Source organism: Xiphophorus maculatus, chromosome 16 (genome assembly GCF_002775205.1).
Source record: "Xiphophorus maculatus strain JP 163 A chromosome 16, X_maculatus-5.0-male, whole genome shotgun sequence".
NCBI lineage: Eukaryota > Metazoa > Chordata > Actinopteri > Cyprinodontiformes > Poeciliidae > Xiphophorus > Xiphophorus maculatus.
The window spans coordinates 1,268,018-1,392,059 of NC_036458.1; the positions used below are offsets into that span (position 1 = coordinate 1,268,018).

At 41.4% G+C, this 124,042-nt stretch overlaps 2 protein-coding genes and 1 long non-coding RNA gene across 10 annotated transcripts; 1 reads left to right on the forward strand and 2 right to left on the reverse strand.

The window, feature by feature from the left end:
* Positions 1–41,499: 41,499 nt before the first annotated feature.
* On the reverse strand, positions 41,500–45,166 carry LOC111611675. Of its 2 annotated transcripts, none has more exons than XR_002754154.1 (3): positions 45,079–45,166; positions 42,797–42,924; positions 41,500–42,720 (listed from the first exon to the last, which is right to left on the reverse strand). It is a non-coding gene; the product is annotated as an uncharacterized LOC111611675 (long non-coding RNA). The 2 variants fall into 2 exon arrangements; XR_002754155.1 differs by having other exon boundaries at positions 42,797–42,936; positions 45,079–45,145.
* shisa6 (shisa family member 6) lies at positions 45,132–108,990 on the forward strand. 5 transcript variants are annotated; one of them, XM_014470300.2, is made up of 10 exons: positions 45,132–45,231; positions 45,533–46,408; positions 56,341–56,498; positions 61,550–61,645; positions 61,965–62,033; positions 92,884–92,946; positions 93,476–93,496; positions 96,642–96,794; positions 103,261–103,880; positions 103,984–108,990. In XM_014470300.2, exons 2-10 carry the CDS (start codon positions 45,855–45,857, stop codon positions 103,993–103,995), a joined length of 1,746 nt encoding a protein of 581 aa, XP_014325786.2. In that variant the 5' UTR covers positions 45,132–45,231; positions 45,533–45,854; the 3' UTR covers positions 103,996–108,990. The 5 variants fall into 5 exon arrangements, with proteins under 5 accessions (XP_014325786.2, XP_023205052.1, XP_023205054.1 ...); XM_023349284.1 differs by having other exon boundaries at positions 103,261–108,990; XM_023349286.1 differs by having other exon boundaries at positions 96,642–96,770; positions 103,261–108,990.
* A 5,719-nt stretch (positions 108,991–114,709) lies between these two features.
* LOC111611598 (TANK-binding kinase 1-binding protein 1-like) lies at positions 114,710–117,023 on the reverse strand. 3 transcript variants are annotated; one of them, XM_023348660.1, is made up of 4 exons: positions 116,600–117,023; positions 115,821–115,908; positions 115,520–115,646; positions 114,710–114,973 (listed from the first exon to the last, which is right to left on the reverse strand). In XM_023348660.1, exons 1-4 carry the CDS (start codon positions 116,603–116,605, stop codon positions 114,949–114,951), a joined length of 246 nt encoding a protein of 81 aa, XP_023204428.1. In that variant the 5' UTR covers positions 116,606–117,023; the 3' UTR covers positions 114,710–114,948. The 3 variants fall into 3 exon arrangements, with proteins under 3 accessions (XP_023204428.1, XP_023204425.1, XP_023204426.1); XM_023348657.1 differs by having other exon boundaries at positions 115,737–115,908; XM_023348658.1 differs by lacking the exon at positions 115,520–115,646 and having other exon boundaries at positions 115,737–115,908.
* Between the last annotated feature and the right edge of the window lie 7,019 nt (positions 117,024–124,042).

Below are 124,042 nucleotides of genomic sequence, written 5' to 3' on the forward strand. Positions count from 1 at the left end.
AATCAAAGTAAGAACAGAAATTTTTAATGACTTCCTTTTTCAAAGCTTCAGCAGAAATGAATGTGGACGTTAATTGGTGACTGTATGTTTCTCATATTTTCTATTATGTCTCTTTGTGTGAAAATGGAGATAATTAACTGAGCTGGAAAAGAACCGATAGTTTGTTGGACAGAAGGAAAGAAAAACGAAGCTGTGTGATTATAATGAGGCTTGGTGCAGCAGCAGGTGTTTGGGTTTTAGTTTCCAGATCTGGACCGTCGCAGATTCACTGACAGGATCAGGCCTGGAAAAGCATCAGGACCGGATCCTTCACACAGAGGGGAGTGAAATCCATCCATCCATCTTCCACCTGATTATAAAATATGTTCTAATATATTCCTTAAAGCTTCTCCGTGCAGCGACAGGTAATCTGTGAACAGATAGATCTCTTCACCAGCTGAAGAAATGCACCAAAAACAACCAATCAGAGCCAGGAGGAGGGGCTTATCGCGGTCAATCAATCTCATGTATTCGCTTCTAAATGTTCTAATGGGAGAGAAACAACTTACAGTTACAGGAAAAAATCGGTGGCCATGCTAACTAGCCTTAGCATTCATGACAGTCTTTGCTAGCTGCAGCATAGCAGAGACACTACATGGAGGAGTGATTGACAGCGCCAAGCCTCGCCCCCTGGATCTGATTGGTTGTTTCTAGTTAGCACTGGGAGAAGGCAGAGGAACTAAATACTTTCACAGATTATCTCTCATGACAAACTGTCACAGCATGGTGACAACTTCAACAAACGTGATTTTTTCTTAAAGTTAAAAACTGCAGCTTTAAAGATCATTCATGGATGGACGGTTTTCAGAGGGATGATAAAATCTTTTCTAATCCCAGGAAAAATTCCTGCTGAATGTCTCCTGAATTCGGAGCAGATCTCTAGTTGGACGGAGGAGCGTTTCCTTTTAATAATCCCTGGTTTCCTGTTACATGGCGGCGGTGTTAATCCCTGGTTTCCTGTTACATGGCGGCGGTGTTAATCCCTGGTTTCCTGTTACATGGCAGCGGTGTTAATCCCTGGTTTCCTGTTACATGGCGGCGGTGTTAATCCCTGGTTTCCTGTTACATGGCGGCGGTGTTAATCCCTGGTTTCCTGTTACATGGCGGCGGTGTTAATCCCTGGTTTCCTGTTACATGGCGGCGGTGTTAATCCCTGGTTTCTGTGGCGCTGCTGTCCACCATCAGATTGGTTCTGGAGGAGTTGCTGTAATCCAATGGTTCCTCCTGGATGATGAGCGGCGTCTCGCTTCATGTTTTATTCAGAGGAAGAGTCCGACCCATAACACATTCTCCATCCATTAATGAGACAATAGCTGTTATTTTCCTGCTGCTTATCACCGAGCCTCACAACAAAACAAAATCAATCTGCGTCCCCGGCTCCCGATCAGCTTCATGAGAACGGGCCAAACGTCGCTGAGCGGCCAGACTTCCCCGTGTTTAAGATTCACGGCGCTCCGTCTGCTCAGGCCAGACAAAAACCAAGTGATCAATCTGATTTTTAAACAAAGACACACACAGACACACACACTCCTCTCCCTCAGAGCCAGTCCAGATCAAAGCACGACACAAACTTCAGCTGAGACAAAAGCTGCTATTTTTCTACCTTCATGCGTCATTTAATGATGCAGAATAAATAGACGGGACAACATTTCCTCTTTTAAAGGCTTGAAAGATGAATATTCCTTTGAAACTATGACCCAGGGCTCAAAGTAAGAGCTGCATGTATAAATCAGAAGTAAAACTATTTTGGTAGTAATTTTATCAAACATGATGTTAGCATGTCTGAGTGTTAGCCGGCTGCTCCCTCGTGTGCCTGTGGCTCTGAAATATCAGCTTCCAGCAGAAAACACAGAATCAATAGACAATCAGGTTATCAGGCTGTTTTCACTTTGGTAATTACGGCTCTTAACGCCTGCAGGCCCAACATGGGACTTATTTCATTATTTATGTCTGAATGGACTGAACTGAACTGAGATTAAGGAGCTTTTTACTTTTTAATCTGTTTTAACGTGAACTCAAAGTTTTATTTACATATTTTTCATTCCAAATGGAGAGCAGGTTTCTAAAGCAGAGCGAAGGACGAATCTTAGTTTTCTGCATCATCCATCGATGTGAAATGATGCAAACCGTTTGGAAAAATGGATTTCAGTGTTAAGTAGAGAGGTGTGATCCTGAATATTTTGGTTTTTATCTGATGTCAATACAGGACCACCGATACCGATACTGATACCGATACCAATACCAATACCTTTTATCTAAGTTTGATTTATCACCAAACTCCTGACTTCTGGTGATTTTTGTGGTTTTTAATTATTTTCCTCAAACCTCAGACAGAAGTTGGACAAAGTTTATAAGCGTCTACAAAATACTTTAATAACATATCAACATGATATTTTGTACTTTTTAAAAATATACAAAGAAAAAATAATAATCTGAGAACAAATATTTTGTAGGTTAAACTGAGAAACTACGATAAGATCTACTTCTGCCTTCATCCGTCCCATCGTGATGCTGTTGGTACATTAATCATGGTGTCACTGGTATTTTTTAATAATCGGTAAACCATTCAGTTTACACACCATCTGTCACGCAGGAAACATCAGAGCAGCACAGAAATGAAAAAAAACTCATTTATTAGAGAAAAGAACTACAACAGAAACCTTCAGGAACAAAACTGATTGTTTCAGTCTGCAGGAGGTCAGTGAGAGCAGATTGTTAATAACGGTAAGGTGGAAACAGGAAGGACTAAATCAGATGTTTTTAGGCAGGAATGAATCAACGAGAATTCTCAGTAACGAGTTTCAGGGAAACATTTCTAATAAATCTGCAGCGAAACGAGAAACTCGGTGCAGCTGCAGATCAGAGACAAAACAAGAGAAGAACGTCTGGTTCTAGTTCAGGACTTACTTCTGTTTATGGAAGACAAACAGTCACAAAAATGAGGTGAAGAGTCAGAAATGATGTATGTATGTAGAAATGATGTAATCTCAGAACCGAACATGCTGACGTTGGATTGGACCAATCACGATCTTCTTCAGGTGAAACAAATGACGTTTTGTTTTAACTTGGCTGCTGGATTCTAATGTTTTCCACCAAAAGAAACATTTAAGACATGAAAACTTTCTTATTTTGCTCCCCCTGATGGAAGATTCAGTCAATAAACATTTTATTGTTTGAAAAGTGAATTATTCATCCTCAGTTTGTTTGCAGCTGCCAAAATCACTTTGTCCATTTCTGAGCTTCCTGCTTTTCAGACTCGAGGTTGAAGCTGCTCATTTTGAAGTTGAACTGGGACTGAACCCTGACGAGTGTTTTCCAGTAACATGTTGGGTCCCTGTGCTGGATTTGGACCGTGACATCTGCTGCGCCTCCAGGCTCGCTGCAGAGCCGCATGTTGGACAGGATGCCCTCTGCAAAGTCAAGTCCCTCTCCAGGTTCCAGCTTCTCTGCTCGTAAACAACCATCCATGTGAAGTCTGGGATGCAAATGTGCAGAGAAGGAGAGGCAACAGGAAAGTTAATTGAAAGTCAGCGGGTTCCTGCTCAGATGTCCCTCCGGAGGGAATCTTCTACCTTTCAATGGAGAGTCACACACAGAAAACATTTTCACTTTCTGCCTGGTTAATGGTCATTAAGGTCATTCGTTTTGTGAAACTGTTGGTTTTCCTGCATTCAGTAAAACAAAGAGCTCAGCATTTCCTTCATCAGACAGAATCTGGTGGATAAATCCACACGTTGCTGGTTGAGCTATCAGCTCCGATCCAGGGATTATTTGGTCTGATTATATTCCTGGTTCTTATCAGAACCAATCCAACATTCTCAAGTTTTCTGTTTCCCTCTGTTTGTGCTGCTGCTAACGTGTGGAGGTTTTTATTTCAGTTTCCTTCAGCTAAATGAAATCAATGCTAGCATGTAGCAGCTAAGGCTAATGTCAACGTCCACATTTCTAAAGAGGCTCAGAACGATCAGGACTTCCTGAAACTCTGGAAAGATTAACTTTACTCCAATCTGATGGTTGAAGAACAGATTCAAAACTTTAAATATCTCTGTTGTTCAGCTCATATGTCTGCTTATTCAATAATTTAGCAACAAAAAGGTTATGAATTATTAATGTTTAATTTGTCTAGGTGTGATTTTCAATTAAAATGAATTCATTTTGATTAATTAATTATTGACAATTCAATTAACTTGATTAAAATTTTTCATAGAGTCCCACAACTACAATAAATTTAAATTTCTGAACCCTTTAGCTGATTTTAAAACCATTAAAGTTGTTTCTTGTTTCAAATAAATCATTGAAGTCCAGAAAATAATTTAATATTTATGTGAGCCAGATAAAACAAAATAAAAAGCTAAATAAGGTTTTGAAATGCGTTTAGTTTTTCAGATGTAGAACTTGCCTCCATCTGGACTTCCTGCTGAGAATCCACTCAGAAACCAGGTGTGTGTCCTCAGCAGGTTTAAATCACCCGAGCCTCTGTGGCGCCTGGAATTAGGTGAAGGACAAACTGCAGATTGTGATTCATTGCTCGCCCTCGCCTCATCCTCGCCGGGGAAGTTGAACCAGAGAGAAAAGCTCCAGCAGCTTCCAGGAGTGTGTTCTCGCAGCGTTGGTGTGTGTCCTACGTAGAACCGGCTGTCAGCAGCGCTGGCATCGGGGATCCGTGTGCAGCCAGCTGCTGCCGGTCAGAACGAACCGGACCGGTCATTAGTGGAACAACGGCCGAGTCCATGAGCTGAGCTGGACGTGTTCACAGAAATCTGTTCAACTGAGAGTAAAAACCAGGAGTCATGAAAACTGAAAGGTAAAGATTCAGCTTGTTAGAGCAGATACAGTATGTTCATAAAATACAGTATGTTCATAAAATACAGTATGTTCATAAAATACTACAGGTTCATAAAATACAGTATGTTCATAAAATACTACATGTTCATAAAATACTACATGTTTATAAAATACTACATGTTCATAAAATACAGTATGTTCATAAAATACTACAGGTTCATAAAATACAGTATGTTCATAAAATACAGTATGTTCATAAAATACAGTATGTTCATAAAATACTACAGGTTCATAAAATACAGTATGTTCATAAAATACTACAGGTTCATAAAATACTACATGTTCATAAAATACTACATGTTCAAAAATACTACATGTTCATAAAATACTACATGTTCAAAAATACTACATGTTCATAAAATACAGTATGTTCATAAAATACTACAGGTTCATAAAATACAGTATGTTTATAAAATACTACATGTTCATAAAATACAGTATGTTCATAAAATACTACAGGTTCATAAAATACTACAGGTTCAAAAATACTACAGGTTCATAAAATACTACAGGTTCAAAAATACTACAGGTTCATAAAATACTACATGTTTATAAAATACTACATGTTCATAAAATACTACATGTTTATAAAATACTACATGTTCATAAAATACAGTATGTTCATAAAATACAGTATGTTCATAAAATACTACAGGTTCATAAAATACTACAGGTTCAAAAATACTACATGTTCATAAAATACAGTATGTTCATAAAATACTACAGGTTCATAAAATACAGTATGTTCATAAAATACTACATGTTTATAAAATACTACATGTTTATAAAATACTACATGTTCATAAAATACAGTATGTTCATAAAATACTACAGGTTCATAAAATACTACAGGTTCAAAAATACTACAGGTTCATAAAATACTACATGTTTATAAAATACTACATGTTCATAAAATACTACATGTTTATAAAATACTACATGTTCATAAAATACAGTATGTTCATAAAATACAGTATGTTCATAAAATACTACAGGTTCATAAAATACTACAGGTTCAAAAATACTACATGTTCATAAAATACAGTATGTTCATAAAATACTACAGGTTCATAAAATACAGTATGTTCATAAAATACAGTATGTTCATAAAATACAGTATGTTCATAAAATACTACAGGTTCATAAAATACTACAGGTTCAAAAATACAGTATGTTCATAAAATACTACAGGTTCAAAAATACAGTATGTTCATAAAATACTACATGTTCATAAAATACAGTATGTTCATAAAATACTACAGGTTCATAAAATACAGTATGTTCATAAAATACTACATGTTCATAAAATACTACATGTTTATAAAATACTACATGTTCATAAAATACAGTATGTTCATAAAATACTACAGGTTCATAAAATACTACATGTTCAAAAATACAACATGTTCATAAAATACAGTATGTTCATAAAATACTACATGTTCATAAAATACTACAGGTTCAAAAATACTACATGTTCATAAAATACAGTAGCTTCATAAAATACTACATGTTTATAAAATACTACATGTTCATAAAATACTACATGTTTATAAAATACAGTATGTTCATAAAATACTACAGGTTCATAAAATACTACATGTTCGTAAAATACTACATGTTCATAAAATACAGTAGGTTCATAAAATACTACATGTTTATAAAATACTACATGTTCATAAAATACTACATGTTCATAAAATACTACAGGTTCATAAAATACTACATGTTCATAAAATACTACATGTTTATAAAATACAGTATGTTCATAAAATACTACATGTTCATAAAATACTACATGTTCATAAAATACTATGTTAGCTGATACATGAGGCTCAAACAGCCAGAATACGTGAAATAATAGAAACAGGTCATTTCTACATTACAACCCAAACTAAGGTAGATCACATTTCCGTCCTAAAGAGGTCAAAGACTCTCTGCTGTCATCCTGCTTCAGATGATTTAGTGTTTTTAAGGTTTAACTTGGTTCCTTTTCCTGCTGAACCAGCAGCAGGTTTCAGTCCAGCAGCAACAGATCAGTTGAATTATGGGACTGAATCTGTTTGCAGGTCGTTTTGTAAAATTTCCCATCATATGTGAATAAAGTTATTCTGCTGGTTCCAGCATCAGCGTCCAGGCCGACCTGCTGGATCTGAAGGAGCGGTCTCAACAGAACCATTGTTCTACATTTAATCGGGCTTGAGGCGGAACCGCTGCCTGCTGAGCTGGTATCAGGATCTTCACACTTCCCTTTTGGTTCCCTCACATAGGAAACCATGTTCCTGTGTAAAGTGAAAAGAAACATATGAAAAATTAAATGTTTTTGTATTTTAGTGGCACGTTCCTTATTGAATACCTTCAACAGCACTGCTAGCTACAAATGTAGCTGTGCTAACACAAAAGCACCAATCACACTAATGCTAAAGCGCTATACTCACATGATATTCAGGGGAAGCTAATGCTAACGCGCTAATTTCTCCATGTTAATACCCACTGTGCATCAATGACTCAACAGGTTTTATCGCCCTCAACAGATTTAAACCCAACGCTGCTTCGCTCAGAAAGCACAGCCATTGTTTTACAGTGATGCATTCTGGGTACAGAATAAGAGCTACACAGCACTTCTAGCTACTTTAAGAATTGTAAAGTCAAAACTTCAACACAGATGTTGAACTTTATTACATAACAGCCGAGTAAATGAGCACTTTAGATGTTAAACAGAAAAATTAATTTAGGGTGTTTTCAACGTTAGCAAAAGCGTTAAAGTGCTAGTTAGCTCTGCTATTAGCACATTAGCGTATTAGCAGAGGTCTGCTCACCACTGAGGTTTTAAAAAACATTTTTGTTGCTCCAGCTGGATTGAACTCCGTCCATCTTCTCATCAGATCAATATCTAAATGTTAAATGTTGAGTTTTCATTTGGTGGAAGCAGAAAATCATCAAAACTAACAACAGGATTTATTAGATATTATAACAACATGATATAATTTACCTCTAAATGAATCTGTAAAAGCCTAAGATGGATAAAAGCAGCCAGGTGAGCAGATGTGAACTTCCTGTAGTTATAATCACATGATAAATACATAAAGATAATTACTAGTAGCCAGATGTTGTCCAGCAGACTGTCCTCTCAGCTCTCACTGTTTCTGCTCATATTCTCACTTTTCCCTTCAAATCAAAGATCAGCCAGTAAAACGCATTAAAATGAGCAAAGTGCAGAAACTCCCATTAGCTGAAGGATTTCTCTGAATCCGCCTGTCCAAAAGAAATAGTTCCTCTAATTAAGTGAAGAGGTTGTTGGGCAGTGAAGCAGGCGGACATAAACTTTGACTAAAAAATAAAAGATCTTGCTGGATTAGCTGGTCCTTCATGCAGCCCGGGGCCGGAAGCATCGGGCTGTATTGACTTTACGTGTCGGGACTCGCAGCCATGCAGGGAAACGATTAACTCCAGTTGGAGACTCATTATCATTCCTGCCGGATCGCGCCGGTTGATGAAAATCAGTACTGACGCGTCTATAATTATGGGCCAGCTCTAAATTGGTGTGGAGGAGCGACTCCTTTCAGGATGAGGGCCCAAGTCAGGGAATGAAATGACATTTGGAGACCTGGAGCCGTTTCCCCTGACTGCTTTGCCGGCCTGCAGCTGAAGGTGGCGCTGCGGCGGAAGGCGGCGCGGTTGGGACCGAAACATGCAGATCCTCAGTGAAGCGGCCTGATGGCTGCAGAGGGAGGACCGGGCCTCCTCACCGCCTCCCTCCCTCCGCTCCCTCTGCAGCAGCTCGTCCCACTTCGCCTCTTTGCGGACAAGGAGAACAGGCTCTGGCCAACAGGAAGGCTATTTATTTCCCCCTTCAGCGTGTGGCAGATTGAGAGCTTGATATGCAGGTTATCAGTGGAGGATGTAGGTTTCCTCCGCTGAGGATCTACTGTACTTCGGCCCAGTTTCATCCGCCTTCCCGTCAGGCACCACTGCACTGTAAACCATAACGTCATATTTAACTGGAAAAGGTGAGTGGATGTAACTGACTTTGGTCACAGATTTAATCTGAGTCCAGTGAGTCTCAGGGTGTTTAGTGAATTAAAGTTGACTTTAATCATTTCAGGTAGTCGTAATAAACGCTTGATTTATTAAGTTAAATTAAACTACACTTACTAAAACTGAACAGGTTCATGTTACTCAGTAGGTTCATTTAAAGGGACAGTCACATGTGACATGCTTCATGATCAAATGTTTTCCCCTCATAAACAAAGCTGCAGTCTTGATTCTTTCATGTTGGAGAAATCCTTTCATCTCCACGGCAACCATTCAGCTGTGCAAAACGCCTGGGAGGATCTAGCCCCGCCTTCGAGGCGCAGCTCCTCCTGAGAGCTGCAGCTTCAAAGCTCCTCCCTCTCAGCTCCTTCAGACTAGCCAGCAGCAATTAGCAAACAGCTGCTGAGCTCGTTATAGGAGCTGCTGCTCAGAACAACGCTGGTAAAAATGTTAAAGGGTTAATAGAGGAGCCATGTTGTGATGACTTCCTGGAGGCGTATCTTCAGAGAGAGCAGGAGATTTTAAAGAGACAGTGATTTAATTTCAAGGAGTTAAATCAGGGAGTCAAATTTATTAAATCATATTTGATACAAACAGCATTTTTATAACAATCGAAGGTAACAGAGTCTCTTGATTCTCCCTTTTCTGCATTTTATCCAGAAAATGCAGAAATGTGTTTTCTAGGCTCAGTGTGTCTGGAAAACACACAATACTTACTGACCTGAGGCAACCAGTAACGAGAACTACGTATGTTTTACAGTGCAGTGTGTGTGATGGAGAGAACAAACTGCAGACAATAAAAGAGTCAGGTTGCTGTGTGTGTGATGCTGATGAGCAGATGTCGGCGCTCAGCCTCTGGCTCCCCCTGGACTCCAGATGTCCAGAACCTTGTTCCACCTTGGACTCGGTGTCCAACAACAGCGCAGTGATCTCTGTTCTAATTGAACATCTACAGCCTGCTAATGGCCTCACTGCTGCTGCTGCACACAACGCGTCCCAGAGGCAGCTGCTGCCAGCCGGGGAGGAACACAGACATGGAGCACCTCCAGGGCAGGAAGCAGAGCAGGAAACAGGAAGCAGAGCAGGAAACAGGAAGCAGAGCAGGAAACAGGAAGTAGAGCAGGAAGCAGAAAGCAGGAAACAGAGCAGGACGCAGAGCAGGAAGCAGAAAGAAGGAAGCAGAGCAGGACGCAGGAAGTAGAGCAGGAAGCTGAACAGGAAGCAGGAAGTAGAGCAGGAAGCTGAGCAGGAAGCAGAGCAGGACGCAGGAAGTAGAGCAGGAAGCTGAAAAGGAAGCAGGAAGTAGAGCAGGAAGCTGAGCAGGAAGCAGGGCAGGAAGCTGAGCAGGAAGCAGAGCAGGAAGCTGAGCAGGAAGCAAAGCAGGAAGCAGAGCAGGAAGCTGAGCAGGAAGCAGAAAGCAGGAAGCAGAGCAGGAAGCTGAGCAGGAAGCAGAAAGAAGGAAGCAGAGCAGGACGCAGGAAGCAGAAAGCAGGAAGCAGAGCAGGAAGCTGAGCAGGAAGCAGAGCAGGAAGTAGAGCAGGAAGCAGAGCAGGAAGCAGGAAGTAGAGCAGGAAGCTGAGCAGGAAGCTGAGCAGGAAGCAGAGCAGGAAGCTGAGCAGGAAGCAGAGCAGGAAGTAGAGCAGGAAGCAGAGCAGGAAGCAGGAAGTAGAGCAGGAAGCAGAGCAGGAAGCAGGAAGAACAGGCCCCATGTTTCTGCTGCTGTTCTCTGTATCTCACCGTTTCACAGCAGCAACAAGCTGACTAAGCTTTTTACAAACTAACATCTTTTTCACCTTATTTAGTCAACCTTAATACGACCTTATTTATTTATTCAACCTTTATGCATTTTGAATGAGATTTTCTGATTTATTGACCTGCTTCTGTACTTGAACTGTTTGGTTTTTCCTGTTGAAGAACTAATAACTGAACTTGCAGAGTTCGAAGATGAACAATCTGTTTATTGTTTTATGCTCATTATGGCCAATATTACTGCGCAGACAGCAGAATTAGCTCTTTAGCTCACAATAATCTCAATAATGGAGGCATAAAGCCGCATGCAGTGAGTCGCTGCACTGCTGCTTATTACTTTGACTAGACCAAACGCTCCACCTCTGACCAGCTGCGGGAAGATCGGCTTGTTTTACACGCTGAGCAGAAGCTCACATTTTGTTGTATATATGAGGAAAATCCTCCTGAATGCGTGAAGTTTCCTGGTTCTGTTAGACGTTAACAAAAAGTCAGACAGCCCCATTAATGTCTGTTATCATACAGCATGAAATGCATCAGGAGCTGAAGTGCTGTGTGCAGTCGTGGTGATCAGGCTGCGATCCGGAGGAAGCAGAGGGTTTGACAGAGACGCTGCCTTTAGGTGATGTTGCTCCTCTGGCAGGATGAATCTCAGCGCTGCTGCCCAGACAACATTTCACATTAATAAAGCGCCTCGATGCGTCATTCTGCAGCCTGTGGCTGGACTGCAGCCCAGAACAAAGACACTGGAAGTCACCTGAATCAGAGCTGCAGAGCTCATCCAACAGGAAATAAAAGCTGCAGACTTCTCTGGTGGCGAATACAAATCAGCGAGGGAAAAAATGGCCGACTTTCAGAGGAAACCTCAGCAGCAAAGTTTGTTGGTTCTTCCTCAGCTCAGCAGTGACTGACATGACAGAGGAGCTTTAGTGGAAAATACTGAAGTCATAATCAAATTCACATCTAAATAGATTGTTGAATGAAGCTTCCAGCAGCTGAACGACTCAGTAAATATTCACATCCCTGCTGGAGTTTCAGCATTTTCCCACTGCAGTTCATTTCTGCACAAACATACATGATCCTTTAATGATCCTACTCAGCGGCACATTTCATTAAATCATTAAGTCATTGATTAAATGTGATTTTCCACCAGGTCTCCTCTGCTGCTGTCGGCATGACGACAGGTTCGTTTAAAATGTGCAGACGATCCTCCATGATGAAGAATAATCCGCCGTCCTCTGGTCGATGAATCTGTGGATTGCTGTAATAATTATTTTCTCCTATTAAATGTACAGAAAATTGATTTTAGACAGAAACAAAAATCAAACAATGATAATTAAAGGCCAGACAGGCATATGAAAATTACAAATGTCTTGGGAATATTCTGCAGAATAAATTAAAATAGATCCGATATTCAGAATAAATTTTAGTGCTTTGAATTCAGTAGAGAAAAGTTTGGAGAATTCAGTAGCTGAACAAACTCAGTGATGATGTTGCTGTCTGGTTTCTGAGCGAGTGACACCAGCAGAAGGTGCAGACAGATGGCAGGTGTTCAGAACCAACAGAACCACCAGTCCTGTAAAACCCACCATCATCTCCAGAACTCCTGATCAATCAGCGCCAGAACGAGGCGGCCGCCGTGTCTCAGTCATCTGCCGTTTGTCACAGTGAAGAAAAAGGTTTGATAGCATGTTGGATTGTTACGACACACAGGGAGAGCCCAGGGTGTGTGTGTGTGAACACACTCACAGGGATAACAGATACCAGACAGACATGCTGGGTCTGCAGGGAGAAGGTGTTTAAATCCTGTTTATGGTTTCTGTGTGTGCTCCATACAATTCTGTTAGGTTCATCACTCTGAGGCGACGGGGACACACACACAAACACACACACCCCAACACACGCCCACACCCACCCACCCCCACATACACACACACACACACACACACACACACACACACACACACACACACACACACACGCACACACACACACACACACACCCTCCAGATCCTGGACAGAAACTCTCTGATGTCACTGGCTGGTAAAGGATCCTGTTAGTTTATTATTATATTCTCTGCATAATAGACAGTGAGATTTTAATGTCGTTTCCTTCAGTGGTTCAGTGGTTCTTGGTGCAGCGCCCCCACAGGCCAGGAGGGGAACAGGTTGGTTTGACTCAGAACCACAGCAGCTGCAGGTGGAGCAGATGATGGAGTTTTGGACCAAAATCGAGTCTCGTCTAGAAAAATAAGCACACAACTCCAGTTATAGTCCCTATAGTCTAAAGGTAACGTCTGATGGCGGTCAGCCGTCCTCTAGCAGGAGCATCTCAGGTCCAGCTGTTTTGACCTTTTTAGCCGTGGTTCTGACTGCGGCTGCAGGGTGACTCTGTTTTCTCTCTGCGGTTCTTTGCAGCATTTGAAGGTTCTTCTGGTGTGTTTTGGTTCTCTGTTCTTCGCCTGCATGTTGGGGATTTTCCTGCCATCTTCTCCACAGGCTGGTTGTTGTTTCATGTTCACCAAAGCAGATTTTCACTCATCCAGTCCAGTTTGGAGAATCTGAAAGGATTCTACAAAACTCAACCAAGAATAATCAAATGCAGTTTGAATAAAACTATTTGCTTCTGTTCCTTCAGTGCCTGTTTAAGTCCTTCAAACCATGAAGTGAACATCCTGCTGATGCACATCAACGCTCTTCATTATGAAGAGTCAGCCTTCGAATAATGATAACAATGCATCCCATCTTCTGTAGCTTCTGATGTAAGATGAATTAGTGGTGATCTGATGTCTGCAGATAAAGACGTGGAGCCGTGTGGGCCTTTAACCTAACACGTTACATGTTGCAGTCTGATCTAACAGCCGCAGCAAATCAAACATTTGACTCAATGTTCAGTTATGGATCCTGTAAAAAGCCCCAGTGATGGGAGGAGCTGGAATCGGGCTTTCAGGATCACACACACATCAGGAAGCAGCTGCAGTCTGAAACCGATGGAAAAACTAAAAATGTTTAAAAACATTTCAAAGTGTTTGGATGTAAAATGATTTATTTTTAACCAACACAGATCAGCTGAATGGCGCTGGGCTGGAAAAGAACCAGAGGAAGAAAAAGTTTTTCTGTCTGAATATTTCAGTCCTGGTCCGATGCTGCCTCTAGTGGAGGCTGGAGGAATGACTGCTGGGTGGGAACATGAGGGAACTGGATGTTTCACACCTGAACGTTTGTTCCAGAGCTGGTTTCCTCTGTTGGTCCAGACCTTTCCTCCAGGTGTGAAGTCACTCAGGTGAGTCCTGGTGCGGCCCAAACAGCCGGACCCCGACCCGCTTCTTGATCTGGTCTCAGTCCGCTTCCAAATGAGTTCTGGTGTGAACAAACTGGCCTTGGTCCAAACCAACGACAGGAAATGGGCTAAATTTAGGACTTTACGGGCCTCTGTAGCTGCATCATGGTAAAAATGAGTGTTTGGTGTTGCTAATGCTGCTATGCATGGAATGATTGGACTGAGTTTATTATGTAATCTGGAGCCACCTGCGGTACCGGTACCAGGCAGACGACTGGAATCAGCTGTTCATGTCTGCACAACAAATTTATGGAGGAATTTCCTTTTTCCAGGTATTTTTCCAGGTGCATGGTCGCTCTGCTGAAGGTTTCTGCCTGTTGTTCCTCCCCACTGTCGCCCCATCCCGACTCAGGACCAGACTGAAGCTTCAGTTCATCTGACATCATTAAAAACTTTACAAACGGAAAGTGAAGGAAACTTTGTGTGAGTTTTACTTGCAATGAAGCAGCTAGCAGTGAGCATTAAGTTAGCTAAGAGCGCTAATCGCTCTGTTTTCTCTCATCATCCTCTTCCAAAGCAGCACCAGAGGAGATGAAGAGCCCTTCGCTGTTTTTCCACACCTGGAAGCTCGCTGAGGGCCACGTTGCTACCTTCTGAGGGCTAATTGCTCCATGAGGTCTGAGGAATAATGGCTGCTTCAGCGAGTGCTAATGGCTTCCACTTCTGCATGAATTACAGTAAAAATACAGCAGCAGCCTGAAGGTTTTCAGCCAAAGTTTTCTGGCTGCGTCCCCAGCCTCCACCGCTGAAGGTTTCCCTCAGTAAGACGTCCCTGACAGCAGCCACATATCCAGCTTCGCGGCAGTCCCAGAGGAGAAACTGCAGTTTGTTTAGAGACGCTGAGACTCAAACAGCTGCTGGTCGACTAAATAAAATGTCAGGAAACAATGAAAACCTCATTCAAAAAAACAAGAGGCAATTTAAGCTCCTCTTACTCCACTGAAGGTAAATCTGCTCTTCAATACGTCCAGAAAAGCAGCTCAATTTAAAAACGATCGAGCTCAAGCTTTTTTTTTCAGGAGCGGCTATTCATCACCGACTTAATTAGCAACATCACGTCTGCTTCGCTTCTCACTGAACGGTTTATTTCCAACGTTTCAGACACAAACAGGGAGGAGAAATGACCAGGAAGTTACAAATCTGATCTAACAGCTTCAGGAAACAATAAATATTCATTAAAATATTGAATAAAGATGATAATAATCATCACAGTTTGTTGAAGTCCAGAAAACAGGATTTAACTGAGTTAATCTGAGAAATAATCCAGTGAAGCTAAACGTTTGCTTCAACAGATCTCCACTTTATTAGGTACACCTCGGTACCATCAGCTTGGCTCCGTTTTTCCTTCAGAACCACCGACTCTTCATATCATCAGAGGTTTGGGTCCATATTGATATGAAAGCTGCATCAAGGCAGCAACAACATCCAGGTCACTGTGGTGTTGAAACGCACAGCAGGTCCAAACTGAAGCCCAGATCATCATGTTTGTTCTGACGTGAAGCAGAACCAACAGGAACCAGGAGCGACCGGGTCCGGAGAGACATGAGGAGAATCCGTCTGCATCATGATGAACTCTGAAACCAGAGAGCAAAAGGTTGGAGTTCATTACAGACGACGAGTTCAGGTCCGTTTTTATCATTTCACTCATCATCTGAGATGTTTTGCTGGTTTCCAGTGCAACACTGGAGTCTCAGACTGGAACCTGGAACCTGGAACCTGGAACAGGCTCAGTCTGCTGGTTGAATCTTTGTCTCTCGTTTTGTGGCTCAGCTCAACATCAGAAAGAAACCGGCTCCGTTGTTTATCCGTCCTGCAGCTGCTTTGTGTTCCCAGCCTGACAAACGAATCGCTGCTAATTGAACGTGGCCCGCTGACAGCTGTCTGAAATAATGAAGCCTCTTTTCTTTGCCTTTCTCCCCGGATGGCCTCGCTCCCCGACGCTGTGCCGTCCACATCAAAGCGGATCAGAACCTGGAGGAATATTGATCTCACTGAGAGCTGCGGCGTTTACTGCGCCGGCTCTCAGCCAGCACAGGGTCTGCTGAGGCTGCTGCAGCGTGACTCTACAGAAAGAGTCCAGATGCATTTAAAACGCTCCGTTTACAGGATGAGATCAATCACATCAATTCAGCTCTTAATAAAAACTGAAGCATTTCAAAAACTAACCCTAACTTTAATAATATTTTCTATTTTAGCCTGACACATAACGAAACACAACAAACACCTGAGTGCAAACTCTCCCACGGCCGCTCCCAGAGCCCGCTGAAGGTGTCCGGAGCCCCGGGGACGGATTTGTCCAAACGGCTGCAGAGGAGACAGAGACGACAGCGGACTGGTTCCATCACCGCTCCTGCTCACACACCTTCAACAGATCACACACACACACACGCACACACACGCACCCACGCACACACACACACACACACACACACACACACACACACACACACACGCACACACACACACACACACACACACACACACACACACACACACACACACACACACACACATGCTCAAGTTTCACTAAACAGTAGCTCTCATTTCCTCTGAGTAATTATCAACTAAATTCACTTAATGAGGAGCAGCTGTGCAAAAAGCTACACTCTAATTATTAAAATACTCAATAAATATTCAATAAATATTCAAAACCTGTGTGCAAATGGTTATTAAAGCTTCTCATAAAGTGAAAATGATTCCAGCAATGAAGACCTCGTTGTTACATGGCGTCTCATTTTATTCAGTTTTAGATTGTTTCACCTCAGAGCCTTAGCTTCCTGTTTTTCTCCCACCTGCTCATTTACTCATTTGTGTTGTAACAAATATGTAAATTCCCCAGATTAACTAAACGGGCTTGGTTCAGATCCTCTGCTGATCCTGGGTTCAGATCCTCTGCTGATCCTGGGTTCAGATCCTCTGCTGATCCTGGGTTCAGATCCTCTGCTGATCCTGGGTTCAGATCCTCTGCTGATCCTGGGTTCAGATCCTCTGCTGATCCTCGGTTCCGTTTCATTTAGTCTCTGCAATTTGGTCCAAACACAACCAGAAACAGGAAACTGATCAGCAGGTCCTTAAATACCAAGAGCATTTTATTATTTTCAAAATATTTTTACATGTTCTCACTGCAAAAACACAAAATCTAGTTTTTGGTGTAGATATCTTATTACTCTTGAAATAAGACAAACTAACTTACAAGTCAATTTTCAGCAAAGTATAGAGGATTGTTTTTTAGTAAATAATTCCTTAATATTGATGAAAAAGTTTTATCAGCAGATGAATTAACTTATGACTTAGAAAAATGTCTTGTTATTAGTGAAATAATCTGATAATAGAGGATATTAAGGAATTATTTACTTAAAACAAGACTCTATTTCTTGCTAAAAGGTATTTGTCAGTTAGTTTTGTCTTATTTTAAGATTGTTAAGATATTGGAACCAGAAACTAAACCAAAATGACTTGGTAGGATTTTGTGTTTTTGCAGTGTACAGTGAGAAATGTGGTAAAAGTTTTAAAATATAAAATGATCTGTGTCACATAAACAGAAAACAACTCAACAGGATTATAGATCCACTGCAGGTTTTTGTCAGTTCGGTTTTGTTTTTGTTGTCTGTAAACATGCAAACCAAGTGAAGTAAAATCTGAATATAAAACTGTCGGGTTTTTACTCCCAGTCTGGCCCTTTAATTTCTTAAAGCAGGAGGTTAAATGTTGACCTTCTTCAAATGGCAGCCGTCTCCTCTCTGCTGTGAAAAAACTTCCTCTGAAATACAAAAGCAGATTGTTTAGAAAATTTGCATGGAGTGTTTCTGGTCTCCAGAGGATGATTCCTAACATTTCTTCACCTTTTGACCTTTGCTGTGTGACCCCGCCGGTAGCTCTGTTCCTAATGAACCCAAATTATCAGGGAAAAGAAAACTGAAGGGTTGCTCTTAGATTTGCATGCTAATGTTCCCCGGAGGTTAAGCCCTTCCCTTTGTGAGCTCTTGATTTAATTTTCTTCGCTCCTTCCTCACACTAATGAATCTTTTTCTATTTGTGCAGCTATTTAAGCCTCAGTTCCCCCATCCATTCAACGTCAGAAACATTTGAGGAAAAACTTCTACTTTACACAAAAATATAGATAAAATACTTCATGATGCTGACATTAGATAAACGTTTCTCGACTCAGTCAACCTGGAGTTTCTCAACCCGTCAGTGTTAATCCTAAGTTCATTGACTCCTGCTGGATTAATGCAGCCTGTTGTTCAGAAGTGAAGCTTTAGAGGCTCTTCAAACCTCACACACACGTTCAAAATGTAAATGTGCTCATAATTATTCACACTGCTGCCTGACATGCAAACATGACGACCTTTTCTATCAGTCAGCTTCTGTTAACAGAAGAAAGAACAGCATGTCAGGCCTGCTGAAATGTTACATTTATTGCTGTTTATCTGGTCGACGTTAATCTGAAACAAAAGACACAATAAAATGTTATATGTGGCGTAAAGAATTGTAGTTTAATTTCTGGAATATATAAATAAAAACAACACATTTTGCCTTGTTTCATAATTTACATCTTGCAGCTTCACACATTTCTTCAGCAAGCTGAGATCTTATTGGTTCCTGTAGAGTCCGTTTTAACCAAAGTCCAGTCCGTTTTCCTAAAAGATCCAATTTGTTTGGGAAGTGTGAAAGAGTAACAGAACTCTGATACGACTAAAAAACTCAGTCTGGGTTTAGTTGAAGTGAACTCTGGTTCGATTTGAATCCATTCGTGAACGGCAAGTGGATCAGAGACCGCTCCAAAAGCAGGAAGTGGACTACAGCGCAGGGCATTCTGGGTAAACACAACCTAAACAAACGTGCTAGCCTAGCGCTAGCAGAGAAATCCTCCAACACTAAAATCTGACGCCTCCATCTTGTTTCCATCTGGTGAAGAAGGAAGTTGCTCTCAGTGTCTTCAGAGGTTTTTGTGTGGTTTCCTTCAGTGGTTCTTGGTGCAGCGCCCCCACAGGCCAGGAGGGGAACAGATTGGTTTGGGTCAGAACCACAGCAGCTGGAGGTGGAGCAGATGGTGGAGTTCTGGTCCACAGTGTGAAAACAGCCTGATTTCTCTTCAGCTTAGAGTTTTTCTGTGACAGTTTGTGTTGATCTCTGAACTGCTGACCCGTCCAGGTTTCACTGAGCCTTTGGTCAATCAACTGTTGCAATTAAAAAAAAGGTTTTATGCTTTAATTTTAAATTGATTCTCTGAAACAGATATATTTTGGAGGATTTTCTTATTTACTGAAATTCACCATTACATGATACGAATTCTACTTTTTTATGATTTAGTATTTTACACCAACATCTAAATGTTGGACTTTTTGTACCAAATTAGGGGGAATCAGAAATGAACCTCTGCAGCCGTCAGTTCCTCTGCACAGAGCTTGTTTTTGCATTTTGAGACGTTTATTCATCAGGTCTTTACATTCAGGAGGTTCGGCTTATCAGCTCCAGACATTTTGTTCACACAGCTGCTTGGAAGTTTTTCTACTCAGTCTGAGCTGCTGATGGAAAACTGGAGTTTTGATAAACTGGGAAAATGTCAAACATTGTTTCTGTGTTTTTTCTTCCTGCTCTGAGCTGTTATTTATGTTCACTCAGGACAAAAGAGAAAAATGTGTCTGTGTGTGTCACAGCTGAGAAATATCCAGAGAGAATGAGCAGTGTGTGTGTACTGTGGAAGCACTGCATCTTGTATTATTGATTTTTGATGAGATGAATGGTTAAATAATCAAACTGCTTTCCTGAAGCCTTCCTGCTTCACGTCCTCAGAGGACAAACGTCCCATCAGTCCAGATCAGTTTCATTCTGCTCTGCAGCCCAGAGCCAAAGCAGGGAGGCATCCGGATTCTCTGAGCACATGTCTGCAAACACGGCAGTCGACTTAAAAAGTAATTTATTCAGCTGACGGGAGCTGAGGAAGATTGATGTTCATATTTCATCCATCAATGGTTTTCATAATTCACCAGCCTGGTGGATGGATGCTGGTCAGAGCTTGTCAAGCAAGACACGGCGAGTACATTCCCGTTCAGGCGGCTTACTGGTAATCAAATCTCACAGTGAGAAAAGCCAGTCTGAGAGTCCGACTGCAGCAGAGGGAGAAGGCAACGGCAACAGCAACAGCAACGGCAACAGCAACAGCAACAGCAACTCTGCAGTCACCTACAGGATGACAAACCAACACTGGCAAAACTTTAGTTATAAAGACTAAATAAAAACCTGGCTTTCCTTCTGTCACATTAGCCTGTGACTATTTTTCATGTTATTTCTGTTACAGCAGGAGTCGGCCATATTGAAACGGTCGGCCATATTGAAACGGGGCAACTGCAGAGTCTGCCCCAAATTCACTCCTCAGCTCAGGTTGAGGTCGATCCAGAGGTCAAAGAGGGGAGGCTCAGATTCAGGAGGAGCAGTCTGGTTCTGGTTCTGGTTCTGAGTCTGGTTCTGAGTCTAGTTCTGGTTCTGGTTGTGCATAAAGTGCATGTGTGTGCATGTGTGCGTGCGTGTGTTGAGCTTTAACAAAGAAAAAGTTGTTCAGTAAAAAGTATAAATTTCATCGATGTTCTTTTGCTCCGTTTTGTTTTTGCTCTGAAATTTGCATTTGCAGATGTTTGTTTTTTCACCTTAACCAGATCAGCTTCGATTAATAAAAACATTTTTTATAAGTTTATAATTTTTTTTTCTTAAAATTAAGTTAATATGTCAGAAAACCATGACTGCAAACTTTAGAAATGTCATGTAATGTTTCCTGGACGTGCAAATTGTCTTAAAGTCCAGAAACACAAAGAGTTTTATTAAAACTTCAAGTAGATTTTATTACACTAAATTAATCAATGTGATTTGAACCAATAACTAATGAGTTTATTGCATTAATAAGAGAGCAGATTATGATTCAGTGAGCAGGAAGCCAGTACCTTACTGGGTTTTATTTACAGATGAAACAAAGAGCAAATAAATAAGAACTCAAATATTAAAGTTTAAACTAAATATCTACAACAAATATGACACATTTCTGTTGTCCAGTTTCTAGTACAAATATCTCAGTAACAATATCTGGTGACAGATTGGTGCCCAGCAGCGTTTCAGCTCTCAGCCATGGTAATGAGGAATGGGCCATGACACTGGTCATGAAGAAAGCTCCTTCTGTCGGGGGTCCAGGGTCTGGCTGGAGATAAGGTGAGGCGCTCCGTCATCCAGGCAGAGCTTGGAGAGGAGAAACTGCTTCTGCTTGGGAGGAATTTATTTACCAAACTCCTTTCTTTAAGGGAACGACCTGCGAAACGCATCTGATTGATGGCCGACCTTCACCTTCTGGATCAGCTAGGAACAGATCTAGCTCAGCTTCAGGACTCTGGGTTAGGGGCGCTAACGCTAACGCTAACGCTAACCTGTATGCACAGAGGAACAACATCACACAGCAGAGCTTTGTTTATGGGAAATTTTAAAGTTATTCAGCAACGGGAGCCGATAATATCATCACTGGATCGTAACAAGATGATAAAGATAAAACAAAAAGAAAGTCAGCCAAGCTAGCGTCAGCCGTTGTTTACGTCCAGATTTACAGTGTCTGGCTTCTTCTGGTGCAGAACTCTGCTCATGCAGGGTCAACATAAAGGCAACATTTAGTCCCACAAATCAACACAATGTTTGTTTCTGTAGGATAACAGAGTCCAATCTGTGGCAGAAAGGCATCAAACTTCACCACTTTCTTTGTCCAGAAACCAGAAAACTTGCAACAGCGACACCTGCAGTCCATACACAATAATTCAGTCTGTAGGAATCCATATATGGATGAACTTCCTACATGTTCCCAAAGCGTGTGCAGACTAACAATGGAACTGATGGGTAACACGCTGCAAAACATGTCAATTATTTACCTCAAATTGATTATTCATGCGTTTGGTTACATGTTTTACTGATGGCTCTTCCTCAGAGTCCAGGTTTCTGGTCTGGTTATGGTTGAATCACAAATGATGAGTTAATGTAAATCATAAGGTGCTTATAATTCAGGAAACTCTGAGACTTATTGTCATTCCACTGGCTGTCTCTTCAGCTAAATAAATATATTAAAAAACAATCAAAATGCAAGACGGTTCAAGCTTGTCAGTTAATATTTAATGAGCAATATGCATTTTGCAAGGAGGAAAATGGGATTACTGATGGGATTGTTCTCGGACGCGTTTTAATTTGAAGGAGGGCAGAGGCAGCAGCGCAGAGACGGATCTCCTCAACTCAACCTGGATTCTGTAAATGAGAAAACTTTGCAGGGAAAAGTTTGTGAACACGGCGAGCGCAGTCAGAGGTCAGGGGTCAGCCCGGAGCTGTCATTGTGTTGGCAGAGTCTCCAGCAGCTTGTTTGTTCCAACCAGCAGGTCTCCAGCTTCCCGCCGATCCGCGCTCACACAGACGCCTTGACGGGATTCTGCTTGACGTTACTCGACTAATTATGACTCAAATCTTCTGCTCAGACGCTTGTTTCCATTTGGTCCAAGTCCCATGAATCCTGCCTCCATGGCGGCTTCAGCACGGCTCTCCCTCTGTGGGACTCTGGACGACAGACTATCACAGCACAGCAAGATTAGTTTCTCTAATGTTCCAGAGTTTTGACAGGAATGAAAGTCTCAGGGAGTTCAGTACAAAACTTTGAAGATTTGGAAAAGTCCAGCTGAGTTTTAGGATTTCCAAGAAAAACCAAGAGAGTCGAAATTCTGACAGAAATTGATTTTAAAATAGCTAAAACAGAAAACAAGCATCCAAATGAAATGTTAATTAATAAAGTAAGATGTCAGAATTAACGTGTAAAAAACAATCATTGCAAATGAGAAAACATCAGCAAATAATACAAATAAATAGAAATAGTTTTTTTATCCGGTTTTAAAATCTTAACATCAATAAAAAAAATGCAACAGAACCAAAGAAAAAACAGAAGTTTATACCCTGAAACAACAGATCCTGTCACATCTTGAGTCTCCTGTTTACCAAAAATATCAATTAGGAATTACGATTCTCATTCGCTATGAGTCAGAATCAATATAAATGTCCTGAAATCAATTTAAAATAAACCAGCGTGCTGGCTGTAACTACCGCCGCCGCCATGCAGCCGACTGGACCGCAGGCCTGTGCATAAAGGAACCAATTCAAACTATGAAAACTGAAGATTTTTCCATATCATCGTGTTTCAGCAGCATCTAATGAAAATAATAACACAGAGTATTTATTTTAGCTTCAGGTTCAGAGAGATTACATGTTTTCAGGAGACCTTTAAGAGCTGCAGATCAGATAAATGTGTTGGTCTAAAGCCTCTAGTTCTACAGCGTGTCAGGAGTTTCTCTGGTTCTGTTCTATAAAGTTTAATGGATCTTTGCTTTTCTCAGGAACTGCAGGAAGTGGAGCCTGGAATTAGACACTTATAAATGAGTTTTTGTATTAGATGCAGAGAAAAGGTCCTGAGGCAATGTTGTTCAATGATAAGACACATTCTCTGAAACTTTTTGATGAGATGTAAGAAATTGACCTTTGGATCAAACATAACCTCCAGATTCTCTAATTAATCTGAAGGCTTCATTACCAGAGCTGGAGTTTCTCTCCCTGAAGGTCTCTGCCAAACACAAACACTTTTTTCTTGAAGAAAAGTTAGAAAGGTCTTCATAAAGTCTTCAGGTCATCAGAGACAAGGAGGAGTAAAGAATAAACCGCAGCAGTCTGCCTCAGGTTAGACCTGCAGCTCCTAGATGCTGCAGCCAAACTGACGTCCTGATGGACCTGCTGACACGCTGACGAGGTCGTTCAGCTGGTCGACCTCTGACCCAACTGGGTCGGAGACACAGGAACAAACTTTACTGCAATGAACAATAATTTTGTTGTTTCTAGACAATGTTTCAGTAATATAACGGTAATGGCATAATAACGCAACAAAGATCATTGACCAACATTTTACACTGGATCTGGAAGACATTTTAAATATCCAAAATAAATAACAAAACAACAAAAACAATAAATAAAATAAATGTATTAGTCTCTCAACAAAATTATCCTTCAATAAAACAGACTGAAGACTTTTATCATCCAGTTTTTGGTAGAAAGAAATAGAAAAGAGAAAAATGATAAATCATGCAAATGGAAATAATTGAGCTTGCTTTAATTTATCATCCGAGTAACTGATATATTGATTAATGCCAGAAGCTTTGGTGAAAATCTGTCAAACTCTGAAAGTCTTTAAATGTTTTCAAATATTTTAAGTAAAACATAATTTAGTTTAACTTTTACTAACGTGGAGGAAAATCCTATCTGAACTAAATGTGTTTTCTTTCAACGATTAGAGACAAAAAACAGAAAAGCATTTTGTTTACAGATATCAGCCTATGACCAAAAGAGCATCTTCCAGTTTGGGTCAGAGCCGGCCGGCGTGAGCCCAGGCGAAGCTCCAGCCTCGCCGTTACAGACACACTGAGGCGGCGCTGCCATGCAGCAAACACCACGAAGCTGAGAAACGGCCCTGCAGCAACTTTTCAAAGCTTAATCTGCACATTAATTCTTGCTGACAGGAGCTCAGATAGCCACAGAAACGGCTCTGGAAATTAACCTGCCGATTCCCTATAAAGGCCAAAAGCGCGTTAAGTATTAGAAGTTGATTAAACATCCCGGCTCTGATTTTGGTCGTTTTGGGCAGAAAAGATGAAATACGGGGTTAAACACTTTAGCTCTGCTGGATTTATTCATTGAATTGGGGGTTTGGTGGATTTCTTTGAGAAATGATTTAGTGTTTTTCTCTGCTTTTGGATCCAATTTATGTCAAACAGATTTTTAAAAGTAAATGCAAAATTAAGCAAGGCAGCACAAAATAACCCCAAACTAGTTTGATGCTTAGATTCCCAGTTTTACAGGAGATAAAATGTTTCAAGTGACCAGTTAAAGTCTGGCAAGCTTTCCTCATCAGACACGTTTAACTAGACCAGGACATTTATATAAAAACAAACTACCTGGAGTTCCACACGGCTCTGTTCTCACCTCACTGCTGTTTTAGCATCATCCATCCATTGGTTCATCCAGGTTTTCAGTCTCTGGTTTTCTGGGAGGGAAACTCAGGCTCAGCTCCTCCTCTAACTAAAGAATCCAACCCCTTCAAACCTTTTTCACAGTTTTTCACTGGATTTGACGTAACGGACCAACACAGAGTGCAGCAGACTGAAGACTTGGAAAAATAATTTTCAAAAACATTGAGCTTGAGATGTTTAGTTCAGAAAAATGGGACAAATTTACAATCTGTAAATGTTCAGAGCTGGTAGAGACCTACAGCACACGGTTCTTCATGACTGGTGCATTTGGACCCGTAACTCCAGAACCTCACCTTGGCAGATGGAGAAACTCTCAGCTGCTGGATCCTCACATCATCCTCAAAGTTTTAATCAGATTTGAGAAAACGCCATGCTTTGTATTCCTAGCAGCATCTTAAATGCAGCTGTGATGCTGCACAGCAGCACCTGCTGCTGTTTCAGAGTCCGGTCAGTTTTTAAGCCGATTGAACGAATCGCCTGAGCCTGCAGCAATTAACAACAACAAAACCAAATTACTGCTTCCAATCAAAGACTCCTTCGCTATATTCTCCCTTTTCTGTTTAAGCTGGAACTAATTTGTACTCTAAGGCACATATTGTGCAAATAGTCATTGTATTAGCTGCGCTGATTACACCCACGCATGGCTCATTCATAATTAAGCTGCATATCTTAATGGCTCCAGTTGAACTGTCTCCCTTCTCTGTGGATTTTCAATTTTATGTTTTAAAAATGGAGGAGAAGGCAGGAGAAACCTTCCTGTCGTCCTTCATTATTTGGGTGAAGAATTGAAAAAAGCCAACAAACCTGCAAACATGAAGAAAATACTAAAACGTGACAAATGGTGCCAAGTCTTTCTGTGGTTCTTTGTTGACTTCGGTCAAATCAATCAAAGCTTTTCACTAACAAAACCTTCCTGCATGTGCAGGAACTGCAACCTCATTTATTGTCTGGTTCAAGATGTTTACGCTTATACTTCTGTTTGCCAAGCTGCTTTAAACGGCCTCTCCTTCTTCCTGGCAGCCGGTGCATGAGCGCTGAGTGAAGTTAAAAATGAAGCAGGAGGACGCTGCGTCTCTCAGGCTCAGATCTGTGAGGGCGAACCCGGGCCGACACGGCGATAGATAAAGCCAGCAGCTCTGTAGCGGCGCCTGTCATCCAGCGGCCCATCACCGAGCCGATAAAGATGGATGCGGTTGCCGTGTGAGATCCCAGGCAACCACATCACACGGCAGAGTGACGCTGATGGAGAGATTGTTGATGGAGATGAGAGAGCGCTCTGTCTTCTGGAAGTGTGTTCAGTCAGAGCAGGCAGCACTGCTGCACATCTACTGGAGCTCAAAGCCGCTGCGTCTAGTTAAAGACCCATTATGAGAGGGAGGGCAGGTAAATATAAAATTAAGAGAAGAAGAGAGAGAGCTCCATTAATCTGAGCCGTAGTTTCACATAAACATCCAGCAGAGCTCTGCTGTTTTCTCCAGGTAGAGATGGGAGATGAAGACCTGGACTTAATCCTTTAACAGGATATCTAAAAGTATTTTATGTGGTAAAAATGTGGTCAATGAAGGACTAATAGATCTGAGCCATGATTGTTTTGCAGGATTATTTGCATATTGGAGAATAATTTGTAAAACAAAAGCTGTTACTGTTATGTAGATGTTTCACAAAGATCATAACCTGACATATTTAAAACATTAATGAGGTGAAACTAAAGAAATCACATACAAACCCAGAGCGTTGCGTTGTTTACCTTTAAATTCCGCTCACTTTTTAGACACGCCCCTGGCCACGCCCACTCCCCTACATGGACTCACCTGATTGGTCCGCTGTTCCTCCTTTGGAAAGTTGGCAGTTTCCGTCCAGACCGGAACTAGCAACAGCCGCCGCCGCTCGGTCAGCGTTACAAACACAGAAAAGTGGTTGAAAATTAATCCGAGGCGGTTAAACTGTCTTCGTTTCGTTGTCGCTCCGGTTCCACTGTCCGGCTGGGTGGACACATTCTCCGTGGGATCGATACAAATCCAAATAAATAAAAATACGTCCACTCCAGTTCACCAGCCGCTCCGACCGTCAAACCGGAAGTCCTGGAAGCCAGTGACGTCATCGAGTCAAAACTTGCTCGTAAGTTTTACAATTAATCCAAAGTTAAAATGACTAAAAACAAACAAAAACAAAACTAATCGTTTGTGCTCCCTTATGAAAAATAATTAAAATTTAGATTTGATATTTATCCAGGTGATAAAGGAAAGACGGATTCCTGGTTCTGCCTGTTTGTGAGACTTTCATCACGTGACATGTAAGTATGTTTAATGTTTTTGTAATGTTGTGATTTATGCGCATTTTAACGCTGAAATTGTGTTTGGTGTTTCATTTACACAAGTAAATACTTAAGTATATGACATGACATTAATTAAGTGATATAAATGAGTATTTAAGTGAGAAATTAAATAAGCAATCAAGTAAATATAGCATGTCAGAAAAGGTTAATATAAAGTAAATGTATAAATAAGGTGCTGGTCAGAAAGTCTCAAATCTCATTCAGGAATTTTCTGAAAAGTCTTAAAAAAGGAAACTCGAAGACAGAAACTGAAATTTAGTTTACTAAATATAAACAATATCAGCTTGTTCATTAACATCTTTTTAAAAACTGATTTTATCTGAACGTAGACCATAATTCCTCCATCCATTGATTCTGTATAAACTGGACATATTATGCATAAAGTTTGAGTGTTAAGTTTTGAATTCTGATCTGAAAAATGTGTCGGAAATAAATATGAAATTTTGTTACTAAATGAATGAAAGCGATTTAAAATGTTCAAAAGGTGTGAATAACAAAATAATCAAAGTACAAAATAAAATCTATGAATGTCGTGTCTGTTATAAGTAGTTCTGTCAACACGCTGAGGACAGTTTGATGTAGAAACATGATTTTATTAAAGTTTTACAGCAGCTTTAATCAAACTGAGGTCCATGATATTTATACAGAATGAATTATAATCATCTACAAATTGCTGCAATCTGCCAATATTTGAGACTCCCTCTAAAAATGCTTTTAACTGCCTATTTTAATTGTTCAGACATTAAATATGTCCTAAAATACATTAATATGTGCAGTGGAAACAGTAACCGTGTCTTTCTTATCTCTGAAATTTACCTGAAAAAAACTCATTTTTGAGATTAATCTCAAAATTGAACTTGCCGTCATGGGAACCGAAGCCCAGCCTTAATCCTCACTGGGTTACGATGAACGGAGGGAAATGAATGATTGTTAATACAAAATCTTAATATTGCTTCACAAATTGCATCTCTGTGTGTGTGTGTGTGTGTGTGTGTTTCTCTCTCTCTGTCTGTGTCGGTGTGTGTATATGATGCTTTTCAGGCTAATGATGAGATCCAACAGGATCAATAAGCTGCTCTCTGTCCACAGAGCATCTGGTCCGACCCGCCATCGCAGCACAGACTAAATAAAAGTGAATGATGATGATGCTTTTAGTGGCGCTGCTGCCGTATTAATCTCAGAGCAGGTGTTCACACAGACATGCTGCTGTTTACCTTTTGTTTGTTCCAATCGGGCCGCTAATCTAACTGTGGTCCACTGATGTTTGCACAGTGGAGGCTGCTGGGTGGCTCAAAGTTTACTCTGAAAACTCGTTTTGCTCCTTAGCCTGCAGAAATGGACCTTTATGGTGTATTTCTGATTTTATGAGGAATTTTGCATCAAGAATGAAATGAAAATTAAAAAATTCTCCTTATATTTGTGGTAAAGTTGCTACATTGAATTTATGATAAATTTCTTAAAACTAAACTGCTTCAAATACAAACCAAAACAGGAACATCTGGAAAATAGAATATTGTGTAAAAATGCAATATTTCTTCCTATCTACAATCACATATAGTATGATATATTCTAAAAAGGTTATTAGAAATAATGTGTTTCACTTACAGATAATTAAAACTTCAGTGTTTTCAGTTGATTGAGTCTCTGTGATTCCTGAACAGTTTGGGTTTTTTCCAGACCTTGGTAAATTGGTGACATAAATACGTTTATGATCCAGTAAACTGAAGTTAACAAAACGTTTACGTCTCTGATCAGAGAATAAAACCCTTTTTAATGGCAGCTGGTGCAAAATATTTATTAATGTTTATTCTGTTAATTACATTATAAACATTAATGATGTGGAAATTAAAATGGAAGAGATCACAGATTTAATTTGGAGGAATTAAGAAGTTATTAAAAATAATATGTTTGTTTTACGCTGCAGTCTGAAGTTATGAAACAGGAGCAGAACATTTCTACTAAAACAGAATATCCTTCTTTAAATTAAAGTCTTTGTTTGCATCAATGCCTGTCTGTAGCAAGTCCAGATGTTATCCATACTTTTTTATTTCGGTTGCCATGACAACTGAAAGACAGAGGAGCGTTCGCTGGCCTGGTTCTGCCAGCGCTCTGTGAAGAGGAGCCACATTAATCAGCCTCTGTCCAGAAAACCTCCAAAATTAACCCAGTCACCAGATTTAACTGTAACAGCGCCACCCAGCTGGCCACAGGAAGCAACGGCCCAAATACCCCGACCCAAATACCCCGGCCCAAATACCCCTCAGAGGGGCAGGAACAGGCAGGGCCTTAGCAGCACAAACTGCAGCCTTTCTGTCAGGATTTTACGGGTTGATCTGAAAAGGTCTGATTGCGGCGGCTTGCAAGCCTGACCTGGTTCTGCTGGTTCTGTCAGGAGGAATGGACCAGAACTGAAGTAAATGACTGGGAGGAGACGGAGGAAGGAAACCCAAAAGGTTTGACCCAAGTCAGACATGACAGTTATCCCCGATACTGACCAAATGGAGGTAAAAAAAAACGTTACAAAGAAATCTGTCAGAAATATTCTCACTAAGTTTTCTGGCTTTTAGCAAATTGAATTAATTTAGGTGATTTTTAAATTATAGAAATGTGAAATAATAAACCAACCGGATTTTACTTCAGACAGACAGAAAAAATCTTTTTATTTGCACTGCAAAAACACAAAATCTTACCAAGTATTTTTGTCTGGATTTTAGACAAAATGAACTTGGTAACGTTTCAGCAAGATACAGGAGGCTGTTTAACCAATTCCTTAATATTGATGAAAAAGTTTTAGTTTCTCTGACCAGTTATTCCACCTCTGAAGTGAGAAACTGAGTGAAATAATCTACAGTAGAACCTGACTTAAAGAAGTTACCAGTAAACTCCTTTAGTCTTTTCTCTACTGTAGGTATTTGCAGTGGAAACTGTATTTCGGTTGTATTTTGTGTTTTTGCAGTGCGCTGCGTGTCCGCCTTGCAGTGAAGGAGTAGTACAGTGAGATGAGCTGATAACCCAGTTATTTGCAGCATGCAGAGCTTCGGTCCTGATGCTGCTGCTGCTGCGATCTGGCTCCTCCTCCAGCGCCTCACCGTGTCGTTTGGTCACGGCAGATTGAGCAGCTCTCTGCTGACCCTGCGGGCGGCCGGCGCTCTGTTCGCCGCCGCCGTTTATCAGCCTGGCCATTTCCTAAATGAGGACAGACTTGCAGCAGCATGAGTGTCAGCTGCTGGCCAAGAGCAGTGAGGGGAAAGGGAGCGGACATGTTCTTCTGCTCAGTCAGAAACAAAGCTGATGATTGGAGTTGAAATCCTACCCGGCTCTGAAATGAACCCCAGAAATACAAACCATAAACAATGACTGTCATGTTGAGAAAATCCTCTGTCTGTTTAAATATGATAACAAGACAAGCTTTCCATTTAAATCAATGCAGCTGGCTTGTTATCAATTCTGAGTGTTTTTGCTAAGGATGCAGTATAGCTGCAGATCCAGGCCTGCATAATGAGAGATGAGACAAGCAGCTGATTAATTCAAAACAAAGGAAGGAGTATTTACATCACCTGCTGCAGACAAGATAAGTGCAGCGTCTGAATTATGTTTGTAGATACAAACGTAGATAAATTACCTCTGCTCCTGAACACTAAATTAAAGCGAAGCCTGTTCACCTCAGCAGGCGCCCCTCATGCTAAAACTTTTTTCTCCTCTTAATTTATTTGTTTATTTTTCACTTGAGCAACCTGCAGGATGGGATAATAAATCGTCTCCTTGGTAGTTGGTTAAGACTCATTAAAAAAATCCCTATGAAGCGTTGCAGCCGACGAACTAGCAGAGTAAATGCTGAGCATGTGCCATATTTATCTCTCAGGGATTTACATTAATAAGCCGGTGGGGAGGCGGTAATCGGGCCGAGCCGGGCTGATACCGGCAAGTCGGAGCCACAATTAACTGGTGATTGGAGGCAACAGCTGGGCAGCGGGTTCCTTCATCCAGTCGGTTTCTTAATGAGCCGCAATCTGAAGGATTTGGTTCCGTCTCCAAATGGGACGCTTTCCAAAATCTGTAATCAAATTTGCTTCATAAACTTTCTAGCTGCAAAGATTTAATCTGCAACCTGATGAGCCTGGAGAAGGACATGACCTCCTGCTCCAAACACAAGACAGAAAACGGTTTTAACTTTTATTTTCTGCCTGGATTTGTAAAAACAAGTCATGCTGTCATCTGTGTGAGCTGCTTGTCCGTACATGACCCTCGCTCAACATGAGCGTCTTCCTGCTTTAAGACTCTTTACTCTCTGACTCATATCACATCATTCCAGCCACTTTTTCATTAAACTCAGACGTATGAAGGAAGGAGATGAAAAGAATAAGAACAAAGAAATCTGTCTGACTGCTGTTCTGTTCCCCACATCCAGCCGTGTCCTGACTTCAGACGCAGCAGCTCTCCAGATTAGACTTTATTCTGATAACGTCTCCAGATTAGACTTTATTCTGATAATGTCTCCAGATTAGACTTTATTCTGATAATGTCTTCCCGCCTCGCTGCTCCGTTTCACCCCAACATTCAGATTATTTCCTCTCCACTTTCTCGCTCTGTGAGGAACGTCCAGAGTCACAGCAGCTGGTTTCTGGTTTAAGGTTACAGTCTTCATCACCTTTGACCTTTGACCCCTGCTGCCTGTTTCTGCTGAAGGAGTTCAAACAGGAAGTGATGCTAACTCTACTGTCTTGGTAACATTTGTTTCAGAACATTTTCTTATCATGACTTAATGTCATAACTCCTATAACTTTACTTTGTGAAGTTGAAGAATATTCCTGAAGGTTTACCAAACATTGATCAATGATCTGATCAATGATCTGATCAATGATCAGTTAACTTTAAGGACTCTGAGAATCACATGTAAAGCAAAGTCCCTGAAAAGTGTAAAAGAACAATTTAACTTCCCAAAGAGTTTGACTCCAAACTGTGAATTAATGGCAGTTTGGGTCTAATTTGGTGCTCAGTGGTTCACAGATGGATCCGTTTGTAAAGAAATGAGATCAGATATTGTTTTTCTTCCTGCTCTGGAACAGAATGTAATCCTCTAATGCTCTGAGGTCAAAGCTAATGCACTGGACCAGCAGTTTGGTTCTGATTCTTCAGAAACATTTTCTGCACATTAATCCATCATGTAGCACCATTTTGATATGAGGAACACCTTTCTTTGCTTTCTGATTATTTGTAACAAAATGTCTCCCAGGATTTATCTGATGAATCTGAGAGTCGAATCCAGACTCAGAAACGATCAAAATTAAAAAGGAACAGGCTGTGCCCCGACTTTCCAAACCTTCACCTCTGAGTTTGATCTTTGGCTCCTGGCGTTCCCACATTCCTGCTGATCAGGAAGACTTCCTCAAGCCTTTCATTTCACTATTAATGCATTAATGTGACTGTTTTAATGGTAATCTGGGCCAACCGAGATATAGATTATACAAATTTATAACCTGGCATCGGCGTCACTTCACTGATTTTTACTCCCAGCTGTAATTGAGGTTGAAGCAAAGTCATTTCATGCTAGACCTCTAAGTCGCAGGAGTCCAAACTGGGAGGGAGATAATTCTCATGTTTTAGCATATATGAATTATTAAATTTGTAACTTTTTTGCAGCAGAAACATCTCAGCTGAAATGGTGGATTTACAGCCAAAGTTTTCACAGGTCAGTTAAACAAAGTGTTGCTCAAACCTGCTGAGTTTTTCCTGTGAAGCAGCTGCAGGATTTTCTGCTCTCTGTTTCTCCACAAGTGGCAAACATACAAGCTGCTTGATGCGTAAAGAAGAAGAAATTTGGCGTTTCTTCCTCAGAGTTCGGTGCAGTTTTTGTTTGATTTCTTGTGTTGCTCATCTTCACTCGGCCGTTCTCGTTTTCTCTCCCAGACTTTAGAGATTCCTCCCTGTGACCCAGTTCAGACTTTTAACAGAACGGTTGAGGCTGGGAGGAAGAAAAACGAATCCAGACCTGCTTCCCTCCACAGATCCCAACGCAGACAGAGACTCAGACGTACAAACACAGGAAAAGACAAACACTCAGACGCTAACGAAGGAGGAAATTAAACTTGCATGACAGGCTCTGGATGCCAGAATCCATTTTTGTCAAATTCAGTCTGAGTCAGATTTGATTAGAGCCGCATACTAAAACTAAACAAGAGTAAAAAATTCAAACCAATGCTTTATAATCTGGTTATGACCATATTGGGATGTTTTTATCTTTAACAGTATTACTGCAAAGTTAATGAGTTCCTGCTAATGGCTGGGTTTCCTTAGATAACTTAATACTGTTTATATAAATAACTGAATTTGTGGTAATTACATGTAAACCTGCCTGGACACCTGGACGCACGGTGGACATGTTTGTCTGAAGTTACTGGAGAGAAGATTTGCTGTGATTTACTGCAGGATAACTGCAGTTTATTTGGAGACGCTGCTGTTGTTTTGTTTTTGACTGGAGGGATTTTAACAGCAACGCGTTTCGACCCAACACCATCTACAGCCATCTAGGTGGTTACCATGGAAACTACAGATGAAGATTAAGACACGAAATAAGACAGTGAAGCGACTAAATCAGAACAAAGGAGAATACCGAGATGAAACAGGATTTAACTGGACCATTCACCAATCCATCTAACATGTTGATGCATGTAAGCAAAACAAATATTGAATAAAACTCATATATTTTACCAAAGTTTGCAGCTGTTCGGTTCTGTCTTGGTTTGATGCGTTTCGTTGGGATTTATTTCAGGTTTTCTCCGTTTGGACCGAAACCCGGCTGGATTACAGCTGCAGCCTGCAGGGAGCCGTCTGATTACGGTTCTGCTCCAACATGGCCGCCGTCAGTCCAGGGGTAATAATATCTGGTGGCTGTTTGTGCTGAAGGGTAACAAACTCAGACTGTATTTTTAACATTTCTTCTTCACCTGGCGGGCAGCAGAGGAAGGAAGATAAAAAAAAAAAAAACATGCATAATATTCAAATATGAAGGATGTTTGTTTGGCTCTGATCCACATCATTCAATATTTTATTCATGTACAAGAATTTATGAGCAGGACATTTCTATCTGCTACCATGAAAGAACAACAAAAGTGAAAAGATTTCTATCTGCTTCCACTCAGAGCAGCAGAAGAGGCGATCAGCAGTGAAATATGACGGATTTAACTGATATTCATGGTTGAAGCTCTTGTGACAACAGAAACAGACTGAAGGATTATTACCACAAACTGACAGAAAGGAGAAAATCCAACAAACACACCTGCCACACAAACTACATGAGAATAATAATATTTCTCTCATGAAAAGCAGTTTGCATCTAAACAGTCATGGAGTTGTTTCAGCTTTCTTTATAGCACTCCTCCTGCTCAAACAAAACCTTCTCCATGGTGACGTTAGTCATTTTAAAGTATCTGCTCAGATCCACCGGTCCGTTGGGTGGAGGGGAGTTTGTCCTGCTGGTTGGTGAAACCCGTTACAGCCAAAGCATTTCCAGGTGTAATCCCACCAGGATGTTCTCTCGAGGTAAAACCTCTTCCTGACGGAGCGGGTGGTGTGATTGCCACCTGGACCGGCGCCGTGGGAGCGGGATGTTAGAAATCCCTGTTCAGTCGGCACTCTGGGCTGACGCTCGTGTTGCTGTTGGCATTTTGATTGAATGTTTTCCATCCACACACAGAACCTCCCCCTAGCAGCCCTTTCTGTGTGACAGTGATCTATATGCAGGTAATTACAATTGGCCGTGATGGATAGTGCTGTCAGATTTGCCATAATTATCCTGAGATTAAACATGTTTCAGAAACTCCAAATGTCACAAACCATCCCAGGGTCAGCAGAAGTGTTGACGTCTTCAGAGACAATCATTCAGTCAAAAAGCTCAAAATCACGTTTTAATTCACTTCTTTAAATACAGAACCAGGAAAACAAACACATTACAACCATAAACTTTAAATGTTTCCTATTTACAAACCAAAACCTATAAAAGTTCTTGATGCATTTATAATCAATACTGTCTACATTTCTAGATAAATCAGGGTTTTGTGCTGCTGGTAGATTAGCTTTAGCTCAGGTTTTAGCTGTTGCTTCCAGATTTTCTCCCGTTTCGCTCCATCCGTCTCCTCCAGTTTTCTGTTTTCCAGCCGAGCGTCACATCACCATGTTTCCTCCGTCACCATGTTTCCTCCGTCGCCATGTTTCCTCCGTCACCATGTTTCCTCCGTCGCCATGTTTCCTCGGTCGCCATGTTTCCTCCGTCGCCATGTTTCCTCGGTCGCCATGTTTCCTCGGTCCCCATGTTTCCTCCATGACGTCTTCAGCCGTTTAAATGTTTGGCTAAAAGCTTCATCTCGTCGAATCCAATCATGTTTGCTGAGTCTTTTCCAAGACTTTCCTGAAACTGATGCAGAACTTCATCTGTTTTTATTCTTTCCGCTCCGCTCCGCAGTGCAGAGTTCAACCCGAGCGCTGAGTCTCTGCAGCTCCTCCAGAGTCACCGTGGGAATCTTTGTCTCATCAATGCTCTGCTTGTTCAGGCAGTTAGTGATGAGACGTTCATGAACGATCTGGTTCTTTTGAACAGTTCTTTATTCTGAACAGTCTCGGTCAGTGAGAACAGATCTTTTATTTTCTTGCTTCCGCTCTGCACACACTATTATGATCTTATTTCATTTAAAATGATATCATTTCTTCAGTAAATGTCTTCCTGTGTTTCTTTTATTTCTCTATTACAAATTGCACTAAAAAAATTAGCAATTTGAAAAACCTAAGGATTATTTGACATTTACATTTTGAAATGTTATATTTTAAGAAAACATATACATTCTTTTTTTTTAAACAAAAACAAAAGTAGTTTGTATCCCAGAAACTATATTTAGGATAAAATGGTTTGTTCTTTCAAAACTGAAGGTAGATGGAGAGGATTTTTACTTTATTTATGGGCGTCAGAGTAAAGCAGGCGGATCCTAACAGAAAACCCCATAATCTCAGGTTTGAACATTTTTCTGCCTCCATGTTGATCATTTGATCCTTGAATGTGGAGAGAAATTCATCAGACGTAGAAACAGTAGAAACATTCGTCCTGCTGACAAACGGTGGCGGCTCTTTATGTCTTCTTGGGATTCGCATCTTTCCTCTTTATTTTCTTCTCTGATGTTTTTCTTAATAAACCTTTTCTGTTGATTAAAGTTTTTAGAGGAAAAACTCTTGATGGAAATACCTTCATGACCTGAAAGGACAGATCAGAAAGACAAAACCCTTAACGCCTGATTGGACTTATTAGAGGGACTCCTTATCTGGCAATCCTTATTAGCTGCAGAGATGGAGGCGATAATGGCCGACTGGCAGGTACCACCGGACCGCTAAGTGAGCAAAATGAGGCAGAGTGATGGCCGGGCTGAGAGGAGCCGCCGCGTCTCAGATTGTCTCCTTTGCGAGCGCCGAGTTGTGACCGTATCAGTCATCATCTTGTCCCTGTCCTGGTTCTGCGTGTGTGTGTGTGTGTGTGTGTGTGTGTGTGTGTGTGTGCGTGTGTGTGTGTGTGTGCAGCCGGGTTGACATGAGCTCAGAGTGAGAACAAAAGGAAAGGAGCAGGCAGGAGCATTTCTGCTTCACATGCTTCACATTTTCCTCTTCACTCTTTAATGAGCTCATTCTTTTCTGCCGCTGGACCGAAGCTTTTCTCTGAGCAAAAATTCAATATTTTCACTCACTGTGTGTGTGCGTGTGTGTGCGTGTGTGTGTGTGTGTGTGTGTGTGTGTGTGTGTGTGTGTGTGTGTGTGTGTGTGTGTATAATGACCACAGTACAAACTAGTGATAATTTATTTTAAAAACAATAACTTGGGAAAGGACAAAACCAAAACTCTCATTAAGATCATAACTTCTAAACCACCGAGGGCAGACCGTCCTCTCAGGAAACTTTGGCTGCTTTATAATCTAAAGTTGGGGATCAGAGTGTAAACTTTAATCTTGTTTGTTTCATAATCCGTTTGTGTTTGTGTTTGTATTTTGATCATTTTCTTGTTGGTTCTGTTCCTTCTATTAAAACGTTTCCTAATAATCCAACATTCATAAAGTTGTGATTCTAAATTATTCTGGGGTTAAATTAAAAAATGAACCAAATGAATTTGCAGCGGACAGAAAGCCGTCTGCTGCTGACCAAAGTGAATCTTCACTTCAGAGCCTCTGAGGGTTTTAAATGTTCAGCGTTTTAAACTGGAGGATTAAAAGTTGTGAATCTGCTGCAGGAGAAACGGGACGAATCGTAATCTGAGCAGATTAAGAGTCTTCAGGCGCTGCTGTGCTGTTCTCACAGAACCAGAACCAGAGGGAGGATCCGACATGTTCTGGAACCTCACCGACCCAGAACAACAGGACAGAACCGGTTCTGGTACCGGTTATTCCATTCAGTAGAAAGTAGCATCGTGCTGGTGGATAAATGGATGATGTGTTGGGCACTAAAATAAAAAACATTTTATTGAAGCAATATTTTTAAACGAGACATGTCATTATTGAGATTTAAAATCCGGTCGGGTCGGGTCGGGTCGGGCTTTTTTCATTCCAGAATGAAGTGAAAGATCAGAACTTTCTGAGGCTGAATTCGGGTCATGGTTCAGATTAACAAACGGTGTCAGGACGACACTTCATTCCTCTCATAATGCGAGTCATTATTGCCTTCAGGTTATTAAAAGTAAATGTTATATTGACATTTCAATAGCTCTGCTTTATTACCTCCTCTGGAAAACTCACTGCTTGTCTTTGGACTTTTGCTCCAGTGGCTGCAGGAGAGGATTTCCATTTATTCACAACCAAACAGATAATAAAGATATTTCAGATGAAAACCTGGAACTGAAGCAGGAGATGCAGAAACATCCGAATGCAGATCACAAAAATACACATTTCTGCTGTTTTTTGGGTTTGTCAAACAAATAAATGACCATTTCATCTATGAAAGGGGAAAAGTTTCAAACTAAAAAGTTGCTTCCTGCTTTGCAGAAGCGTTCAGGCAGAGAGTCTTTTTGTGCCACTGCTTGTGGTAACAAACATTTAATCTGAGCTGTTTGCTGCAGGTGAACCTCAGGGTTCCTCATTCGCTCCTCTGTGTTTCTGTGGAGTTTTTCACTCTGTTTAAACCAGATCGTATTTTTTTATCTTTTCCTGTAAATCTGAGATAAACGCTGCAGAAGAGATAAACACTGCTATAACTCTTCTGCGTTTTAACGTTTGTAACATTTCATTTTTTCTGTGTGTGTAGAGATCCGGTTCATCTGCTGCTCTGCAGGATTCTGAATACTTTGCTCTAATTAAGGTAAACACAAACTTACTGCTCTTCTCTTGTTACTTAAAGAGTTTGTGAATTAGTGCCATGTAAATAAACTGAACTGAATTTTATTGAATTAGTGGAAAAACATGTAGATGAAGCAGATAAATAAATGCTGTGGTGTATATTAATTCATGTGCAATAACTGGTCATTATTTAGTTATATTTGTGTTTCTCCTCCCAGTCAGAGGAGTTTGAACTTCATGAAGTCAGAGTAGCTCACAGTCAACACAAAGTTTACCAAATTACCAGGGAATTTTTCATTTCCTGTTTTCTGCCTCCGCACAGCCAAGCATAAGATGATTGCTTTATTAGAAACTGATTTTTTTTTGTTTATGAGGCTCTGGGTTTCTCCTCCATCCTTAAGAAAGCAGCGGTTCCTCTCAGCCTCTGCCCAGTGACACTTTCCAAAGCTGTGACATTTCTATCCAAATGGTAATTATTCAGAGGAAGCTGTTAGTATGCAGCTACAATTTAGCAACCCTCCTTGTGGCTTCAGCGGAAAACTCAAGCTCTGAAAAAACAGGAAGAAAATCCCGGCTTTGCTCCCTAACTGGACTCAGACACACGGAGAGCGTGGAGGAGCGCCGAGGCTCTTATTGATTGGCTGCCACAGACTGAGTGGACTTTGTCACAGGCGGTGCTCCCCGCTCGGGCTGCAGGCTGTTTACTGGTGCGTTCTTTACCTTGCAAGTGAAGATCGGCGGCAACAAACAAGCAGCAGTAATCCTCCTCAAATGCCGCAAAGCCTGCTGGACAGAAATAATGGCGCCGCGTCCCGGGAGCCGGCCGGCCCGCCGGCTGCATGCAGGCCCTTGTAAAATTGGCAGAGTTGTCACTCATGATTAGAGCTCTGGCCACGGACAGTTACAATTATGACACACTTAACGAGAACAAATGAAGCAATGATTGGCCATATAATGTGACCTCTAGCGACTGCCAGCAGAGCTCATTGTGCGTCCTCACCGTGCGTTCGCTTTCAGCAGCTGCTAACACCAATGAAGGTAATCGCTCATCATGAAAGGCGCTGCAAACACACACACCCACCCCGACACGCACACACACGGCGAAGAGTTGGGAGTGTAAAAGGATCCGCTGAAGCGCCCAAGGACTGTTGTGTTTGTTACAGCAACCCAGGCCTTCTCAGGAAAGGAAGCAATTTGGAGCTGTGCTCTTGCAGCAAAGGTGAAATGAGTTTAGCTCTGCAGTCTTCCAGCTAAACAAGACAAATGTGTGTGTGTGTGTGTGTGTGTGTGTGTGCGTGTGTGTGTGTGTGTGCGTGTGTGCGTGTGTGTGTGTGTGTGTGTGTGTGTGTGTGCGTGTGTGTGTGTGTGCGTGTGTGTGTGTGTGTGTGTGCGTGCGTGTGTGTGTGCGCGCGGCTCCCAGCCTGTAATTCCGCCTGTCCGTCACGTTGGCGGCGCTCAGGTGATGAAGGGGAAGCAAATCTCCTGCTATTCAGGTTGTTTTCTCTGCTTCCTCCTTCACATTTACAACAAGAACGAAGCAGAACATAAAATATATCAGTGAGCAACAACATGCCTCCATCCTGCCCTCTAACTGACAGCCAGATGTTGGTTTTCACTTCACATCTGCTGGAGCGGCTCTCCAACATGCAGGCTGCTTTCAGCTGTAATAGCTGCGCTGCGAGCATCCATCTTCTCTGAGAAATCTGGAGTTCAGCTGATTGCTTCCCTACCAGCCAGAAACACAGATCTGTCCTTTAAGAATCCACCAGGCATTTTAACTTAACCTGTGCTTACTGGTGCGTTCAGTGTGGACAAACTGTGTGGGTTTTTATTACTATCAACCTCTTTCTGAACATCCTGAAGTTACTGGATGTCAAACAGTTTCATAAACCAGACAGCAGATGCTGCCTGGACACACATGAAACCTCACTCTTACAGAACTAACTGGTAAACTTCTGATTCTTTTAGTTATTTAATAACTAAAAATGCTCCAAAAGGCTCTGAGATACAGAGCGAACACGAACGTCTTATTGAATCGTTTTCTTGTTCCTGTCAGAACCTTTTCTCTAGTTATCTTTATCATTTCTGGGTTCTGGTTCTTATTTTCAGTTGAAAGGTGGATAAGACTATAAACACTGTGCTGTGTCAGTCCCAACAGTACAATTAATGCTTGTAGATGAATCTGAGCCGACGTTGATCGTTTCTGGGGAACTTTCATTCAGCATCTACATCTGATTATCTGAGATCACTGAGCATCTCAGGTCATGGCCAAGTTTGGAAAATTACAAGAAAAAGTGACCAACGTTGTCTAATGTTTCTATAATAATAAATATTTCAACCAGGTATTTGCTTGGTTTATCAGTCGTTGCCTTTTAGTTTCTCAAATGTCTCAAATTAATTCTAATTTTTCTAATGTATGTCTTTGAAGCTTTTAACGTTTTCTCACATTTAATGATTTGCTGTAAGACAGAAGAGACAGTTTCCATGAAAAAGGGCAAGAAATCAAATATCTCCTCATTTTCATAATATTTAGTAAATAATTCATCAGCTCATCAAGCTCTTCCCCACATGGGAATAAGTGTGTGTGACATGTGAGCCAAACAGAATCGCTTAAAATGCAGCGAGAAACTTCTCATGTTAATTATGAATTAAGTGCAGGGTTTTGTTTTGCATCAGCAGACTCTGGAAAATACCGAATGTCAGTCGACGTTTTATTTAATGTAAATTCTGTTCATGGCAAAAAACAACAACAGAAAACAGAAGAACAAAAACATTTGATTCCCAGGGAACCAAACTTTAGGAAAAGTGAAACGTGGTTCAGGAAACCAGGCAGGAACCGTTTCTCTGAAACTTCCTCTTTTGCAAAATGATAACATAAGTTTCATTTTTCTGAGGTTCAGTTTGGGCTCTTAAAGGGGCGGTGTTATATATTTTCTAGGCAGAGCGCCATTTTGCAGCACAATCTAGTAACTATGTTAATATAAGTTACTATAAAAATGCTGCATATGTCAAATATGATTTTAAAGAAATCTGACGTCTCGATTTGATGCCGTGAAATTGGGGCTCTGTCTCTTTAAGAAGCTCCTTCTCTTTCCTTCGTTCTTCACAATGCTCCTCCATGATGCCGTTTGCCGGGGACGTCTTCATGTCCTCGTTGGTTGTTTCTGCTGAAGTCAGCGGCGCCTGCTCAGGGTCCAGAACGACCCGGTTCTGATCAGCAGGATCGGACCTTCCTTCTGACTGATGGGAGAATTTAGAGCCAATTTGCAGACGCTGCCTTCCAGAGCCGCCACAGCAATTTGTCAAATGCTCTTTCTTCCTGTCATCTGATGGTTCGGTGATTTGGACCATCAAAGTCCTGCAGGGCTGGAGAACGAGCGGGGCGTTAACGTCCAGCTCTTCTTCTCCTGTCCAGATGAAACGGTTTGGACGGATAAAGTCAAGTTAATGAAGACCAGGTTTAAATTGATCCGTCAGGAGAAAGCAGGCAGGAGGAACCTTCATGTCCGTTAGTTTGATGAACTGTTCATCCGTCTTTGACAGGCGGACTGCAGTGAAACCTGATCTCCAACGTTTCCTTGCTGCCCTGCAGGTTGTTTGCTGTAAAGCTGCAAACCGTTTAGGATCCGCCTGCTTGGTGTAAAATGTTTCCCTGAACGCAGCACTGCTCCGTTTATGTCCCATCAGACTTTTCCTGCGTTGTGGAGACGTTCGGTTCTCCCTGAACAAACGTGGACATTTAGAAACGTTTGCTTCTTTACTTCAGTTTCCTCTGCAGTTTTTAATTCAGTTTTATGAAACATCTCAGATTGTCACTGTGAAAGTTTGACTCGTTTTTCATCAAAACAAATGTGATTCTTATGAAATCCTGTTGTATGGAGTGAAACTGTCACTGAATGTGTTTCAGACTGTGAAGCACGGCGATGGCTCCATCATGGACCGGACCTTTAACAGAAACCAGAAGTTTGAAAACGAGGCAGGAAATGGAGCCAAAGGCGTCTGTCACCTGAAATGATGTGAAGAGAGGGAAATAACTTAAACACGACCAGAGGCTGAACTTTTACCGAACATTTTTTACTCACTTTTTAATGATTTCTCTTCTGGCCTTTCGCTAACTGCAGTCAGACAGAAACGATGAGGGAGGAAAGGTCCGGCGGTCCGGCGGCCCGGCTGGCTGCAGGCAGAGCAGCTCAGTGGCCCGTGACTTCATCTGAAGGAGGAACTTTAGTTCAAAACTTTAAGCAAATGTCACGTCAGACGCACTTTTATTATTTCAGTATTTTAAGTTGCTACCATAGAAAAATGTTTTTCTTTCATTATTTCCACATTTCGTCACTTTCCAACCTCAAACTGCTGAGTTGTAATGTGTAATTTTACACATAAAAATCCATAACTTCAAACTTTTTGGTTTAAATTAACATGCAGGTGTTGGAAACATTTTCTCTTTGCTGAAGGATCAAACATTAAATGTTCCAGATCTAATGAATCGTCTCCTCTGAAGCAATAACTGCAGCCCTCGGTCCAACAGCGCTGCGGCTAAAACAAATAAATCTGAGCTGCAGCCGCTCCAGATGGATGAACTTTGACACTTTGGATAATAACGGGCCGAGCCGGGCCGCACACTTCAGAACAAAATATCTGAAAGTCAATTTAGAACCACTTCCTTTCTCTGTCAAAGTTAGCGGCCCGGCTGCTTTAATGTGGCCGTTTCACCATCTGCTGCAGCAGGTTTCACCAGATTAAAACATATTGGTGGAGATCGTTAAACCGCCAGCAGAAATGCAGCTGAAACGAGTTTTTATTAACTTTTATTGACCTTCAGCTCCAACCAGCAGCTCCAGGATTCATTAGAGAATAAATGATGCATTTATGTGAAATATTAGTTTTTACTGAGCCAAACAAAGCAGCACAAAGCAGGATGTGCTGCTCCAAACATTAAATGAAAATGTCCAGGAGCTGCTGCAGCGTTTCTTATGTTTTTATTTTCTAAAGCAGAAGAAGAGACAGAGCTGCGTTCACCAGCAGAAACCTTTTCAAACGGTCACATCAGACGAGACGTTCTCACTAAACAAGCTTCAAACTGAAACACTTTATTGTAAAATATTTAAAACTCTTCAGATCAGAATTTAAATCCAAAAACGCACCAATCAGGAACTGCCTGCCTGTTACCACTTCCTGTTTTTCTTTCTGATGGTTCTAACAGTTCACTGCATTTCTGTGATGAAATACAAGAAATAATTGATAACTTGGGGGAAAAAGTGCAGCAGGTTCTTGATAAGTAGTCATTTTTACTCCAACCGGAAATGATTATCTGTAGTTTTTGTGTCAAATTGTTCATGTGGTGAGGAGCATAGATCTATGGCCAGATATTTTATAACAGATGAGACAGAAAAATCTCAGATCAGAGCAAAAATCCTCAAGAAGTGCAGAAATTGAGGAAGAAAGCGAATGCAGCATCGGAGGAAAATGTCATGATCAGTTTATCGTTCTCTAGTCCGAAAATTTTCTCCAGAAATGAGTTTCTGCTTCCTGCAGCCTTGGTCTCCATTCGCTGTCTTCTTATTGATAAACTCCAGGAATCACCAGAGAACATGTTGATGCTTTTAACAAACAGAAAAAAAAAGATTTGTTGCCCAGTAGATCCCAGTTTCTGTCATGAAACAGAAAGTGAAGGTTTGAGTTATTTATTTAAGGATTGATGATCTGAGAGGAGGAACGAAATTTACATTCAAAATGATCAAAACTTTGTGAACATGAATGTTTCCTTCAACAGGAGCTGAGATTAGATTTGGAAAACATCAGAACATCGATCACCTGTAACCACAGCAACTTCTGTCTGTCTGTCTGTCTGTCTGTCTGTCTGTCTGTCTGTCTGTCTGGCCAATGAAAGGAGGAATTATCAAAATCTCATTTCTAAAATCAACACACCAGCTGCAGTTTTACAAAATTATTTCAGGTCCTAAAACTTCTTTAGATTAGGAGCTGATCAAACTCCAGCTTGATTCCAAACCTCAGAACCCCGGACACACACACACACACACACACACACACACACACACACACACACACACACACACACACACACACACACACACACACACACACACACACACACACACACACACACACACACACACACACGGTTCGCATCAAGAGGAACACCTCCTCCCCTCCAAAACATTTTTCTAAAACTGTTATTTTCCTGAGTTACCGAGTGAAACCTGCAGGGACCCGGGGGAGGAGGAGGAGGAGGAGGAGGAGGAGGAGGAGGAGGAGGAGGAGGAGGAGGAGGAGGAAGAGGAGGAGGAGGAGGAGGAAGGGGCAGTGGGGCTGAAGGGGAGGTGGGGGTAATTAACGGGGGTACCTGAGCTGGTGACGCGGACGGAGGGCCGTCCGCAGAGAGAGAGGAGGCGGGCCGGAGCGGAGGAGAGGTCTTGGCTCTTGTCTTGCGGAGGAGCTTTGATTCAGTAGCTGAGGCGGCGCGGCGCTTCCGGAACCTCCGGAACCTCCGAAGCTTGTAAGTCTTGTTCTGTTTCTGCTGCTTATCCATCTTCATTTGTTTAGTCTTTTATTAGAGGAACGTTAAAGTTATAGTTCAGGTTTTCAGAGGAAGTAAGAAGAACTGAAATAATAAATAGATTTAATCAGTGTCTCCACACAGCAGCGAAACAGATAAATTAGTTTAGATGGTAAAAATCTCAAACATTTGATCCGGTCCATCGTGGGAGCTCTCCGTGGTGCTGAAGGACTTTCTCTGCAGTCACTGTGTGTAACGAGCTCAGATCAGACTAACTGACCAGCCTCTCACCTCTCCACAGAGATCCAGAGAATCTGCGGAACAAACGCAGGTTTCTCCAGAGGACATCGGCTCAGTTCGGCTCTTTACGCAGAGACTTTCTAAAGCGAAACTTTTCATAATTCAACGTCTTCCTGAAACAGCCCGTGTGTGGGATCCCCAAAGAGTCAGAAAATGTCTAATGAGGGAAACGTCAGCCTCTCAGGGTCTGCGGGTGTGAGCTTGGCACAGACGGGAGAAGCCGAGGTGAAGCAAAGCGCCAGAGGCTCCACCCGGTAAGAGGTGGACATCAGAGAGCCAGCAGAGCGGAGGTCAGCGAGCCGAGACCAGCGCGTCCTCAAACGATGGGGATGAAGCACCTCCTGCTGCTTTTCATTTCCCTGGACCCGCTGAATGTCCTGTGCGCCGCCACCACCGCCAGCAAGAGGAGCAAGAGCCCGCCGAGGAGGAACCCGAAGGCGAAGGAGGTGACCGCCAACAGCACCGCGCTGCCCGCCGCCCCGCGGAAAGTCACCCAGCTCCAGGCTCCGTCCGCGGGTTCCCACGACACCTGCTGGGGTTACTACGACGTGAGCGGCCAGTACGACAAGGAGTTCTCCTGCAACAACACCGACCACCGCTTCTGCTGCGGCAGCTGCTTCCTGCGCTTCTGCTGCGCGGACCGCGGCAAGCGGCTGGAGCAGAAGTCCTGCAACAACTACAACACCCCGGAGTGGGTCAAGGTTCCGTCCCCCACCCCGACCCCCGCCGGGGACATCTACGACCCGGAGCTGGACCAGACCAACACCACGGTCTACATCACCTGCGGCGTCATCGCGCTCATCATCGCCATTGGGATTTTTGCTAAAGTTGCTTATGATAAAGCCACGAAGCCGCCGCAGGAGATGAACGTTCACAGGTAAGATGATCCGGTTTATACCCATTAACAAACCTCAGCATCCTGATTTCATGTGACCAACAGGAAGTACTGAATGTTTTATTAAAGCACAGAAAACCTGATTAAAATCTGAAAAGTGTGGCGTGCATGTGTATTCAATGCAAACCTAAAGATTCAGATTTAGATGCACAAATCTCAAACAATAAAACATGTTGTTTTATTAGACTTTGACTAGGCCATTTAGATGAATAGGTTTGCACTGAGGCTGTTTAGGGTTGTTGTCCTGCTGGGAGTTGAACCAGCAGCCTGGTTTAAGTCTGGATCCTCTCCGTTTTACTGGCTGCGTTAGTTTCCCATCATGCATTGCAGTGAACCGGTTCTCCTCTGCAGAGCAGATTCTGTTGGTTGTTGGATCAGATGTTTGGTGTTATGTGTCTGTTGAGATCAGGTTACTGCAGGAACCGGCTGCTTGTCTGGATTTTATTTAGGTGCATATGAATAGAGGGGGATGACTGTAAATGGTGCCACTCCTCTTACTGGATCATCTGGTAATTTGATCACTTGATGTAACAAAAAGTGTTTTTGTGGTTGTGGGAACTGGACCTTCAGCAGCTGCTCTTCGTTTCTTTGAAACCCTTTAACTCTGAAGGTTCTGAAGGTCCTGAAGGTTCTGAAGGTCCTGAAGGTCCTGAAGGTCCTGAAGGTTCTGAAGGTTCTGAAGGTTCTGAAGGTCCTGAAGGTCCTGAAGGTCCTGAAGGTCCTGAAGGTTCTGAAGGTCCTGAAGGTCCTGAAGGTCCTGAAGGTCCTGAAGGTTCTGAAGGTTCTGAAGGCTCCGTGGGTTTTTCCTGACTGAGAAACGAGGAGCCGTTGTGAGTGACTGTCCCAGATGGGAGGAGTCTGTCAGCAGCGAGCGGCGCCGAGCCAGACTGAACCGGACCTGCAGGTTTAATCATGTTCAGTGATTCCTGCAGAACCAGGCCAGAACCGCGGCATGGTTCATTTCAGGAATAAATTCATATTCACAAAGCGTTGGAACAGCTGCTGCGGACACACGTCTGTTCTGGATATGGAAAAGTTTAAAATAAATTCATGTTTGTTACAAAAGCCTGAAAAATGTTGACAGCTTTTAATTTTGCTGGTGGAGAAAAAACTTTATTGTTGTTATTATTCACTACATATTGTTACTAAGAGTTCTCTGTAATATTAATGATAATATTTTACTGGTAATATTTAACATGTTCATTTATTATCCAGTTTTTATTGCTGTGAACTTTAAACTTTTTCAGCTTCTGTCTTAATTGTTCTGATCAGCCAGAATATAAACCTCTGTGTGTCGTTTCTTTAGTAGGTCAGTTTTGTTCCTTTGATCTCTTTTATGATCTCAGTTTATCTTTTTGTCATTTATAATCTGTGGGTTAAAATAAAAGAAACCCTATTTTTCTAGTATTTAATGCGACTCCTCCAGTTTTTAACTCGGTTCATCAGACTCATCTTCACAGTCTAGTAGAACAATTTCACTGATTTAGTGTAAACGGGTCACATGACCCAGAAGCTACAGAAGAAAAATATTACATTTTGACAAAAAATTGCTAAAATAATATAAAAATGCAATAAAAATGATTGTACCTCATCTCTCCAGTCTAGTAGTTTCACACTGATTTAGTGTAAACGGGTCACATGACTTGGAAGCTATTGAAGAAAAAAATATACTTTTTAATATTATAATTATTAAAAATAATGAGTATGACTTAAAGATTCACTAGAGAACAGCGTCTATAAATTTTGTGTCAGTTGGTCACAAGGCAGGATATTTACTTATATTTGTTTCTTAGGAGTGTTTAGTTGGGACTTTTGCAGAACCTCGGAGCGTAGAGAACGGCTGGCCGACATCAGAGTTCATCAGTCGGATCAGCCTTGGGCTCGGCGCCGCTCGCTCCGCGGAGATTTCAATATCCAGCTTGACAACAACTTTGCTGGGGAAGTTTAACGGCACAAACGGAGCACAAACGGAGCAACGCACTTTGATTTGTTCAGGAGCAAAATGGGGGGATGGTGACGTCATCGGCCCAAATGATCACTTTTCATATCTCAAAAACCAAAGCTGCACTAACCGGTCAGACTATTTGCAGAATGTTTTGACGTGGGAGGGTGTCGGCTTCACTCGGCCATTTTCTAACAGTTTCTCTGCTTTATGCTGATCAGCTGACATTTTGCTTTTATTTCTAATTATTTCAGCTTCCAGTTTCTTTCCAGTTGATTTATTTCTCAGTTCACGCTGCATTTTCACAGGAAGGACCCAATTTTCTAAGTGTTATGATGTTACTGATGTAACTTGCTGGTTTTACTGTCAGTAACTAGAAATATTAACCCGTTTTACCAGTTTTAACAGCCTTGTTGTGTAAAAGCTGCAGCTGACACAGTTGTGATTTTTGTTGCTCTGGAGCTTCACATGTTTCTGCTGAATCAAACCGTCAGAGTTGAGCAGGAACAATTCAGCCCCTGATTCTTCTGTGTTGGAGTCAGAAGGAAGTTGTAGAAACCCGTCCTCTGGGTTTCCAGGCGGTTCTGGTTCTGGTTCTGCTGCTGTTTTCCAGTTTCTCTGCAGGATGTGGGTCTGGACCGCGATGTGAGAATTGCCTTTGTGTCCTTTGAAGCGTTTCTGTTGGTCTGGTAAAATGTTTTCGTCGTTTCCTCGGTGATCATCCACGTCCAGCTTTAGCCAGAGGCCAGCAGACCTTGGCGTTAAAATGCTGAGATGTTAGAAATAGTTCCAGGTTCCAGGTGATCAAATGTTTCATGGTTCACTGGGGGAATGAAACGCTTCTCCACCTGAGGTGGTTGTTCCTGAAAACCTTGATCTTCATCTAATCAAACCGAAACCATCAGGTCCAGTTAAAGTTTCCACATGTTCACGTTTGTGATGGTTGGACAGGAAATGACAGAAAAGTCTTAAGTTCTAAAATAAACCGAACTTTATCACGTTTGGGTCGTTGAGTTTATTCTAGAGGTCTCTGGGTTCCTGTTTTATTTTGGTAAGTCTGGCCCTTCCTGTTGTGTGTTCTCCTGCTTTCCTGTCGTTGCTGAGTTCTGAGTCTTTATCTGGTTCTGTCTGGTTCTGTTCTGGTTCTGTTTGGTTCTGTTCCGCTGGTTAGTTCCTGTTCTGGTTCTGTTTGGTTCTGTTCTGGTTCTGTTCCACTGGTTAGTTCCTGTTCTGGTTCTGTTTGGTTCTGTTCTGGTTCTGTCTGGTTCTGTTCCGCTGGTTAGTTCCTGTTCTGGTTCTGTTCTGGTTCTGTTTGGTTCTGTCTGGTTCTGTCTCTCTGGTTTCTCTCCAGCCAGTCGGTCTCCTCAGGTTTTCATTTTATGATGTTTTCTTCACTTCTAGAATTTTGAACCTCAGACTTTGACTTTGTTTGTTTCTCATTAAGCTTCATCTTTATTTTATTTCACTTTATTTTCTGTTATCTTTTGCTGCAGCTGTGCCGCCGCGTTCAGCCGCGTTTTAGTTCATCCTCCTCAGAGTAACAAGTTGAACTCGGGTCTTCGTCCGGCTTTGTGTCTGTGGAAACATGGAAGTTTTTTTACATTTCTCTCTAAGTTTGAGCTGCAGCTCCTGGTGTCTGGTTCTGATCTGGTTCTGTTCTGGTTCTGTCTGGTTCTGTCTGGTGTCTGGTTCTGTTCTGGTTCTGTCTGGTGTCTGGTTCTGATCCTATCAGCTCTTTGCTGAAGGTCCGTCTGAACAATCTTTGACCTCTTCACAACTTTTATTTTTAAAAATAGATGAACAGGAAAATTTAAGCAACAGGAATTTCCTGGAATATTTCTGATTAATGTTCACAGATAAAGGTAAAAAAAACAAACGTGTGTTTGGATTAAAGAGGTTGTTGGACCATCACATGCTGGTGTGATGGAGTCGATGTGAATCTGCTGCAGATCAGCTGAAAAAGGCAGGATAACAGATTCCTGATGGTCGTCGCTACCAAACGGATCATCAGAACAAAACTCACTGAGTTTATAAGATTCTATAAAACCAAAATAGTTTATGTGGCTTTGAGCTGAAATCTCTTGTCAAGGAGGAGAAAAGACTGAGAACCGGATGACCTTTGACCCAGCGGCTAAAAGGCTAAACAATCCACACTCTGGGCAGGGGGGCTGAGTGATGCGTTCAGGAGCATTCAGGGAAACTGAGCTTCCAGTTACTTAGATGCAGACAGGGAACGGTTGCCATGGAAACTTATACATGAATAGTCACAATATTGTCATTTCAGAAATGGCACATAACTAATAAACTGGAAACTTTGTTCAGTCAGAGATTTACAACAAACTGCAGATCAAAATAACGAGTTTAAAATAAGATTGGTTTTATTTATTTGTGCTCTACTGTGGTTTTTCAAAAACAGATACAAAAATAAAACCTAAATAGAAATCAATAAAAAAGGTTAATTGTATTATTTTAGACTAAAGCCACAGATGTAATAAAAAGTAATAATAATTTGGATAAATATGAACAAAACCCCTAAATTAAATGTATTTTTGTCACAGGAGCAAAAACCAAAATAAAACCTTTTATTGCAGTTTGTTTATAAATATGTCATTAATGCCCAACTATAATCATTCTAAAAAAAATGACTTAATTATCCAAATCAAAAGCAGAGCAATAATTAAAATATTATTATTAATAATAATAATAATAATAATAATAATAGTCAGAGCTGATGAAGCTTCACTCTGTGAACAAAGTCAAGTTTCTTCAAATGGAGGTTTAGGAGGAAAAAATACATTTTTATTCCCACAATATGGAGTTTTCTATCCTCTAACTCAGTGGTTCTCAAATGGGGGTACGTGTACCCCTGGGGGTACGTGGAGGTACTGCAGGGGGTACGTGAAGCTTTTCAAAATATCTTTAAAAAATCAGTAGGCTCCTCATAATAAGTCTTGGGAAACATTATTTTGTAAAAAGTTCGATAAAATATAAATGTGTGTTCATGCACTGAATTATTATTTATGTATATATTTAATTTTGTACCATTACAGAGACCAATATAAATTAGCAGCGTTTTGCATATTTCAGTTTTGACTGGTTTTATACCTTCCTGGTGGTCACCGTCTTCTGTTTTTCTTTTTTGTTTAACCATGCAATGTTTGCAATATGGATGTATTTGTCAGGTTCACTGATATAAGTTGTTTGGCTTTAATAAATCAGACAGTGATTTTACAGCACTGTACCTCTTTTTAATTCCAAAAATGTTTTGTCAGGGGGTACTTGACTAAAAATATATTTTTAAGGGGGTACATCACTGAAAAAGGTTTGAGAACCACTGGTCTAACTGGAGCTGAACTGAACTGAACTGAACTGAACTGAACTGGATCTGATCTGGACTGGAACTGTGATGGTTTAGTAAAAAGCAGGAATCACTCCATGAGGATCTGGCTCAAAACAAAACATGAATCTGTGGAAAAACTCCTCCAGCCTTTGGTTATGTACGGTGATGGCTCCATGATGCTGCGGGCCTAATTCTCCTCCAAAGACTGGAAAACTTTAACAAGTCAAATTCATCATGAACTGTTTGAAATACCAAAACATTGTAAATAATAGAAATCCCATTCCTTAATGAGGTTTATTTGTGTTTTAAAGGTCTTGCCATATTCTGTGTATTTCTGCTTATTATTGTTACTAAGGTGTTGCCGTATGTAAGTCTATTCCTGTTTCCTCTATATATGAATTCATTTCATTTTTTTAGATCCTTTTAAGGATTTTTTGGTTATTTGCTCTCCTGTTTTCTCACAGCTGCACCACCTTCCCTCTGATTAGCTCTCCTGCCGTCTTCCACTCCTGCTTCTGCAGTTTAGCTCCTCATTTTTAATTTTCCCTCTCTGGATTCTTCCTTCCATCGTCTGTCCAAGCTGCTTGCTTCAAGTTTCATTTTTATTAAACATTCACCTTCAGTCACACACATCATGACCGACACGTCAGTGAAATGTTCTGCCTGAAACCTGAAACCTGGGTCAGAAACACCAGAAATCCTAAAACTCCAGATGGTTCAGATGGACGCAGATCGTCTCTCTGTTCGCTGCAAACCTTTTGAAATGTTAGAGGAGGAAACTAAGTGCTGCTCTGGAGGTAGAAGGATTTAAATTTTGGGCTTTTTTCCTCAACGTTCTACAAATGCAGGCAAATTAAAGGTTGGATTTTCTTTACCAGGGTTGAGAAGGTGTGTGTGTGTGTGTGTGTGTGTGTGTGTGTGTGTGTGGGTGTGTGTGTGTGTGTGAATGTGTGTGTATAAATATTAGTCATGTACTTCTTGCTTTTATTCATGAGCCATTAGCGTCATCTGGCTCTGCGGTCCGTTTTGTCTGAAGCAGACTGAATGATTTAAGAACAATCAAACGTTGTTGCGGCGGATCGGCCGCCTGCTGTTCTCAAAATGTCAGGGATTACTCAGCCAGAAGCGTCTTCATCCAACCGCTGATAACCAACTCTGGGATTTCCTCCGGCTTCAGGTTTGGGTTTATTGCCGGCTTTAGGAATGGAAACAGTTTTTCTATGGAGTCATGAGGTTTTAAGCTGGAAGAACAACCACTGTCTGTCATGAACCATTGTGGTGAGGCAGACGCAGCAGACCCAGGATGAGATGATTGATGTAAGTTTAATGATGACAATAGACTTAAATAATACCAAAAGTCCACAAAACCTGGCGGCACAGTTGAGCAGAAGGCTAGGGCTCAGCACTGGTAGCAACAGGCTACACGCATGGACAGGAACACATAGACAAGGACCCGACAGAGACGCTGAGACACAGGTGACATTAAATACACGGGAGGGTAATCACAGAAACGAGACACCTGGGAAACAATCAAGGGGACGACAGGACAATACGAAGACTCAGGGAAACAGAAAACTCTAAATAAATACACAGAAAAACACAGATCCTGACACTGTCATGTTTTATCTGCTTTTATTTCTTCGTTTTGAAGCAACTTCACGTCAGAGTGGAGACGACCTTTGTAACATCCATTCTTCTTATAAAGTTACACATTTTCAGTTTCGGTAAAGATGCTGGATCACAGGATGAGTTTTTTATTTGGCTCCTAAAAAGTGTGAGTGTCTGTTAATTTCTGGCGCTTTGCTGAAGCCTTCAGCCTGTGTGAGAGGAATACTGAGCCTCCGTCTGTCCGTCTGTCTGTCTGTCTGTCTGTCCGTCTGTCCGTCTGTCTGTCTGTCCGTCCGTCTGTCTGTCTGTCTGTCTGTCTGTCCGTCCGTCCGTCCGTCCGTCTGTCCGTCTGTCTGTCCGTCTGTCCGTCTGTCTGTCTGTCTGTCTGTCTGTCCGTCCGTCCGTCCGTCCGTCTGTCCGTCTGTCTGTCTGTCTGTCTGTCCGTCTGTCCGTCTGTCTGTCTGTCCGTCCGTCCGTCCGTCCGTCCGGCTGTCTGTCCGGCTGTCTGTCCGTCCGTCTGTCTGTCTGTCCGTCCGGCCGCCAGGCCTTTGTTTGCTCCGTGACCTTCACTGAAAACGGCAGATAGTGAGCGAGGCTGCGACTCGAACAGGTCGTATTGATCACTTTCTGCAGAGCAAACTGAGATGCAGTTCATGCCTGGCGGCGGCGAGGAGCCGAGCTTTTGTTCCCTAATTGCAGCAGGAAAATGGTGTGAAAAGAGAAGCTGGCCGTCGGCTGAAACAGATATTTCCACAGGAATACGAGTCACTTATCCAGAGTTTTCTCATTTCAGTCTCATGAATCAACCAAACTAAAAGCTTCGGCTTCATTCTTCAGATCCTCATGAGGCTGGAGATGATTGAGGGAAACAGTTAAAGAAAAATCTTCATTTAAAATCTTTGCAATCTGCTGCTGGTGGCCAGGAGGAACGGGCCGGTATTCTGCGGTAACCATGGTTACCAAGCCAGTTACTGGTCCATCATACCAGTCAGAGTTAATTCAGCTGCTGTAGCACAAACTGTTCCTCACGCTCCCCCCTCCCACACCTACTGCTGAGCACTGCTGGTTAACGAGCTGAAAGAAGGAATCTTAGTTTCTATGGTTTTATATTCAACAGCGTAAAACGGATCAATATTTATTAATATCTGATCAAAATACTCATCACAACTCTTTCTGGTTTTTGGTTCATATTTCTTATTTTCTGGTTTGTAAAGCTGCTTTTACACAAACAGCGAGATTTCTGGAACCTCTTGGTCCCAAACGCCTCACACCGAACCTGAACGCCTCACACCGAACCTGAACGCCTCACACCGAACCTGAACGCCTCACACCGAACCTGAACGCATCACACCGAACCTGAATGCATCACACTGAACCTGAATGCATCACACCGAACCTGAATGCATCACACCGAACCTGAATGCCTCACACCGAACCTGAATGCATCACACTGAACCTGAATGCATCACACCGAACCTGAACGCCTCACACCGAACTTGAACGCATCACACTGAACCTGAACTCATCACGCTGAACCTGAACGCCTCACATCGAACCCAAGACGCTCCAAAACCCGAGGCGGTCCCAAACGCCTCCCGCTGAACCCCAGGCGCTTCATGAGGATTCATGCTGACCTTGACCTCCTCTCCTACAGTCAGCTGGCCCAAACTGAGTCAGCAGCACAATGACCTGAAACACAGCAGGAAGTCTGAATGAAAAATAAACTATGTGTTTCAGTGGCCTAGTCAAAGTCCAGCCCTAAATCTGACTTAAACATGGAACAATCAGTGAGGTGGAAAGAAGGAATGCTAATCTGTTAGCTGAAGCAACAGTGGAAAGACATCTTTGTTTCTTCTTTTCCTCTGAGGATTTAAGGAGTTTACGGAGAGGATCAGGAAATGAAGCGATCAGGAAACGATCGCTTCGTTTCAAACGCGGTTCCCAAGCAGCTCCACACGATGAAAACTCGTTTAGTGGCTTTTCCATCCTTCTGATTTGCGTCCATTCTTTCTGCGTGGCGACGCGGCAGTCAGCTGGGACCGAGGAAATCAGGTCGCCTCCGTCTGCAGAAAGGAAACGGCGAAAGTGAGCTGGAAGAGAAATGCTATTAATACTCCGAATATCTCCCAAAGTCACCAAGTTATGGAAAAGTGGACTGTGTGTTTGCATTAGGCTGACATTGACACAGTTAGGCTGCCCTTTTTATTTCCTTTAAGGAAACGCAGAGCCTGTCGGTGCAGCTTTGGGGATCTGGGCCTTACTTTTCCTCGTGTCACGCTTCATGAAACGGAGAGTCAGTTTCTGCAGCTTTTGTTCTGTTTTACTGAAAACCCAATTCCACTCAACCTCTGGTTGTCTTCAGGATTTCCTCTCAGACATTAAAACATGTCTGTGTTTTAACCAGTTCTTTGACTTTTCAGAGAAATTCAAGTTCTTATGGTTTTATTTGCTCTTTTTGTTTGTCGCTGTTTTTTCTCAGTTTTCTGAAAGTCTGGAGGCAGATTTCTGATATTCACCTTTATTCTCTCTGTCCTTCTTTCTTTGAAATAAACACAAAGGATTTATAACCATTTCTATGTATTAGTCCTGTCATTCGATTAAAATGTATCAGGCTAAGCTCTGTGATTAATCACTAACGTTTAGTTTGTGAGCTTGAAGTGTAAGAATGCACATTTTTGTAAATGTTTAAGAAAATGTTTTATTGTCTCAAACCAAATATGTCAGTTTTCCAGATTTACATATTCAGAAAAAATTTAAAAGTCATTTTGTTTCAGACTTAATTTATAAATGCTAACTTTAAACGGGCTGTGCTTTAGTGGAAGGAAAATTCACTGTAGCAGTAGCTAGGCTACATGCTAGCTGTGTTTTATCCTTGGTTTGCTGCTATGCTATCAAGTGGAGGATCTCAGCCAGAACTACGCTGTAATTCTCCTCCTGTGACAGTAAATCTGCTGGGCTTTAAATCCTGCTCTGCCAGACAGAACAAGCAGAGAAAAGAGAGTGAAATGTGTGGTTTCCTTTCAGAGCGCTGGCGGACATCCTGAGGCAACAAGGGCCGGCTTCAGCTTCGCAGTTTGAGCATGAAAACATGGCGGCCATTGATGGTTCTCCCAAAGACGAGACGCCGGTCAGGAGCTCAAAGAACCACTACACACCGGTCCACACCAAGACGTCCAACCACGGTAGGTACCAGCAGATCCATCTTGTTCCTGTTGAGCTTTCAAACGAGCTGGACGCAGAAATCCAGGACAACCTGGAGCTGAAAACCTTCAGATGTTTTAATTTGCTGCATCTTTTCCTACTTTTATTAATTTGTTTCCCTCAGTCATTTTCATGGTAAGAAATAAGAAATAAATGGTTCTTGGTTCTGCTTTAGTCCACTCAGCACCGGTTCTGAGTGGACAGATATTCCTGTTTATCTCGGTGGCTAACACAATCTCTCAATCTGGAGGTAATTCAGCCGTTTCTCCCGGTTTTTTCCATCATTTCTCCTGGTATTTCCGTAGTTTTTTCTGTAGTTTCTCCCGGTTTTTCTGTAGTTTCTCCTGGTTTTTCTGTAGTTTCTCCCGTTTTTTTCCGTAGTTTCTCCTGGTTTTTCTGTAGTTTCTCCTGGTTTTTCCGTAGTTTCTCCCGTTTTTTCCGTAGTTTCTCCCAGTTTTTCCGTAGTTTCTCCTGGTTTTTCTGTAGTTTCTCCTGGTTTTTCTGTAGTTTCTCCTGGTTTTTCTGTAGTTTCTCCCAGTTTTTCTGTAGTTTCTCCTGGTTTTTCTGTAGTTTCTCCTGGTTTTTCTGTAGTTTCTCCTGGTTTTTCTGTAGTTTCTCCTGGTTTTTCTGTAGTTTCTCCCGGTTTTTCCGTAGTTTCTCCCAGTTTTTCCGTAGTTTCTCCTGGTTTTTCCGTAGTTTCTCCCGTTTTTTCCGTAGTTTCTCCCAGTTTTTCCGTAGTTTCTCCCAGTTTTTCCGTAGTTTCTCCTGGTTTTTCTGTAGTTTCTCCCAGTTTTTCTGTAGTTTCTCCTGGTTTTTCTGTAGTTTCTCCTGGTTTTTCTGTAGTTTCTCCTGGTTTTTCTGTAGTTTCTCCCGGTTTTTCCGTAGTTTCTCCTGGTTTTTCTGTAGTTTCTCCCAGTTTTTCCGGCGGGTCTCCAGATCGCGGCTCCTGGGATCAGTGGACTTCCTGACTGACCCAGTATGGTGTCCCAGTTTCATTATTCTCCTTATCAGCAGCTGCTTCAAACATTGACTTGATGAGATGATGCAATACAGACTGGGAGTTTTCTAATATGTTTCCACGGCAACATGAATTATTCACTGGTTAACCTGAACTAAACTGGTTAAACTGGAATGAAAAAAATAACGATAATATCCTGCTGCGTTTACAGCAGGTCTTGATTCTCAAATCAGATTTTTTTAATCCGTTTTTCGTTTCTGCCTGGTCGTTAAATGCGACGCAGTCAGACTTCTGGGTTTGGAGCCCAAAGCGTCGAACATGCGCAGAAGAAGAACGATGGCGTCTCTCAGCAGCGCTCCGTTTGGAGGCGACGGCGGAGGGAGACACTTATGGGTCGATTTTAAAGTTTATTCAGCAATTCGAGCCAAAAGTATCGTCATCAAATCTTAACAGGATGAAGGAAGGAAACAGCTTTGATTGTAACATTTTGCTTATTTTCTTTTTTTTTTTTTGGATGAAGCCACTAAAAACCAGTGCTGATCAGTTTGCTTAGACTGTGAGTTATCTTTGGTTACATCAGTTCATGTAAATCTGGACTTTCTGAAGGCAGGTGGGATAAAACTGAAGAAGAAAGTTCTAGAAATCCTCTGAGCAGCTGGACGTTGGCACAGCAGGGGGCCGGTTACAACATTTACAGAACGAAACCAGCAAACAGGCGAAACCCCAAACACAGAGCTCTGTGGTACACCAGAACATGACTGAGATTCTAATAATAATAATAATAATGTGTCTGTTGTTTTCACATTTCAGATCAGAGATATTTTATCTGACTAATTCTCCCCAACGCTCTGCGTTTGTCTCTGTTTTCCTGCAAACTTCGTGTTTCACATTAAGACATTAATTCTTTCCTGGGTTTTTATTGCTATGTTTTTTCTAACTTGTGTAAAGTGGTAATGTAATGCTTATTAAATATGACCTTTTAGATAACTGAACAACAACAGCACCACTAAAGCAAACTGCAGACTCGATGCATAAAAATTCAGGAGGAAAATGAAACTCCAGCGTTTGAAGAATTTATAGATTTATAACGAATCGTGTTTTAATTCTTCCTAATCCAACATTTTGATAACATGACTGAGACGTTTTTATTTCACATTAGAACAGAAATAAATTACAGACCAAAAACCATAAATAAAAATGAATGACATGTTAAAGGAAGAGGATTTTAAAAAGTGCATGTTACTGCTGTTGTTGAGACAACAGCAGGCTGAAGTGATGAGAGTTTGAATCTGTGCTGCTAATGAAGAGACGTGACTCACATCACACATTTTAGCAATTTTATAAACAAAAAATTCATCAAGTGAAGAAATATTTATCACAGCCAATGAGTTTCTCCTGAAACACGGATCGCTTTCTGAGGAAAACTAAAACATGGAATATGAATATTTGGAGACAGAAACTTAATAAATTAGTGCTTTAGTTTAATCAGATAAATTCATGACATTTCAAAATGTAAAAAATCAAGTAAGTACATGGAAACATGTTTCTGTTTCTACAAATTCTGCTAAAACGCTCAAGTGAGACGGAGACAGAATAATAACTTCAGGATAAGAAATGATTCACATCTGGAAAATACTAAAAATATTTAGTGACAGAAAGGAAATGTGTAAGGAGGGAGAGAGAAATCGAACAGTTTTCTCCTCCAGCTGAAAGTATTTGGTGTATTTTGTGTCTTTATGAAATATCAGGAGGAAACAACAAAATGTTGAAATATTGAAGCAGCATCTAAAAACATCAGCAGGACGTTAAAGTTTGGAAAATAACCGTCAGCAGCTTCAGGGTTGATCAATGAATCTGTGACCTAAAACAAGTTTGGTCTGATTTAAATCGATGCAGTAACTGTTTTCCATCATTGTTTTTATGAACATGTTGAAGAGTAAAATCAGAAAAGCTTGATGGCCAAATTCAAAATAACTTCCTTACTTTTGAAAACCAGATGGAAACAGGTTCACTGAAAGGTTCTGATAAAACTTTTACCTCCCATGACTGATCAGCTGTTTCTGCTTTACAGTCAGATTTCTGTCACCAGAATAATTACAGCTTGTCATTCCTGAAGAGCTGTGTGCGCCACGCTAGCTTCTACTTCCTGTTTATCTGATGACATCACGCTTTGCGTATCCTGGTTGATTTGCTCCAACCTGCAGATGGAAACACGTTTTATTTGGTTCTTTATTTTTGTAACATTTTAAAAGTTCACTTAAAATCTACAAATTAACTTTTCAGCTGTACTTTTCTGTCACATGGGGATCAAATCTTCTGTTTAATGTTCATATTAAACATTTAAAGTTTGTTTTATTTATTTAAGTAATAACAGCAACAGGTTTTGACTTCCGTCTGTCCGTTTTGTTCTTGCTGTTTTTGTCTTTTTAAACTTTAGAAACGAATCAATAGTAAATAACCTCTAAAACCTTCAGGTTTAATCTCCTTACATTATAAATGTCCTTTAATAAACTGTCTTTTAACACAAGTTGAATCATTTTGAGGCGTTTTAAAGTAAAAGTCAAACAAAAATCAATTTGAATCCCGTTTGTTGTTCTGCCTGATGCTGATGAAATCCTTCGTCCGCTAACGCTCCCAGAGTGAAGATCGTCCGTCTGTCCCTCATTTTGTCTTTGCTGTGAAATAAGATGACTGTTTTCCACACAGTGACTGGAATCCTCCCTGCTGGGTCATACTGGTTTCTGTGGTGCAACACTGGGACCAGTGAAGCATTCTGCTGGGAAACGTTTGGTCTCGTTTCTGGAAGCTGCTGCTGTTACAGTGGATTTTAGTCTCTGTTTTGGAAAACGAGCCAGCCGTTTCCTTGGATTCGTTCCCAGATCAAATTCAAAACATTTTCTCTAGAAGCAAAAATCTTCTGCCAAAGCTGAATATTAGGTCACTCTTGCATATTTTCCACCTTCTGCTTCCTAAAGGAAACACAAATGTATCGTTAGGAATATAAAACACCAGATGAGTCAGACCAGAAGCTTATTTTCATGATTTGGACTCAGATCTGCCGCAGCAGCTCTGCTCTGTTTTCTACGAAGTTTCTTTTCAGTTCCTGGTGTTGCTGCGGCGCATCTCGTATCTGACCAGTAAGCCGTCTGAGCGCCGTTTTCATGATCGCCTCCCATCATCCTTCAAGTTTCCACCTGGGAATAATTCATGTATTACTATAAAGTCATCATGATTTCATCTTTCCTTGGAGAATACACACATTGAGTTGGAAGTGATCAAAGTGAAACTTTTAATGATTTCTATTATTATTTCTAAATTAAAAGTTGTGGTGTTGACGGTAGTAATTTTTTAATCATAGTCTGGGTTTTATTAAAAACAGTATGAGGCCAAACGCTCCCCAGGCGTTTCGCTCAGGATGACGTTTGGATTGCGGTTCGATCCCAGATCCGCTGCTCTCATGTTATCGACTCTGAAGTGGCTCCATGGAGACGCAGCCATTTCACCGGTGACTGGTTAACAGAGAGCAGAATGGAAAAACTCAACGGTGATGAGATTCACCTTCTTCTTACATTTACATTTCTTCTCCTCTTTTGGTTTTTAATTTGCTCTCAGGTCCAGATTTATGATCAACTCTGAGCTCCTTCCAGCCACACTGTCACTTTTCCACAGTTCTGTAGTGCAACAGACACAAAGCAAACCAAAAAGAAAAAACTCTTATTTGTTGGTTTTTTAGCAACATTTATTCTTAAAAAACATCCCATGTATTTTTCTCTCTGAGCTAAAAACTGTTAAACGTCAGAAAAACAGAGGATTGACAGGGAGGAATATGACAGCTCTGAAATATGCTGATGGCATTTCTGGTAATAAATATTGATGATTCAATATTCACACCTCAGAGTCAATTCATCTGTTGCGCCACGCTAGCCCTGGTTAGCATTCTCATCTGGCTTTCCATTAAACCGCAGGAAGCTGTTGCATATTTTAAACAATATATGCAACAGCAAGATATTGTTTAAAAAAATGAACATGCCATAAAATAAAAGCATAGTAATCTGTTGATGTGTTTGTTCCCAGGGCATTATGGGAAGGACACCCTGCGTCCCGGAGGACCAGACATGCATAACTTCATCTCCTCTGGGTTCGTCACTCTGGGCCGGAGCCACCTGAAAGGTAACTCGCCCCGGAGCCTCTGCTGCCTCTGCACAGCGACTTCCTGCCAAACGACGCAGCAGTTTGCTTCAGGAACACAAACAGTCCATCTGACTTTTGTTTTCCATAATGAAACTTGGACATCGCGGTCCACAGCGGCTTGAAGTGACATCTTGCAAAGTTCTTACTCAAACTTCTAAAGACAAAGTAACACGTCCGGTTTGTGGGCCGGCGGTGTGAAAGGCAGCAAGGCTGTTTTTATTCTCTTCATTTTGAATTCACCAGATTTTGTCAGATTGGGAAAAAGTCCTGAACAGGAAACCTGTTTGTGTTTCAACAGCGCAGCAATCCATCGACGAATCGGGCCAGATGTCCTGGCAGGGCGACCTGGACATCCCCATGTCCTACGGTAGGTCCAGACAGATCCACCTGCACTCTGCTCACACCGACACGGGAGGAGGGGCCACGGGCAGGGGCCCCAAATGTTACACTGGTCCAGATCCGGCTGCAGGTCTCAGGTCTGGCTGCAGGTCTCAGGTCTGGCTGCAGGTCTGGCTGCAGGTCTCAGGCCCGGCTGCAGGTCTCAGGTCCGGCTGCAGGTCTCAGGTCGGGCTGCAGGTCTCAGGTCCGGCTGCAGGTCTCAGGCCCGGCTGCAGGTCTGGGTGGCTGAATGGTTCTGTTATGGACTCGTCATGACGGGTCAGGATGTCGGACATCACAAGCAAAGCAGAGTTTTGTTTAGTTTTCCTGGTAATATCTGAAGTAATTTACAGAAAACTGTAAATATGAGATTTAGAAATGGTGGATGGTTCAGTCCAGACTGAGGCGCTCTGGTCCAGAATGCGTCTCCTCAGCCTCGCTGTGGTTTGACACGGAGCCGCCGGCCTGCAGCCTCATCACCAAATGATTCGTTCCTCTAACTTTTCCAAACGGCTCCATGTGTTTCATTTTTAATTTTTTTGCAATAATTGTGTAAGATGTTCTCTCTACATGCTGGTTGTTGCAGAATCTTCCTGTTTCTTCCTCTTTCCTTCAGTTTCATGAAAACATCATTCTGCTGCTTTATGAAGTTACTCACATTTTACTCACATTTCCTGTTTTCGTTCTCTATTTATCTCTTTAACTCTTTCCACTTCTTCTGCCTTTCATTCAGTTTATTCTTTCATTTGTTTTATTGTCTTTTCCTTCTCTTTATTCTTCTGGTAATTCCTTCCTGTTTTTTACCTTCTTATTTCCGTCCCAAACGTTTCGTTTCTCTTTTCCTCCTTTCATTCATTCTCGGCTCTGACTCTGATCGTCTTTTCTCAGCCCAGTCGTAAATTTTCTCCTCTCGGCGTTTTTTTTATCTTTCTGACCTTCTTTGTGTTCTTGAGTTTCTCTGATCTAATTAAAACCTTTAAATGTTGATGATGTTTTTCTTCTAATTCAGCTTTGAATCATCTTATTAGTCTGTGAGCGTAAAGCTGCCTGGATGCTTCAGTGAGGCGACTAGATTGGTGTTGTAGTTAATTATGTGACGAAGCATTAAGAACAAATGTTGAGTCATTAGCAAAGTGTTAAAAGTATGTACACCCTCTGAAACTTTTGCTGATGTTCTCACTGGATTTCCAGTAAATTCAGCTCATTTTAAGAATGAAGAGATTTGGATGGATGGATGGATGGATGGATGGATGGATGGATGGATGGATGGATGGATGGATGGATGATTTGAACACCATCCATTATTTTCTCTCCACCTTTTAAAGTCAGAATCCAGTGAATTTCATTTTCAAAACATTTTCTATTGAACATGTTGATGATTTTTATCACTTGTAAGATTTTGTGTCGTTTTATTTTCAGAATAAGAGCCAGTAGTTAAGAGAAAAAGGAAAATAGTTTGGCATTTTAGTTTATTTATGTTGTTCCGTTTATGAATCCATCATTAGTTAAATCAGCCGCTGCACCTCAAGGCAAATCAACTCCATTTAAGTTTCCTAATTTACTAAAAGTTTCTTCAGAAAACATGTTAATATCTTTAGCCGTTCTAATGTTGACATGGAGGCTGAACCTCCTGAAGAATCACAGGTTTACTAATCCCTCTGCAGCGTCTCTCAGGCGTCTTGCGTTTGAGCTTTTTCCTCTCGCTCCCCGATGCGCCGTCCACCGATGTGCATCCTGCTTAATTACTTTTTCTTGAGTTGTTCCCTGTTTTCCCCTGAGGGAACAGCATCACCCCCTCAGCCGCCTCTTATCCACTTAAGGTGACCTTGTCTTCCTCGCTGTGATTCCTCTGGGCCGCACTGTGTGTCCGTGTGTGTGTCCGTGTGTGGCGGAGCATGAGTGCAAATGGAGGAGTGTCAGAGTGTCAGGGTTCAGCGTGAAGGAATCTCTGGCCTCTGTTTCTGCCTCTCCAGCTTCTGTTTGTTACATGAACTCAGAGTGAAACTTTACATCACAGATGGATGAAATCTGGTTGTGACGTCGTCGTCTCTCCAGCTGGATGATGCTTCATATCGGTTCAGTCCAAAAGACGAGTCAGATGCAGCTTCCTAAAAAACACCTTATCTGGTTTTATCTGAAATGAATAAAAATATCAGATTTATCTCACTTCATGAACATTTATACACGAACACTCTTCTCTTTTACATGACAGCATAATAGGTTAACAGGGAAGATGAGGATTACATTCATGCCAAACAAGGCAAATATTTCCTAAAAGTCAAATTTTGGTATTAATATAAGAAATTTTGTTGAACTTAGAAAATTTTATGTTAATCTCAAAACTTCTGAGTGTTTTTAGAAAATGATGTTCAATTTGTGCTAAAAGGAGTTAGCCTATTAGTGAAGCTATTCAAGCCTGAATTAGCATCTGAATGCTAATGTTAGCATTCACATTTCTAAAGTAGCTCCATGAAAGATCAGGGCTTCCTGAAACTCTCTACTCCATCAGATGGTTGATCAGATTAAATATCTCTGTTGTTGAGCTCAGAAGTCAATTTATGGATTCATTTAGCAGCAACAAGTCTTTTTGGATTGAAAATGTTATTTATGATGTAAAATGTGATTCCTGCAATTAACTCAATTAAAATGTTTAAGTCTCACCACAACTAAAAACAGATTTTATGTGAATTTAAATGTGAAGAAATGAGACACATTTTTGATGCACACATATTTTATATAGTTTTTTACATTTTGGAATGAAGGTGGAATAAATCGGTTTTCAGATGCATCAGGCGTTTTATTTTTAGTGACGCCACAATATATAAATAATATTAATATGGACAACTTCTCTGCAATGTCATCAGCTCAAGCATGCAGCATCCTGAGGTGAGTGAAGATTTAGCATCATTACCAAACCAAAAACAAAGTAGCACCTCAGTCAGTTTCGCTGAACATTTTTGACCAAAAATGTTTTTTCTGCTCATATTTTACAAAGAAAACGCTCCTGATGGCAAAAACAGAATAAACTCCTCAAAGTGAGACTCGCTGTCAGCCGCCTGACAGCGGAAACGCCTCCAGGTGAAGAGAAAGTCACTTTCTACTCCAGATACTTTTACAGTTTTTACACCAACCAGCATTTTTTCTAATGCGTTGCTATCAGATTGTCTGAAAAGCCCAAAGAAAATCACCATGAAGGACAGGCTGGTCATTTTACAGCAAGATAAAGAAACGGCCTTCAGCAGGACATCTGGGCTCAGAAACATGGAGTCAGAAACAAACACAGGTTGTCACCAAAAATAAAATCATTGGAGAAAAACAAACAAAACAGCTGAAATATAAAATAGTGGCATAAAATTAGTTAAAAACCAACCCAGAAAGTCTGAAAAATGACCAGATGAAAAATTACAAAACTTCTTCAATAACGTTCACTAAACCCAAAAAGAGAAAAAGACAAATGAGTTAAAATATGTGTGGAAAAAAGGAGCAAAATTATGAAAATCTGCAGTTCCACAGAACTGGACACCTGGAATAATGAAACATTTCCAACCCAGATCCGGTCTGGACAGAACCAGCAGCAAACGGCTCGTTCACCAAGCAGGAAACATTTTTATGTTTCTGAACAGCTGCAGGTTTACAGCAGGACGGCTGTGGAAGTATCCTTTTAAAACCTTTCATAACTGAACAGAATCCATGTTCAAATCCAGTTTCTGCTGTTTGGTGAAACAACCTTCAAACGACCTCCAGTCAGCAGCCGTGACCTTCCACGTGACCCGCCTGCTGTGTGTCTGTGTAAACTGTTAGTTGCTGCAGTTTTCAGGCCCATTAGCGTCTGATTGGCTGTTATCAGGTCATTTTAAGTCAGCGCAGTTTTTGCCAAAGTGGCAATTTCCGCCTCGTTCTCCATGACGCTGCTCCGGGGAGACGGCCCGCCGCTCGGCGCGCAAACCTGCTGCCGCCAAACGCACAATGTGAGCTGATTCGTCTCCTCATCGCCGCTGTCCGCTAAATGGCGGCTAATGAACCCGATTAGGCCGGTTACATGAAACTCACACACTGAGAATCCCACAAGTCGTCCAATCACACGGGCCGGCCTGATAATTGAAATTCATTCATGGCATCCTGACACACACAGAGACGGGCTCTTAACTCTGCCTCATCCAGCCGCGCCTCATGCATTATGCAGAGCCTGTTTGTAGAAATCTCATCTGAAGAGTTCACTGTAAGGAAGGTCGGATCCTGTTATCTCCCCGTATTAAACCTCCTCAGCTCATGCAGTCCATTTCTAACCAGGCACTCATTTAGCCGCCTGCAAATACGTCGCTTTGTATTTTCAAACGTATACGACCACGATTAGAAGCTCCTGAGAAAACCTTTAACCTTCATCAACTTTTATCTGCCACTTTTACTCCACATTTGAAGCTTCACTGATTTGGATCCGGCTCCTTTAAGCTGCTTCCAATCAGGATGTAATCCTTAAAACAAACAGCCTGATGAATGCGCACAGTTGAAAGAGAAATGAACAGAAAAGGTGGAGCATGGCAAATTTGTTTACCGACCACGACTGTTTCAGAAAAGCTTCACAGAACAAACGCTGAGGGTAAACATGAGTGTGAAGAATTACGCAATCTTCAGATGTGCAAGTGCTAAAATTGCTTTCCATGGAGCTGTAGATGAGTGTTATCATCACTTATCTCCCACAAAAGTTCCTCTGAATGAAATCCTCCAGAACGTCCATGACTGGACAGGAAGACTCAGCGGTAGTGAAAGTATGTTTTTATTTGAACCAAGTTACATTTTCCTTGTTGCAACAGGAAACTTCAATGTAATTCTCTTTTATTAAACTGAAATCTGAAAATGAAGCCATGCACTGATTAATGTTCAGCCACTTTTAATCTAAAATATTAGTTTAGAGTCAAATTGTTTAATCTGATCCAGGTGATCTATGGAGGAGAGCAAATAAATCATGAAAACTTTATCTTCTGATAAAAACTTCACCCACTGGTTGGTTATTTTATGTAATTAAAGTTCATATTTCTCTCATCTTTATGTCTGTTTCCTCAGAGTTCAGTCTGCAGCAGCACACAGCGCTGCAACATGCCAATATGGAAAACCTTGACAAATAATTTTGTCTCAGTCATTTTTTACCAGCAGGAGGTCATCCACATCGTTACTGAAAACTGAGAACATGTGGCTGAACCTGGCAGTCAGGATGGAAACATGATGGTATCTTTACTGAAACAAGTTTCTGTCATTAAAACTTTCACCAACAGGCCGCTGAGCTTCACCAAGAATAAGGACGATGTGTGAACCTGGACGGCGTTTCTCTAAACACTGCAGCACAAAGCAAACGTCTGTCAGCAGACTTTGATTAATGTAATTAAAGATGGCCGACTCTGCAGAGGAGACGTAAGCTTGTGAAGAACAGACTGGATTTTCTGGAGGTCGGGTGATGTGAAAGCTGAGAATCCACAGGGGAAACTGGGAGAACATGAATAGTTTTAGGCATATTAATAGATTGACACAGAAGATATAATTCAGAGGAGAAGTTCTGCAGTAAAAGGCTGAACCACAAAAGGAGTTAAACAAGAAGCTAAGTGGCTGTTAAAGGCTAAACTATCATCTTCAGCACCTTTATTGAAAGAATAATGGAGTGTTTTAATTATAAAGTATTTTTATCCCATGTGCTAATGAACCGTAGGCCGAGTTTAATGCGCATTAGTTCACCTGCTCAGCCGCAGCTCAGAAAGCCGAGTCAGGAATGAGTCAAGCTCCTCTGTCACATCCTGAGCCATGAGGCCGCGGGCGCCGCCGCCGCCGCCGTGAAATCAGGTTAGCAGCGCAACAAAGACGAGGAACGGCCGGCAGAGACACAAGGAGGCTCGATGAAACGGACCGGATCCGCTTCAGTACCACTCAACCTGTCAATACTGATCATACAAACATGTCGGTACTCTGAGCGTTGGAGGGTACTGACGGGTCAGAACCGGACATGGAAACGCCTCGGTCAGCACAGCTGTAGAGGGATCGGATCCAAACCAGAACATTTCCAGAATATAATAAATAATGAGAGCTAACAGCCAGGATGCTAACAGGAGCTGGACTAGATTTGAGACTTGATGTTGACCCTGAAGATTTTAACGCCGTTGCCTTTATGAACATCTACAAGAGACTTTGAAATCTTCACATTAAAAGCATGTGTTGTGTGATTTATGGATAAAGTTGATATCAGGTGAGGAAGTCAGAGAAAATTCAAACTCCAGGCTGGGAATCAAACCCAAGACCTTCTCCCTGCAGGACGACAACGGTGACCTAAACAAAGTCAGTTTATCCTGGTTCATGTTGAGATGACATAATGTCTCCATCAGCAGATCTGTTTGTGAAAATGATGCTGCTGAGTCTTAGATTCACTTCTTTGGTGCTAATTAACATCTTTCAATTAGATAATTCAAACATGTAGGAGATTATCTCAGACCTGCACCTCTTTTTGTCTGAAAATGAATTTGTTACAGAACTCTGAACTCAACTAGACAGAAAGTCTGCCTCTTGTTGCCGGATGGAAACGATATTTTAATCAATCCTGCCGTTGCCACGGGAGACGATGAGTCACGTCTGAGTTGCTGCTCACCTGACGGGAAATCAATCCTTCAGCTTCAGCCAGTTTGGGCTGAACAGTCCTCAGTCTGAAACCACCCAAAAACAGATCCCGACAAAAACAGATCCTGACAAAAACAGATGCTGACAAAAAACAGATCCCGACAAAAACAGATCCCGACAAAAAAAAAACAGATCCCGACAAAAACAGATCCCGACAAAAACAGATCCCGACAAAAACAGATCCTGACAAAAAACAGATCCCGACAAAAACAGATCCTGACAAAAACAGATCCTGACAAAAAACAGATCCCGACAAAAACAGATCCCGACAAAAAAAAACAGATCCCGACAAAAACAGATCCCGACAAAAACAGATCCTGACAAAAAACAGATCCCGACAAAAACAGATCCTGACAAAAACAGATCCTGACAAAAAACAGATCCCGACAAAAACAGATCCCGACAAAAAAAAAACAGATCCCGACAAAAACAGATCCCGACAAAAAACAGATCCCGACAAAAACAGATCCCGACAAAAACAGATCCTGACAAAAACAGATCCCGACAAAAACAGATCCCGACAAAAAACAGATCCCGACAAAAAACAGATCCCGACAAAAACAGATCCTGACAAAAAACAGATCCCGACAAAAACAGATCCCGACAAAAACAGATCCTGACAAAAACAGATCCCGACAAAAACAGATCCCGACAAAAAACAGATCCCGACAAAAAACAGATCCCGACAAAAACAGATCCTGACAAAAACAGATCCTGACAAAAACAGATCCCGACAAAAACAGATCCCGACAAAAACAGATCCCGACAAAAACAGATCCCGACAAAAAAAACAGATCCCGACAAAAACAGATCCTGACAAAAACAGATCCCGACAAAAACAGATCCCGACAAAAAAAACAGATCCCGACAAAAACAGATCCTGACAAAAACAGATCCCGACAAAAATCAGATCCTGACAAAAACAGATCCCGACAAAAACAGATATTTGTGTCAGGTTTTTGTCAGATGATCGTTTCCACATTTTGTCTCGGCGCCTGGTTGTTTTAGCTGGACGCAGTGCCTCCATGTCCAGGTGATGGACAGGTCGGAGCTCCGGAGACGCTCACAGCTCGGCATGTTGTTGATCCTAAACCTGCAGGCAGCTGGAGCCTGAAGGCACCTGTTGGATTCATTTTAGTGTATCAGAGTAAAGGGGTTGGATAGAAAAGCAAACCAAATTCCTCAGTTCAGTATTTTTATGTGGAACACGAGTCCAGATTATTTTCGGATTATTTCTAAAAGCATATCTAAAATATTTAAAAGAAATGAAATGATATGTTTGGTGATCGGTTGGTTTTTGGAAAGCAGCCAATCCAGGAGCAGCATTCATGTTTCCTCACTGCTGATTGGCTGAACCTCACATGAGGAAGACTGTGCATGACGAGATGTGTGTGTTAATGCATATTAATATTTATCTGCAGTTTGGATTATTGAAGCAGGAGCCGTCAGAGGAGCTTTTAGATATTCACAGATTTCAGTGAAGCTTATCGTAACAAAATATGAAAACATTTGAGTGGATTAAATTGTTTTTAAATGATATAGAAGAAAATTGTTTCTTTAAGAAGATGTGGACATTTTAAACATAATCAAAATACTGACAAAAAAAACAAAACAAAAAGGCTTGTCTTGGTAAAACCTTATCATTTATTTTAATTTAAATTAAACTAAACCAAAGATCATTTCTGGTCTGACAAACTGAATTGATGAGTTTTTCCTCTGAGCCCAAAGATCAACAATAAGATCTGATTCCAGTAAAATCCAGAACAAAAAGCCTCATCAGAATAAACAAATCTGCATCATTTTGCGGCGCTGATTTTGTGCTGCACTCCTCTCTCCTCCCAGCATGTCTGCTCCTCAAGCGTCAGATTGCGAGTTTTCACTGCAGGAACAAATGGATGATAATTGTTTGCAAAATGGCTTCAGAGATCACAACTGCAACTTGACGGCGCAGGTGGGGTCTCCTCTAAACGCTTCATTAGTCAGCGCCGCAGCGTGTTTACCGGGACGGGGCCGCCCCCTCGCTTCCTGCCGCTCTGGGCGGAGCAGCGGCCGCCGCGTCCAACACTCTGACCGTCGGTCACTGGAGCTTCCTGGGGAGGAACTATAGAGGAGAAGTAAAGCAGCTGGTGGAGGGCAGGAAGCTGTGACACGACGGCTGTGGTGGCTCTGAGGTCGGATCCGTCCTGGAGAAGCAGAACGACAATAAAGATGTGAAAACAGAAGTCGGACCTGCAGCAGCCTGGCCAACACATTTCTACTCGCTCATTAGAGGCGCCGCCATCAGGAATGCAGCATGCTCCGCCAGACATGCTGCAGGAAGCTGAGCGTCTCCTGCTTCTGCTTCTTCCAGCGATTCTGTGACACTGAGCTGAGCTTCGTTCCAGTGATGCAGAAAGTTTTCACACCCAGCCGGACGCGGTCAGGACGCGGTCAGGCTCCAGCAGCCTGAGCGGGATCAGCGGTTCGGAGGTTTGGACGGACAGCAGGAGTCTGGAGGTCGGATCTGCGTTCTGGCCGAACCGGCTGTGAGGCTCCGCCACGCAGAATGAAACCAGGTCACCCTGAACAGCCCGACTCCCAGGAAGGCATCAGCTGGAGCTTTTGTCACCAAACACTTGGTTTTGTCTGCAACTTCACAAAATGTTTGACTTTCACAGTTTCCATTGGTTTAAACTCCACATAAAATGTCTTTTTAGACAAATAATACCAAGTGAATACAACATAACATTTAGCTAATGGAGCCAAACTATATGAAACGTATTTCACTGTGGACATTCTCAGGACATCGACTTTTCAGTAACCTTGGGATAACTCGGCGGTCATCCCCTACTCCAGCATCATTCTACCAAACAGACTGGAGCAGCAAAAACAAAGGAGGTGGATCAGCAGCTGGTGAGTCATCAGGACATGGAGCTGATAGCTGTTAGTCACCCAGCAACAGACTTCAGTCAGAGGCCTTTTCATGTTCATTCTAAGACTGCTACTGGAGACCCTTCTGGCCCACAGCACCACCATTCACAACCGCTCTCCAAAGATACCTGGATAATCGAGTTATGACTCTTAATATCACTGAATATTTATCCCTTTTCTGTGATAGAGTATTTTGGAACTGAATAAAACCTGGTAATGATCAGATCAATTTGCTCATTTTGATTCAGATACATAAAATCCCAGAAGAGAAAGAAGTTGAAAGGTTAGCATTAGCTCTAGTGCAGCAGGTTTTAAAAATGATTACATTTGTCTTCAGCAGTGAAGCAAACAGAAAATGAAACAGCTTCTCATCTCGTCTCATCTTTATGCTGAGGAGGAAACGACGATACACAGAAATGTTCCATCAAGCTGCTGAGGATGTTTCAGTTTTTGTGATGAAATGTTTATTTCGTTGACCTGAGCTCGACTCGGACCGGATCCCGTCGGTCTGAGATTACATCTGCAGAGTGAGAATTAGCTCCTTAACGGCTCCGCTTCGCGATAAACTCCTGCGTTTCAGCGGAAGGAGCTGCAAAGAGTCGCAGTAATGATACACGCATCCGTCTCGTCTCATCACCAGTTTTAATATGCTGCAGAGCCGGGGCCCCATCAGGGCCCCATCAGATCGCATGTGGCCCCCAGCTACTGTAGAGGAGGAGTGTTTGCTCCCGTTCCTCCCATCCAGACAACAGGCCACTGAAATGACTGCTGGTGCTGCCAACTGTGAAATGAATTGAACTTGTGATCCGGCGGGTGGAAGCAGCATCCGGCCGCGAGGCGATGCGATCATCCGTGCTCACATTTGGCCGTGACAGAAGAACAACGGAGCCCGGAGGCGCTGGCCGGATCCGCGGTCAGTTTTCTCGACAAGACGTCTCCGGACGCGGCTGAGCTTCGCCTGACTCCTGTGACTTTGCGGCTGATCGTGTGAGACGTGCCGCCGCGCTGCTGGCTCCTGTTAGAGGCATTATTCTGGAGAGCAAGTGGATCTGTTCACAGATCCAAGATGTCAGGCTGATGGTAATCCTTCCTCATCGAGGCCGGGTTTCCAGGCCACAGCCCGGGAAGAGCGGCCAACATCCTGAGCCAGTTCACACAAATAATCCTGCTTTTTTGTGCCGATGGCTGATGTTTATTAATAAGTCATTGTGACGACGTTACCAGAGACGGAGAGTCAGCCGAGCTTCATCACAGGGAAAACTAAAGCAAACGTCACAAAGTTTCAGTTTTAAACCTGCAGCTTCTTCCACCTGCTGACAGTTTATTTGTTAGAGACGTTTGAGCAGGTCAGAAGTTTCCAAAGCTCTCAGTTAAAAATCAGCAGAGGAACGGTGGCGTCTTGATGAGCTGCAGATGTTGATGCAGATGTTTCTCTGGCTGAAACCGTCGGCTGCTTCTAATCTGTAAGTCGGTTTATTTTGATGCCACATTTAAAACAAGTTGAAACTGTTGATCAGGAGAAACGGGTTTCAGTGACTTTGGATGCAGTGATGATGTTGGCTGGTCAGTCCGACCAACCAGCTGTTGGGTTCACAGTGGACGGATCCAGTGACTTCCAGTCCTGTGGATGAAACGTCTTGTTGGTTTCACAGATCAAACATGATGCTGTTGATGAAAAGGAGACAGATTAAACCTTCATCGATTAAACCTTCATCGATTAAACCTTCATCGATTAAACCTTCATCGATTAAACCTTCATCGATTAAACCTTCATCGATTAAACCTTCATCGATTAAACCTTCATCGATTAAAGCTGATATCTATGATATGAATAATAAGGAGCTCGTTACTGCAGGAGAGGAAAACATTTTATTTATTTATCCTCTGGTTGGTCTGAGGAGGAGAAGCCAGGAGTCTGCTGGACGGGTCAGTCACAGAACCACCAGAACCTCCTGAACCTCCTCCAGCCGTTTCTTCAGACAGAAAGGTGGCGAAAGGAAACAGCATCTGACCTTTCACCTTTCTGCCTCACATGTTTTCATTTCTGCTGGTTTTCCTGGCAGCGTTTCTGCAGCGACCTGCCTGTTGTCCCTGGGTCACGGCGGACGGTCCGGTCGGCGGCAGGAAAAGGATTTTCGGTTTGTTTTGTGCTCCCAGCAGCTGAACGTCTCCCAGCAGTTCTGACTCAGTCATTGTGTAATCGTGAACAGACTGAATGTCAAACAGAGGTGTGAAAATCACTGACGGAAAAAAATAGTTCAGTAATTTTCTTAATCATTGGATAGAAAATGATTTAAGCCTCAGTGTTTCTTATCTCTAATGTATTAATATGGATACAATTATTTTCTCTGCACAAATGAAATAAAAAACCTTTAAAAATCTGAATATTTAACATTTTAATTGATTTTCCCATCAGATGTGGATTTCTGAACTCTCCAGGTCAACCAATCATGTGACACTATGACAGGGTGGGAATTGATCAGAACTGATCAATTTCATTATCAATGAGGATAATGTTCTTCGTTTAGAAAATAAACTCTTTAAAATATGTACCATGTTCAAACCAAATGAAAAGCTTTAATTATAAGAATCCATCTTGATTTGAACATAAAATACAACTTTTTGCACATTAACAGTTTTTGTGTATTTTACATTTTAGCATATTTTCTATTTTAGGAAGAATAAATCAGGACTAAATATCAGTTAACCAGAACATGCTCTTTTATTAACCAGGGGCCACTGATGGTTCTCCATCTGCTGTCAACACAAAGCATGACTCCTCCTCCACCGTGTTTTCAGCAGGATGGTTCATCCACAAACATCTTCACACATTTGTCGTTTTCCGTGTCTGAACGTTTCACGGTGCAAATTTGTTTGCAGATTTGCTGGGAGCTGTCTAAAGGTTGTCCTTAAATATTTCCAACCATTCCCTAAAGGTTGGGCGGCGATACTTCCTGGTTTTGCTTTTTCCTTTTCAACTCTGGAACAGATCAGATTTCTTAGGGGAAAGATTTGGGTTTGGTTCTGCTCATCATCCTGGATGTTGCTCTGCCCTCTGGACTGTTAGCTGTTAGCATGTCAGGATATTCATGACAGTCAAACAGCAACAGTCTTCAGTCAGAGGCCTCTTTAGGTTTGTTTGAAGACTGACTGCTACTGGAGATCCATAACGACATTTATGACATCAGTTATGAAATCATAAAATTTTCCTTTCAGATAAATATGGTATTTTTGTATTGAACTGAATTGCTGTTGGACGTGTTGTGTGTTTAAATCATTTTTTGAACCAGACCAGATATATTTAGCATCCTGGAGTTGATCGGGTTCATTCTCTGTTTTCTGCTGCAGAAACGTCTGAATGTTTCTGGGAAACATCCTGCTGGTTGGAGGTTCTGCTCTGACGTTTCTTATTGTTACAGAATTTAAACGTAACCTTGATCTTTGCGAGCGGAGCGGTCGTCCTGTCAGGCTGGACAGATGGTGCTTCCTCTCTGACACCTTCCTTGTTGGCTTCAGAGCCGCTTTTGTTTGAGCCATGCAGGAGGATCGGAGCTGCAGATGAACGCCAGGCTTCTTCTTAACCTCAATATTCAGGAGGTCATTTGGGTTTTCTAAGGAAAACAGAGAGCTAATGTCTGGTCTTTAGCTGAAACAAAGTGAAACGATATCAAACACTGAAAGTCATCAGCATTTCTATTGGCTGCAGTTAAAACTTTAAAAGTTTACTGATGGTTTGTGTTGCATGAAAAGCATCAAAAATCAGCTCAGTTCATGTCATCACTCAGCCTCTTCCCCACCAGGAAATATTAAATGACATGTTGAAAAAGAAGCACAGTAATGCACCTGCTGTGTGTGTGTGTGTGTGGGGGGGGGGGGGGGGGGGTGTGTTTCCAGCAGTCAGCTGCAGTCCGTCACCAGAAACCTCGTCTGGACTCGCAGCTCGTTTCTCTCTTCAAACCAAAGAAAAGTGTTTCCTTCTCTCCGTTTAGCTTCATGCTTGTTTTCAGGATCACTTTGTGTTTCTGCAGCTCGTTAGAAACCAGAACATCAGCAGGTTCACCAGACCAGGATCTCAGTTTCTAAATGCAAACAATTCAAACTGTCCGTGTTTAAGTACCATCAGGTCGTTTACTCTTCAGTAGCTTTAATTTATCTGTTCAGTTCTGGAAAATCTTCTGTCTCAGCATCTGAGGCACAAAACCTGACATGAAAAAGAACCGGATCATTTCTGGAGCAGGATTCAGAGTTTTGTCTCCAAACCAGATTTTCTGAAAGTATCTCCAAGTATTCTCTGTAAAGTAACAGCAAAGTTAGAAAAATCATCAAATACTGAAAACCTGACAAGTCCTTCCAGGTTGATCAGGTTTGTTTGAGGTTCAGCAACATTCGGTTATTAGAAGAAGATTCATTAATTCGTCACGTATCTGACAGAAAGTCAAAGGACTCACAACATCTGGACTCATTTCCCGTCTCCGTCTTGATGAAGTGCTGAGGAACATCTAATTAAACTCAACACTGCGCCTCGTTTGCACAGGATCAGTGGTTTTACATCCTCAGCCTCTCAAAAACTCTGGATAAATCTGCTTCCTGCATCTTAAATCACATCCTAATCAAATAAATATCTCCCTTCTCAAACCAAAAACACGTTAATAAAACATCACATTTTTATGACGTTTCAGAGGATTTGCCTTTAGAGGGAAACATCAGAATAAACGAGGTTAAAATGTAACGCAGGTGTGTAAACTCTGAGGTGTTTCCTCTTTTATAATCGGATCAAAGCTTTTTCCTGCCTTCATTTCTCCTGCTGATCCTTTCATGTCCGTGTTGTGGACACTTTGAAACTGTGACGCATTTGCAGTTATTGTAGAGGCAATTAGAGGCCTAACAAGGAGAGGAAGGGCTTTCGGAGCGGCAGTGGGAGGCGGATCAGAACCAGAGGAAGCTCGCTCTGAGAGGCGGACTCTTTAACACTCGACCCCATTAGAGGGAAAAGCAGGGAGGAGTGTTTCTGCTTTGCTGCCCTTCGCACCGACACTGTTAATTTCATAAGAATGGTCTCTGGCTGGCCCACTTTCTGCTTTGATACCAACACTGTCGGGTCAGACTGAATTAATAACCTTTCACTCCTCTGCTTTCAGCTGCTTTCTATCAAAACCAATTAAGATGAGGAGTTGAGAAGCAAACCTGTTTGGTAAATCCGACAGCAACAGCTAAAAACAGAACAAAGTTACAGAACTCACGTGTCAAACGTGTTTGACAAAGAGCTCCGATATTTTAAGTGAAAAATTTACAAGCAGAATCTTCAAAAATAAAGAAATAAGCATTGCAGCATTAAAACTAAAAATGATCCGAACTCAGGTTGTTTCACACCCATTTCATCCAGTCCGAAGCTTCTGAATCAGAAAGAAAGAAGATTTAGAAATGTGTTTTTTCCAAAGATATAAAATATTTGTATGACTGAAGCTGAACTTTAAAACTCTAAACAATTGATTGGATGATGGAATAAAACTGGAGCTTAGGGTTAGGGTTCATCATTATGATCATTATCCAGCTAATTTGTAGAGTAGCTTTAGCAGCGTGTTAGCTTAGCATCGCCTGCTGGTCAGCTCTGACGCTGAACAGCTGCTGAGAGAAAACCTTCATATTTGACGTTTCTCATGAAAACTCAGCAAACTGCAGCATTTTTTGGTGCATTATTTTTCAGTTTGTTTTGGATTTTGGATCATTTGTGCGTTTCCTGTCGGCCGCCGTGACGCTCATAAACATCGTTTGTAATATCTCTTTCAAACTTAATTTAAAGCTTTATTTCCATAAGCAAACAGTTTTTTTATTTTTTGTAGTTCACAGTTGTAGTGTGAACGTCCATAAATCATCTTTGTGCTTTCTGAAAAAAAGAAGCTTTGCATCACAGTGGAGGAAAGTACATTTTACAATTCATGGGAAACACTGATAAGCTGGTTATCTGGTAACCATGGCAACGCGGCGTTTGCTGGAGGAGGTCAGGCTGGACGTGATGCCGCGTCTTACTGAACGTTCATCCTGATGTCCTGGAGACGCGGAGCGCGCCCTGAGGCATCCCCTCTGTCCATTTTCACCTGCAGTCTCTGCAGGTTTCAGGTTTTTATGAAGCTGAAGAATAAATGAAAAGCATCCAAACAGAGGCAGCTCTCCCGCTGCACGCTGCAGAGAGAAAACACTCTGTGGTCAGACAGTTTCAGGTTGTTTACTGGATTTACTGGAGTCAGAAACACGCTGAGGGAGAAAACGCTCTGCCTGCTCCCAGCGCTCAGCTTCCAGTCTCTCCATCTTCAGGGGAAGAAAACCTTCTTGGAAGATTTGCTGAAGCCTTAAATCTGGTTCCAGGCGTGTATACTGCGTCTCTGAAGGAGAAGATCATGATGTTCATCTGAAGATTTATTACATGCAGAGATTCAGCCTGAGAGTTTTTCTTATCTTTAATAATTCACATTGCAGAAAATCAGTCATGCATAAAACCAATAAAGTATTTGGAATATAGAAATATGGCCTTATTAAAAGTATATTCATTGACTCTGTAGTATTCAGTCAGTACTTGGTCTGGGCTCCTTTTGCATGAATTACTGCATCAATGCAGCGTAGCACGGAGGAGAGCAGCCTGAGGTTCTGCTGGGAGGTTCAGGACGTCCAGCTGCCGGCGGCCATGTTGGTCCTGGTGTCTCTCCTCTTCCTCAGACAATCTGCTGGCCAATAAAAACACAGGATCCCATCGCAGTGCGGAAAATAAAAACCTCCATAAAACTGGTCAGAGGAAGGAAGCAGACTTGCTCTGTTTGCAGCAGTAAAGATGGCCGCCACCGCTGTGGATGGATCTTAAAGTTATTCAGCAATCAGAGCCGATAACACCGTCACAAAATCATAACAGAACGAAGAAAGCTAATAAAAGAAACTCGATATTCGGCCGTTAGTGTGGAGTCCATCAGGCGCGATGGTATAGTTAAAGTTTCATTTATTGTTTGCTTCCAGCTTTACAGTCTGTCTTCTTCTGCGGCAGAATCATGACGCATGTCTCACATCAGCGATGAAAAAGTCAGATGAAACGCGACGCGACCGTTCAGATCGCAGAATCCTGAAGACAGGAGAACGGATCCTTCAAAAGGTCAGAACTGGAGCGTGCCGTGGTGGCGTAGCGGTTAGCGCGACCCGTATTTGGAGGCCTTCGGTCCTCGACGCGGCCGTCGCGGGTTCGACTCCCGGACCCGACGACATTTGCCGCATGTCTTCCCCCCTCTTCTTCCCCGTTTCCTGTCAGCCTGCTGTCACATAAGGGACACTAGAGCCACAAAAAGACCCTGGAGGGGTAAAAAAAGGTCAGAACTGTCGTTCAGACTGCGGTGAAAAGTTGGATTTGGGTCAAATATGAGCAAATAAATCAGATTTGGGTCACATGTGCTGCTGTGTGAACGTAGCTTCAACTGTGGACTGACTATGGACCTGATGAAACCCAGTGGACCAGAACCAGCAGACGTCATGGCGACCCAAACGTCGCTGGTCAGTCCACCGATTCCGCTCCAGTCATCCTTCAGATTCTGGGATCTTTAGGTCCAAATGAGACGGAAACAGTTTCATCTAAAAACAGGAGCGTTTGTGTTTGGACCTGTGAGCCGGTCCTTCTTGGTCCGGCTGCAGCAGCTGACCTGCAGATAGAATTAGTCTGGATTGTCTGCAGGAAGCTGCAGTCTGCTGCAGCACAGTGATGCTGGCCCCATTCTTTGCCTCTACTGGTTTTTATATTATCAAACTGGGACAGCTGGAAATTGCCACATGAAATTAGCAGTGGGTTGTTCCTGCGAGCGGCGCCCCCTGGATGCAACAGGATTTCACTGCATCGCTTTGATGCTGGAAAAAGAAGCTTGAATCCATGTGAGATGAAAAAACAGCAAACATCGATCAGAAGCAATAAAATCTATGAAAAATCTCCTTTAATTTAACTTCTGGTAGAAGCAACACTTTAATGAGCCTAAGGAGATATCAAGTGGTGTTCCAGCTGGAGAAATTTTCTTTATTGAGAGATCAGAGGTTCAATCGATCAGTTCAGCACCAGATATTCTCCTTGGTTCATTAATGTTTCATAGCGTTGATGTGAAGCTCAGAAAAACCTGCAGCTCTCACTGACGCGCGTCGCTCGGCCTCAACTCCCTGCAGCCACGGCTGCAGCAGCAGCTGCAGCAGCAGCAGGTTCAAAGAGTCAACATTCATCTTGTCTGATTCTCTATCAGATTTTCAGATTCAGCAGGTTCTGCAGGTTCTGCAGGTTCTGCAGGTTCAGCGTTGGTCCATCTGTTTCTCCATCAGAAGCCGTCTGGTGAACTGGGTTTTATTTAGGGGCATCAGGGTCCAAAAGCCACATTTCAGTGTTGAAAACACAATAAATGAACCAAAGTTAGCAGAAACAGTGCAGTTATACGTTTCCATTTAAACTGCGTATGGATAAATTGATTTCCCGTTAAACTGGGTCACCAGAGACGACCTGTAGAAAACGAGGCTTCTGGGTCAATACCACTGCAGTCGTATCACAAAGTCTTTACTCTTTTCTTAGATTTTATCCATAGAGCTGATGGTTTTCAGCAGCAGCTGACTGAGGGGTCCCTGCAGAGCGGCGCCGGGCCGGGCCTCGGATCAGAAGACGCTCCTCTCAGGGGAAACATTGGTCACCATATCCACTGTAACGGATCAGATCCGAGTCGGGCCAGTTCATTACTGGGATCCATTAAAGGTGCAGGAACATTTAAAGACACCAACGAGGCGCCTGAGAGGGAAACCAAACATCTGCAGAAAAAACCTTAAAACATTTATGTTACATATTAAAGGGGATGAAATATGAACTTATCAACATTCTCACAATCTGACATTTATCACATGTATAATTCAGACATAAAAACTAAACCATACAATTTAATATCTATAATCATTATTTATTTTCACCCAAAAACAAAATCAGCATCAACAAAAAAAACTCCAGCAATAATTAACTGGTAATATTATTAATTATATTTAGCAATAATCATATTTTTATGATAATTTGATCCGTTTTCTGTTTGGACATATTTAAAGTTCAATAATCAATATTCCACAGTTTGTCTGACTTTCTGTTAGTTCTGAGTTTCCATATTTTTAACTTGATTCTCCTAATAAATTTATACATTTTCTCTTTAGTTTTAAATCATTTTTCATTGTTTATTTTTGTCTTTGTAAAGAATTAGAGCCGTCTAGTTTCACTGTCGATAAACTTTAATAATAGTTTATTTTTCCAAACATCAAACCTTCTGGATTATTCTTATTGTTTTGTGTTATTTTATTTGCTGCAGTTTTTACGTTTTGCTCCAGTTTTCTGCTCAGTAACTTGAATAACTGAACATCAGTGACGCCTTTTGTTTCATGACTGACTTGGTTTTCTTTAATAAGCTGATATGTTTTCATATTTTGAGCATTTTTGACGTGAATGTCATGAATATTTAACCGTCTGGATCTGAAAGTTAAAGTTTAAGCGGTGGAGTTGACCCGGTCGCCTCGGAGCGGCCCAGAACCGAACCGGTCCCTCGGACCTCAGCAGGACGTTTCTGAACCTGCGGGAACCTGCAGCGCCTCGTGTTGCTGTGGCATCGTGTCCCGTCTGCGTGGACAGGTTCTCCATGCTGCGTGCGACACCCCGAGCCTTCAGCGCTGGCCTAGTTAAAGGGGTATTTTAAGACTTCCCACACGGGGTTCATTTGCCCTTATCTCCTTCTCAAGTTCAGCTGTTTTCCTCTGAAAGCTCAAGTGTCAGGCCACAGGAAGGGAAGCGCTCCGTTGTGAAGGTGAATTCAGTCCAACGTGTTGCAGTCAGAAGTGGTTTCTGTTCGTAGAAAGACTCTGGAAGTAGGTCGCTCAGCGGAGGGAGGAAAACAGTAGCCTGGGTTTAATGGAGGCTCTAAAACAAGGAGACTGATCTGATAATGTTATAACGTTGTGTGAAATAGAAGTTCCTGCTCTACTTTTCCAACTCTATGATTTTTCTGTTGAGGTTTTGTAGATTTTGTCTCCTTGTTGGGTAAAGATCAGGAAAAAATCTTTTTTTATTACATTCAGAGTTTATTGATGCTCTGATTTGGGTCGACGTCGAAATCTGATGTTAATATTGCTCTTATGGCGGATAACCAATATCTATTGATATATATGTTCAAAAGGAAATGACCACACTGCTTCACTGATTCAGTTAAACTTCCCACAATGCTTTGCTGCATCACTGTCATTATGACATGAATGAAATCCTGAGCTCTGAGGTTTTGGTAACTTTGATGCTGGTATTTGTGTAAAATTAGTTTAAACTGTTGAAATAAACATAAATATTATTTCTGAGGGTGGAATAACTTTGTGGCCATTGGTTGATTGTATGTTTGGGAGGGATCCATTTCATTTCTATAAAGAATCAAAGAAAACATCAGAAATAATCCTAAAACGGCCCTGGATGCCCGGGCCAGTGTGGTGCCCCACATTCTGCTTTAACGGCCGATAAATGAGAAGCTGGAATCTGATCAGCTTGGCAAATTATACATCTGTCCTCTTCTTCCACACAACTGTCTGGATCACTGCTAAACAGGCATTAGAAATGAAACGTGAAGATGTGGTTCTGTGGAGTTTCTGCAGGAAACCAGGAAACTCTGATCTAATGACGCGACCCGGCGGAGGCTCGGCCGGTTCCGCCGGTTCCACTTCTATCAGCCGGGATGATTTAAACCAACGCAATCACAGTGAGGCTTTGGCTCCAACAGCGTCTGCGCCGTTTTTAATGGCTTCTGGATACATTTAATTAGCGGCGTGCGGTTGGAGAGCGTCCTTCCCGCTGCGTGTTTGCGGCGAGCAGCAACCAGGGAGACCAGGCTCTCCAGTCGGGCTTCATTCATCAGACTCTCACTGGAAATAAGATCTGAATGTGAAATGTTTATGCTGGATTGTTTTAATCTGCTGCAGGGGATAATGGGCTCCGAGGTAACAGCTAGAAAATAATGGAGGCTCATTATTTTCCCAAACTCCTAATCAACGTTTCTGATTGTGATTAAATTGAAATCTGCGCCTTCGACTGTGAGAAGAAACATGAGGTTGTGGATTGGATTTAAGTTTAGTGGTTCTGATGAACAACATTAGAGAAGCTGGAAGCCAATCAGCAACACTTCAGTCTGACACGTTTAAATATGAAACCCAGCAAACAATCATCCAAAATATGGATTTTATCCCTTTTATTTTCCACATTTTATACATCAAAACTAACTTTTCTGTTGCTGTTTGTAGCAGGAAAACATTTAAGGAGCAGCTTTCATATCCTCTGATTTTGTCCCACAATCAGTTTGATAAACCAAAAATAAAACATATTTACAAAAACACATTCAGCAGAGCTTTCAGCTTCTAGATGAGCAAATCTAGAGCTGGTTCTAGAGTTCACAGCACTTCTCATGTAGTCTGTGGATTATTTTTGCTTTAGGCCACAAACAAATCAAACATGTAGAAATTATTGCCTGATTTTTCCATATTTGTAAGAAACAAGATGATAATATCTCTGTTTATGTTATAGATCTCTGTGTCTCAGAAGTTGGTGGCTAGTTTTCCAGATTGTTGGCCTTTCAGGAAGTCGTGACAGGAGGGGATGTTTGACTCAAGCAGCCTGTTGGAGGGATTTCTTCAGATCATCAGGACAGGCATGTTGCAACAAATCTGCACAGGAAATAATTCAAAAATCAAACAGAAAAGATGAAAATGTCTCCCTGCTGCTCTGCAGGATCATCAGCAGCTGAAGATGGAGTCATGACTTCATTAGATTCAGACTCTCCTGATAGATATCAGATCAATTCACTGGTTTAAAGCTCAACACATTTGCTCCTGTCTGCAAAGTGCTTGTTTTGTTATTATGTTCCGCCGCCAGCAGCAGCGGAGACAGAAACCTGGATGAAATGAATTCCAGTCATGCGATTCCCACCAGGATTTCATCTGCAGCAGTCATAACCTTTGGAAGGCAGACAGATGTGTCTGGCACCAGAATGAGGCGGCGGCGGCGGCGGCGCTCTGAGGGCCTGTTAAAGCATCACTCCAGCGCTGTGTGTTTTAACAGATTCCCCGTCTCTCTCCGACGCCATCAGCTCACTTTTAATTTAGTTTTTCATCCATCACGTCCTCAAAGCGCAATTTCTGTTTTTGTAATTTATAAAATGCTGCCTGTGATCGTCGGTGTGTTTACCGTGGCCTGTGTTTGCAGAAAACACAGAAAACCCTCAACTCCTGCTGCAGTGGAGGCGTCTGCTAAGATTAAAGAGTATTCTAGATCTCACAGTGAAGTAAAGATCATCCAGCTGCTTCCAATTAAAAAGGGAAACATTTTTAATAGAAGGAAAGAAGAAAAGATGAAAATGTCCTGCAGGAGTGGAGATGAAGCTCCGGTTCAAACAGTTTAGTTTGTTTTCTGTGAACCAAACCTGAGGATTTATTATTCATGTCCAGTTTGGAGTTTTATTCAGGCAAATGTCCGGTCAGCCCTACCACAAGTCCAGTGTTTTACAGCCTACATTTGACTGTTTTACTGTATTTAAAGAAAAACTGAGTTAACATCAGGACATTATCATAAAATATGGTTGTTTTGTAATACATTTTATATATAAAAAAGACAAAATGATCATTTTTTTCTTTATACTGAATATTGAAAAGCCATTTTCCAGGAGTGGATGAACTTGGAGGCAGTTTGGTTCAATGCATCACAATTAACTCTTCAAACGATCAAAAGATAAAAATTTGACCAGGTTTGGGTTCAGAAACTCCAACGTGAAAATTAATATCCAGATGGAAAACGAAGAGAAAACGATGCGAAGGTTTTATTTGAAATGAGAAAGTTTTCTGTTCCTGCTGCTCAGAATGGAAACTATTATTAATTTACTAAACACAAATTCCACGTTACCAATGGTAAACTGTTCTCACCGTTCTACATGAAAACAGATTCTCTCCTGTCGGCCATGACGGTTCTGGTCATCAGAACCTGGATTGGGTTCTGCTGCCTCATTCTGTCCATTTTCATTTTCACCCATAAAGTCTGAAGCCATTTATTCAGAAACAAAAATATTTCTTGTTCCGTTTCCACCAGCAGCTGAGCCTCAGTGAAGGTCATGACCTCTGGGCAGAGGTCGACGAAGCTCCGCCCCCTAAAGCTCTAAAGACTCTAAAAGCAACTTATTGAAGTTTTAGGTCAGATAAATTTGCACCTGATGTTTTGTGGAAATGTTTCTTGGTTTCTTCCTCCAGCCAGCAGGTTTTTCTTTCCTCTCGTCACGTTGAGCTGCAGCAACAGGAGGCGTTTTTCTCCGTCTCTTTGTTTGTGCGACTCCTTCCTGTGTGTTATGACAGAAAACCTCTTAGTGATTTGTCTCTGAGCGACCAGACAGCCTTCAGAACATCCGACTGTCACTCGGCCGCCTGTCCTCCTTCTCAGCTCCTTTTTGTCTTCCTTTAAATCGTTTTATCTCGTAGCAGCGTGTTCACGCTGTGGTCACAGTTTGACCTCTTTTGACCTTGGTGTTTTTCACCTGTCTCAGGTCGGCCAATGAGAGGGCTTCTTCTGCAGTCGGTCCTGCAGGTGAACCGTGACAACCAACCACTGATCACAGAAAAACGGCCTAGTTAAAGACCTGAACTCCCCGCTTTACATTGCTCTATATCCTAATGTTAGCTGTTCTGATCAGACTCAGATGAGTTTACAGAATAAAACATGATTAAAGTTTTCTTTAGGAGAAAATCCTGCGACGTTCTGACCCAGAATGTTCCTTCATGTTTCCTGTCAGGTCAGACAGAAGAAAATCGCTGCCAACGTTGAGTTTATGAGGATTCACAGGTGGAGGGGATTGGTCCATCACATGCTTGGCTTGGCTCCACCTTTTCTTTGTGTATTCTTCAAAATAACCCTGAGGTCTAATAGTTTGCACTCGAAGAAACGTTCTCCACCTGCAGGTTCCTCGTTTTCAGAAAGTTTTTAAAACCTGACTGCTGTTCTGCTCCTGCTGCCTGGATTCTCCAAACTGAAAGGAAAATGTTTCATTTAAAAGGCAAAAGGTTCCACAGATCAGCGCCAGTGTGTTAAATGTTGTGAAAAAATCCCCTTTTATCTTTTTATGTTTATAGCTTTTATTTACTTTAAAATGTGCATAACTGCACTCCATTTTTAATATATTAGTTTTTAATCAGTTGCACTTTACATATCAGATTACAGTTTTAAACATATTTGTGTTTCTGAAGAGTTAAATGAGTTAAAATAAATAATGTGGTAGAATCCTGATGACTGAAGTTTGCAGTAGAAAATGTGTTGAACCTTCAAAGGAAGTGAATCTTTTCTCTGGAGCTTCGGTCTAGTTAAATCCTGGCATTCTGGTGCTTTTCTGCGCAGTTTGGCCTGAACTTGCTGCAGCGCCACCTAGCTGCAGAGAACGTTTGACATGAAGCTGTAAACTGCCATCCCCCTCCGCTGATGTCAGGAGGCTCAGTGGGGAAACGGACAGGACTTTGATTATATGTTTAATCATGAATGCACAATCAAGACCTTTTCCCAGTCATTATGAAAATGGGGTTGATGGCATCTACTTAAAGAAGGTTCTCTTGTTTTAAAACCTCCGCAGCTTGTCTTGACATTTCCAAAAGTCCCACAGCGCTGAAATTTTAACGAGTGCTGACATTATCACTCAAGTCTTCGTTAGAGATTCTTATGAGGAGGTCGATATTTTGGATGACAGAACCTAATCAATTAAGCCTGCGGCCTCTTAGCGTGTGACGCTGCAGTCACTGACTGTCACCGGGTAAAAAAGAGAAAACGCTCCGACTCCCTCTGATGACAAATTAATCACAAGTCTGGTAATAAATACTGTTAAATGCAGTTGTAGTGTCTCTCAACACGCAGAGCCACTGTTAATTACCATCATCATCCACAATTGTTTACTTGTTGCAAATTATCATTTAATTAGGTAACTTCAGAACGAGGATCCAAATATTATGGATGGATCATAACAAGATCAGAGGAAGCGACTCCAGCAGCCGCTTAAGGAAGCTTAACTCTGTAGGACAAGTATCAATCACATTTCTATGTAAATAGATGTAATTATCTGCTGTAATCATCACACGACGCAGGAAAAGCCTCCGGCTGAGATTCTGTAAAGTGGAAATTGTTCGACTGACAGGAGAAACGAGGAGCTGAAGAAAAACACAAAGACGTCCAGATAGGAGAGGAAGTGGAGAAACTTCCTCCTCTGAGACGAGAGTCTGCAGACAAATAGATGAACCAATAAATGATTATAACAGAAAAATAAAGGCATATCAACAAATATAAACTTGAATATTTTAAACATTCATTAATTTTACTCACATATAATCATATATGTGTTTAATATTTTATTGGTTCTTTGCTGCAGTTAAATAATCTAAACTTCTGATCGATTCCATTTTGCACCAATCATATTGATTGGAGCATTCTTAGCCCCGCCCATTATTTCAACATGTTAGGCTGATGGATCTGAAAAAAACAGCCTAAAATGGTTCATATGAAAAATGATTACACTTGTATTTATTAATTATACATCATTAAAAATCTAATAAGTCAAATGTATTATTTTTTATTTTGAATACTGTGTGACTCATTCAAGTCATTAATGTTTGTTTAGTTTTACTTTTGACTCCATAAAGGAACTGGAAGTCAGCCGGCTTCCTGTTCCAGATAATCTGGACATTATGGGATTAAAAAGCTCTTCAGGCTGGATTTTTACTCCATAATCAATTTCAGCAGAAAAACCCAAAACTTAGTTTGTGTGAAATGAGATGAGCTTCACCTAAAGTGAAATTCCTGCAGATGTAAACAATCAGTGTTAGCTTTCTGTTCGCTCTCCGTTAAATGCCACCAAGCAGCAGAGTTTGACTCATAATTACAAAGTCATTAAAAGATCTCAGTTGCAATTTTCCAGTTTGCGGTGTCTCGACAAGGCCCGCCTTTCCTCCTCCGTTTAATCGCTCCATCACCCTGCTTATCTACAGTTGCTATATGCCGAGGAGCCAATGTAATTATGGGAAAACACGGAGCGTAATTATAGAAAATAACTTACGGGATAATTCGTTTTAGAATACTCGGCTGCATTTTCTTCACACCAACAAAAGATGATGCCCTGAGAACAATTAGAGCGTCGTTATTTAATTGCTGCTGTCCTGCGTCGCCTCAGATCTGATTATTGTTGGTTTGAGCATCAGGCCAACGGACGGATGACATGCAGTCGTTAGTTCAAGAGGTGATATTATGGTTTGAACAGGAGAAAATGAAATTAGTTTTTCTGTTTTTATATTGTCAGAAATGCACCTAACAATGAAATATTTTCAATTTAGATTATTTAAATGGAAATATTAACCACATTGTCATGCTATATAATTATAGCTCAAATTGGTACTGTTTACCAAGAGAATAAAAAGTTTATTTTTGTCCATTCCTGTTGCATAAATCAGAAGTCCAGTCCAGGTTTAGAAGGAATCCCATGTTGAGCCTGACAGCGCCACCTATAGCTCAATACGTTAGAAAATTATCAAAACTGTCATTTATTTCAGTGATTCAGCTAAAAAAGTGAAACTCATGGATGTTCTGCATACAGGTTTATTTTTCAAGAATTTATTTATTCATTTAGATCAGGAATGTCAAGCTCACAGTGGCTGTTTATTGATCAAACCCATTAAACTCTTAAAACATTATTAATTCATTGATAAATACTAATTCAAATGAACCTAACCGAGGTCTTTGTCATATGTCAAACTCAAGGCCCTGATTTGATCTCTAATCAGGTTGAAAACCAGCAGCTTGTGACCCTCAGTTTTCACTGAGCAGGTTTCTTTCTTCTGGGACGTTTTCCCGCCTCCGCTGCGAACTCTTCAGCCTTCCTGTTTCCTGTTTCCTGTTCTTCTGGACTCCAATGTTCCACGGCAAGGATAACGGCAGCTTTGTGTGATGTTACTTCTGAGATATCGAAGAAGACATCAGATAAATCTGTGCTTATCCTTGTTAGTAAATCACAGCCTCCCAGAAGCTGCTGGAGGCGCCGTCGTCGTGGGAAACGGTGACTGGTAAGACTCGGCTGGACCGTCGGATCCAAACAAACATGGCGGAGTCTCGTCCACATCTGGAGTTTGCGAGGTGGAAAATTAACTAATTTGTCAAAAGCTAAAAGAAAATCAGAGACAAACTGATCTATGAGTTTTTCTTAGAAGTTGTTTACTTGCAGACAGAGCTGGAATGATTTGCTCAGCGCACTAAAGGGAAAATTAGATTATTTTCTTTTAATTACCCAGAGATGTGGCATTAAGAGGCTTTGGTTTGTTTCACTGAAGCAGAGAGATCAGGAGGGACTCAACAGGAAACCAAGACAATTACCAACAAGAGCCATTAAAACTTTGGTCTTCTCCGTTTTAATGATAATGTTTCTGTTCATAAAACCTGCAGGAGTTTTACACACAAAAACTGAAAGATTCACATCTATAAGCTCAATAATTTACTCCATATTTGATGTGGGCAGGATTTCTAAACCACTTCTCAATGTTAACTTAACTTCAACCAATGCAGATTTGTGTGTAGCTAAAATTGGGGGGGAAATGGCACGAATTTCAAATTTTATTACAAAATAATCTGAAAAGTGTGGAGTCCATCTGAGTCTGATGCCTCTAAATGAAAGCCAGGATCCATCTGCATGTGCAGCTGGTGGGAAACTGGTTTCCACACAAAATCATCATTTAAACAGAGTTTGGATTTGTTTATATTCATCTGGTATTAAAATGAGAAAAAAATCAAAAACAGAATGAGTGTGGATGGTGACAGCAGGACTTTAATATCCAGATCCAGTCTGACTTATAAAAATGTTTTGTGCTTTTAGCTGCAGCATTTTGCATTTAACATTTTTTTTATGTTGATTATTTTTCATCAGCAAAGCAGTTCAAAGGCTTTGAATCATAAAATATATCAATATATGAATATGAAGTATATAGCTCTAAACAGGAGGGGAGTCAGCCTTGATTTAAAGGAACTCAGTGTTTCAGCTGTTTTGTAGTTTTCTGGAAGTTTGTTCCAGATCTGTGGTGCCTAGAAGCTGAATGCTGCTTGGTGCTAAACCTTTCAGTGATTTAAAAACAGTCATTTAAAGTCTATTCTGTCAGTGGAGGACTGTAGAACCGGGTGGTGTCTCTATCCTCCTGGTTCTAGTCAGAACTCCAGCAGCAGCGTTCTGGACCGTTGTGTTGTCAATCATACCTGTGAAGACGCTGCTGCAGGAATCAAAGCCACTAAAGAGAAACTAAAGCCTGGATGAGTTTCTCTGATCCGAGACTTTAGTCCTCTGGTCCTGGAAATGTTCTGCAGCTGGTAGAAGATCCACTCTGGAACCGGCTTTATGTGGCTCTGAAGGGTCAGGTCAAAGGTCATACTGATCTCTTGTTCCACACGGCCTGAAGAAGCTCTGAAGTGAGACTTTCTGTCAGACACAAGCGCAGAATGAAGTGATGTGTCTTGTCATGCTAACTTGATGCTAAGTTGATGCTAACATGATGCTAACTTGATGCTAAGTTGATGCTAACATGATGCTAACTTGATGCCTGTCAGCGTGCCAGCAGAGCGACAGCCCTGGCTGCGATGCTTCTGGCCGTCAGCTTCCCCAGAGCGAGGCGTTTAAAATGGATCTGGGTTGCCGTGGAAACCCCTCTGTCTGCTGGCTGAAACCCGCAGCATGCGCCCGCTTCCTTTGTGACATCGCTGCTGTCAGCCAGGCCTGCTGCATTATGCATCAGTACTCAGCAGGTCGCTGCTGCTGCAGACCGGATCCATTCTGACAACTGGATCTGGGAAAAGTTCAGCAGAAAATTCACCAGAAGTTAATTTATCAGGCTGCAGCTGCAGCTGGATGGAGAGACGGATCTGAATCACCAAGCCGTTCCCAATAAACTCGTCTTGTTTTCACCTCCAACTGACTAAAAGCTGCAGTTAAACTTTAGGTCTAAAATCGTCTTTTAATCGAGATGCAAGTGACATTTTCAGCTACAGCCTTTGTCTTGGCTAGAGATGAGGGTGATGGCACAGAGGCCTGGAGCGGAGATGAGTAATCAAAGTCCTGTGGGACTTTATACTGTACATGCTCTTCATCGTCATCATCGTCCACAGAGCCAATCAGAGCTCAGGAAAACGTGAACGTGTTCGCGTCACGTCTGAATCTTCTCTGGCTTCTTCTGTTGAGGATTACAGCGTTTCTCTGTATTCGTTGGCCAAACATTTATTAGCTTGTTGTGTCACAATAAGAGACGATCTGTGAAAACGTTCATAAAGTCACAAAGCAGAAATTATCCCAAACAAAATCCTCCATTCCAGCTACTGAGTTTATTTTGCTTTCCATTCTGAGGAGAAAACAGAGTTCAGTCATAATTGGCTCCGAGATCCAATATTTGTAATGAGTCGGTCCTGCAGGGAGAACAAACCGGGACTGTTTGTTTATCCGATGTGGCTCCTTAAAACCAGTTAATCACATTTCAGCAACATATTTACATCTGGATCTGAGCAACACTCAACATTTGTCAGAAATGTCACATGCACCCAGAGGAGAATCCGCCCGGCGACATGCAAACACTGATCTTTAACTGAAGCAGAACCGGGCCTGGTCCAAAGCTCTTCACAGAGCTCACCAGAGCTCTCTGAGGCATTTAGGAAACACTTTCCTTTGTGTTTCTGCTCTCACTGGGTGACAAATGGACACGGCTGAATGCTAAGCAGCATGCTCTGAACATTGTCTGTAAAAAGCGGAGCGGCTCAGACGTTTTGTTCTCCGGCAGAATCAAATGACTGAGAGCAACAACGGATCACAGCGAGCCGAAGCCGCTTCTGTTCCTTTAACAGGTGATGATAATAACAGCTTAACGTAGAAATGTTAGTAAACCTTTTCTGAGCTGAAGCTCCAGCTGACGGGTTAGTCGCCATCATTACTTCAGTCATTTTCTGAGGAAGATTTTCACCCGATTCCCACAGGAGGATCTTTGTGGCTGAAATGTGACATTTTTCTGTTGCATGAGGAAAAAGTAGAACATGGTTTGTATTTAATCCTTCAGTCAGGCGTCTTCTGCTTCAGAATGAGTTTCATCCCACCAGCCCAGTTCAGGCCGCTTTAATCCAACTCCAGTCTGTTTGTCTAGAAAGTCCAGTTCTGTTGGCGAGGTGTGAACGCTAACTGACCTCTGACCTCTGGTCCTCCAAACCTCGGTCAGAGTTTGGTTGAAGTGAACTGTGGTTCGGGTTCAATGCAAACTGGAGACCGCTCCAAAAGTAGGAAGTGAACTACAGCGCAGGGCATTCTGGGTAAATACAACCAAAGCTAACATGTTAGCCTAGCGCTAGCAGGGGAAATGGCTCCTGGTCTTCAGCCAAATCCCACTAAAATCTGACGCCTCCATCTTGTTTCCATCTGGTGAAGAAGGAAGTTGCTCTCAGTGTCTTCAGAGGTTTTTGTGTGGTTTCCTTCAGTGGTTCTTGGTGCAGCGCCCCCACAGGCCAGGAGGGGAACAGGTTGGTTTGGGTCAGAACCACAGCAGGTGGAGGTGGAGCAGATGTTCTGGTTCCAGTAGAACCGAAGCTACTGGACCATCAGGAGGGAAAACAGCCTAAGTTTTTCACAAAGTGGTTTTCTCTTAAAGTTTCTTAAAGAACCAAACCAGTAACCAAATTTCCAACGTCTCCTATTGACTTTAGGACAAACAATTTATTTTTGGTTTTGGGAAAATATTTGCAGCGATTCTTTAAGATTTCTCATCAGCTGTGATGAACTGAAATAGTTTTTGCCTTCTTTACAATCAAACTGCAGTAGTAGAAACATGCATGTTGTCTTTTACTTTCATTTCTTCTTTCTTATTATGAGTGAAATATTAACCAAGTTAGGGTTAGGGGTTAGGTTCGAGGTTCGATCTGATCTGATGTTTGTTTCCCTTCATATCATGGAATCACTAACAGTCTGGTTTCTCTGCTCCTGATTACTGAGGGATTTGTTCAGAAACCGTTTTTTAACTAAAATAGGGAAGTAATTCTGTAAATAAATTAGAATTAAAGGAAGAATCACTTTCCTGTCCTGAGTGAGTTTTTATAACTGATAGTTATAAACTGAAAGAGGAGGAATGAGAGCAGATTTCTTCCTGTCTGCCAGGTTTTGACTGAGTTTTATTTGTCTTCTCTTTTCTTCTAACAACAGGAAACCACCACCATGAGTACCAGCACAGCCACCTGGACCTGACGGCGCTCACGCCCAAACTGGGTGAGTAAACGGGCCAACATGATCCTGACTGCAGGCTGCAAAGATCTGTTTTACTGGACGGTGGAAACCAAACAAATCCTTTCAGTTTCACAGAAGTAAATAAAAATATCTGATGCTGTTTAGATTCCATCACTGCTCCCAGTTTATTTCTCTAAAAGTGGTTTAATGTGGACCTTCACTGACCAGTCCTGCAGCTCAGCGACAAACTAATTCATGTGATTAATGAGTGAATCTGATGATTCCCTTTCTGGTATTCTGCAGCAGGCAGAGTTTTGGAGGTTAGTGTTTGGATTCCTGTGTGTCGTCTGGATGCTTTTCTCTGGGAAATGGGTCTGAAAGTACTTTCAGAACCAAATGAGACTCTTCAAACAGCACTACTGAAGTCTGTTTAGCTCCATGCATAATTCACATTTTGCTCTTTTGGACCTTTTGTTAACCCGTAGCTGCAGTCTTGCCATTTTACAAGGCGACGTCTTGTTGTGAAGCGTTTGTTGATAACCGTCCTCTCTCTCTCACTTGGACCCGTTAGCCCACAGACAAATGGGATACGGTAAGTGATACACATAGTGTTTATGTGTACGTTTTGATCACTTTTCGTTCAACATGTGTCATGAGCAGCAGAGACTCAAGCTGGTTTCCTGCACACCGGGATCATTTTGTTCTCATTTCAGTCTTTTTCAGTGCTTGTGTATTCTTTGCAGTCACAAAATGTCAAGCTGCTGCATTTCAATACATGACCTTTAGCCCAATCACTGAATCTGTTCTTTATTTCCCCGTGTGCCTGCGCCCCGCCGGCTCTCTGCCGGCCGTGCCGCAGCAGCCGCCCCAGGCCTATTTTTAATCGGGTCCCTGTCCTTCCCACCCACCGCGCCTCCCGACCCGTGACTGGTCGTCCCACATTCTGGAGCTGCAGGAGCTGCGCGCAGTGCGGGGAGCTGTAATGGTGTCATGAAATGGTTTCCTGAACTGAGGCGCTCGAGGCGCTGCGCTGAACTGTTGCTTTAATGCAGCTTTAGACGAATCAAAGCTGCAGAGAGGATCAGTTCATCAGAACACCAACGTCTAACGAATGAATCCCGTCAGAGAGCCGAGAGGATCTGATGCTTCAACAGACGAAACTAAACACAAACATTCAAAACTGGTTGCATTTTCAAGCATTTCATTGGCTGGTGGCTATAAATCTCCATTAAGCCTGAACAGATTTATCACCTTATCAGCTGCAACAAAAGTCAAACATCTTCACTCAAAATGTTCTGTTGAAGCTGGAAAAACAAAACCAAGATAAATCATTTTAGAAATATTTTTATTGACATTTTTTCTGCACATTTCAACAGAGGAGCAAACCAATGTGATGGGTGGATTACACAACGACTGAAAAACGAGGCAAAAACTCCAAACTGATACTTTATTGAAGCATCTTTTCCATCGTAATATTTGCTGCTCTGCCTGGTTCTGTGAGGATTTTTAGATTCAGTTCAGGTCCAACAGATTCTTCAAAACATTGATCCTCCTCTTTATTCTCATCTCTGTTTGGATGAAACTTTCCAGATCTTCAGCTTTTTTGAAGGTTTTGGGCCGAAAATCGACTCGTGTTTGAAACCATTTAAAACCCACATCCATCTGTAGAATCCAGGGCATGATGCTGCCACCACCGTGTTTCATTGTGGGTTTGTTTCTTGGTGTTGTACAGTGTTGTTTTTGGAACAGAGTTTCCTTGTTTCCCTCAAACTTCCAGTTTGTTTGTTTTTGTTGGTTTTTCTCCCTTAAATCTGCATTTATTAATACTTGAACAGGAAATACTATGATATGTTTTGTGTTTTCTCCTGACTGATACATTTGCACACTGACCTGATTCTGTAGATATTTTATAAATGATTCAAATATCAGGAAAATCCAACCAGCTTAGCTTCATTTCAGATTCACCAGATTATTTTTAATAGATCATAACTCAAGAAGAGTTTAATAAAAGAGTTTATATGTCTGTTGTCTCCCCAACAGATTTTGTTTGTTTTCCAGTTAATTTAATTTGTCACATTAAAGATGTAAAAAAGTTGAATATTTAAAACCGTCCACAGATTTTAGAGGATGAACATTTCACTGGACTTTTATTTCTGTTTATTTATTCTCTTCATAAATCAGATAAAAAACAGGAACATAAAAAATAAGGCCGTGAATCTGAGGTGAACTGAAAGCAAAGCAATAGAGAAACACACGGAGGATCCAGAGAGCGCCGACCTTCACCATGACCTTGAAACGGTTCTGGATCCAGATAACAGCTGGAACTTCAGAGAGAACAGCTCAAAATGTTTCCTTCTACCTGAAAACGCATCATTGCATTTTAATATTTAGATTATTACAACAACTCCTTTGATCTGTTTCATTTTCACACATCCTGTCTCACTGCTTCAGCTGCATAAACCAAAGATGTAATCCTAATTTATGATTTATCAAACAAAATCTGCTTCTGTCATCAGAGTATGTGAGCCACATTGGTGTCAGAAAATATCTCGTTATTGTTACTAAGAATAAACATTTTGTTAATTTATCCTTCTCAACCATCTAGAACTTTAATAAAATCTACATCCTTCAAAAACTGAGATTATCAGAATTTTCACTTTACAGAATTGAAACCAGAAGTTTACATACACCAAATAAAAAACCTTTTTTCTGATTGTGTGAAGTTAAATCAGACCAAATGTCTGTTTTTATCTGAATTCAAAGAAAGTCATAAAAAAAATCTTTAAAAGTTTTTGCTCAGTTTTCAGTTTTTAAGCAAATAAAAATAATTTTTCTGATTCTAACGGACCTGAAACAAGAGAAGTTTGATCTCATCCAACTGTGTATGTAACTTTAACTCTACATGTGACATTTATCCTGCACAAAAAATAATCAACTTTCAGGTGAGAAAAATGTAAGAAATAATCTGATAATAATCTAATAATCTTCTGACCCTTAAAGTAAAGTGTGTGAACTGAGGAATGAATGTTGGAACTAGAAACTTTTCCTCATCAGGTTTTAGTTTCAGGGTTTGAAAACTTATCCAACCAGGTTACTGGATCTATTTTTTGCATCTCTGAAATTTTTATTAGATTTATAAACTGTCGCATCAAAGATTTAAAAAAAAGCTTAGAAATGATTTATTGTGGTGACCTCTTAATTTTCCTTAAAACATCTGAACTTCTAACAAGCCTTAATGAAACTGGAGCTAACGCTAACATTGAAACGTTTCAGAGTAAATGTTGGGATGGTGCGGTGTAATTCCTGGCTGAATCTGTTCACATTGGTTCCCTCACTGAAGCAGGAAACCAGAACCGATATTCCCCAGACTGGAACACTGACAGCCTTTCTGACTGGTTGGAGTCCAGTTGCCTCTCTGGGTCGCTCCACACTAAACAAATGCAAACTCCCAGACAAGCCACAGCAGATGGAAAAGTCCAGATGACCTCTGAAGAACGTCGAAATGTCTGAACTTCTTGGCTGCTACGAGTTAAAAACCTTTCAGAGCTGAAAGTTAAATGTTCCATGTAACACATGCAGCATTCAGTTTCTATTTTAGTTTTATTTCAAACCTAATTCAGTAAAACAAAAGGAGCCTCACCTGAAGATCTTCAGTTTGGACATTTCTCCCTCACTAAGCGCTCTGACTCGTCCTCTTTCTCTGACCGCAGTGCAACTTGTTCCCTTGTTCCCTGCAGACCGGCCGCAGCGGATCAACAACATCCTGACCTCGGCCACCGAGCCCTACGACGTTTCGCTGTCCCGATCCTTCCAGAACCTGAGCCACCTGCAGCCGTCCTACGAGCTGCCGCTCAAGCCCGACTTAAGTAAATACTCTCCTCACAGACTAAGTAGGTGCTCCTCCATTTGTCCTCCGTCGCCGTCGGAAACGAGCGACCCGGAATGGCGTCACACTCATGCCCCGCCCAGAAACGGGTTGACACGCCCCTGCATGCTCCTGATGACGCCTTGTGACCAGAACAGGGCGTCTCTGCGAGTCAGAATATCTTTAGAGGAGATCTAATGTGCAAGATTCACATTTTGCACATTTTTATCTGAACTGCTATTAAAAAACAGCCCAAGCATTTAAAAAACGCAATTGTCAACAATTGTCATTACCCAGCCCGTTGCCTAGCAACCCAAATTGAGATCCAGCATGTTTGGTCAGCTAGTCTTACCGCTGTATGTACAATGGCTGCTGGAAAACTCAAGTGTTTGGTTCTTGACTCAGCATCCAGAAACCACTCACTGCATTCTTGTTGGTTGTGCAGGAGGCTCCACTTCTGCTTTTCAAAGATGCACAGTTGTATAATTGCGCATTTGTTTGCAGCCATTTTCATCTGTGAGTGTAAACGTTGAGTTGGGGGCGTGGCCAGCAGCAGCTTATTTGGATTTAAAGAGACAGAGACCGGAAAACAGCTGGAAATAGGCAGAACTGAGCAGAAACAAATCATTTTGTGTAAAAATTGTAATGAACAGGTTTTGAATAGGCCACAGACCATCCTAACCTGTTAAAGGAATCATAATAAGTCATATTTAAGAAGGAAAATTCATATAATACATTGAAAAAGTGTTGCAAACTTAAAGAGGAAGTATTTGCATATTTTTGCCTTTTCATAACACAATCAAGAAACCATGGTAACTTCAGTTTCTGTATAAATCAAACATGACATATGAGAAATTTGACTTGTCAAATTAAGACATGAAAAACAGTAGCAGATTTCATATTTTAGCATCAAGTTGTTTTGCACACAATCATATGGATCGGCAACAGAAATGAGCCAAACGTCAACAACACCATGATACATGCAGAAACGATAGCTAGCTAGCAGGGCTATGTTAGCAGTGAGTTAGCGGTAGCCTCAACCTCCTCCAGGCTCAGAATGAAGAAATCTGCGTGACTCAAATGTTTGCCTGCAGAAAAGTGAAATATACAAGATTTAATAGTTCTACAAAATGTAAGACATGTGATCAACATGTTTACTGTTTTTATTTTATTTTTAAATTTAGATGCAAGAATTTAAGACTTTTTAAGGACCCAGGAGCCTCAGTGAGCTCAGTTCCTGTTTGGTTCCTGGACTCTGTTCATATTTCATAATCAAATCCCTGGTCTGTTGGTCTGGTGTTTATTTACAGCGGCTGTAAGCCGGGAGAGAAACAACTGAAATGAATCGGTGTGGGTAAAATAATCTTCATCACTGGAGTTTGACTGAAGCAGAAGAACGTCTGGATGATATTCTGATTTAATGAGACGCTCCTGTATTTACACGTCTGGTCGTCCGCTCACCTTTTCACATTTTGTAAAGAAATGATCCTGAAACGCTTGAAGCCTCCATGTTTGTTCCCATCGCCTCATCGTGGAACCGCCATGTAATCTGATCCCATCTGCAGCCCAAGTCATGCTGCTAATGTCTGTTAATGACATATTAAGAGCCTTTTCAGTAGAATATGGTTAATATGCCACCGTGATGGCGCCGTAATGTCAGAGCAATACCACAGTTCATTATCCTCAGAGTGAGATTAGCAGTGTCATTATGATGTGGGCTGACTGCTGCATGCTTCATGTCTTTCTTCTGTTGGTTTAATGTCACTGAAGCTAACAATTAGCCTGATGAGGCATTATACAGGACATAATTTAACATCCTAAATGATGTTAAATGATGTGGCTGGACATTATACTGTATGTTCTTCTATAATCACTCTCTTGCAGCAGAACCCAGTCATTCAGACTGTTTGGGACAGAAGAAATGAATCTGAACAGACAGTAAAATAATGAACACTGAATGATTTCTAATCCAAAAGTAAGGAGCCTTCCCTTCCAGGACTGTTTGGTCGGTAGCAAAGCTGTCAACTGTATTAATATTTAAAAAATAACCTAAAACCTTTAAGAAATGCAAACAGAAGGAATTACTGTGGAGCCCGACTGTTCACGGATGTTTCTGTGGAAATTAACTCCAAATATTCTCCTATTTGAAGAGCATCAATAAAATATTCAAAGGAAAATTCAGTTTGGAAAGATAGAAAAACTTCAGCCCTGCTTATGGAGAACCTGAATATTTCTGAGAAGTTTAACAGAAACATCAAACTCTGATGCACATTCAGGTTGTTTTATACAAAAACAGAAAAATGTTCAAATGAAATATCAACAGATTTAGTGAGATTTTTGTGTTAACAAATTTAAAAATGTTTTAAACATTCAGGGGATAAAAATGTGAAATCAGATGATTTTTATTTACTTTTAGCTTTTTGCTGAAATTGATGTTTGGTTTCAGCTTCTGATTCCCTTTTGACATTTGAAATTTTTTATTGCAATTTCTCAACTATTCTTCAAAAAAGATTTAGTTTTGATTTGCTCTGTAATTTTTTTTGCACTTTGTTTATTTAGGAAAAATATACAAAACAGTCATAATTATATGTTACATATATTTAACTTTGAACAAATTCTGTTGAAGGTTTGAACAAAATAACTGAAAGGAAAAACTTCAAAAACACCAAAAGGTCGGAGCTTTGATGATGTATCAAACTGAAGTATCGTATCGGTGATACGGTTGCAGTAGTCGTAATAAATATTTGGTATCGCCTCCTGCTGGCCGTCTGCAGCTTCACGTTGTGATTATCACCTTGTTGTTCGGTTCTGCTTCCCCTTCCAGCTCTCCTTGAGAGGACGCTGCTTTAATCAAGCCACATTTTGTTCCTGCTTTTATCTGAAACTCTGCTTTCATCTATCAGACTCTGGGAACAGATAAGAGGAGCTGCTGTTTCCCATATTGTTCCTGATTTATCAGTCAACTTATGCGAGCCGCAGAAACTCGTTTGGCTTTTGCTGTTATCACATTTAGCAGATTTGTTGACTGTAAATCTTTTATAAAACGCTCTTCATTCCAGAGAGGCGTTTAACATTCAACGTGATTCTCAGCAGAAACATTACCGGCTCTTGGTCGGAGCTGCTTTTAAAAGCATTCTTTCACCAGAGAGGCTCTCGGGTAAAACAGACTTTAAAGCGCCGCCACTCAAGGTCTGAAGTCACACAGACAGAAAGCTACTTAGAGACGCCATTGGTCATTCATTAGGATGCATGAATGAAACATCTCCTTCCAGCGTTTATCTGGTTTGATGTGTTTCAAAAAGAAATCTGCAAAGGAAGGAGCAGCTTTGGTAAAATAAAAAGGAAAGTACACACTCTTTCATTTCTTATCAGACCAACAAAAACACAACTAATCCAACTCTGTCTTTATTTATTAAGCAATAAGCAGCTAAGATAGAAAAGCTGTGTGAACAACCAGAACCTCATTAATCAATACTTTTATTTTATCACATATTTGTGGAGGATTTTTGCTCCTTTTCTTCAAGGACTAAATCATATTTAAACTTTTAACAGCCAGACAGATTCTTTACTTTGGGACATTTTTCATACAGAGGAGTTCATAAAACCGGACATGAAGCTGCACATGCAGTGACCTTTGACCTGCAGGCCAACGGGCCTGGAGTCTCTCTGAGAAACAATCGTCTGAATTCACCTGGGTGTACTTAACAACATTTCTAATTTGGCTTTCGTTGAATTTGTTTTCTTTGTTTTTTGAGTGCAGTGTTGAAAAACTACATTAATATATTCATAAACACATAGAACCATAATCTGCCAAAAATCTGTAAAAAAAATCTGACAGATCTTCACACATTTAAAAGCAGATTAAGGAGATTACACATATATTCCAGATTAAAATGTAGCTAGCAATAATAAAACCTAAATTAGGATTAAAAGCAAAACTATAATTATGAATCAAACTAAGTCATATTTGCTTGTGATTTTATTGAGTAAAAAAGAAAAATGCCTGCAGAATTGTTCATAAATCGAAACCCTCAGAGAAAAGCTTTTCATTTTCAGGTCAAATCCAAACTGCATGACGTTGGATCAGATGGAGGAGGAAGAACTTTCTGTTTCACTGGATTTAAACTCCACACAAGGAAACATGGCCACATTTCATTTGGTTCTTATTTAATAAAACTATTTCAAAAGACAGTAATAATGAACTAAATTCAATTAGTGCGGTTTGTTTGTAATGTTTTAATTAGCAGATTTAAAAAATGAGAGCAGAGGAGAAACATTTCGCTGTAACGAAGCAGACGGAGAACGCTGTGATGTCACCTTCATCAACGCTGTGATGTCACACAACACAGAGCACGCCCTCATCCTCCAAGATGTAACCAACCGAAATGATGCCGCTGCCCTCCACACACACACACCCACACCCACACACACACACACACACAGATTCAGACGCGTCTGCATTACATGATTGCAGCCTTGTGGTGGATAAATCTAGTGTTTGTACAGGATGTAATTTAGTGAAGTGGAAGCTGGAGTTTAATTATCTGTTTGTGGAAATGAACGTTTGCAGCTCTGGTTGGAGTTTAGGAGGCTAATAGCAAAGAGCTGCTGTTTTATCAGCGTCACATGAAAAATGAGCAGAAATGCTCTTTAATTATCTCAGCCCTGTGAAGTGAAGAGGCTGCATCAGTTTGCTCAGTAAAGTCAGACTTTAATTAGGCTTTGATATCATAACTCCATGGCCGTTTCATGCAGACTGCAGCTGAAACAGACAACCCAGATCACCAGCTTCACGTGTTGGCTCCGGCGCCGACCCGCTACAGGCGGTCAGAACCAGGCCATCGTAAACCCAAAGGTTCAGATTCAGGGATAAAATTATTTTTATTCAAAGTTTGTTTCTGTCAGGAGAAGAATCACAATCTGCAAAACACCAGTTCTCTGTTTTTATTTACATTTAAATAAAAAACATGGATGTCAAAAAGAAATTATGTATTATCACTGCAATAGGTAATAATGTAATAAAATCTGGCTTCAAAATGTGATAAAACTTCATCAAAATCGCATCATGTAATAAAGTTCTGACATGCAGCAGAAAGTATCACAACATGTTCAGGGATTTATTTTCACAGATTATTAGAAAACGCAGCTGGTTTTAGAAATGATGATGTAATAATGTGGCGCATTATCTAATAATCACTAACTGTATTTATCCTAATCATTCTAATGATCATCATGTTTCAGATCATATGTAAACTGAATAAATGTCTATTAACCTGCATGTCTTCAAAATGATTCAAAATGCCTCCAAGGTTTTTATTTTGTGTCGATTGTTACAAACTGCAGTTTTAATGACATTTTATTACTTTTTAAACCCTGATTTTATTACATTATTACATAATGCTGCTTGTTTCCATTGGTGTTTTATTCTTTGCCCTCCGTACCATCACCCTAATCTTTAGCTTCTCCTACAGATTCTCTGTTGATGTCAATCTAAAATGGTGATAATTATAGTTTGAAAATAATATTGGTAAAATTAAACATTGTAAATCTGTGAATAATCAAGTTTTGGTTTGTATTAATGCCGGTTACAGTATAAAACATTTGTGCTGTTCCCAGTGTGAGAGCAGGAGTGAAAATGTTTCTATCATTTTGCCTCTGGTTGGGTTCGGTTGGCATTTTCAGCCAAAATGTCCCGTGTGAACCGACCGGCAGGGACGGAGGCCAAAGGTCACAGCCGGTTCACCTCATTACGATGCACAGCAGGAGCAGAGCAGCCCACCCATGTCAGCCATCTGCAAGAAAACAAAACAACACTCAATTAAAAACAACAAACAAAGTAGAAGCTGTGATTTTCCTCCACATCTTTTTAGTTATGTATTTACCAACATGTCTCCACAGCAGCAACAAACTACAACATATTAAAGGATGTTTGGACTGGAAACCTAAAATTACTGCAGGTAGTTTACAGCCAAACCAAAAATAGTTTTGGTTTGGTTATAAATAACTATTAATGTGGAAGGTAGTTATGAACAAAAATAGATTATTCATAAATATCGATTAAATGTAGCTAATGGCAACAATTGTTCTATCAATGGAGAAATTAATTAAATGACACAAAGGTTGAAGTTACATCAATGCTTTAAAACAGGAAGGTTATGAGATTTCCTTATAGCCAGTCGTCCACCGTGGAGGTCATTGACCTTTTAGTCCTTTTAGTTCTTTTAGCCCTTTTAGCCCCTTTAGTTCTTTTAGTTCTTTTAGTCCTTTTAGTTCTTTTAGTTCTTTTAGTTCTTTTAGTTCTTTTAGTTCTTTTAGTCCTTTTAGTTCTTTTAGTTCTTTTAGTTCTTTTAGTCCTTTTAGTTCTTTTAGTCCTTTTAGTTCTTTTAGTCCTTTAGTCCTTTTAGCCCTTTTCTCCCACTAACACAGTAAAATCACATTTCCATTCATTTCTGAGAAACTCTCTCTCTCTGACCTCCTTTCCTTCCACACAGGCGATAAAGACATGGATGATTATTACCCCAGGAAGCATCTTCATCCTGACTTTGCTGGTCGAGGACCAACCCACTTGGTGAAGCTGAATGCTGAGCCCCACCAGCACCACCAGCCCCACCAGCACCAGCAGCAGCGGCAGCGCCCCCGGCGGGTACAGAGGGCCATGTCCCAGGACCACGTCCTGTCCCCCCCCAGGACGCCGCGGCGCGGAGACTACGGCTTGTCGTCGTACGGCGCCATGGCGGCCGCCGCATACGGAAGCAGCCGCAACCTCTCAAACGAGCAGCTGCTCTCGGCGGACCGCCTCCACTCCCAGGATCCTCTGCTGTCCCCGGCGATGAGGCGTGACAAGTTCCGGGAGAAGGCCATGGCGCGGGCGATGTCTCACGCCGACATGCTAATGCCTACCACGCCGGTCATGGACCGCCACAAGATGACCAAGATGCACTCCCAGCCCACTGCCTCCAGTGACTCGTACAACACGCTGATGGTCAACCATCACGCTGGCACGTCCACGTCCAAGAGGCAGGCGTTCGCGTCCCGACGAACACACACGGTGGACCACCTACAGTACATTCCCGGCCACCACCACACGTACCGCACTGCCAGTAAGAATGAGGTAACTGTCTAAAGACCGTGTCGGACGATTCTTGAAATGCATCACAAATGTGAACGGACATTATCAGCGTCCGTCATTAAAACTCTTCTTGTTGTTTTTTTAGCTTTGTGTGTGATCCAGAATTTGGACGACTAGGAAAATCCTGGCAAAGACTTTTTTTCTCTGAGCATCATAAGGGCTTTGCTCGTTGACACAAAGATCCTTCCTGTCGGACGCAGGACAGAGTGAAGAAAATATTTTTTAAACCGGACGTAGGACTCAAAGGGAATTGTACCACCTTTATAGACATATAAATAAACTCTTTACTGTTTGTATTTCCAGTCTTTGTTATAGCTTTAGAGATACTCATTATCTGATGTACGCACTTCAATTGGTGCCTCTTGAAATTGTCCCATTTCAGCAGTGAAGGGGATCTGTGGGTTAAAAAGCACAATTAATGAATTCCCATTTTTTTGGATTAGGTTTTCTGTTCTTTGACAAACGGCCAGAACATATCAGCTTAGGCTATAAGGGAAACAGGCTGTTTTTGTTGCATACTATAGATGATTGTAAATATGCTATTTTAGCTGCATAATGCCCCTCTGGACTACTGTCCCAAGTGGAGTTTATTAGGTGTTTCCATTTATTAATTCTGTTTTAGGTAAGGAAAAGTTCCCAGATTAGTATTATTTCCACCGATGTCTGTAAATTATGTGGATCTAATATGTGCATTGGGAGTGTTTCTGTTGTTTTCTAACCCAGCTGGTGGCGCAGAATGGCTCTGTATGAAACATCATTTTTTGGCCAGTTGCTTCCATCTCTACAAATCAGGCCTCAGCGTTGCGGATCGTCTAGAGTCGAGTCTGACGAAAACAATCAGTCTGAAGACGTTGTCATGCTTGATTGACGAGATGTCACGTGCCAATCAAACGCTGATTAAACTGTGAAATGTTTGTCCAGTGTTTTTCATTAAAGCAATGCCTTATTGTATAGAATGCCATAAGCTCTTAAATGAACCAGAATGCTTTGTCATGTGTCGTTGTCTCGGTTTCTTTGTGGAGTATTATCATTATGGTTTACCAGCCGAACCAGCAGGCAGGGGGAGTTTCCTATTCATTGTCATCAATCCAGTTTGAAATCCACTTTGATTAGCTGAGTGATTTTATTGCTGTTTTTGGAATTTGTCCAACTGGACACAGAATATGAAGCAAATGCTGGAGTTTAAAAGATTCCTTGGTTTGGTTCATATCATAGTTTTGGGGTCAAAGTCTTTAGCGTGGTACGCCTCGTTTTTCTAGTTTCCCACAAAAAATACCAAACCTTAGCAAAATATAATTCACAATTTATAAGTTGTAAAATATCATCCATCCGTCTGTGGTGCTTTGCTTGTCTGAGGTCAGAATGAAAAGCTCTGAGGGAAACTAGCCATTCCTCTGCCCAGCAGCTCAGTCTAATCCTGAAACATCCCCAGCCATTCCCGGGCCAGAAGGGATATTTAACTACTCCAGTAGGTTCTGGGTTGGCCTCCTGGGAATCCCGATTAAATTCACCTCAGCTGACTCCTTTCAATGTGGAGCAGTTCTACTCAGAGGTCTTCAGAGCCCAGCCGCCCCATGGAGGAAGCCTTTTCCAGCTGCTTGGATTCAAGGTTTTGTTGAGAGAATCCAGTCTTGGGCTGACCGGCAAACCGCTGAGCTCTGTAGCTCACAGCTGCAGATGAGGCCCTGACTCTTCCACTCATCAGACAAACCAGAACTCATGATCAACACTGGGAGGGAGCATTCCAGTTTAAGCCATTTAGAGGAGCTGACTCTCAGTCAGGTTGTTTCATGGTCAGAAACCGTCCAGTGGACCTTTCAGGTCCCAACAGAACTCCATCAGCTGCAAAAGCAAAAATAAGACCCAGACATCATCCTGTCCTCAATAAGGCCCCAACATACTCAGACACTCTTCACTCTGCAGAAGTCCAGACAGATCTGTTCAAAGGTACATTTTTGGAAACGTCTACGCATACGCTACTCTTTGTTGCACAATAAACTGCGACAAACCGTTTTCACACTGAACTGCTGCAGGCTGAGAGACGATGCAACCAGTCGCATGGATGCGCGTCAGCCAGTCTGCCGCATTGCGTCGGTTTCCCGGTGGCTTCCTTGTTGGAGAAGAAACTGGACTAGGAGCCCAACTAGATCATCAAACCTACTGGTACCCATTAGACTTGTGGGAAGTGAAGGAATTTGTGGTGAGAAATGTTGGCAGTCGATGCTCCACTGTGAATCTCCACCATCCACCGACACGGTGCGCAGAGTTCATGGGACTCTTTGCATAGTTACATTACTGCCATCTTCAAGACTTTTTATTAATGTTTGGTCTGAATTAACAGAAATTTATAAATGATATTTAGTTACTGTGTTATAGATCTTGTGGAAATTACAGGAAAAATAAAAGATGATGGGTGTCTTCATCTCTCACCTCTAATTTGGTGGAAAAACGATGACCTATTGCTATTAAAAATGATCAGTTTTCTGTGGCTGTATATACCCTGCCCCTCCCCTACATATTGCTCATAAGCATATTCAATTATAGCGTGACTTTTGTGAAATCATGTTATTGTTGGTCAAGTTTGTGCCACCATGCAAATCTCAGAGCAGCCCATGCAGTTTCCTATTAAACCCGTCACATTGCTGCTTACCTTTCTTTAGTCTCAGAGGTGTAGGAAGACAGACACCGCTGATAAATCACGCCTCGCTGTGTAGTTAGCGCTGCTGCATCTCTGCTTTTCTCCAGATAAACCAGGATGCCACTGATTCTTCGGACATGTTTGACTCGCCACATATTCCATGAAACACTGAAACCGACAGAACTGGGACTCAAATATCAAAGAAATGACAGAAAATGACATCACTTTAAATTTCACTGCGAGTTGCTGAAGACTCACTCACTTCAGCATGTCAGATGCTTGAAACTGAAAGTGAAACTGGCACCTTGGCCTGTTGGGGACTTTCATAAGCTATGGCATTTCATTCCTAGGTACTCATCTAATCCTTATCTAAAAAATATATATTATGACAACATTAATTTACTCTGATGCAGCAAAACAACGTGAATTTCTAATTCTTGATTGCAAAGCAAATGTGCTATTTGGCACAAGAGAGCATTAAAGCGATGTATCTCAGATGTCGTGTGACTTGATGTTCCCCTTCTCTCCTCTTTTGGACCCGTGTGACGCCTGCTTTCCAGGACCATACTGATAATGAACATAATATCCACATCAAAAGAAGAATTTGCCGTAGTTTCAAAAGCAAATGGAAAGAGGTGAAGGTGGAAGGAAATGATCTACTCTGAAAGAAACAAGAAACTAAGAACTGACAAAAAATGCTGAAGGAAAAAGTCTCTGGTACCGATTCACGTCCTTTAATCAGAGTTGGCATTAGCTTTTTGGCAATTCTTAATAGAAATGAATAAAATCAACAACTTTACAGCTTTAAAGTAAATTAAAGCATCTGATGAATAAGAGAAATGTTCTGGATGATCCAGTGTCTCATATTGATGGCAGCAGCAGGTATTTAATCCGGCTGCAGATTTATTCAGCGGTGGTTAGCTCAGTAAGACGACTGCTACTACGGTCTGAAAACACTATGTTTTATATATAAGTATATATTTGACTCAACAAACACAACAGGACTTTAATCAAATTCTGCTGCTGCCGTTTTCATGTTGAATAATTTTATGCTAGGCTAGCGTTAGCATGTTTGCTTCCTGTTGCTGATCGTTTGGTTTGTAACATTTGAATGCTGTTCAAGTTGTGGACAATAAAACTGGCATAAAGAAAAGTTATTTGGATCTCACACTTTTAAATCATATCAGATTTAGAAAGTTTTGTTTCTTCGTTTTGTTTTGTGTGTAGAAAAACAGAAAATGATCCCAAAACGTGACGCTGAGGATATCATAGCCATAATCACAAAGAGAACACCAACAAGACAGGACCAGTTTTGTCAGGGACTCAGAACCTGCAGACACTGATACTGGGACCACTGGGAGCGTTAGGAGACGCTGAGACTGGAGATACTGGACAGGTTGGAGGAATCCCTAAGACCCACGTCAGATAAGCTCCACAGTAACGCCGAACTCAAACTGCTGAGAGTCTGCAGCATTTTGTTCTCCTGCATGACTTTATGGTTTGAGTGACAGTAATTAATCCTGAATGGACAAATTTATTCAGTCCCACTAAAACCAGTTGCTTTAATCCTGACATATCCACTAATTTAATTGATAAAACCTTGAAATCCCACATAGGTTTGGTCTTACTGATGAAAGTAATTACAGGTTTTTTCTTCTCTACGTCTGTATATACATGAACACGATGTTATTTGTGAGTTGAGCTTTGTAACTTTAGTGGCAGAAGAGCAATCCATCATGATATATTATTTAGAGGGTTGCTCATAATTTATAGATTTGTTTTTTTATTGACCTGATTTATGAACAAACCAATGAAGAGATTAGAGTTTTTAGGGGTCTGGAATGTTGGCCAAATGTATCTTGAGTTTAACAAACGTATTTCTTAAACTTGATGTGCCACTTTACTTTTTATGACAGGTTTGTAATCAATGATGTCAGTTATATGTTGTTTTCTCTGAAGTCAGTTTTTCTACGTTATTTCTTCTTTCTTTCTTCGGTCTGCTTGCAAAAAATGAGGAACATCTGATCTGTGCGGCTGACAGAAGGCATTAGCTGCTCTGCTGTTAGCAAATATCTGCATCCACTCACTTTGTGCAGCTAATCTCAGAAACTTCTGCTCCTTCTTTAATAATGATGTCATCTCCAAAGCCTTTTCTCTTTGTGCAATATTTTGTTTTCGTGCTGAATAATTCTGCAGCCACTTATTATTTATTATTAAAGATTGTGAGATTCCTTTGCAGCTATGAAGGCTTTCCTGTCCTTTTAAATGAAATAAGGACTTTTCTGTGTTTCTTTGTCATTTTTAACAAAAATTATACATTATGGTATGAATGGAAACGGTATAAATGTTATTGCACAGCTAACTTCAAAACTACAACATATGACTGTTCTTGTGGATTTTTGTTTTACAAATAATTAAAGATCATCATGAGTGTTATACACACTTATTAATTCACGTGTGTGTTTCATTTATTCCCACATTACAGATGTTTACATTAAAAAAATAAATACACATTCTTATATTTTCTGCTCTGCATTAAATCTGACTTTACTCTTTTTGGTGAGTTTGAATCATCAGAATTATTTGCTACATCTAAAACAAATTACAAATATAATTTTCTAACTTAAATCAGGATCCAGTGATATTCATTTGAATGATTTGGAGGAAAATATGTTTCCTTCCAGAATATTTTACCTTTTATTTAATGAAGGGCAAAACTGGCCTTTATACTCCTGGATTTGAGCGAAATGATCATTTTATTTCATTCCCAGTTTGGTTCTTTTGTTCCCGTCACACAGCTCCGTTCATGGTTATTATGGTTATGAATGCAGGTCGATACCTGTGACCTTCTGGAATGACTGTGTTTGACGCTGAGCAGGAAAAATAAGCACCTTCCTGTCCGAATCACAGAGGAGCGGCTGCTCGCTGTGATGTGTGTTTTTAAATGTGACGTTGCAGCAGAGGAACCGTCGTTAATCTGTTTGTTTCTGCAGGAACTGAAGGTGCAATAAAGAAATAATCCAGTTATCTGAATGTGTTAAAGCAGGAACACGCAGGACAATGAGGATCAGCCAGGAAAACACTAAAAAAACGAATACTGCACAAAGAAATGGCTTAAAACAAATCATGTTCAGGTGTTAAACTGGCCTAGTCAAAGTTCAGGTCTGAATCCAATTGAGAATTTGTAGCAGGACTTGAAGACTGAGACCAGAGATGTCCTCCAGTCTGACTCAGTTTCAGCTGCTTTGCTAAGAAGAGAGCAAAACTGTTGATTTCACACTAATTTATAAAAAACAGAATTTTCAGTTAAATAAGAAATTCAGTTAAAATCACATGAATAAATTTGCTCATGGTATTAGAAACATGCTGCACCGTCATCCTGCTGCCACTTCCTGTCGTCTTCTTCTCAGCAGTAGTAACATCCTGTTGTTGGTCACATGATGCAAAAAAGTTTCTACTGAAATAAACTTTCAGACGAAAAAAAAATCAACTCATGCTAACGCAAAAACCTTTTGTCAAAAAAACTTTATTTTTTCCAAATTGTTTTGTTTGCAAAACCCAAACTCTGATTTATTTTCATGATTCCAGTTTTACAGTTGGAGGAATTCAAATCGAATCCACACCACAGGTTTCAAATTTTAGTTTAAGATAAAACATTTATTCCACTTCATAAATCTGAACTATTTCTTTTAATCTGTCATATAAAAGCCTAATGAATTACAGATTAATCTGTGGACATTACTGGACGTAACAGAAGGAGGTTCAGGGGTTTGAATACTTTTAGACTCTGTACATCACAGGAAGTCCCTCCTCTCCATCCACAGCAGATCTTTCAGTTTTCACAGTAATATCTGACAAAATGACCTGGATTTCCTTGAAACTTTTTATCTTCCTACTGAAAACATTGCAGGTTATTTTTTGATTACTTTTATTCCTTTCAAAAAAACAGCAAAGTAAGTTTTTTTTAACAGCCTTGAAATGCAAAGTTAAACTTTTACAGTTCAAGGTTAAATGATTTGAATCTAAAATACTTTTTAATTCCCTCTAAAATCGTCGTTTTGATTTTCTGAAATGTTGCTGATATTCACAGAAAACTAAAGCTGATTTCAGAACAAGCTGTGACGGTCCAATCTGCAGAACCAAACTGCAGCAGAACAACAGGACGGCTGGAGGGTTTGCAGCTTTTCACTTAGAAAAACACTTTGCTAACAAGTTGCTTAGAGTTATTTGTTCATAAAAAGCCAATTTATTTCAACTTCTTTCACTTTGTGTCTCTTCCTGCCACTCAGGACAGATTTATGGACTTTATGTTAAATAGTAGATTAAAGTCACTTTTTAAAATCGTTAGAGAAAAAGAGGTGATAATGTAAGCACGCCGCTTCTAAGAAACTTTTTTACATTTAAAGCATTTTTAAAAAGTGATTTACTTTTGACTTTATTGCCATTTGATCATTTGTCCAGATAAAGTCCAGTTGCTGCTGTTCTTTTCCTCCTTTGTTCAGCCTTTTCCACACTGAAGCTGTGAATTTTCTAAAACTGCTGATAGACGTTGGAGCGCGGAGCAGCAGGGGGTCTGCCATGAAACCACCGAAACACAAAACCACTTTCAGACCCGCGGGACGAAGCCAGAGCTTTTACACCTTGTTTTGTTTGATTTAGTTATTCCTGCCTGTCAGATGTATCACAAACACGATTCAGTCACAAACCGACTGAAGCTGCAGAGGCAGAAAACCCAACATGGTCCGGATTACGCAGCTTCTGTGGATCTGAGTGACTCAAAGATGGAAAAATGGATTCTGTCCTTCTGAGTTCGTGATGCTGCTGAGCCTGAAGGAGGAGATTCTGTGTGTTTGTGTTTACTCTGTTCAAAACGGATAGAAATGCTAAAGATGTTTTGGTTCAGCGTATAATTTATCATTTTGTAGTTTAAATTGCTAGAAGTGGAATTGAAGCACTGAATGCAATTTAGAAATATTTGCATACTAAAGGATAAAAGTCTGTAAACTATGATATGCTGGGTTTTAGAGTTAAAAATCTGATTGTTTTTTTAGTTAGTCTGACTCCATAAACTGGAGGCCGGGCATCCTGCCTGGTTTAACGCACCTGGACCCAGTCATGGCTCATTAGGAAGTTAGAATGAAAACATGCAGGACCCACCTTGGACACCACTGCCGGATTAACATGAAGTCACATAAAACGTCCCATAAACATGAATTTACCAGATGCATCAGCTGATTTATGGGTGTGGTCAACAACTGGAGAACTTTGAATTTAATCACATTTAACACGTTTCCATGTGAGAGTGAGAGCTCTCTGAGCAGAAGATCTTTGCAGGAGGGCGTGGCTGGACTGCACACCTGTCTGCAGTCTTCCTCAGGTTTCCTGTGCAGACAGATTCATAAAGTGCTGAAGAATATCAATGTTTGCTCAATTCAGGTTGAGTTACTGACTGACTCACAGCAACCAGGTCACATACACGACATACCAGGACCGTCAGAAAGAATAAACTTTCTGACAAAAAACTCTGAAATTTTTCTGAAATTTTATAGAAAATAAAGAAACTTTCTGAGCTCTAAATGAGTTTGAAAGAAAAGCCTCAGAATGTTGAAGTTAATCTCAGAAATTTTGTAAAAGAAAATGTTTTAAAAGTCAAAAACTTTCAACTTTGAAACAGAAATTTTTTTATATTAATCTCTAACTTTGAGTCTCTGTGGCAGAAATTTTCTAATGCATGATAAAAACAAAGTAACAGTTTAATTGTACGAAGGTTTTCTAACCGCAGCCGACTTTGCAAACCCAGCCCAGGTGAGGGTGAACTTTCACCTCAGACTCTCGACTCGCTCAGCAAACCAAAACTCAAAAACTCCTGGACCTCCAGACTCACCAACATGTTTTCATCCTACTGACATGGACATTTTTAACAAACTACAAAATTGTAAAAAAGAAAATACAAACTATGCATGTTTGGAGCTAATTGTCAGATGTTCATGTTGGCTGTGACAAACAGGAAGTGAGGTTGGAAACGTCTCAAAATGGAAAAGATGTTTCAGGAAAGTGTTGCTATGGAGCAAGTTGTAATGCAAATTACTGCTGAAACAGAAAAGCATGTTAGAAAAATGTTTTACTTTCTCCTTGGTTTGTTTTATGTTAGTTGGTCTTTAATCTTCACACTCAACAACAATCCCCATTATTCTTTGATTTGTTAAATTTGCATTTGACGTGGTTTTAAACATATTAGTTTAAAGAGTATTTCCCATATCAAACATCTTTTCACTGAGTTTCTCTCCTTCACATTAAAACTGTTTGGCTGAAAACTAAAGATATGTTTAATATTTATTCATTCTGTATTTTCAGGTGTTTTTGTAGCATCTCTTTATTTATGGGCTTCATCAAATTATCATTCGGCATTTTGAGCTTTTTTCCACCTGCTGACTATTTTCATCCATCATATTTTTTATACTAAACACAAAATGTATCCTCAGGCTCTACAGAAGTGGTGAGATAAGTGTTATATTTCCCACATTTACCTCTGAAATTAGCTGCAGTGCAATAAGAGGAAACTCTCCGGTGATAAATGCCCTTCGCTCCGTTCCGCCGCTGACCGCCGTAAACAGGAGCCTTTATCTGAGCTGCAATTACAGCACCAGCACCAACCTGAGCACAAATTGGACAATTGGTGCGATGTATGGTTCAGTGCTGGGCCCCCTGACGCCCCCCGCCTCCAGGGACGAATGAATGGATGTGAGCATCAATGAAATGCAGAGACTTAATGGAGCCGGGAGCTTAAGGAGGCTGGCTGGGTAAACACGGTGCGTCCACCGGTGACCACGCCGCCATGGGAGCAGGATGATGGCTGCAGCTAATAGGCTGGCCTCACTGCAACACACACACACACACACACACACACACACACACACACACAGGGGGGTTCTTAGGAGGCTGCTATTGATCCGTCAGACATACTGCCTCAACTTTGCTTAAATGAGAACAGTCAATACTGGAGCTGCAGCTCAACCAGCCAGTGTTTCTGCTCTGGACCGGATATTTGTTGAATCAGGAGGGAAAAATATTTCCAACTCGAAGGTTTTCTACTTTGGTGCAAATAAAAACACAAAAATCAATTGTTTCCTGATCAATTTTAAATGTCTAATTCGTAAACTTCTGTTTACTTTTATGAACTTCTTGCCTTGACGACCTGAACAAGAACAGCTGGATTGTTTATGGTTTTTTATTATATTTTAAATTCATGTATCGTTTTCTACTTTTTGTTTCCTGCTGCTGCACCTGCAGATCCACTGAGGGAAACTAAATAACAGACATGAACCAATCAACCTTTCCTGACTCAGATCGGTGATCTGAGGTCAACAAGGGAAAAATCTGATTAAATTCATCAAATCGAAGAATCCCATCATTTTTAAATAAACCAACCAGAAGCATGTTCTCCTCTAATGCTCTTTTAAAATCTGATTTTAACAAAAATATTGGCAAAATTGTTGTAAGTCTTTCCTCACCTGCAGCAAATCGTTTTGTTTTTGTGTTCCAGCCGGAACCTTTGTGTTGTGTTTCCGGTACAGCCGTAAAACTGACGCACCAGAATCCTAGCAGTGATGGACGATGAAGCTGCTGTTCTCCGTCCACTGTCGATTCATTTCTGCTTCAAACTGATCTGATGCTGAAATGACTGTTGTTATGTTCCAGTTGTGCTAAAATGATTTAGCCTATCAGCGAAGCTATGCTAAATAGCTAAAATAGCATCTCAATGCTAAGCATGTAGCAGATAACGCTAATGTTAGCGTCCACATTTCTAAAGAATCTCCTGAAAAGCTGAGCGGACAGAAAAACAGATTAAAAGCTGTAAATATCTTTGTTATTTATTCAATAATTTAGCAGTAAAAAAGGGTTTGGGATGGAAAATATTGTTTATTTTGTTGATGAAGAGTTTTTGATTAAAATGCAATTATTTAATTACAGCTCCTGCAATTAACTCAATTAAAAGTTTTAATCAAGTCCAACCACTAAAAAAAACATCTGAATATGATTTTCTTTCCAAATGTGAAACATTTGAAACTCCTGCTGCGAAGTGAAACAGAAAACACTTACAGAAAACAGTTTACTGTTTAAATGACTCAACTTAGCTTTTCATTTAGATAAAAGAAACAATGGGTACGTTGTAGAAGAGATAATCTGTTATCTCGCCTCATTAGAAGTAATAATTATCTACAGTCAGGCAGAAATCCCTGTTTTATCTACAAAAGATAAGAAAAAGAGACAGAACTACATGAAGATTAACAAAACAGAGATTGTGATACCAAAACCCAGAGTCAGAATTTCTCTGATTTTCTTATCTCATGTGATCGTGTGTCCGATCGGAGCCGGAGGTTTTGGAAACGGCCCAGCAGCCGGCAGGCCGCCTCAACATCCGCAGTTAATCTGAAGGCTGGAAGAGAAAAACAGAGAAAAGCCTCAACGCTCCCCAGAAATAAAACTCAAAGATTCACAGCAACAGACACAACAAGCTGCGAAAATCTGCACTTTATTGTTCCATCATTATTTGTTTTTAGATGGATTTGGTTTATGAGTTTGTCTTCCTGTCGGTCCGATCTGCAGCCAGAGGATGACGATGGAGGGGAGACCTGCAGGTAATAACCCAGAACTTCTAATCATCCATAACTTGAGGATGATTAGAGCAGCGTCCTGATGAAGCCTGGAGAACAACGGCTGATGAGCTCAGGCCTCAACACATCACTTCTTTACTCTCTGTCTGGAAGGTGATGATGATAATTACCATCATAACAGAAATCGCAACAATTATGGAAACTAATCTGAAATATTCCTGAAACACCAGAGGAAACCTCCCGTCTGAGTGTCTGCAGGGAAGAACTTTCTGCTCTAACTGCAGTTTTACAACCAGTTTGCATGAAACTCTAATCTGATCAAATCTTACTGGTTTTATTGTATTTCCAACAATTTAAAGTAGTTTTACCTGCGGTTGAAAGAGGCGGGGCTCAGGCAGGAAGAGGCGGGGCTTAGACAGGAAGGTGCGGGGCTCAGGCAGGAAGAGGCGGGGCTTAGACAGGAAGGTGCGGGGCTCAGGCAGGAAGAGGCGGGGCCTAGACAGGAAAAGGCGGGGTTTAGGCAGGAAGGTGCGGGGCTCAGGCAGGAAGAGGCGGGGCTTAGACAGGAAGAGGCGGGTATCATACCGGAAGAGGCGGGGCTTAGACAGGAAGGTGCGGGGCTCAGACCGGAAGAGGCGGTGTTTAGACAGGAAGGGGCGTGGCTCAGACCGGAAGAGGCGGGGCTCAGCTCCAGGTCAGCATCTTTCAGCTTCTGAGGCAGCGTCAGCAGAACCAAGTCCATTTCTCTAAACTGGTTCTGATGGGACAAAACTCCGGATCTGGAAAAACATCTATATCTTTGAAGGAACAGCAGCTCTACTGATCTGATGGGAAATAACAGAAACTCTTTTCTCTTTTTGAAAACCAGATACTATTTTATTTTAGATTTTCTGGTGAATCATTTCCAAAACCCAAGTCCTGAAACTTCAGAGTTTCTCTTTCTGTAATTAATCTTATATTCACATTTTGTATTTCTGGTTGAATTTTTCTCATTTAATTCTGATGTTATTTTACTGAAACCTTTAGTTTTTCCTTCCTTTTTGAAACATCACTTTATGTTTTTAGATCCTGTCTCTTCTAGATGGAGGTGAAGTTTAATATTAGAGACTAAATGTGACCTTCGTGTGAAGATGCCTTCTGAGCTGCAGATCCGTTTGTGTAAGATATATTTCCTTTTTGCCGTTTCTGACATTGAACAAACTTTGCTTTTCATTTTCTACGTGTTCCACATCCTGAGAGAATCTTCTCCAATTACAGACGGAGCTTCCTGCCAGACTGATGAATTAATATCCCACCTGCATTGTCTTACCGACACCCACCTCCATTAATCACAGCCCTGCTCTCTGTTCTCCTCCATCTGCTGCGGCGATAACAACGCTGGAGGTTTGTTAGATTCACTCACTCTGCTGTCATTCCTCGCTGCCCTCCTCCCATACTGATGTTCTCACCTGCATGTTGGAGTCAGACGCTCTTGGAGCTTTTATCTTCTTCCTGGTGGCAGACTCCTCCGGCCCGCGGGGCGTTCGGGTCACAGAGCGGATCAGAGCGCCTCGCCGCTGATCGGGTCATCTCCAGAGACCAACACCACTCTGGGTCCGTTTGATGGAAAGGCAGCAGAGAAATAGATGAAATAATAAGAGACAACACCTTGGAAAGGCTGAGCAAATGAAAGCTGTCCTGGTTTATAAACCTGCTCACGTTTATTTGCTGTCAAAACAGGAGCGCTACGTCTAGGAGACCTTTTGGTTTAAGGTCAAAGCAGCAAACAACCAAAATTCCTCCTGACAGTTCATTTAAACCGAACTGAAACTCAATTCCTGTGTTGAATTTTATCTGGACTTCCTGAAGGGAAGCTGAGAAGGTTTGTGTAGAAGATCAGATCCAGACGACGAGTCAAACAATAAACGAGTTAATAGCTTAAAAATGTTCCCTGTAGCAGAAGTGGCAGCAGGACACCTCAGGTGCTCTGTGACGTGGTGATCTTTAACTGGTGAAAGTTAAAAACTGTTTCAGCTTTTTTCGCAAGTTTCACACTTTGGCATCAAAACGTCAAACCAGTTTGATGGAAATCAGGAGAAAAAAACCTCTGGCACACAAGTCACAGAATCATTTACAGTCTTCCAACTAGGACATCCCAGGAAAGAGTCAGGAAGACTTGGAATAGGCCATTTGCTGAAAGAACAACACATGTACATTTTGCATAAAGAAAACTTTTGTCTGTTTGTAAAGATTTTCTCCCCAAAACTGCTGAAGCAGCAGTTTTGGTTTCATTTTGTTCTAATTCTGTATTAAAAGCCTCCTGATATTATCCAGGTATTAATGGGTTCATTGATCAGCTTCATGCTCTGATGTAAAACCTTTTCAGGATGTTTTAGCTGCTGATGAATCCTTTGCTTCAAATGATCAGGAATGCTGCTAAAGCAAAAAGATTTTATTCATTTGATTTACAATCATTTTATGAGAATAATTGATTTCTGCAGCTTGAATCGTGAACTGGAAACTGATCCACTGATTCTTTTGCACCTCAATCAGGAAACAAACTAAAAAGTCTTTTTCATTTTTTCAAAACTGGAAACCAGATTTTTCCTCAGACTCTGAAGAGGAATTTATTGGACCAGAACCCGGCCGGCTGTCCGTCCGTCCAGCTCCGGTCGAGGCCTTTCCTTTATCTGCAGACGGAGAGTCTTCCTCCTCTTCCTCCTCTTGCTCCTCTTCCTCCTCGCTGGACCTTGGTTGAGCCTCCTCCTGTGAGCGTCTCAGCAACAGCAGTGAAAATCCTCAGGTCTGTGAAACACAGAGAAATTTTTTAAAAAACTAATTCATCCACCAAAACCAAGACAGCTGTTTGAATTTAAACAAACTTTTAACAGATTCTGCTTCTTGCCTGTCCAGCTGTTTCTAAGACCGAGGAGCATCTCGTCCCCCAGGGGGCGCTGTCCCAGATTTAAGACCCTGCATGACCTTCATTTGTAAACCTGCTGATTTCTTTAATTCCAGCAGAAAAGCTTCAGCTCCAGTGGAAACAGCTTCAACCTGCTGCAGCGTTTCTGCAGACAAACAAACTGTTTTCTGATTAAACCTCTGCGCTAAACGGAGCCTTCAGTCTCGGCTTAATCCTGTCATCTGTATCAACCAGCCACAGGCTGCTGGATTCCTCTGAAACCAACATCCAGCAGCATTTCATACAGGAAAAACCCCAGATCTGGTTCTACAGAAGGTTTTAAATCACACTTCATAACTCGCTGCTGGAAACCTGGTAGATGTCAGAAGGAACTAGAGCTAAAAATGGCTGATTGTGGCTGAAATTTGGGACATGATAACAGGGTCATGAGATATAAAAAAGCAAAACCGAGGTGCATGAGGAGGCTTCGGTTTTCAGAATGATGAGCTCGGTTTTGATTTCTCTTCGGTGAAAACCAGGCTAACTGCTAACCTAATTAGCAACATTTTCCCTGATGTGGCTTCGTCTAATCAGAGGCTGATCATTTCACCCAGCCTTCGTCTTTCTCCTCTTTTCTTCATGTAATTAGTTTGTCTTTATGAACAGGTCTCAGTGAAGTTCAGCCCTGTTGGCTGAAAAGATTCAGCATGAAGACGGTTCAATAGACGACTGTCAGTTTCATTTTTCTATCCAGATCTGTGCAGAAATGAGATTGATTTTCGTCTAGTTGGAGAGTCGATCGTGTTGCTTCAGGGATTCAAACTCACTTCAGCTACAAGAGCAACTTAAAGCTTTACAGGCTCAATACCAGGATGCCAGCCGCTTCACAGCCTTCCTGCTGCAGGTTCAGAAGAAATGGATGGACTGACAGTTTATGTTGGTTAGAATCAAGATTATCACATTAACATTTCTGCAGGAGAAAACAGCAAAATTATTCTACACCCCTGGCAGATTTACAGTTAAATTATTTTTTGTGACTGGAAGTGATGCTGATGTTTTGAAGAGGCCCAGCAAAATGAGCATGATGGAAGTTTATTAAGACTGACAGAAAACTTACAGAAAACGAGAGTAGATGGTGAACAGGAGGGTCAGGAAACGATAAATAAATAAATCCTGAACAGAGGAGAGAGAATGAGCGAAGAGCCAGAAGAGGAGGGAACGAAGGAGGACAGGAAACCTGAACTGTAGATAGAAACAAAGATGAATACAACTGAAAACTAAGACAATGAGATGAACTGAACTAATACAGGGAATAAATGAAAATAAAACCAAAAATAAAGAAATGATCAAAGGAGAAAATAACTGAAACACTACAGTTACAACAAAAATAAATATTGCAAAATTTTCTATAAAAATACATTTTCTGGTTTAATGAAAATCATTTAATTAAAATAAAATCAGTAACAGTTCCCAACAGGCCCTCTAGATGGCACTAAAACCCATTCACTGTTTCTTACAGGCCAGTTCTGTTCAGTCCACTTTAATCCATCTAAAGTCTGTTTGTCTAGTCAAAGTCCGGTCCAGTTGGTGAGGTGTGAACGCTAATCGACCTCTGACCTCTGACCTCTGGTCCTCCAAACCTCATTTAGTTGAAGTGAACTCTGGTTCGGTTTGAATCTGAACACCAAGCAGATCCGAGACCGCTCCAAAATCAGGTGGTGGACTACAGCGCAGGGCATTCTGGGTAAATACAACCAAAGCTAACGTGCTAGCCTAAACGATGTTTTGTCTGGAAACTCATCCATTCTGCATCAGCGCTGACACACTGACTCCTGTCCTCTGCTCCGATTGGTCTCCGGCTGCCGGCTCTGGACCTGATGCAGCCGCTCACATTCCCGACTCTTTGCCCTCCAGTTTCTGGCTTTGCAAGAATCTCTCACAGTCTCAATTATCGATCTCAGCGTAAAAAAAGGAAACGTCTTAAAATGCATGCCTCTTGTTGGATTTATGGCCCAGTTCTTGCTCAGCTTGATAACAGACTCTTGACCTTAGGCAGCGCGTTGCAAGGAGGAAAAGTAAGAGTGAGGAAAAAGAGCTTTCTCCCTGGTGATTTAGGCCTTTTAACTGTCCTGCTGAACCCAGCGGGTTATCCTCTGGACAATAGGAAGGGAAAAGCATGAATGTTTTGATTGCAAATGGCAAGAGGGCTGAAGCGTTAAGGTCAAACCTCTTAGTGTTTCTGCTATAAATCTGGAGAGACTGAAGAGCAATTAAAATGCAGCGTGACAGTGTGGAGAAAGCAGGATGAAAACACCACACTTATGAATAATTCACAATGTTTTCAAGCGTACAGAAAAGTAAAGCCGGCTAGAATTCGGCGGAGCCAGCAACGTTTGAGCCGATTACAGAACAAAAGGCGGGAGCGTGCTGAACGCAGACGACGATTCCCATCAGGTCAGGAGACGAACGGCAATACAAACATCTGCAGGCAAACGAAACGTGTAAGTTCTCCTCAGAGACAAAGGAGAGCCTGTAATTATAATCCTGTTCCTCTGCTGAAATGAAGTGAGTTAAGAAAAAAATCAATGGCTGTCCGGATAGAGAGATGAAAATGAAGGTGCAGAAATCAATTGTATCGATGCAATCTGTGAGAGTAAGTGTTCGTCTGCTTGTTTGTCAGAGAAGAACTGAATGAAATCTTTCAAGCTGAAGCAGCGGAGAGTCTTCCAGCTCCAGACTGAGATCTGAGGAATAAATGACGTTCAGCAGGACAAAAAACACAATTTCACATAAAAACTAATATTCCTGATTAATCAGTCTGCATTGTAATTTAATTTCGCAGGTGTGAACTAGAGTTTGATTGTTATTTGACCTTTATTTACGTAAATCATTTGTTCAGTCAGGATCATTTTCTGGTATTTATGACACGTTGCTGTGGATCAGATTCTGACTCGTTCTCTTTGACTCAGATCCGTCGTTTTGTCTTCAAACACAGCAGCGCCGCTTTGGGTCAGGCAGTTTGGATAATTCAGCACCACACGGCACGCTGCTGCTTCCCTCCCCTTGTGCCTGTTCTCAGTCTCACTCTGTGCCGAAGCAAAGGAAGGTCTTATGAATTTATCTTTGTGAAACTTCAAAAAATGTTTCAGTTTCCATCATTTATGGTAAAATGATGAAATGAAAAGATTTATTACGTAGATCTGTTGTAGCCATCCAGTCTTTTTCTTCATCTGTTCACAACCTGCAGCCTCAGAGAACCAGGATGTTCCCATTCCTCACCAGCAGGGGGAGCAGCTCAGTTCATCAGGAGGGACTTTGTTTTCCTGAAATATCTGGATTTTAATGACATTTCATTAAAAAAGCTGGATGTTTTGTTCAACCCCAAAACGTCCAGCCAGCTGGTTTCCCAGCCCACAGCATCACCCGCCTCCACCTTGTATGTGAGTGGAGTCAAAGTGAAGCTTTGCCCTAATTGCTGCTTTCTCTAAGTTTCCTAACTGTCTGAAAGCTCGATGCTCCGCAGGGAGTTTTTCCAGAGACGTATCGACGTGTCTGAATGGATTTCTCCATTAATCTTGATTAAACAACAACATCTGTGCAGCTTTCAGCATCAAAGTGGCATTGAGTTGTGGCCTTGGACTGAGCCGTTCAGCAGGAGCTCTTCTCTAAAATCATGGCTGCTTTCATCCCTTTGACACCAGATAGATTGCTCTTATTTCCCCGGGTTCACCGGGCCAGACCCTCTTGATTTCTGAGATTAGATGTCAGAGTCTCTCTTGTGAAGCGGAGTCATAACTTGCTGTACGTTGCTGTGTCTGAAGGGCCCCTCCACTCTGTTCCACAGCGGACATCATTACAGTTTTATTGCCTGGAAGAGACATAAAGCAAAGACGGGTGATCAAAACTGAAAGGTTTAGTTCTGTGAAATGTTCTTTTGCCATATCAGTGAAGAAAGAGCAGAACTGCGCTTCATCTTTAGAAAAATCTAATAAAATATCCTCCAGAGCTTTTCCTCTGAATCAAAAGCTCATGAGTTCAAGCTGGTGCAGCTGTGCAGAAAAAGCAGAATCACACTCCAACAACCTGACGCGATCTGAGATGACAAGTTGAAAATTTGATATTCTCAGCACAGGTTCAAGCGTCTACTGCAATTCTCCTGTAATTTCTGCTCCAACAGCCTCATTTTCACAGAGCGGCTTAGAAAACTGAGCTGAGTTTAAATGCATAAAAATAAAATAAAAACTGGAATCTGTGTAAATACTTTAATTCAAAACAAACAAAATCTAGTCAGAATCATGCCAGAGAGAAATCCTCTCTGTAAAGCTCTGACCCAGATTGGCGCCGTCTGGCCCATCGAGTCAGAACCCAAACTTTCTGCTCCACAATCTTTTTATTTTCGTCTAAAGTGAAAGTTGATGTGATGTAACTGAGGACAGAGAAAGTCAAGAGTCTCTTTAAAACAGGAAGATGTTACATCTTCATGAAAATGAGTGTTTGCATTTAAATTCCCCTTCCAGCCTTTTGAATGTGCTTCAGATGCTTTTCACCAGCAGAGGATCCGTACGGCCCAGATTGCAGGGCCCTTCAGAATAAAAGCACCAGGAATGTTACAGAAAACATCTTCTTTCTCTCTGATGAACTCTGGATTGAGTTGAGCTTTACAGCCTGAGCAGAGACGAAGCAGCGGCTATTTTTAGAAGCAGAGTTTCATCACCGCCGCTCTGCAGACGTCCAGCTATGATGAAATCAATCCCACAAACCGGCCAGAGGATCAGAGAGAAACTCCACATTTCTGCTCCTGGTTTCTCCAGAGGAAGTTTCCCGCGTCGTGTTTCCCCTGAAGGCCCCCAGAGTTTCCTCTGAGTGAAAACTCTGGCTCATTAGGAAACCTTTAATTATTCATTTATGGTGTGAAACTCTGACTGGATTCACTGCAGGACACATGCTGCACGTACATATTCTTGTTTTATTTTCTGCAGCTGTTTTCTTCTTCTGTGGTTTTTAATCATCCTTTGGATTCTGCAAAGTTTCCCAGGTTGTGAAATATTTAAATGTCTTTAATCAATGTGAGGATTTCTGATGGTTTCTGGACAGACATTCCCCCTGGAGAGTGTCTACTGGTCAGTTTGCTGTCTGTGTGTTTACTGGTCAGTTTCTGCTGGTTTCCACTGGGAGCAGGAGATCCTCCCAGCAGGAACCTGCGGCTCTGCAGCAGCGTGCCGCTCTCTGTTGTTACCCAATTATCAGACTGGAGGAACAAATCTGTCAGAAATGAGACGTGGCTGCAGTATTGATCTGTTTATTCGGTCCCCCAGCATCACCCCGCCGCCCCCATGCTGCTCCTCTCCGCCTGCTACGCGCCGCAGCAGGGAATGCTGGGAATGCTGGGAAACGGAGCTGGAAGTTTCCCAGATGTGCTCCTGAACTTACAGGACGATGATTTGAAGATGAGAAACTCAGACAGACTCAGATTTAACTTATTAACATTGTCATTAATAAAAACGGCCTTTTTATGGCCAATGTTTATTTTGTCTGACTCAACCAACTGCAGAAGACGAAAAAATCCTCCATTAAATTCAGAATTCAGTTTTCTTTTCCTCATAATTTTAATTTTTTTTTCCAGAAATCTGAGGAAACAATTCTGAATTTAATGTGAGAATTTTATTTTATTTCTTTAATCTTCTTCCTTAACAAACAAGCAGATATAAACAGAAAAACTAATGTCTTCTTAGAGAATTAAAAACAGATTCACCAAAAGCTCAGAGCTGCAGAAGCAGATTAGAAAATCCCTCCTGATATTTCAGCCTCAATCTCCAAGATTACAGAAGAAACCAGAAGTTTACATACACTAAATAAAAAGATGCGTGTGTCTGTCTGAGGCTCAATCAGAACAAACTTCTCCTGAGAATCAACAGTTATTTTTATTTGTTCAAGTTAAATTTATTTTGCAGATTATTTGTTTCACATTTTACAGTGATAGATTTGACAAATGTGTAGAAAATGTTTTTTA

Coding starts and splice junctions, on each gene's coding strand:
- shisa6 (XM_023349284.1), top strand. CDS start 45,855: ATGGGGATGAAGCACCTCCTGCTGCTTTTCATTTCCCTGGACCCGCTG. Junction 46,409..56,340: donor CAGGAGATGAACGTTCACAG/GTAAGATGATCC, acceptor GTTTCCTTTCAG/AGCGCTGGCGGACATCCTGA. Junction 92,947..93,475: donor GGCGCTCACGCCCAAACTGG/GTGAGTAAACGG, acceptor TGGACCCGTTAG/CCCACAGACAAATGGGATAC.
- LOC111611598 (XM_023348657.1), bottom strand. Junction 115,647..115,736: donor TCTAAGCCCCGCCTCTTCCG/GTATGATACCCG, acceptor TTTCCTGTCTAG/GCCCCGCCTCTTCCTGCCTG. Junction 114,974..115,519: donor CCCGCCTCTTTCAACCGCAG/GTAAAACTACTT, acceptor TTTCTCTTCCAG/CCTTCAGATTAACTGCGGAT.